This window comes from Schistocerca americana, chromosome 8 (genome assembly GCF_021461395.2).
Source record: "Schistocerca americana isolate TAMUIC-IGC-003095 chromosome 8, iqSchAmer2.1, whole genome shotgun sequence".
Taxonomy (NCBI): domain Eukaryota; kingdom Metazoa; phylum Arthropoda; class Insecta; order Orthoptera; family Acrididae; genus Schistocerca; species Schistocerca americana.
The window spans coordinates 487,838,337-487,982,515 of NC_060126.1; the positions used below are offsets into that span (position 1 = coordinate 487,838,337).

Below are 144,179 nucleotides of genomic sequence, written 5' to 3' on the forward strand. Positions count from 1 at the left end.
GACATTGAAGTGTCTCTGCCATGTCTTCTATATTTCTTAAGTAGAACTAGGGTTAGTCTGTTTCCAGCCATTCTTATTTTTTCTGTTGTGTTTTTTGCAAGTTTAATAGTTCATCTAAATAGATTTCGAGGTATTTTAGATGTGAGTGAGCACTGATTTCTTGTCCCAAGAATCGAAGTTTCAATCCATGTGGTTCCTGAATTTGTAGCTTGATAAGGTGTCAGTGACGGAATAATACCAGCTGTAGTGTGCTGTTTGGTTAGATAGTATCTTTCACTTGCGTAACCAGGGCTGTCTGTTTATGAAGTCGATGGCCTGTTCGTTAATCCTTTCACAAGTTGGAGCATACCAACAATATGCGGTATGATCAATGTACAACGCTGTACTTTATTCCCTGCAGAGGTCTAGGATTGTGATGCATATAGATTGTGCATAAAAGTGGAGATGTGACTTCTCCCACAGGTACACCTGCATTTTAAAAATGAGCACGAACAGACTCGACCGAAAAAAAAATGTATTTTATGGTAACCGGTTTCGGTCAGTTTTTGACTATCTTCCGCTCAATTTACCGCCACAGCCTGCCACCGTAGTGTGAGGTCTGAACATGGTCAAAAACTGACCGAAATCGATTATCACTCCACGAGACTTACTGACCTCTGCATTTGCTCTTAGACATGTCGACAATTAGTCATTACCTCGGACTTATACTTTTCTCTCACAGATGATGTTTGCTTTTAACTGCACGCTGGAAGTTGAAACTTAACATTTTAAAGAATGGCCCATCACCTTATAAGACATGCGTTCGATATCCAAAAGGAGTTCTGCTGCTGCATCTGCCATATTGCACGCTGGTTAACATTAGGACCAGGTCGGCAGTGCTTCTGTTGCTCCTGAATCAGGCTGGTCGTGTGGGATGATATCGTTGTCTTCCACGTACTGTGGTAGTCTGTGGTTAACAATTGTTTCGAAGATTTTTCCTGCACTGGGAGCAATTAATAGGTCTGTACGAGATCGGACTGTTTTTAGGTTAGTTCTCAAAATGATCCTGATTTTATCTTGCTCATTGCAGAGCGACTACTGTTTTTGTTTTAAGGTCTTGTTGAATAAAGATTTTAGTTTGTTGGAGAAGCCATATTGCAGGAGTTGTTTAAAATGTTTTCGTATACCATCATTCCCAGGAGCTGTGAATGTACCACACAATAACGCAGAAGTTAGAGTCCGTAACATCCTGAAGTAGGGGCTGATCAGGGGTTGTGTTAGAGTTTTGTACTCGTAGTAAAGAATATGATTACTGTACTGTAATTTCGTCGTGGTTTTTCGAAATTTATGATCTTGTGGATGAACATATATTTTTTTCTAGCAAGTTGATGAATAGCTCTACTTTCTCACAGTCTTCTGTAGTGATGTTACCGTCTGTGATTAAGGCCGGTTCTTGACAAATGGTGTGACCTATATGATTGTAGGGCTCCGTCCTTGAGACCCCCCTAGCCCATCTATTAGTTCTTAAGTGCGGAATTTCGGTGCTTTTGGGTTATTGAGTCTGTCCCTCCCAGCCTTTGCGTTCGTTTGGTTGATCTTTTATTTGTCTGAAGAGTTTTCATTTCTTTCGTTTTGCCTGTGTCGGGAGACGTTCTATTCTTTTCTTCTTTGGTGCACTCTTTTCGAGAGAAGATTGTATCGCTTGCACATACTACTGGTTATAGTTTTCTAGTGTTTCTACGGTTTCGATTGCTGTTGTGTTAGATTCTTTGTTTAAGTATTGTAATCTGAAGGTTTCCACGTTCAGATTTTTTGAGTCAATAATAGGGTTAATTTTCTTTTCCTTAAGTATTGCGTGGTTAATAGCTGTGTTCGTATAGTAAGTGGTAAATGGTCGCTAGATATGACGTCCCCAATTCGAATCATACTGCAGTCATATGGTGTACATTTTATTGATCCAGGATTGGAATGCTACAGCGATTGATAAATTTCGGTGTGTTATTTCTGAGTCTGACGTGGTTATACGCAAAAGTCTCCGTTTTTGTTGTCTGATTTGTCAGCAAATACTGCGGATCTAGCATTGCAACCTATGGTGAGTATTTGAGTGAGGATTTGTAATGAGTTGGGTCTATAGCTTTATCGTGAAACAATGTACCATATGAGGTAGGGGCTGCACCTTAGTTACCCTCCATTCCACTTCAAGAAAGTTTGCTTAAGCACAGACGGTTCCAGTTAGTTACGCCACGTAAGACTACCCCATATCGGCTTTATAAGGTGTGCTACCTCAACCCTGGACTGAACAGCAAAAGATTGGCTTCACAACAGACTACATTCATAGTGACGGCACTTTGTGAGCAACTCAGATGGCAGTAACTTGGCAAACGTGTGAACAATTTTAGAGAGAACTTTATCAGACAACTGGTCAGCACGCCTCCATAAAAGGCTCAGGAAACAGGTGTTCCTTCTTGAACCATTTCATGCAAAACAGGGTAGCATCCGCAGGTAATTTGAGAAATACTGAGACAAAACTCACCACTGGGACGACTCAGTTTCTCATAAAGTTGTGATGAGCATTCTAAAGATAAAGAGCAGGCCGGAGTGGCCGTGCGGTTCTAGGCGCTACAGTCTGGAACCGGGCGACCGCTACGGTTGCTGGTTCGAATCCTGCCTCGGGCATGATGTGTGTGATGTCCTTAGGTTAGTTAGGTTTAATTAGTTCTAAGTTCTAGGGAACTGATGACCTCAGAAGTTAAGTCGCATAGTGCTCAGAGCCATTTGAACCATTTTGAACCTAAAGGCAAGTATGCCTTTAGTCATTTGCGAGAGTTTGGCACATGTACCGGAATATAGCTGGAACATTTTATATTTGTACTTTACTCCATAGCACCTATCTGTGAAGACGCAAGGGCGATTCGTAACAACAGTAATGGATACAACACCATGCCACAGTCAAGTCAGCTGAACACACAGATTCACAATTCAGGCCAGCTTAACAGATACCGCACTGCCCAAGTGAAATCGTCTCCTATGTCACCTGGGTGTGTTACGTGATGTGCTGATCACAGCCTGAAGGAACTGAATAATGACAGAAAGAGATATGATAATCGGTGTCGTCCTGGCTAACAGCGAAATAGGGGCAGATGGTTCTACAGCAAAAACAAGAATTAGTTTACTCATACTGAGTATGAAGGGGCGATCCGTATTTACTTTCCTGGCCATGCGCGGTAGCCGCGTGGTCTAGGACGTCTTGACATGGTTCGTGCGGCTTTCCCCCCGTCGGAGGTTCGACTCTTCACTTTGGCATGTGTGTGTGTGTCGTCCTTAGTGTTAAGTTAGTTTAAGTCAGATTAAGTAGTGTGTAAGCCTGGGGACCGATGACCTCAGTAGTTTGGTCCTATAGGAACATATCAAAAATTCCCAAAAAATTACTTTCTTAGTAGAAGAAAAAGCCAAAATCGTAATAAAACACTGTATTGTGGATAACCCGTTTCGATAAAACTATGTTGCCATCATTAGATCTTCGTGTAGGTTATTATAAACATCTTGTGCCTGAAGCACACAATATGTTTCCATCCAGATGCACAACATATGGCATGAATGACGTGTTGGCACGTCAAAAGTAAAAGTTAAAATTACTATGTACACAAATCTCCAAAACATTGCATCCATATGATCACACGTAATGCCTACTAGGACACCACAAGACTGTCAGTAACACACGTCTTCGGCCGGGAATCTTCAGTGGTGAGTCCCGCTTCGAACTGAGCCCCGATAACCTGCGTAGACGTGTCTGGAGACCCCCTAGACAGCGGCAGGATACCAGACTGACTGTCACCCGCTATACGGACTTACAACCAACAGTGACTATTTGGGGTGCCGTTTCTCCTCATAGCAGGACCCCTTTATTTGCCATCCGCGGCAACCTTACAGCATAACGATACATCGACGATATTCTACGGCCGACTGTGTTGCTTTTCATTGCAAGCCAATCTCGGCTTACATTGGAGAAAGATAATGCCCGCCCACACATGGTCTTATGTCAAAGGGGTAGGTGGATGAAAACAAAACGTCCAGACACTCTGTGACCAAAATGGATAACAGACTAAAGGCCGAAATACTAAATGTCTTTTCCCTAAGCTGTTTCACAGAGGAAGACTGCACTGTAGTTCCCTCTCTAGATTGTCGCACAAATGACAAAATGGTAGATATCGAAATAGTCGACAGAGGGATAGAGAAACAATTAAAATCGCTTAAAAGAGGAAAGGCCGCTGGACCTGATGGGATACCAGTTCGATTTTACACAGAGTACGCGAAGGAACATGACCCCCTTCTTGCAGCGGTGTACCGTAGGTCTCTAGAAGAGCGTAGCGATCCAAAGGATAGGAAAAGGGCATAGGTCATCCCCGTTTTCAAGAAGGGACGTCGAACAGATGTGCAAAACTGTAGACCTATATGTCTAACGTCGATCAGTTGTAGAATTTTGGAACACGTATTATGTTCGAGTATAATGACTTTTCTGGAGACTAGAAATCTACTGTGTAGGAATCAGCATGGGTTTCGGAAAAGACAGTCGTGTGAAACCGAGATCGCGCTATTCGTCCACGAGACTCAGAGAGCCATAGACACGGGTTCACAGGTAGATGCCGTGTTTCTTGACTTTCGCAAGGCGTTCGATACAGTTCCCCACAGTCGTTTAATGAACAAAGTAAGAGCATATGGACTTGAATATTGCTCACCAGTGTGGGATCCGTACCAGATAGGGTTGATAGAAGAGATAGAGATGATCCAACGGAGAGCAGCGCGCTTCGTTACAGGATCATTTAGTAATCGCGAAAGCGTTACGGAGATGATAGATAAACTCCAGTGGAAAACATTGCAGGAGAGACTCTCAGTAGTTCGGTTCGGGCTTTTGTTGAAGTTTCGAGAACATACCTTCACCGAGGAGTCAAGCAGTATATTGCTCCTTCCTACGTATATCTCGCCCACACAGAGGCATACCAACATGCTTTTTTTCCACTAACAATACGAGACTGGAATAGAAGGGAGAACTGATAGAAGTACTCATAGTACCCTCCGCCACACACCGTCAGGTGGCTTGCGGAGCATGGATGTAGATGTAGATGTAGAGATTCTACGGTTTATGTTCGTGCTTTCTAATCCCTATCTTGGCCAACTAGGTCGGTTAATCTCTCCTAAATTGAGTACATTTGGAGCATTACGGGTAGGACCATCCAACCATTGCACGATTTTAACGATCCAATAAGCCAGTTGGACGGAATATGTCACGATATCCATCAGGTGAACATTCAACAATATTTTATTTGTTTGTACATATACATCGAATCTCCCGATTTCCTACCCTTTCGCATAATTCCTTCGTGGTGCGTCGTTTTCTTGTCTCAAGGTGTATTTTGTCAACCGAAAAGAAGACAAGCTACATCACCTTTCTCAATATCTTCCGTGGTGTCTGCAGATGGCACCTTACATACTGCAGCACTGGATGTGATGCCAGCACACCTGCTGAGGTCGCAACACATGCACTTCCCTGTTTACTCGCAGTGGAAACGAATCATAAGTTCCACAGGGAGGTGGCAATACTGCATTTTTTGTCTGAAATGGAACAGAGAATTCTTCTATGTTAGCAGTCTTCTTTCCTACATACTCGCAAACATTTCCCGTTTATAGCGGTTGCTGCAGCCTAGCAATATAGACATTTTTACATTGCTTGAAGACATTTTCGGTGAGTAATAGTAGACACGTTATCTCGGTAGATTTGGTATTAGTATTATCAAACTTCTGTAGCTATTCATTAGCGAAAAAAAGAAGAAATACGGTATAGTTTTCTATTTCAGTCACTTCTTCATATTTTTTCTCGAAACTAAGCTATGTGGCATACCCAGAAAAACATAATCTGCGGAACGAATATGTACACAAAAAGATAAATCAAGTAATGATATCTGGATGACAGTATCCTGAAGATTCCAGAATACTGTAGAAACGTACTGATTAATAAACAAAATAAGTGAAGTAGAAAAGTGATAATTTTTTTTACGATCACAAACTATTCAGTTTTTATGGATTAATTTAAAAGTACAAAATTTGATTTAACTGAAGTGAATTGATTACTTGTGGAGAGTAGATAAGAGGTAAATGATGCTTAAAAGATAGTATTTGTGTAATGGGTATATATTGCATTAAAAGTTAGTAAGATGTGGTGCTCATGTGCTGTATTTATAATAAACCCCCGCCTTCGCCATAAGTATTTTTTATATTTCTTTAATTTTTACGCGTTTAAGCATTAAACTATTTCCAAAGAAATAAAATTCTATTGATGCAAAGTATCGCTTCAAAGTTATTCGCATTAACTTTGATGCGATACTTTGTATCAGTAGGATTTTGTTCTTTTAAATTCGCTTAGAGCTGAAAAGCGTAGGGATGAAAGAAATGTAATAAATACTTGTGGTCATGGTAAACGATTTACTATAAATCAATGTACTGATTTAGGAATTAAATGATTCGAACTACCGCTGTACATCACTCGTAGATAAATATATGTTACTGTGCTGCATGAGCTCCTTTTGTTGAACCGACTGCCTCATCCGGTTAGTGGCACTCAGTGAAACATATGTCTCGTACTGCCATTGGGAAGCCTAATTACTATATTTTTAAGAACTAGTTTAATATGGAGAATCTGTTTTTGACACCTCGACATAAACCTTGTAGGTGATTTCTGTCTGTAACTGTAATGGTGGAACTGTTTTTCATGAATCCTATATCTGTAATGAAAGTGTGAGATTCAACAGAAATCTGTCATGGAAAATTCAAATCTAGAAACAAAATTCCGTGTCAGAGCTACTTTTGGACAAGTTTAAAGGAGTGGAGACGTTCAAATGAAATGAAATGAGCCTGTGGCATCGTTGGGCGGGAGGCCCCTATTCGGGGGAAGTTCGGCCGCCACATTGGGCGATTTGCGCACTGGAGATGAGGATGAAATGATGATGAGGACAACACAACACCAAGTCCCCAAGCGAAGAAAATCTCCAACCCTGCCGGGAATCGAACCCGGGCCCGTTTGTATGGGAGGCTAGCACGTTACCATCCAGCTAAGCAGGCGGACAGTGGAGTCGTTCTATAGGTTTCTCAAAAAAGGTTCGCAATCTGGTTTTGCTTTACAGTTGAAATGAAATGTTCGCTCTCCCTCTTGCGTACCCATCTTGACGGCAGAGAGCTCCGATGTCTTAAGGAAGTATAGTATATTTATTGGAACAGAATGGAAACAAACGGAAAATGTGCGGCGGCTTCAAGTAACTGCTATGGTACTGGGAATACAGCAAGGTTGGTCCATTACGGAATGCTGCTTACACCTTTCACATCATGCTTGACCTAATGAAACCGTAAAGAATCCATCTAGTACAGTGAGTTTTCATATCGTAAGGATATATTTCCCCGTCATTCAGCTGAAAGTGAAAGGTAAGACGTATTTGAAAACTCACGAATCAAAGTGCTTGAGATAGATGAACTTTTGGATGCACCCTTAAGTTCAAAGGAAACAGAGCATTATTTCAAGACAGTAACAGAAAACGTCGCTGGAAGACGGTATGCTACCTACTACCAAACGATGGTCCATGAAGTGGTCAAAGCATATCGAGATCTAGGTTCCAAAATACCCGTAGAAGCAGTATAGGATGAACTATCATCTGGGTTAGTTTTCAAAGACGAACGTGGTGAAATATTTCCTAAAGGCTTTTCTATCTCCTATATCGAGGAATGGTTTTTGAAGTTTATTTCGAGACAAGGAAGAAACAAAATACTGTAAACAAAAACGTGTGGGGTCTTACTTTGTGCAAACCCTTTGTCAATGTTCATTTAGAATAAATTCTACAATGCGGATGCTATACGAGTACTGTATCGTATGCTATTCCCTTGATGCACAACATTGCAAAAAATTTGTCTTGAACTATGCCTGATACAGGTAAAAGAAACCAAAACTGTAATTACTCTGAAACTATCCCTGATTTTTAAAAAGATCTAATTAGAGATCAGTGCTCAAAAAGCAGCGATAGTCTCGCTGTAACCCTCCTATAAAAGATGTTTATTTATCTTTTTTGAATCTATGTAATTACAAACATTCGAGTCGAGTTACAACACTGCATTTAGTACTTTCAGTTGTACTAAAACTGACAATAACCGCAATGTGTGGACATTCTAGTACAGAAACACAAGTGAAAATTAGGAAAAAATAAAATTTTGAAGATTCGCAGACGATATATTCTTTTGCAAAAAATAAAGAGATGTGAACTATTTAGTGGACAAGCATGCTACCTTGCAGGGAATATGGCTGATGACGAACGAAGTGAATGGCATTAGTATTTAAGAGAGGTATGAGGCGAAATTAGGAAAAGATGCAGAAAAAGGTCAGGAATTCTATATTCTAGAGTGCAAGATTAAAGACGTATGCGGATCCAAGGACAAACATTGAAGACGGCATGTTACAAACAAATAATCATTATTTAACTAACTGCATCTCTTGAAACTAAAAATTGGCGTAGTTCGATGACGAAATCTTCGAAATCACTTCTGTACAGCACAACATTGTAACGAAGTGCTGATAACACGAAAAACAAAGGTAAACAAATCTTGAAGCATCTGAAGTACTGTATTAAACCGCAGAAGGATTCTAAAAATTAAGTGGATTTACAAAGTAGGAAACTGAGAGGTTCTGGAAAGAATAGGAAATACAGTTATTTCCTTAGTTCCATCTGTTTTATGTCAGATATGCTTCCAAAGATGATAATATTTACTTGTTTCTAAAATTTACCTTCAAATTTTTCAGTTTTTATTTGATTCTTCTCATGGTTGCACACTGAAAATCGCTGCGTTGTGCGTCAGAAAGACCCTTTCGAAAGTTGTAAAATGTTTTAGCATATAGAATTCAATCGTAAAATAATACTACATATATTTGGTAAGGAGAAAAGAATTTGAATTTTCCATCTGCGAAGTACGCAGCGTCTGTAGGTTTTTGTTCAAACGAGGTTGCAACTCTGTCTTAAATGTTTAAATTTTTATGGCTTGTCCAATCAAGTAAACAGCTTTCTCCGTTGAAGGAGAGACTGGCATCAGAAGTAGAACAGGGAACAATATAATATACAGGATGAACTAGAACCCAACCGACAAGCTTCCACATGCAAAGAATGTGTCTCAGTATACGTGACAAATTCAGTGGATTATTTTTGAACTATCAATAACGTAAGAGCAGTTTATATAAATCGTAAATTGCACATTCTAGTCCAAGCGGTGCACTCCCGCCGTTTTTTCAAAGCTTTTCATGAGAAGCATACTTCTGGAATATACCATTAAGAAATACATTTGATAACTCCGTTCAGTAAAATGGTTCTACAAACTACTGTCGCCATAAGATAGAATAGTATCGGAATTTGGAATAGCCTAATTCCTACCGAAATCTAGCAAGTAACTCGCTAAACGCGTCACTTCCCGTATTTTCACGCGCTGTTCACCTGGATGGCGACGGACGGCTGCTCTGTGCCAGTTAGCTTAATAAATTCCACTTAGCTTAGTGCTACCTCAGAACACTTCTACGCACTATCGCGTCTACGTAAGTATCCTCAGCACAGGGTACCGCGCGGCTTAGAACGCAACCTGCACGACACCGTATTGCTGTCAGCAACATGACAGTGCTTCCAAATGCTTCAAATGGCTCTGAGCACTATGGGACTTAACATCTGAAGTCATCAGTCCCATAGAACTTAGAACTACTTAAACCTGACTAACCTAAGGACATCACACACATCCACGCCCGAGGCAGGATTCGAACCTGCTACCGTAGCAGCCAACCTCGGGGAAGATCAGTTTGGATTCCGTAGAAACACTGGAACACGTGAGGCAATACTGACCTTACGACTTATCTTAGAAGAAAGATTAAGGAAAGGCAAACCTACGTTTCTAGCATTTGTAGACTTAGGGAAAGTTTTTTGACAATGTTGACTGGAATACTCTCTTTCAAATTCTAAACGTGGCAGGGGTAAAATACAGGGAGCGAAAGGCTATTTACAATTTGTACAGAAACCAGATGGCAGTTGTAAGAGTCGAGGGACATGAAAGGGAAGCAGTGGTTGGGAAGGGAGTAAGACAGGGTTGTAGCCTCTCCCCGATGTTGTTCAATCTGTATATTGAGCAAGCAGTAAAGGAAACAAAAGAAAAATTAGGAGTAGGTATTAAAATTCATGGAGAAGAAATAAAAACTTTGAGGTTCGCCGATGGCATTGTAATTCTGTCAGAGACAGCAAAGGAGTTGGAAGAGCAGTTGAATGGAATGGACAGTGTCTTGAAAGGAGGATATAAGAGGAACATCAACAAAAGCGAAACAAGGATAATGGAATGTAGTCTAATTAAGTCGGGTGATGCTGAGGGAATTAGATTAAGAAATGAGGCACTTAAAGTAGTAAAGGAGTTTTGCTATTTGGGGAGCAAAATAACTGATGATGGTCGGAGCAGAGAGGATATAAAATGTAGGCTGGCAATGGCAAGGAAAGCGTTTCTGAAGAAGAGAAATTTGTTAACATCCAGTATTGATGTAAGTGTCAGGAAGTCATTTCTGAAAGTATTCGTATGGAGTGTAGCCATGTATGGAAGTGAAACATGGACGATAAATAGTTTAGACAAGAAGAGAATAGAAGCTTTCGAAATGTGGTGCTACAGAAGAATGCTGAAGATTAGATGGGTAGATCACATAACTAATGAGGAAGTATTGAATAGGATTGGGGAGAAGAGAGGTTTGTGGCACAACTTGACCAGAAGAAGGGATTGGTTGGTAGGACATGTTCTGAGGCATCAACTGATCACCAGTTTAGTATTGGAGGGCAGCGTGGAGGGTAAAAATCGTAGAGGGAGACCAAGAGATGAATACACTAAGCAGATTCAGAAGGATGTAGGTTGCAGTAAGTACTGGGAGATGAAAAAGCTTGCACAGGATAGAGTAGCATGGAGAGCTGCATCAAACCAGTCTCAGGACTGAAGACCACAACAACAACAACAACCGTAGCTGCAGCGCGGTTCCGGACCGAAAAGCCTAGAACCGCTCGGTCACAGCGATCGGCCGACAGTGCTTTGCTTCCAAATCGTTTGTGTTTGCGCGTAGAGTTTGACTATCTGTGGTACACCTCGCGCACCGCTCAAGTGCCACCCGAATCGCATTGTTTGACAGTGATGTGTTCACTGAGCAGCATCGTCAGTGCCACAATCACACGCCGGGTACGGCTGAGCAGAGAGAGGGAGGAAGAAGAGATGAATATCTCTTTCTTTTCGTTTATTTTTTTATTATCTCAACCTAGTTTCGGCGACAAATATCACCATCATCAGTGGATTTTTGAAATATCTAAAACATGCAGAAACTGGTGTGGTTGTACAAACACAGTAAAACATTATTACATTTTTACAAATCGTCTTTTGAAATATAGTGTTATATTGATACTTTCATACTGCCTTATTTATTGTATGCTACAGCATGTTTTTTGATTAAAAAAAACCACTGATGATGGTGATATTTGTCGCCGAAACTAGTTTGGGATAATAAAGAAATAAACGAAAAGCAAGGTGTTTTGCATCAAGGCGGCTCAATTTGTGATATTACTGTTTTTCTGTGCAAACACGGGCCAAATGGAAGAGTTCCAAGATAATATTATTATCTCTTTCTTTTCTGTCTTATGAGTTGGGTACAGATATTCCAATTGATTTCCCAATTTCGATGTAGCTTGAAACTGGATGACAATGAAACACTAACTCTGTTTCTTGTCTGCTGTGTGGTGGAGGGTACTTTGTGGACCACTGCCATTTCCCCCTTTTCCTGTTGAGTCGCAAATGATTTGAGGAATGTCTGATTGCTGGTAAGTTCCCGTGTGAGCCTGAATCTCTCCAATTTCACTAGTCAACAGCCATTTTGCATCTGGGACGTGATACATGAACTAGTAGGTATTTTGGTGTACAGAATCGCAATGTACCGTTCAAAATATTCTAGCAAGTACCATTTTTGAGTCTTTAAAGGTTTTTTATTTTTCGTATTCAGTACTTCGCTTTTTGCAGTTCTTATGTTTTGAGGTTTAATTGTTTGTTTTTGATTTGCAGAGGAGAGCTAGAAGGCCTAAAAATCGTCGGTAAATGGTTGAAGTGGTAATCCAGTGGCAGTGGTATGAAAGAGATCCTCAGTGAGTGTTTCCTGTGAAAGATAGTGCAAACATTTTGTGTTTAAAACTTACACTAAGAAAAATGGCAACTAGAAAATTTCGTTCCTGTTCAAACCAATCCGACAACTTTTGTTATGTGTGTGGGAAATTCACTCCAAAAGCCCTTAGAAAATCAATCACTCATTTGGTTAAGAAAGCATGTAAATTGTATTTTGACTGTTCTTATGGTGACTTGTAAGCAGTACTACTGCATAATGGCAATGTATTTTCATTGGTACCTTTGGCTTAGGCAGTTGACATGAAAGAAACTTATGAAGCTATGGCTTTGCTGCTGGAGGCAATCAAATATAAGGATCATGAATGGCAGCTTTGCTGTGATTCTAAAGTTGTTGCACTCCTTACAGGTTTACAGGCTGGATTCGCGAAATACTACTGCTTTTTGTGCCTTTTGTTCAGCCGTGACACCAAGAACCACTACACAGTCAAAGAATCGCCTATATGGAAGTCATACGTTGCTGGAAACGTAAATGTCAACAATACCCCACTGGTTGACTCCAATAGAATCATTTTGCCTCCCCTTCATATCAAGTTGGACCTTATCAAGAAGTTTCTAAAAGCTCTGGATAAAGTTTCCCAAATTAAATGAGGCAAAGCTGAAAGAGGGTATATTTGTTGGACCACAAATAAGAAAATTTCTGAAAGATCCAACCTTTGATTCCAAACTCACAGATATCCAATTAGCTGCTTGGTCTTCTTTTAAAGTAAATGTGAAGGGCTTTTTGGGTAACAGAAAAGACCTTGATTTCTTTACGGAAAATTTGGGAGCGATGAGCATGGTGAACGCTTTCACCAAGACATTCTTAACATGGAACACCGTTGCCAAGGCCATTGGAACCCTTCGATGATGGATGACTACTGCTGGGGTCTTGTCAGGGAGAGTGATGAAACAGCAAACAACAGAAGAGCTCTGTCGTCGCATTTTTCAAAAAACCAAAGTCGATTACAGGTGAAAATATCTTCTGAACAAATTTGGACCTTTAATTGGCATCATGCCCCTACATACATTCAAAATAGTATTGATTTCAAACGTTCTGAACGTGTATTTTTGTTTGAATTAATTGTGTCAATTTTTGCTATTACCATTTTTTATTCAGATGTGTATCTAAGAAATGTGACGTCATAGAGAAAAACTGACTTTACCAGTGTTTTTAGTACCCCAAAATTAGGTAAATCCACCCACTTGCAAACCAGATGCAGAAAAAAAGTTTAAATTTTCTTCAGTCTATACAGTCTTGAAAATCCGTTATTCTGAATTCTTAATAGCTACGAAAATACTTGCAAGATTTAAAACCTAAAGACGTGGTGACCACACAATCGGTATTGAGGTGAACAATTCATGCATCAATCGTGTATTGCATGCGCCCTACGTTTTTAGTTTTAAATCTCTCACGTATTCTCACAAGTATTACAAATTCACAATAATAAATTTTCACGACTGTCTGCAATGGGTTAGGAATCTGTATAGTGCTAGGAGAAATTATTTTTTTTGTTTTTTAGTCTCATTACATGAAAATTATATCATATAAAATATTAATTTTTATTTATATAATAATTCTGTGATAAAGCTAAACAAAAGGCGCTATCGAGGACTTTCTTACAACACTGACAATTTTTGGTAGATAACACACGTTATTAGACAGAAACTGCATTTAAATGTCGGTTGACGGCACGACATACTTGGAAAATTTCACGAGGCTTAGGAAATAAGTTACATTGTACTTTGGCAATGAAGAGGTATATCAAGAATTGCTGCACGCTGGCACCAAGCTCGCTGAATAAGGAGTTCGCTATGTCTGAAAGAAGATCTAACAACAGAGGTGTAAGCAATGATTATGCACCGACGTTATATTGCTGTCAATAGTAATGTACTGTACGTAAGTATTACGTACGTCATTGTCTTACTAAATATAAAGGGCAATTAAGGAATCTCTGTTGGCAAGCCGTACAGTCCGGAATCGGTATCCCAGTCAGGCAAAATCGCCGGGACCATTGAGGCAATCATTAGTCCGCAACTGTCTGCTGCGCGTGCTCATCCGACAGGAATGGTCGACTCTTCCAGGCCTTTTTTAAGGGACCGAAGGGGTGATTATAGTGATTATCGCACGGCGAGAGATCAGGACTATAGGGCGGATGCTGGAGTGTCTCCCAGTTGAGATGGCTTAACTTCTACGTTACAACATCTGCGATATGGGGACGTGCGCTGTCATGAACCATTCAATGGTTTCCGACAGACATGCTGCCCCATACATTTTCTTCATTCTCCTATGGATGTTGTAAAGACATTGCTTTCCCCGAAAGTCCATAATTTTTTTTCTTTTGTGCATTACCTTGTCATAGTACGTATGTGTCATTTATTTCAACTATTCTTTATTTGTTAATACCTCACATTGTTTCTTCATTCATTTTGCTACTGTTTTATGTTTTATATTGTACGAATATGAATATTCGGGTTTTATATGCTTTGTAAATCTTTGGTTAGACTAAGAGAACTACTGTGTCAGAGAGAGAGCGAACGACTATCGATAGAGAGCGTGCGAGTTGTTGTGGTATCGTGGCCTGTTCGCGGACGGAGAAACGTGGCAAAGTTCGGCGTGAAAGACGGTGATACGCGGAGGAACAATTAAGTGCAGTGCGTCCGCTGTGTTAATAGGAGATCGTGCATTATTAAGTCAACAGTAAAACCTGAAAAGTATATCGAGTGTTTGCGGTGACAATTTTACGTACTGTGTGAACTCGTGACAATTAGCCGTGAACTAGACACCATTGTCGTGTGGAGACACTAACTGTTAGAATTGCGTGAAAGCGGAACAAACCAAAATGTGAAATAAAAGAACAGTGCTGTGATTTCATCAACAAACATTTATTATATCATCCAAACTGTCTTAAAGATGACGACGTAAATTGAACTGATGTTTAACGGACTGTTATAGTGATAAACACATGTGACTGTTTTCCTGTGGCAACACCGTGAAAGAACTGTGCGAAGTATTGACATTAACCGGCTGTATATCGTAAATACTAAAGACATTGCATAATTCCGACCTACCCGCACCGCGCGATTAATAAACTTTTAATAATTAAACGTCGCGCGTGTAACGACAACGCACACACTGGAACTATTGTTATCGCGCCCGTGCTGCCAGATGATTCGACTACAACGGAGACGTGGACCACCGCCGTCCTGGAATATTAATGAAACAGGAGGATCCATCATTATCTTCACGCCACGAACCAGGATTAACTTCACACATCGTCCGCGCGGACCACTGCTGACGTCATCGCACTGCCTGCAGCAACCGTTAAGACATTAAAAGAAAATTATTACGCTCTCTCTCATTTCAAAATTAAAGGCAATTGCAATTAAATTATCTATTTTAAAAATACTGTCACAATATCAAGGTTCAATTTTGTTTAGTTCCAATAAATATTCTTTCCATTATTTCGTCTTGTTGACAGTGTTGAAAACCCGCCAAACTAAACTTAAATTAATAATTTTCTTTCAAAATTCTTCTCAGACATTTTGCTGCTCATCATAATTTTATTTTAATGTTTGTGTGTAACTTCTTTTGGAGGGAGTACATATTTAATTTTTTGTGCAGTAAAATTAACTACCATAAAATTACGTATATTACCAGCTGATGCTGTCCGCCATTACTGCTTGAAAACTCACCAATAGTAATTTTGCACCTATTTTGTCATTGGCTGTCAGCTTCAAAACAAAATTACGTATTTCCTGGGCATCTAGCAGATGCGCGATGTCTATGTAGACCCCTACAATAGTTTTTTTTTTTTACTTTTGCGGGTTTACTGGAATTATATTGACTTTAATTGCTCATGTGGCCCCCGTTAAAGTGATTTATCGAATCTATGTCATAATTGTACTGAATTACCTAATTTATTTTTTATAATGTAAACATTGGCATACCATATTTAGATTAAAATTGGCGTCTTATTGGCCCCTCATAAGATTCTGCACGTTCTGACAAAGACTGTGCCAATTATTTTTTTTCGCCCATGACTAAAAGGGGTAGTCACATTCCTTGTATAGGTCATGTTTTATTATTTAAAAGGGGTTATTTTCAGAAGTAGAGAAACAGTTTCTTTACAATGTCTACCGGCGTTTTTCCTTCGGCAGCCAAGAGAAGAATAACACCTCTTTGGTTCCGTTTGGTCGCATTTGGTAATAACGTCGCCGTAGTTCAGGTTTCTGCATTTACCGCACGCTCGTCGAAAAGAGACGAATGCCACACTGACCCCTTGTCAACATGTCGGTGCTTGTACACTCGCATCGGAGTCGGGCCACGTTGCATATACATTGCAGCAGTGCCCTCAAACTGAAATTTCTTAGTCACTCCTTATACTATCTAAAGACAGTAAAACAACATAGTTGCCTCCTTTCTGTTATCAGATACTACAGTATTATGCGTCTTGTAAGGTTAAAAAAATGATCCAAACGTTGCACAGAGTGATAACTGTTTCGCCATACCTACTGCTTACTGCTTGCATCACTTCTGAGTGTCAACGTTATACTGGCATCGTATCGCTCACTACGTGAGGTTAACCTGTGGCGTCACCCGCAACAGCCGCACGCGCCGAATGCGTTGGCGCCTCGACAATGCTGGCAGCGTTTCCCGGTGGTCGGGCAGTACCGTGCGGCGCCACTGCACGCACTCGCATTGTAGACGCTGCACGTAATACGACAGCGGGACTCCTGCTGCTTTTGCGGCGAGTTTTAGCTCCAGTGAACGCGTACGCTGACCACTTGTTACCAAGCGAGGTACAAACATAGCTGCCATATTCCTTTTGTCATAACACTATTATTAAAATATTTATGGGTTGCCAAAACGAGTCAGTAGTCTTTTTTATCTCTTGCATACAGACACATATAATTAAGATACTGTATAGTTATTAATGGTTCAAGAATCATAAAAGAAGGATCTATACATGGATGAAGCCTGGAGATACTGACAGGTTTCAGTTAGATTATATAATGGCCACACAGAGATTTAGGAACCAGGGTTTAAATGGTAAGACATTTCCAGGGACAGATGTGGACTCTGACCACAAACTATTGGTTATGAACTGTAGATTAAAGCTAAAGAAACTGCAAAAAGGTGGGAATTTAAGGAGATGGGACCTGGATAAACTGATAGAACCAGAGGTTGTAAAGAGTTTCAGGAACGATTAACAGTAATTGGGGAAGAAATACAGTAGAAGAAGACTGGGGAGCTTTGAGAGGTGAAATAGTGAAGGCAGTAGACGATCAAGTAGGTAAAAAGACGAGGGCTAGTGTAAATCTTGGGTAACAGAAGAAATATTGAATTTAATTGATGAAAGGAGAAAATATAAAAATGCAGTAAATGAAGAAGGCAAAAAGGAATACAAATGTCTCAAAAATGAAATCGACAAGAAGTGCAAAATGCCTAAGCAGGGATGGCTAGACGACAAATGTAGGGATGTAGAGGCATATTTCACTAGGGGTAGGATAGCTACTGCCTACAGTAAAATTAAACAGACCTTTGGAGAAAAGAGAACCACTTGCATGAATATCAAGAGCTCAGATGGAAACCCAGTTGTAAGCAAAGAAAGGAAAGCAGAAAGGTGGAAGGAGTATATAGAGGGTCTATACAAGGGCGATGTTCTTGAGGACAATATTATGGTAATGGAAGAGGATGTAGATGAAGATCAAATGGGAGATATAATACTGCGTGAAGAGTTTGACAGAACACTGAAAGACCTGAGTCGAAACAAGGCCCCGGGAGTAGACAACATTCCATTAGAACTATTGATAGCCATGGGAGAGCCAGCCCTGACAAAACTCTACCGTCTGGTGAGCAAGATGTATGAGACAGGCGAAATGCCCTCAGACTTCAAGACGAATATAATAATTCCAATCCCAAAGAAAGCAGGTGTTGACAGATGTGAAAATTACCGAACTCTCAGTTTAATAAGTCACAGTTGCAAAATGCTAACACGAATTCTCTACAGACGAATGGAAAAACTTGTAGAAGCCGACCTTGGGGAAGATCAGTTTGGATTCCGTAGAAATGTTGGAACACGTCAGGCAATACTGACCCGACGACTTATCTTAGAAAATAGATTAAGGAAAGGCAAACCTACGTTTCTAGCATTTGTAGACTTAGAGAAAGCTTTTGACAATGTTGACTAGAATACTCTATTTCAAATTCTGAATGTGCCAGGGGTAAAATACAGGGAGCGGAAGGCTATTTACAATTTGCTCAGAAACCAGATAGCAGCTATAAGAGTCGAGGGGCACGAAAGGCAAGCAGTGGTTGGGAAGGGAGTGAGACAGGGTTGTAGCCTCTCCCCGATGTTATTCAATCTGTATATTGAGCAAGCAGTAAAGGAAACAAAAGAAAAATTCAGAGTAGATATTAAAATCCATGGAGAAGAAATAAAAACTTTGAGGTTCGCCGATGACATTGTAATTCTGTCAGAGACAGCAAATGACTTGGAAGAGCAGTTGAACGGAATGGACAGTGTCTTGAAAGGAGGATATAAGATGAACATCAACAAAAGCAAAACGAGGATAATGGAATGTAGTCGAATTAACTCGGGTAATGCTGAGGGAATTAGATTAGGAAATGAGACACTTAAAGTAGTAGAGTATTGACATTTGGGAGCAAAATAACTGACGATGGTCGTAGTAGAGAGGATATAAAATGTAGACTGGCAATAGCAAGGAAAGCGTTTCTGAAAAAAGAGAAATTTGTTAACATCGAGTATAGATTTAAGTGTCAGGAAGTCGTTTCTGAAAGTATTTGTGTGGAGTGTAGCCATGTATGGAAGTGAAACGTGTACGATAAATGGTTTAGATAAAAAGAGAATAGAAGCTTTCGACATGTGTGCTACAGAAGAATGCTAGAGGTTAGATGGGTAGATCACGTAACTAATAAGGAGGTATTGAACAGAATTGGGGAGAAGACAAATTTGTGGCACAACCTGACTAGAAGAAGGGATCGGTTGGTAGGACATATTCTGAGGCATCAAGGTATCGCAAATTTAGTATTGGAAGGCAGCGTGTAGGCTAAAAATCGTAGAGGGAAACCAAGAGATGATTGCACTAAACAGATTCAGAAGGATGTAGGTTGCAATAGGTACTGGGAGATGAAGAAGCTTGCACAGGATAGAGTTGCATGGAGAGCTGCATCAAACCAGTCTCTGAACTGAAGACCACAACAACAACATAATTATTAATACCAGAAATCAGGGCGTGGTGTGTGCTTCCTACACTGTCATTAAAAAATCAAGGAACACGCACATAATGCCAGAACTCAGTACTTATGACAACAGATTTAAAGCTACATAGAATGTTGTGAAAGGAGAGACAGTACAACCAGCCACAGAACAAGACATTATCACTAATGAACTGAATGAAAGGGCTATAAATGATGAGTCACAGTTGACTGGAATCTTCTGCGACCACTCTCAGGCGTTTGACTGTATGAATCGCATTATTCTACTAACTAATTGACATTTTATGGGACTGATGCTATGGCCACCCAGGATAATGTCATATCTAACCAAAAGAGTGCAGAAAGCTGTACATACTAATTCAAGCAATGTAGACCACAGACATAATTCTGACTGGGGAGAAATCACCAATGTTGTTCCCCAAGGTTCAATATTAGGTCCACTACTGTTCCTCATATATGTAAACGATATTCCACGTAATATACAACAAGCAGAATTAGTTCTTTTTGCATATGACACCACTACAGTAATCAATCCAAGCATATGTACACAAACAGAAAAAATGGTAAACACAGTTCTTAAAAGTATCGTTGACTGGTTTTCTGTGAATGATCTCACCATCAATTTTAAAACGACTCAACATAATCAGTTCTCCACATCTAGAGGTACTACACCAATGATAAGTGTAACACGTGGCGAGGAAATAATAAATAGGATGGAAACTTCAAAATTCTTAGGGCTCAATATTGACAAGAATTTCAATTGAAAGAAAACACATTTTGGAGCTCCTAAAGCAACTTAGTCTAGCCAATCTGATCTTAGAATCACTGCAAATCTTGGGGAGAGACAAATCAGTAAGTTGACATATCCTGCTTATTTTCATTCAATAATATCGTACGGAACAATGTTCTTGGTAACTCATCTTTAAGAAAGAAAGTCTTTACTGGACACAAACGTGCTGAAAGAATAACATGTGGTGCTCAACCATGATCATCTTATAGACACTGGTTTAAGGAGTTGGGCATTCTGACTGCTGATTCACAGTGTCTTTATTCCCTCATGAAGTTTGTTGTAAATAATCCACTACTGTTCAAAAGGAACAACGAGGTACATAATTACAATACCAGAAGGAAAAATGACATTCATTACTCCGTGTTAAGGTTATTTTTAGCGTAAAAAGGAGTTCACAATGCCTCAACAAATATGTTTGATCACTTACCCTATGACATAAAATGCCTGACAGATGCAAAGTAAGGCGCGAGGGATTAGCCGAGCGGTCTCAGGGCGCTGTAGTCATGGACTGTGTGGCTCGTTCCGGCTGAGGTTCGAGTCCTCCCTCGGACATGGATGTGTGTGTTTGTCCATTGGATAATTTAGGTTCAGTAGTGTGTAAGCTTAGGGACTGATGACTTTAGCAGTTAAGTCCCATAAGATTTCACACACATTTGAACATTTTTTTTTTGAACAGCAAAGTAAAATTTAGTAACAAACTGAGAAAGTTTCTCCTTGAAAACTCGTTCCATTCCGTAGAAGAATTTCTGTTACTGGAATTTGTAAAAGTTCTTGGTTTGGTATTACTGACACACATCCGTTTGTCTTTTTTCTTTCTTGTAAAAAAAGAAATGCAGTACTTAGAAATGTTCATAATGTAACCGTATGTACAAATTAACTTGTGATGCGAATGTAAAACGATACATCGTGCGAAATGATCCCTGGAACATGTAACTAACTAACTGACTAACTAACTACCCATAGAATTACGACACTGTATAATTATTAATACCAGAAATCAGGGCGTGACGTGTGCTTACACCGTTGCTGCTTATCTAACACTTATCTTCCTCATTTTTGTACATTTTAGGTTATGGCTCTCAATCGTTTTCCTCTTCTTCTGAACTGTTGACTTCAAATTAAATTGTCCGCCGTAGAGGTGAAACGTAATTTTAGCGTTTTCTCTGTAGATATCTAAGTACCAGTGGATAGTGGTGAGATCTCCCTTCTGCTCTTGTTGGAAACCGAAATGTCGAAGAAGTGTTATGAAAAACCAAAGAACCGGGTTCGTCACAAAAGTTGACTAAAAAAGAAATTGACGAAGCATTAAATAAAATACTGGATCATAATAATGATTCCGAACGATGGGTGAGTGAAGGGGAAAAGGATATTCGGGGGTCTGTAGGTATACGCACCGAGCGCAGAATAAGGATCCAGAACTTAAAGTTAGAAAAACTAAATATAACAGCTAAGAATATGAAAAGATACCGCGTTATGTCTGATTTATAAGGGAGTTTTACTTCGAAAACGGGATGAGAAAAGGGATGTTCGGAGATTGCGTTTTACAATAAATAAGCTGAGAATCTTAAGGAATGTATACATGAAAGCTATGGATATTACGGGGGAAAGCCGTGTATGGAACTGTTAGATGAATATGTACATATTAATATGTTATCTAGGAGGGTACTAAAAACAACTAGTGGGATGTGACAGGTGTCAGAGGGTGAGCCATTTCACCGTGACTCAACCAGGCGAAATGCGAAGTTTTATTCCCAGTAAAGTGGAAGAACTGTGGACAGTTTCGAATCTCTGCCAACCGAACGCTATGACATGAATTATATATTTGTAAGCGTAGTTTTAGGTATGCATGCCGACGTCGCAAGGTGAAGATGAAGACATATTCTCTATCTCTTCACATATGAGGATAATGAAAGTGTAACACAGAACGTAAATGGAGATGAAAATCGAATAGTCATGGGAGACTGGAATACAGTTGTAAGAGAAGGAGTAGAAGGAAAATTTACAGGAGAATATGGACCTGGGACACGGAATGAGAGAGGAGAAAGACTAACTGAGTTCTGTAATAAATTTCAGCTAGTAATAGTGAATACTCTGTTCATGAATCACAAGAGAGGGCGGTATACTTGGAAAAGGCCTGGTGATACGGGAATATTTCAGTTAGATTACATCATGGTCAGGCAGAGATTCCGAAATCAGATACTAGATTGTAAGGCGTACCCAGGAGCAGATATAGACTTAGACCACAATGTAGTAGTGATGAAGAGTACGCTTAAATTTAAGAGATTAGTCAGGAAGAATCAACTCACAAAGAAGTGGGATACTGAAGTACTTAGGAAAGACGAGACACGCTTGAAGTTCTCTAAGGCTATAGATATAACAATAAGGATTAGCTCAGTAGGCAGTACAGTTGAATAGGAATGAACATCTCTAAAAAGGACAATCACAGAAGAATTACCGCACAGTCAGCTTAACAGCTCATGCATCCAAGTTGCTGACAGGAATAGTATACAGAAGAATGGAAAAGAAAATCGTGGATGTGTAAGATGAGATCAGTTTGGCTTTAGGAAAGGTAAGGGCACCATGGAGGTAATTCTGACATTGCGATTGATAATGGAAGCAAAGCTAAAGAAATATGAAGACACGTTCTTGGGATTTATTGACCTGGACAAAGCGTTCGACAATGTAAATTGGTGCAAGATGTTCGAAATACCGAGAAAAATAGGAGTAAGCTATAGGGAGAGACGGATAATGTACAATATGTACAAGAGCGAAGAGGGAATAATAAGAGTGGACGACCAAGAAAGAAGAGCTCGGATTAAGGAGGGTATAAGACAGGCATGTGGTCTTTCATCCCTACTGTTCCATCTGTACATCGAAGAAGCAATGAATGAAATAAAGGAAAGGTTCAAGACTGGAATTAAAATTTGAGGTGAAAGGATAACAATAACAACATTCGATGAAGACTGAGTGAATGAGAAGAAGAATTACATGATCTGCCGAATGGAATGAACAGTCTAATGAGTACAGAATAGCGATTGAAAATAAATTAAAGAAAGACGAAAGCAGCAGAAATGAGAACAGCGAGAAACTTAACATGGGGATTTATGGTCACGAAGTAGATGAAGTTAACGAGTTCTGCTTCCTAGGCAGCAAAGTAACCAATGACGGACGGAGCGAGGAGGACATCAAAAGCAGACTAGCACTGGCAAAAATGGCATTCCTGACCAAGAGAAATCTGTTAATATCAAACATGGGCCTTAATTTGAAGAAGAAATTTCTGAGAATGTACGTTTGGAGCGCATCATTTTATGGCAGTGAAACACGAGCAGTGGGAAAACGGAAACAGAAGAGGACCTAAGCATCTGAGATGTGGTGCTACTGACGAACGTAGAAAATTAGGTGGACTAATAATGTAAGGAATGAGGATTCTGTGCAGAGTCGTAGAGGAAAAAAATATTTGGAAAACACTGACAACTCAGTCAGGCAGCAGTTAGAGTTGACGGTAAATTGAGTTCATGGTTCAGACTAGTTGCAGGGGTAAGACAAGGCTGCAACCTGTCTCCACTGCTGTTCATATTATTTATGGATTGTATGTTGAAAACAATAGACTGGCTGGGTGAGATTAAGATATGTGAACACAAAATAAGCAGTCTTGCATATGCGGATGACTTAGTTGTGATGGCAGATTCGATTGAAAGTTTGCAAAGTAATATATCAGAGCTAGATCAGAAATTTAAGGATTATGGTATGAGGATTAGCATCTCCAAAACGAAAGTAATGTCAGTGGGAAAGAAATATAAACGGATTGAATGCCAAATAGGAGGAACAAAGTTAGAACAGGTGGACGGTTTCAAGTACTTAGGATGCATATTCTCACAGGATGGTAACATCGTGAAAGAACTGGAAGCGAGGTGTAGCAAAGCTAATGCAGTGAGCGCTCAGCTACGATCTACTCTCTTCTGCAAGAAGGAAGTCAGTACCAAGACTAAGTTATCTGTGCACCGTTCAATCTTTCGACCAACTTTGTTGTATGGGAGCGAAAGCTGGGTGGATTCAGGTTATCTTATCAACAAGGTTGAGGTTACGGATATGAAAGTAGCTAGGATGATTGCAGGTACTAGTAGATGGGAACAATGGCAGGAGGGTGTCCACAATGAGAAAATCAAAGGAAAACTGGGAATGAACTCTATAGATGTAGCAGTCAGGGCGAACAGGCTTAGATGGTGGGGTCATGTTACACGCATGGGAGAAGCAAGGTTACCCAAGAGACTCATGGGTTCAGCAGTAGAGGGTAGGAGGAGTCGGAGCAGACCAAGGAGAAGGTACCTGGATTAGGTTAAGAATGATTTTGAAGTAATAGGTTTAACATCAGAAGCACCAATGTTAGCACTGAATAGGGGATCATGGAGGAATTTTATAAGGGGGACTATGCTCCAGACTGAACGCTGAAAGGCATAATCAGTCTTAAATGATGATGATGATGATGATGATGATGATGACAAGGATAACAGACACTTCCGTGGTTCTAGAGGGAGCTGTAGAGGGCGAAAACCGTTGAGGCAGATAGGGATTGGAATACATCTAGAAAATAATTGAGAACGTAGGTTGCAGGGGCTACTCTGAGATAAAGAGGTTGGCACACGACAGGAATTTGTGGCGTGCTGCATCAAACCAGTCAGAAGACTGATGAATCCAAAAAATGTCGTAGATGTATCAGGTTACCACACTGTAGCCGGTCCGTAAGGCTAATAGCAAAATTCTGATTGCCGGACTGCAGACTTCTAACTTCTCGAAGGTAGTAAAAACAGAGAGATTATTGCCTGACAACGGATAGCAGTTAACTTCAAACATGTGGAATGAATTTATGACTAGATAAGTGACCAGGCATAGCGAAATATCTTTCTATAACTCGGTAACTAACCACTGCGAGCTCTGTATGCGTGAGACTTGACGTTTGTGTCGAACCCATCCAAGTACTAAACATTCTAGATGGACGGAATATGTGCAATCGTTTGAAAATGTACTGAACAGTATAAAAAGCAATGCCACAGGTTACTCACCATATGAACTGATGATGGGTAGGAGCCGCGCGAAGTGGCCGCGCGGTCTGAGGCGCCGTGTCACGGATTGCGCGGTCTCTCCCGTCGGAGGTTCGAGTCCTCCATCGGGCATGGGTGTGTGCGTTGTTCTTAGCATAAGTTAGTTCAAGTCGTGTCTAGGGACCGATGACCTCAGCAGTTTGGTCCCTTAGGAATTCACACACGTTTGAACATTTGAAGGGTTGGAAGCCTAAGTTTTACATGGTATGTTCAATGATTTTGTACAGTGTCTGGCTTCCAAAATTTATCTGGTTGTTAAATAGTTGTCTCTTATGTCTTGTTGCAGTTTCTGTGAAAAGTGAGGTGATGTCTGTTTTTACCAATTTTTATGACGCTCAAGTGAGTTTTACTGTGCTTGGCCTATGATACTCCTGCTTAAGGTGATCTGCGTATGTTGAATGGTTTCTGCTGTATTTACATGTGACGGTGTGCCCTTTATACCTTGTGTCGAACGTTCTACCTGTCACCCAGATGTACATTTTATCAAAAAAGTGGTTCAAATGGCTCTGAGCACTTTGGGACTTAACATCTGTGGTCATCAGTCCCCTAGAACTTAGAACTACTTAAACCTAACTAACCTAAGGACATCACACACACCCATGCCCCAGGCAGGATTCGAACCTGCGACCGTAGCGGTCACGCGGTTAGAGACTGAAGCGCCTAGAACCGCACGGCTACACCGGCCGGCTACATTTCCTCATATTTCCTGCAAATGACCTGGTAGGTACTACACTGTTGATATGTGTCTGGTTTTGCTTTCAGTTTTGGGATATGTTTCTGTATCGAATCAATCATTTTACACTCAGTGCTTCTATCACGTACTTTCTTTTGGTTGTGGTGCATGTTTTATTTTTGCCATCAATCGTATTCTGTGTGCAGTGTGTCTGCATGTATGTGATGGTGTGGTTTCGTTCGTTTGTTTAATCTGCTGAGTCTTTATTTTAGATATGCCGATTGTTTCAGGGATTAGTGGTGGAAACTTACTTCGTAAAATGTCCTAGGTGAGATAAATAAGTCTGCATGCACATCAGACTCTCCAATAAAACTGTCAATTGCCTACGAATATAACAGCTGATTCAATGTCTCTCTTTAATTGTTATGAGTTTTGCGGACCGATCAAGTAGAAACACAGGACTAATGGGGTATACATAATATAACACCATTTCACGCTTCATATTGCTGTCATAGAATGTAGAACTGTGAATGAACACCACAGTGTTTTATTATGTCCGATCGTACTGGAGGTTGTATCCCGTTGCCTCCAACTGCAGGGACTCACATTTTAATGTGACCTCTGAACTGCGGTGAAATCTGCCATTTATCAGGTACGGCGCGGGAAGGGTTAAGCGGTCGGAAAATTCATGCACGTGACTGGGACTGAAACCTCGTCTTATACGCTTACCCAACTAAACACACGCTTCACACGATTTACATGCTATAAATTAAGTTGAATGCATTTCATACTAGTCTTTAAGTTATTATAAGACCATTGCTAGGGTTTGTTGTCCACAAATACAACAGCCGTATCTCCTCGTAAATCTCACTTCGTTGTCGAATAGCTTTGCGTACTCCTTTAAAATCTGTCATTAAGAACTCCAGAAAATGAAGAGTCTATCTGCTTGCATTGAAAATTATGCTATGTGCAGAAATAATCGATAAGTTGTATCATAAATTAAAATTTTATCACAAAGTAGCGCGTGTACAGCGCGCCCGGAGAGCTGTGCATATCAAAGCGCGGCTTCCGGAACGAGGAAGTTTACCGGCCCCGGATCGAATCAGCCCTGTGGATTAACGACGACGGTCGGTGTGCCGGCCAGCATGGATGTGGCTTTTAGGCAGTTTTCCGCATCGCATTTAGGTGAATACGTGACAGGTTCCCAAGTCGTGCCTCAGTTGATTCACAAACGTTTAGAAAACTTTCGCCCACTTCTTCATGCAGGCAATTGAGGCACGCATATTACGTCCCGATGGGTAATGAGGTGGCGACGGGAACGGCACCCGGTCACCCCTTAAATTAACCCTGACAAATCCGTTCATAACGATGCCAATCATGCGTCGATGCAGAACAGAGGCACAAGAAATTTCTCTTTGAATGAGACGTAGATAGTAACGAATTTCATTAGCAAAAATTTGTGTCACACAGTAACAACTTGTGTAAAGAAAACTTTGCCTGAGATTATTGACGAAATTATTATGGTACAGTGCTCCAGGTCATTAAAAATTAGTATCAACTAATGAAACTCATTATGGGTATTTCTAGATGGCCAATGTTTTCCTGTATGCCATCTCGAGCCTCAAATTATTACTGCCGATATGATCTTGAACTTCTCTGACAATGATGACGCTGAGTTAAAAGTGAAAGAGTGGAAAGCTTCATATCGCCTCAGAGCATCTAAGAGAATTCAGTCTAATTCATCTCAAAAACGTTATTTTCCATGGTTACCAGATCGGGCAATGGTTTCTTATAATTACAGATCGGCTAATTTAAGCATGCCAACATCTTCCCTGCTTGTAGGTACTCGTAAATCGCGAAGATAATCTACATAAGACTGCTTTAATACCAATGCGGGTATGGCAATGATGCTCGTAATGATACAAGTGTTTGATAAAAATACGGAAACACCAAAAACACGTCACATTGCCATATGTAATATGGTCCAGGAAACCCGTTGGCACTCAAAACAGCTTCCAGATGTCACATTTGGAGAACAAATTCTGTACCAGATAAGCCGAAATGGTCACATAATCTTTGGCAGTAATGTGAACTTGCAGAATAGCCATGGGATGCTTGGAATACCACGATACGGCTGCCCATATCATCACCGAACCTCCGCCATGTTTCACTCTTGGGACGTACGCTCGACCAGGAATTGTAAACAGAGAGAAACGAGGCCAACAGATCAAACGACTTTTCTCCATTGCTCCGTAACCTAGGTTCTGTGGCTTCGGCGCCACGTTTTTCTGTTGCGGGCATTTGAGTCACTGACAAGTGGTTTTGGAATTCCAGCTTGCCTTCCCATTCCCACCACATAGAGCTCCCCGCGTGTTGTTTTTGGTGCTGATAGGGTTTGCGAGCGCGAAATTTAGTTCTGTACTGAGTTTTCCAGCTGTTGTGCTCTAATTTTTCGGCACATTCGTGATTTAGCGGATGATGTTTCTCCGCTTTCCCTTTATGCAGTGTAAATCTTCGATTAGGTACCTCTTGAAACACCGAATACTTCGGCTACCTTGATTACGGAAGCGCCCACAAAACGAGCATAAACAATCTGCGAATGCTCGAATTCACTTGGCTCCGACACAACGCTCTCACGACTACTCACGGCACTACTGTGACCACAACTGACTTTTGCAACCTACTGAGGACACCGCACAGGTGCCGTTCGTCGTGAACAGCAACAGAACAAGCAGCAGGCTTGGTTAGCATCTGTATTTACGTTCAGGCAAGCATTCCAGAGGTATTTCCATATTCTTGTACAACTCCTCTACTTGGCGAATTATTACTTGCTGTTGTAGTAACAGAAATGTAAATATGTAAATCTGTTCCATTATAACTGTACCTTAGATCATGAAGTTTTCGTTGTTATATTACAACAATACTTCTATCTTTAGTTATTACATCAAACACTATTGTGGTATTCTTGGGTAGTTTTTTGAGTATACGATAATATCTGGAGAGTGTAGTACAACTGCACCTATTTAGGTACGTTAGTCTTCCTTTACAAACTGTTTTGGCTGATTGTTGTCTGTATCTGGGTGGTATCAAGTCTTATGTTTATTACTACCCACTTGCGCATTGTGAAACATCTCAGCTGCCTCCAAAATTCAGTTGTTCTATAAGTGTATAGCTTTACTGAAATTTTTCATGTACTTAACAGTAATCCTCATATATGAAGCATTTCCTTCGGTCCTCATAGTACAGTATCATTGTTCTTTTGTCCGCCCCCGGTAGCTGAATGGTCAGCGCGACAGGATGTCAATCCTAAGGGTCCGGGTGCGATTTCCGGCTGGGTCGAAGATTTTCTCCGCTCAGGGACTGGGTGTTGTGTTGTCCTAATCATCATCATTTCATCCACATCGACGCGCAAGTTGCCGAAGTGGCGTCAAATCGAAAGAGTTGCACCCGGCGAACGGTCTACCCGACGGGAGGCCCTAGTCACACGACATTTATTTTATTGTTCTTTTCTAAATTTTTATTAAAAATTAGCTGGTCATATTACTTTGTATATAGGCTGCCTCACTGCTACACACTAAAAGTCCTTCATCGTTGTGTCTTGGTAACAGCCCAGAGAGTGTTAAAATGGTTCATGAGCCTACACAGTTCTGCCTGCTAACGGACACAGAAAACCTCCTCAATGTGAGCGCATGTTTCTCCTAACATGGGATACTTCCATGTGCCTCCTTGCTTGAGGCCCTTTGCCGCGTGTTGACGGACGAGTCACACGTGACTTTGTCTGTGGGTGCAAGCGATGACATTCAGTTATGAGTCATTGTTGCTAATGGAGGACTGCCTGCACCGCTCCGTGCTGACCGATGTGCACATCGAGGGACGCTGCCTACAAATCTGGAATTGTCATCTGCTTACGGCTCTCGCTACTGAAAGTCCATTGTTAATGTTTATTTTGTCGTCATTATCATCATTAAATTAACAATATTCTTTTGTCAGACAACAACGTAATAAATCCATAACCACAATTATTAGTTCCAAAGTGAGCCAACAACTAAATTGAGCATTTATGAGTGTCAGACACAATGGTTACTTGGAGGATGTCTTCCTTGGCAGCAAAGATGATGAGTATCGCATTTGTTTTTTCCTAAATTTCTTTTTTCATCTTCTGCACAGGACTCCGTCTTTTCAGATATGAAATATACTTTATTTTCAGTATTAGAAACAAACTCATACTCTTATTTCCGTTTCACTTGCTATTTATCCTGTAGCTAGAGTATATCCATATCTTGCCTTTTGGCTGATTACAAAAGTTTGATGTACGGGCAAATTTAGGATGACCAGGTGCCAGATGAAGAATAACAACAAATTAAAGTAAAGTATTAAGCACTGTATAGTATATTTCAAATACTGAACTCGATAGTAAAAGTAATATGTGAATGAATGAGTGTGGCATCCCTGATGAGAATTCCAAAGGTTGAATGAGAGCTTAAAATATAGAAACTGTTATTTATGCAATTACTACCTAGTATTTCGTGTGTTGCACATCATTTAACGGCACTTACGCGAAAAACGATTTTTGGCCCGCCAGAGAGCAAAAGAAATGAATGACTGCGGAATAATTACCTAAATACCATAATTACCTAAATACCATTTTAACGACCCCCAAATGTCTATCGAAATTTGTTTCCGCGGAGGGAGCAGATCGCAGCTGACTGCAGGAGAACCTAGCAAGACAAAAATTCGATAATACTGTCTAGAATTTTCAGGTACCATATTTTCTGTCTGTGACTGTAGATCCACAGAACACGCACCTCAGTTCATTATGATTTCGAACGTAATGTTACGGGCTAATGGGTGTATCTCAGCACAAGATAACTTTACAGCACAGTTTACTGTGGTCAGCATGAATTAGTAGATTGTTGTTTTACAAACAGCTGAATTGAGGACACATTTCGCATCAGATAAATGCAGTGATAAAGAAGAACGTTAGTAACAACACTGTCTAAATGTCTAAAACGATGTGCAAGGTGGGAGATGATTTGTGCTGGCGGCCATTAATGTCACCTGTACTTCTATAATTTTTACGCGAGAAATTTAGCACAAGGTACATTCATAGATAAACAAAATGTATCCCTTTATCGAAGCTAAAATATTTCTATATTTGCAAGTTCTCCGGGAAAAAATGTTTACATTACGCAGCAAAGCAAACTTGTTGCTTTCGCACCACATAAGTGGGGTAAGACATTGTTGTGAGAAGTTAGTATACAAATTTTTATTGGTCAGTAGGAATAGGCAGGCAATACGTTTTTATGTTAGAGGAGATAGCGAATTTGATATAAAGAGCAGATAGAAAGAAACAACTGTTTTAGCATTTAGCAACAATTTTATTTAAGATTTCACACGCCACTATAGTAACGTCTGAATTACAATTTTCACTCTCACTCAAGCTGCAATATTCACAATAAAAAAGTATAAATAAAAGGTGCTTTCTGACAGCAAAATTTCTAATGAAATCACAACAGCTGATGCAGTCTCTACACAAAGTAAGTCACACAGTTCGTCTTGCTGTGTAGTAAATGTCAAATAGTCGCTACGTGATGACAGTCATCTGTCGAAACGGAAGTCACTCCCTGTTAAAAATACTAAGATGTCATTAAAATTCACAAACGTCACAAGCTGTCCTGTCCTGACCGAGAGCTGAGGCCCTGTCATAAGTTGAGACTGCAGGTCAGCTGCAGTGGCTGCGGACTGCACCCAAATAGGAAGCACGTTTAGTCGAAGGCCATCTCAGAGCACTGGACTATCCTGAAAGCTCGACATGGGATCGTGTATGGAAGGAATATGGGGCTGGAAAGTTGCCGCTGTCTAATGAACATAAAAACAATTATTGAAATGAAATTTACAAAACTTGTAGAACACCATTTCAGTTGAAAAGAAGCAAAACTATTGAGAGTTGAACGACAATTCTTGTATTTTTATAAACAAGACACGTCAGAAGTAAGGAACTCAGATTTCATGTACTCGCGGTTAAGGAGAATAACAGTAAGTGTTTGTTTCAATTCTCACGCCTGAAGAATACTGCGTGTCCTTTGTTTGACTGACGTGGATACAGAAACTCCAAGGCAGTCATTTGTACTGTTAGGTGGAGTGGAAGGGTCTCCGGTCTACTACTAACTTTTTTGTCAGATATTTTTGTGCGAACGAATTGTATTCTGACACAAGTACAGTGGAGACTTCGATGCTTCGTCAGGAAAGGAACCTTAGTAACGCAGGGCATCGATATATCAATGATAACAAAGGCATGTGTGTGGATCTGTGGGGAGGGTGGTAGGGAGGGGGCGGCATTTTAACACAAATAGCAACTTTCTGTTAAGGAATTTCGTAGGATTCAGTGGTAAAATGGACTAGGAAGCCTTCAGAAGTATTATGTTGATTCCCTTTCGTATGCTCTACGCGTTGTATGCGATGAAGGCGGGTCTACGGTTCTGCTGTTGCTGCTGCTGCTGCTTCCTGTGGTTCTCGACTACCTTCTGGGCCTCCAGGTACTGCTTGTAGGCCTGCGACGCCGGGACTATCCCGATGGGAGGGGTGCCGCCCGCGGGGCCGGCGATTGCGGTGGCGGCGGGGGCGGCGACGGCGAGTCCGCCGGGACCGACGAGCGCCGTGCCCATGGGGGCGGCGGCGGCCACGCCCCCGGGTCCGGCGAGCGCGAGCGCCTGCGGCTTGACCTGCGCGACGCTGGGGCCCGGCGGGTCGGCGCCCACCACCTGCTCGGCGTCCTCGCTCTCCGTCGGCTTCTCCTCGCTGCTGCCCGACTCGTCGGAAGCCGTGGAGTCGCCGCTGGAGGCGGCGATGTCGCGCAGACGCTGCGACAGCAGTGCTCCTTGCTGGCTGTACCTGGCGTATGCAAAAAATTTAGCCGTGGTATGTTTCCTGATAACTACAATATTTAAAAACATAAAACAGCTTGCACAAATGGCCATCACAAGAATACAGGACACAGTAGCTCATCTGTTTACATTATCTGGACGTATTCTGAAAGCTAAATATAATTCTGTGCTGGAAACACAAGAAAAGAGTACGAATTGATATTACTATGTTTACGTTGTTTGTTTAGTAAGATATGTGTATACATGAACAGGGAAGGAAATGTTACCTTTGACATTATGTAATTAGTCTCTGGTTTTTGGCAGATATTACTCTGTTCTGTTTTTCCTAGTGACAACGATCAGTATACGTTCGTTCTTATTGTGTCTGTGGTAATACAAAAAAAAGTCAATTTAACTGGATCTAGACCACCATTTCGTACTGAAATCTGAATCTTAAGGGGGGTAGGACATCAAACGGGCCGACTTGGAGCAGGAGAGGCACCACAGGATATTTTAATTTCTACTGTCTATACTTTTACAAATAAATTCATAAAACTTTGTCAGCATGACCAGGAAGGATTCAGGATTCATACTCATAGTAGTGGAAGCTCAAAATCGTAGCAAAATACCTTTTTTTTTACATGTGGAATTTCGTCATTTTTTTCACTTACTACTGGCTGCATTTGTTTCTGTAGGTACACTTTTCTTCCTAAGTAAGAGAGATTCTTCGGTGAATTTTGCACAGCATACAAGCAGTACTTACAGATATATGAAACTCTAGAATTTTCCAAATCTATTAAAAACTATGATAAAAATTGAAATAATTAGCTGTAAAATTTGAGTTTTTTCTAAACAAGAAGTTTAAAATGTAACAGTTCATTCATTTTTTCATAAATTAGATAAACTCTAGAGCTTCATACACATGTAACTATAGCAACAAATACAGCCAGTAGTAAGTGAAAAAATGATGAAATTTCACATGTAAAAAAATGTATTTTGTTACGTTTTTGAGCTTCCACTACTATGAATATGAATCCTGAATCCTTCCTGATCATGCTTTCAAAGTTTTATGAATTTATTTGTAAAAGTATAGAGAGTGGAAATTAAAATGTCCCGTGGTGCCTCTCTTGCTCCAAGTCGGCCCGTTTGATGTCCTACCCCCCTTAACATAATTTAATTTACTGAGGATTGGAAAGCAACTTGAATACCAGTTCGTTTTGTGGTCTGGTACTATGAAGACGCCTTGTTCTATGGTGTAATATAGTAAACATGTTTTCGATTTATCCTTAACAAAATGTACCTGAATTTTACTACATACGAAGTCCGATATCTGAGAAGTAAACCCAATTTATCCTTGACATGCTGACGTAAGTTTCAGATTGTTTGCATCGTGCTACGTATCGTGCTAAGAGCTGGTCAATCATTTATTGTCTTGCTCGGAAACAAATAAGCGAATTTTAAATTTGGCCATTCAGTACCATCGTTAGATTGGTAGCAACAAGTATAATATACCTTAAGCAAAACTTGTAAAACTTGTTTTTGCTATGTCTTGACGCTGCACGCCTGTGTGATCCGCCTATGTCTGAGGTGCAATTAAAGCAAAAGTAAAAGAACAATATTTTCGTAGAAAAAGGCGAGATTATAACGATCAGTCTCACCTCGAAAAAAAAAAAAAATGGTTTTAGAGATTGGACAGCATCATTATATAACACTAAAACGTCTGACCCACTCGCGTTTTTACTGTCTTTGCAGCGGTCCCACTAAAGAGGACCAACGACGCTTCGATTGTTATTGCTTTGGTCCTTTTCAGGGGGACTGACTGCTGGCTTCTGTTGATGATCTTCCACTATATGCTGTATGTAAGTGTTACGTCGATGGTTAAGTTGTTTTAGTGTTCTGTGATGGCGCTGTCTAATATTCGAAATGGTTTTATTTGAGATAGTCATTCTGTTGTTGCAGTCTTTGTAGGTTTGCTGTAGCTCTACTACACACTACTTTATCCTGTGCACGTCTCTTAGTTGCTGTATGACTATTGCAGGTGAAGTCGTCTTTAACTGGAGCACTGTAGACAACCCTGAGTCTTCCTCTGCAACTCTGTCCCATCCTTACCTCACACGTGCACTTACTGCTGGTGGACAAAAATATGGAAACTCCAAAAACGCAACACATTACCGTGTCCAACATGGTGTAGGAAAATCGTTGGCGTACAAAACAGCTTTCAGTCATCTCTGAATGGATAAATACATGAACTGTTTGTTTTCGGGGGAGGCATGTTCAGGCAGCGATGACAGAGGTGGATTGCCATCAAGCACCGTTCTCTCCACAGTAGACCAAAAAGACTCAACAATTGTGACCTGGTGACTGTGGTGTCAGGGAAGACGCGACAGTTCATAGTGGTGCGCACAAAACCAGTCCTGGACGATGCGAGCTATGTGAACAGAAGCCCTACCATCTTAGAACACAGCACCACCATTGATGAACCAAAACTATGCCATAGGATTAGCCTGATGAGCCAAAATGTTCACATAATCCTTGGCAGTAATCCAGATTTCTCATGGGCCTCAAGGAATACCAAAATATGATTGCCCAAATCATCACCGAACTTCCTAAATGTTTCAGTCCTGGGACATAAACTTAGCTATAAGTTTGAAACAGTGTGAAACGGGGCTCATCCGACCAAATGGTTTTCTCCCATTGCTCCACAGTCCAGGTTTTACGTCTTTGGCACAACGTTTTCCGATTACGGACATTTGCATCACTGACAAGTGGTTTTGAAATTGCAGCTCGCCCTGCAGTTCCCAGCTAACGAACTCACTTCATGTTATTTTGGAGCTGTCAGGGTCCGCGAGTGCCACATTCAGATTTGCAGTCAGGTTTGCACTTGTCATCCTCCTGCTTTTCGTCAAATCCGCTTCAATGATCGTCCGTTACGATCACGCAACACACATTTTCGTCCGCGTTGTGACTTAGCACGTGATGTTTTTCCGCTTCCCCTGTATGGGATATATAGCTTCGATATGGTACTTCTTGAAACACCAAAAACTTCAGCTATCTGGTTCCAGAAGCACCCAGAATACGATCACCAACAATTTTCCGACGTTCGACTTCAGTGAGCTCCGATATAACGCATCCACAATTAATCAGAGCAGTGTTCTGACCGGACTGACTCTTGCAACGTATTGAGGACATTGAACAGGTACCGTTCATTGTCAAAATACCGTTCATTGTCAAAAACAACAGCGCAACCAGCAGGCTTTTGAAGCGTATGTATTTATGTTGAGGCAAGCATTCCTCCAGATGCTCCTATATTTTTGTCCAACCCCTCAGTTGCCTTCATTACCAAATCAACTATTACTTGATATCTCAGGGTGCGGCCGTCAATATATATATCTTCGTTTAGTCAAGTTGTGCCATAAAACTCTTTTCTTTCTCCACTAATTATTTACCAGCCTAATGTTCAGTATTCTTCTTCAATACCACATCCTACTCTCTTCTAGTTTCTTCTTGTCTATACTGTTTACCTGTCACGTCTCACTTCAAAGCAGTTGTAATATTATTAGTAACTTCACAATGGTTAAATGAAGGATTGAGGTGTGACTTCGTCAGTACAGAACAGAATCGTTATGTCTTTCATGTATGGTATACTTTTTGACTGTATTCATATTGAAAAATTTGTGCTGTTAGCAGCTCTTAATAAAAACAGATTAGTAGAATAACTTCTCGAAGAATTAATGCAGAGGGAATTACTCCTTGAAGTTTATAATTAATGATGTACTGGACGATACACAGTTACATGTCCACCGGAATATAAATGTGATTACACAGTTAAGTGTTAATGGTCCCCTTTATCAAAATCCGCGAGAAATGTTATATTTTTGTACCTACACATCTACTAAAAGAAAAAGCACCTAAATTGAAACAATCACTCTTGAAATTCGAATCAGACGTAATTGCATTTCATTATTTTACTATCACTCTCCAATCATATTTGCTCCTGAAATTAGAAAAAGCAACCACGAGAAATTAAGAACTTAGTCATGTATACTGATTAATAGTTTCGTAATTATTAATATGTAATGTTTACTGATACATTATTTCATTTGTGGCGACTTAAAAAAGGTCATTATGTACTCTACTTTTCCTTCAGGTTATTTTTCACACTAACATCAATAAAGATAAGTTTCAAAATGAATGAACCATATTCTCGAAAAGACATCAAAAAGTAATTTACCTACTGAATTATCTTTACTTGTATGTAAAAGGCAAAAGCTGTAACAAAGAGAACTATCTGGATACGTTTGATGCAACTGTGTTCGAATACAGCAGTTTAGCCTAAACAGCTCTGTCCAGGCTACCCGCCGTACAAAACTGTCAGATTGGTAGTCTCCGCAGAAGGCGCTGTCTCTGGAATAATGTTCGTAGGCTCAGAAGTACTACTGGGTTATACCAAAAACTTTATCACAGGAATACTATCATTTCCATATTACACAATTAATATGATTTATTCTAAAAATAATTTGATTCGATAATACAATATTTGGAAGCTTTAGTAAAATAGTGTATATTATTTATAATTGTTAGTACAATCTTTTTCTTCTGCTGCACATCCACTAATGGATGTTTGCGATCGCATTAGCCCAGTCTTCTCTCTCTCTTCGAGTATAGGTCTCCAGCATTTATTATTCCTGTATACTGTCTGACGTTGCGGACCCATGACATTCTTCTCCTGCCAATTCATCTCTTGCCTTCAATTTTCCTCTCGATTATCGATTGAAGAAAGTGAACTTCTTATTTTGTACCACATGATCTAAGTACGCTGTTTTCTTACAATACTGAGTATTAACGACAGACACGGTCACAGAACGCAATGCCTATTTTTTAATTACTGTGAACATTCATATGCACATTTAAACGTTACAGTGTTGGGGAAATAGTTAATTTATGAGCTCCTTCTGGATTCCATCCAGTTGCCACAACCGTAACAGTAACAGCTACAACATTTCACAAGGTACAATTAGACAAGATAAATTTGTTAGTTATAATTACAAATGTAGCAAAATAATTTAGTTTCTAAATTATTGGTTACGTAAACTATTGAGTGGCGATTCAGGGGAAGTCTACGTTTAGCGTGTTACAGAACAGTGAAATTTAGCATTAGAAAGCCGGTCTCAAAAAGTTCCAGTTCTAGTACACTGGTAATAAAGCCAACCAACTCAAATTAACCAGTTTGTACCTTAGATAAGACAATGTACTCAAGAGAACTGATATAAATAAACAAATGTTGTTTGCATACTGTTGGAAGATCAGTTACTGTGAAATCTTCGAATTTATTATCACTGTGTGTCTCAAAACGTAAATTCGGTTAATTATTAGGGAAGAGTGAAAATTTCACCTTCTAGCACAGAAAGGAGATCGGTATCAATAAGATTTTGTTTTTGTCATGTTGGAATATGTTCCACAATAACGTATTTGTCGACATGGTTTGAGGTGTAATAACTTTTATACTGTATTGTAAGGCAGATTTGTATTGTTTAATAGATAAACAGGAACACCCTTTCGATTGTTTAATAGGAAAACAAGAACACCCTTCCGTCATAAAACTAGTGGAGGTTAGTAAGGAGTGTGTTCGTTGTTGTAAAACAGTTGAGAAATGGCGGATTAATTGATGTGGACCTTGTTGTATTGTAGATAATTTAATGCCACGTCAACTAGTGATGAAAAGTTTGGGAGAGGGAGAGAGAGAGAGAGAGAGAGAGAGAGAGAGAGAGAGAGAGAGAGAGAGAGAGAGAGACAGAGAAGCAGTTGCGGACGATCGACAACTAAACATATATGGAATAGCTTTCGCTGCAGAGAGAGAGAGAGAGAGAGAGAGAGAGAGAGACGGAGAAGCAGTTGCGGACGATCGACAACTAAACATATATGGAATAGCTTTCGCTGCAGACATAGCAGAAGAAACTTACTTCTCACATAGACAACTGACTATAAGCGAACTTAATACAAAATGGGTGCGGCGTGTGATAAACGTCAAACAAATGCATGTGTGTGAAGCAGAAATTTACTCCAATGTTTGGATAGAAAGAAAAATTTAATTTGTGCATCTGTTTATTTTATGACTGAGACGGTAATCTACTACGTACACTGAAAATGAAACAGCAGTCGATGTTGTTGGTGGAGATCGGGAGTTCCTCACCAAAAGGCACAAATTATGTTTAATATTTCGCTAAGATTTTATATATGTAAACGGGCTAAACAAATGGCGAACACTGAAAAAGCCTTCTGCGCCCATGTAAAGAAATGAAATGAGACTGTGAAACCGGAAAAACCATGAGAATGCATTATCCCAGAAAGGTGGTTTGATGATGGAAGAAATAAGAGACTGAAGTACGAACGGAGTGAAAATTGACTCATCACCTGATGTGGCACTCCTTGATGCCTTCCTGTTACCATATCTAAATAAATTTATGAACAGAAAACGTTTTCAGTACAATATAGAGATTCGTTCACGGTAGCCTGTAAACCTTCCAAAACTGCTCATCAGCAGTTCAGATACATGCGTGTGAAGATCGGATTTGTAAAGTACTTGTGTTCCTTAAGGAACATCTATCTGACACTTCGGAGTTGGTGGTACCACCATGAAAACAAAACAAAATTATCTGTGATGCGTCCACATATCATTGTTGACACCTCCTGATTAATTATGGAAGATTTATCTTTACAGGAAGATGGTGACACAAGATGTACTGCCGAGAATCCTGACTGAATGTATAGGGAAAAGCTTCGTAAGCGGCGCTATCCATATTGGGTAAAAGGTATCAGCTTGGTTAGAAGCTTACAAGTAACGGAATCATTCAGCGCTCTGATAGCTGGGCAAAATTTTCGGCAGAGAATTGTGGAACTGGAATAAAATGGCGTTGTATCTCGTGGGAGAAAATTTATCAATATTCATCCGCCAGTCACCTCATTAAATGCACACACAGAATAACACAGTGTGTAGGGAGTGGTGGGGTTTCAGTTACACTCTAACGTCCACAAGAGATTGCGACAGCGGGAGAGAGAGTGTGACAAAATATTATTGTCAGGTGTTACGCCTGAACCGTAACTGTCGTTTGTCTCTCAGAACAGTTGCCCTCCCTCGACATTTTTAATATGTAGCATAAGTTATTTATGTCAGTTGGAAAGCTGAATATTCGTTTACGATCATACATTCGTGTCTAAAACTATTCTGTTTAATGTACTCTTCTATCTGTGTATTGTCGGCCCTGTATAGTACTGCTTTATCTCCGAATAATAGCTGGGCTACACTTATGAGGTTCGTAAGAGAAATGTATGTAGCCGTCTGGATATGGTTCATTCAATAAAATCTTGAATTCTTCTAATTAGTTTCGTATTTAATCTCAAAATTGTGGAGTATTTCTCAAAAGGTAAAGGCAACAGAGAGACAGTATTGACGTCGAGCTTGATAATAGAAGCAAGACTTAGGAAATCAAAAAACTATTTCATTGTACTTGTGAAGCTAGACGTAACGTTTTATAATTTAAAGGCGAGCAAGATGTTTAAAATCATCGTGAAAATTGCGACACGATGTAGGAAAATGGGTAGGAGGTAATAGAAAATATATTCTATGAAGAGTTTACTACAAATCTGTCACAGTTGCCGCACCTGTATTTTGGCGACTATTTCCGAACCGACTAGTTTATTCTCAGGCTTGGCGTATTGAGGTTGCAGTGAAAGTGCCTGATCTTAATAACAACCATCTAAAGTCGAGTGAATAGGGTCTCCCGTCGCGTAAAGCGTTCGTAGGCTGCAAGTCTTTCGATTTGAAACCACTTCAGCGACTTGCTCGTCGATGGGGATGAAATGATTATGAGTGGGACAACACAACACCCAGGCCCTGAGCGGAGAAAATCTCCGACCCAGCCGGGAATCGAACCCGGGCCCTTAGGATTGACATTCCGTCGCGCTGACCACTCAGCTACCAGGGGTGGACTTTTGTGATACTGAATTTTGATCGTTTGAAAGAAGTGAGATGTAAAACATAGTGACAGGCACGTGCTGCAATTGGAAAATTAGTTTCGTTTTTAAAGTATTCTAAAGAGTTCAGCGTAAAAATAAGTAACTATCTGAAATTTTATAAACACTTGAATTTTCGGATGAGCTCTCACCAGTCTAATGACCGATGTCTCTCACATATTTTTCATTAACTGTAATACAACACGATGAGTTTCATAATTTTTGTCCTTAAACGGACTAGCAACCGAAATATACCATTCAATAATTGCCATAGACGAGATGAATAGAAACTCACATTGGATAAGGACGGAAGTGCAACATCACTGTATGAGGATTTAAAATCATTTTTGCTGGGAGCTGCTGAGGAGGCTCCTGGAACAGAAGGAGGAGGAGCGAGAGGTGCCGAGTGGATCACTCAGGCCTTAAGAGAAAGGAACGAAGAAAAGAAGACTGCTTACCAGAAATGGTTAAGCTCGAAAAAGGCAGGAAGATAGAAGTCACTACAACACAATTAAGAGAGAAGCAAAAAGGGTGGTTATCCGGGTTAAAACGAATAGTGGGAGAAGGAATGTGCCGACCTAGAACATTTAGTTGGATAAAACAAGGCATTAGAAGGTTGACGATTTATACGCAGGTGAGAGCTCCTGTTAAAATTGGAAGAGTAGCTAGAATGATTGCCATTTAGCAGACGAAGATATGTTTTAAGGATCTTCTTACAGAAGACAGGGAAGAGTTTCGAGAAGACCAGAATGAAGTGGAGATCTATCTTGTGGAGGAAGTGGCTGACACTGAAATTTATCAGGCCCTACAAAAATAAAAAAAATTGAAAGACAGCCGGTGCTGGAGGGGCACAGTAAAGAAATTATTTAAGCATGGAGGACCTAAACTAGCAGCAGTAGTAGTAACTATTTTTAATAAAGTACCCCGAGGATGGAAGACATCACACGTTACCGCCATACATAAGAAATGGAGCAGGAAAGACATGACGAATTACAAGGAAATAAATGTAATTGCTTCGGTGAATAGGTTGTTTGGCAGAATAGCAAAAAATAACTTGGACTGGAAAAGCTGCAAATGTCATTGTATCTCATGAACAGTCGGGTTTTACTAATTGAAATAGCTGTGTTGACAACTTTTAGGTATGACAGATGTTTCAGAAAATGATAGCAAAGAGCAAGATCTGTATTTGGTGTTTGTTGATTTAGATAACGACCATAACTCCGTGCCTCGGAGGCTACTATGGACACTACCGGAAATGTTGGAGTGGGTGGTACATTAATAGAGTTGGCGAAAAGGATATGCGAAGCAATTTTGACGGTTGGAAAGATATCCGAAAGCCTTAAAACAAGAAATGGATGTTCTAGCCTTATTTAAACTGGATGTTCTGGCCTTATTTGAATTGTATTTAGAAGTCGTCATTGGTTAGTGGAATAGACACTGCAGAGTACGGCGTCAACATTCATACTGTTTGCCGACGTTAAGTATTTATGGGGGAATGACCCTTTTGGATCGACTGAGAAATGAATGTGTAAGAATGAAGATGGGTGCTGTTGAAACAATCAGAGATGCGATTGACGCACGAGCACTGAAATGGTACGGATATGTCTGGTGGAGAAACAACGATGGGCAAAGTGTTTGCTCAATTGGTCTCCGCCAGGGAGAAGGAACCGATGGAGGCTCAGGGTAACATGGAGGGTAACTATGGGAACTGTAGCCGAAGCCTTGCAAAGGAGAGCTGTTTCGGAGGAAGACTGTCAGGGTACAAGTGTGTGGCATCTGAGAACAGGCAATTGTTGATAAGCGGAAACGCCTGCTATAGTAAAGTAAGTACTTACAGTTTTCAATAAATAGCAGTTTCACAATAATTAATAAAATTTGCTAACTAAGCTAAATTAATCAACATAATTATACATTATCCATTTAGGTGCCATTAGTCCAGCATTGCAACGTCCCGAAATATATTTGTTTGCATTCTTTCGGCCCATATTCTTCTGGATTGATGTCTTATCAAAAAATTAGGTACAACGTAATTACGACCAACTGCAAATATACCGAAGGGTGTAGGCAGGTTACTCCCCAAAGATTACTCTCTGGATGCAAACGTCATAGCATAGCGATACGCACATGTACAGATAGCAGTACCACGTACGAAAGGTATAAAGGACAGTGCATTGCCGGAGCTGTCAATTGTATTCAGGCGAGTCATCTGAAAAGGTTTCCAATGTTATTATAGCCGCACGACGAGGTTTAAAAGATGCATGGGACATTCCACTTCGGAAATAATTAGGGAATTCAATATTCCGAGATCCACACTGTCGAGAGAGTTTCGAGGATACCAAATTTCAGCGATTAACTCTCAGCAGTGGCCTTCACTTAACGACCGAGAACAGCCGTGTTTGCGTAGGGTTGTCAGTGGTGACAGACGAGCAACACTGAGTGTGAAAGCAGTGTGGAACATCACAACAAACGTATTCGTTAGAAGAGTACAGCGGAATTTGACGTTAATGGGCTATGGCTGCAGACGACCAAAGAGAGTGCCTTTGGTAAAAGCACGACATCGTCTGCAACGCCTCTCCTGGGCTCGCTACCAATCTGTTGGACCCCAGACAACTAGAAAACAGTAGGTTGGTCAGATGAGTCCCGATTTCAGTTGGTAAGAGCTGATGGTAGCATTAGAGTTTGGTGCAGTCCCCACGAAGCCATGTATCCATGAACTGGTTATGCTCGTGTAGTCGGAGACCATTGTCAGCCATTCACGGACTCCATGTCCCCAACCAGGGATGGTACCCTACTGGCCGTTAAAATTGCCACATCAAGAAGAAATGCAGATGGTAAACGGGTATTCATTGGACAAATATGTTATACATGAACTGACATGTGATTACATTTTCACTCAATGTGGGTGCATACATCTTGAGAAATCAGTACCCAGAACAACCACCTCTGTCCGTAATAACGGCGTTGATATGCTTGGGCATTGAGTCAAACAGAGCTTGGATGGCGTGTACAGGTACATCTGCGCATGCACCTTCAACACGATACCACAGTTCATCAAGAGTAGTGACGCGTATTATGACGACCCAGTTGTTCAGCCACCATTGACCAGTCGTTTTCAGTCGGTGAGAGATCTGGAGAATGTGCTGGCCAGGGCAGCAGTGGAACATTTTCCGTATCCAAAAAGGCCCGTACAGGACCTGAAACATGCGGTGGTACATTATCCTGCTGAAATGTAGGGTTTCGCAGGGATCGAATGAAGGGTAGAGCCACGGGTCGTTACACATCTGAAATGTAACATCCGCTGTTCAAAGTGCCATCAATGCGAACAAGAGGTGACCGAGACGTGTAACCAATGGCACCCCATACCATCACGCCGGGTGATACGCCAGTATGGCGATGACGAATACACGCTTTTAATGTGCATTCACCGCGATGTCGCCAAACACGGATGCGATCATCATGATGCTGTAAACAGAACCTGGATTCATCCTAAAAAATGACGTTTTGCCATTCGTGCACCCAGGATCGTCGTTGAGTACACAATCGCAGGCGCTCCTGTCTGTGATGCAGCGTCAAGGGTAACCGCAGCCATGGTCTCCGAGCTCATAGTCCATGCTGCTGTAAACGTCGTCGAACTGTTCGTGCAGATACTTGTTGTCTTACGAAAGTCCACATCTGTTGACTCAGGGATCGAGACGTGGCTGCACGATCCGTTACAGCCATGCGGATAAGATGCCTGTCATCTCGACTGCTACTGATACGAGGCCGTTGGGATCCAGCACGGCGTTCCGTATTACACTCCTGAACCCACCGATTCCATATTCTACTAACAGTCATTGGATCTCGACCAACGCGAGCAGCAATGTCGCGATACGATAAACTGCAATCGCGATAGGCTACATTCCGACCTTTATCAAAGTCGGAAACGTGATGGTACGCATTTCTCCTCCTTACACGAGGCATCACAACAACGATTCACCAGGCAACGCCGGTCAACTGCTGTTTGCGTACGAGAAATCGGTTGCAAACTTTCTTCGTCTCAGCACGTTGTAGGTGTCGCCACCGGCGTCAACCTTGTGTGAATGCTCTGAAAAGCTAATCATTTGCATATCACAGCATCTTCTTCCTGTCGGTTAAATTTCGCGTCTGTAGCACGTCATCTTCTTGGTGTAGCAATGGTAATGGCCAGCAGTGTATTTCTATGGATGACAATGCGCCCTGTCAGCAAGTTAGAATTTTTCGCGATTTGTCTGATGACAGTTCGAGTGACTGATTTGGTCACCCATCGAACATTTATGAGACATAATCGAGAGGTCAGTTCGTGCACAAAATCCTGCACCGGCAACACTTTCGCAGTTACGGACGATTGTAGTGGCAGCACGGCTCAGTATTTCCATTTGCTGAGTCATGCCATTCGAGTTGCTGCAGTACGCCGGGCAAAATGGCCGACGCAATATTAGGAGTTATCCCGCGACTTTTGTCACCTAAGTGTAGCTGGTGACTTTATTCGAAGTGGTCTGAACAGTAGAGGAGCCGCGTACCTCTGGAATCCACTGTCTGAGGAATCGGCGGCTGCGGGGGCGGCGGCTTCAGGGACGGCTGGGGCGGCGTCGGCGGGCTGCCGCTGCTGGAGCTTCTCGGGGGCGGGCTTGCCGCCCAGGTGACGGGGCGGCAGCAGCGCGGCCGGCGTGAGGGCGGCGCCGCCCGCCAGCAAGCCGCGCGTGCCGATGTTCTGCAGGCCCAGCTGGCGCAGCACGTCGTAGTTGCCGAAGAACTGCGGCTGCCCCACCAGCACGAACTTCTGGCCCGGCCGCGGCGCTAGCGGCGACAGCGGCAGAGGCAGCGGGCTCAGTCCGGGCTGCTGAGGCTGCTCGGCGGGCGGCAGGCCCTCGTCCAGGTCCTCCAGGCGCGCCGGCGCTGCAGCTGGAGCCTGAGCTGGAGCTGGAGCCGCCGACCCTGCAGCCGACTCTCCGCCAGCCGCCGCCGCGGGGGGTGACACCGGGTTCTCCACCTTCTGCGGCTGCAACAGCACAGACCCTACTGTAAGAATTGAGCGCTCACCGGTTCTTCGGCGACGTGAGGCACGGTACTTAGGAATCGTTGTTGTTGTTGTGGTCTTCAGTCCTGAGACTGGTTTGATGCAGCTCTCCATGCTACTCTATCCTGTGCAAGCTTCTTCATCTCCCAGTACCTACTGAAACCTATATCCTTCTGAATCTGCTTGGTGTATTCCTCTCTTGGTCTCTCTCTACGATTTTTACCCTCCACGCTGCCTTCCAATGCTAATTTGGTGAACCCTTGATGCCTCAGAACACGTCCTACCAATCGATCCCTTCTTCTAGTCAAGTTGTGCCACAAACGTCTCTTCTCCCCAATCCTATTCAATACCTCCTCGCCGAGCGAGGTGGCGCAGTGGTTAGACACTGGACTCGCATTCGGGAGGACGACGGTTCAATCCCGCGTCCGGCCATCCTGATTTAGGTTTTCCGTGATTTCCCTAAATCGCTCCAGGCAAATGCCGGGATGGTTCCTTTCAAAAAAGGGCACGGCCGACTTCCTTCCCCCTCCTTCCCTAATCCGATGAGACCGATGACCTCGATGTCTGGTCTCCTTCCCCAAAACAACCAACCAACCAATACCTGCTCATTAGTGATGTGATCTACCCATCTAATCTTCAGCATTCTTCTGTAGCACCACATTTCGAAAGCTTCTATTATCTTCTTGGGCAAACCAGTTATCGTCCATGTTTCACTATCATACATGGCTACACTCTATACAAATACTTTCATAAACGACTTCCTGATACTTAAATCTATACTCGATGTTAACAAATTTCTCTTCTTCAGAAACGCTTTCCTTGCCATTGACAGTCTACATTTTATATCCTCTCTACTTCGACCATCATCAGTTATTTTGCACCCCAAATAGCAAAACTCCTTTACTACTTTAAGTGTCTCATTTCCTAATCTAATACCCTCATCATCACCCATCTTAATTCGACTACATTCCATTATCCTCGTTTTGCTTCTGTTCAGGTTCATGTTATATCCTCCTTTTAAGACGCTATCCATTCCGTTCAACTGCTCTTCCAAGTCCTTTGCTGTCTCTGACAGAATTAAAATGTCATCGGTGAACCTCAAGGTTTTTATTTGTTCTTCATGGATTTTAATACTTACTCCTAGGAATCATCATTGACGAAAGGTGGAACTTCGGGAAACGCATTGACACCGTAACCCAGAAAGCCATTCAAACATTAAACAATCTCGTCTCCTTCGGACACAAAAGATTTCATCCTTACCCTAATCTCATAAAAATATACCACAACAGTATCTTAACCTCAATAGTGGGTTACGGCTCGGGAGTCTGGGCACACGGGCTCACTAGGGTTGTGCCTGCCATGACAGTGAGAAGGGTCCAGAGAAGCATGATACTCAGATCTGTGGGGGCCTACACAACAAAAAAATGGCTCTGAGCACTATGGGACTTAACTTATGTGGTCATCAGTCCCCTAGAACTTAGAACTACTTAAACCTAACTAACCTAAGGACATCACACACATCCATGCCCGAGGCAGGATTCGAACCTGCGACTGCAGCGGTCACGCGGTTCGAGACTGTAGCTCCTAGAACCGCTCGGCCACACCTATACAACATCTCCAGGGGGAGCCCTATTAGCCATAATAAGGCTCTGCCCCCTGGACATCAAAATTAGAGAGCAGGCTGCGTGGCTCTGGGTCAACAAAGGGAACATCGCGAAGACAGAAGAGATATTAGGCACTGGGGCTGGGGATAAGGGTGAGATCGGCAAAGGGGTGAGCAATTGTGGCAAGAACTATGGGAGGCGGATGAAACAGGGCGCAGAACTTTTGAATTCCTTCCGAGCGTTAGGGAACGGCTGGAAATGAGATACCTTGCACCCACTCGAGGACTGATCCATTTTCTCACTGGACATGGGCCATACCCGACATATTTATATCGGTGTGGGAAAAGGGCCACACCCGCGTGTGAATGTGGTGAATCAGAGGGTACCCCCGATCATGTGATCCACGAGTGCCCCATTTTCAATGATGTTGCTTCCACATTACGTGACCAATTACCTGACCGCGACACATACCAGTTACTAAGACAAGAAGACACTTTTCAAACTCTCAGCAAACTAGCAGATGAGGTATCACGAAAAGTGTTAAAGAAATACGTGAGGGACATAAATTAACGTAAAAATTGAGACATACCAAATACTGAATGGGCGTCCAACTCCTATACCACCTGCGTGTAGATAGGCCGACTTTCCTCGTAGTCTGGAATCCGCCACGTACAAGACTAGGGGGAATGGGGAACAACATCACCAATACTAGACAAAGCACCGGACTTGACTTGGGTTAGAACTAGTTAGTAGGACTTAGATTAGGAAATTAGTTATTAGGAACCTGCAGCGAATAACATCTTTGGCCTGCCCAGTGTCAGGGGCACGCCCATCGGGATTAGCTCGATGGGCAAGGCTCTACAAGTAGGTTTATATATCTCTGGCACAACTGTGACGCTGCAGACAGTAGAGTTTTAGTTAAGACAAAATACATTAAATATTAACACTAATAATAGTAGAAATTTAGCTGCCCATTGTCATCAGTTATAGCTGTAGCTCACAAATTAATTAAACCTATAATTAGCTGCAATTGATGTTTGAACAAATTAGGACCCACGAATCATATAAGGAAGTGGGTTATGTTTGTATAATAATTATTATTATTGAAATAAATTAAAAAAAATAGTACTGAAAACCCTTCTAACAGCTGCTACAAATAGCTGAAAGCCCGAGTTCTTGTTAATCATTGCATCTATTTTTTAATAGTAAAAAATCGGATTTTTTTCTATTTCCCAAGTTTAATCTGTAGCTAAAACAAAAAATTTCAATAAATGCTTCACAGAGCCCTGGCCATGTCAGATTTTTCAGTCTTGAGGTTTCGGCGACTTCCTCTGTCGTCATCGTCAGGAGATATTTCAACGGGCCATTGCATACCGGTTGGTTATAAATAAAGTGCAGCTACTCACAGAGGTAGAGGGTGGACTGTAATTATCATGTGGCAATGAAACTTGGTAGATATTCTAATGCGTTAATGTGGAACCGATTTACATTGGAAAAAAAATGTCTCCACCAGCTGCAAATATGGCGCTATGGACGCAAGAAAGATGTATAGAAATGTTTCCATATGTAATGGATTAGGAACCGGACGTGGGCCGAAAAGGTTCAAATGGCTCTAAGCACTATGGGACTTAACATCTGAGGTCATCAGTCCCTTGGACTTAGAACTACTTAAACCTATCTAACCTAAGGACATCATACACATCCATGCCCGAGGCAGGAAACGAACCTGCGACCGTAGCAGCAGCTCGGGTTCCAGACTGAAGGGCCTAGAACCGCTCGGCCACAACCGCCGGCGCAGAAAAGGACAAACCAGTGAGAAAGGCATAATGTTGATGTTATTATTAACCGATGCTTACACAGTTTGTACAATACAAGCACAGGACTCGTCGACCTGATGCTGTGCTGATCCACATTCACAACTGCTTGCCAAAATATTTTTTTTCGTGCGTAAGTCGATTCCGTATTAACGCATTGGAATATGAATGAAGTTTCGCTGTAATATAATATTGCAGCCCACTTACGACTTCTGTGAATAGCTGGTCTTCAATGGTAACCACATGGCACTGAAGTTGGGCGTCATGGAGACGTCACCCATTCAAGGAACTTCCATATGCTAGCAGAGATTACATCAATGTATAAAATCATGGGGAGGATACTGTATACACCATAAAATCTACCCTTTCGACGCATCTTATATAACTGTGATCGTGCAACTAATTGTAAGGTGGTTGGATCCTGTGTAAGCTGAGTACTGAAAGAATGAGAAATGATTATAGCAAGAATGAAAACCACGGTCTGTAGCAAGGGTACAAGTATATACTTACGAAAAGGAAATATGGTCGCCAGTCCAGAGAGGGCAAAAGTAATTTCGAGGAACTCTACTGTAATGGCTTCCTGGTTTAAAAGAACTGCTGAATCATGTCACACTTCAATAATAAAAATGGTTGTAATCAGATGTGAACACACTCACAGGCTCTTACAATAACAACTACCTGACACTATTAATGCGACAAACTATGCCATGCTGGCATTTACTGGTTATTTCAGAAAGGAATGTGTAATACTATCTTAGGTATGTCACTTGACTACGTCAAGCACTATTCTATAGAATGTTGGGGACCGTGAACCTTTACTTACGATATTTACTCAAGTACAGAGCAATTACTTCACCTGCGATGAACACAAGTTAACTTTTAGTTGGCCCTCTAATATGATTGGCTAGTCATGACGTAAGGGAAGATGGAAAGAAAGAGGCTATTCGTGGATGTCCATGTCGTCAACGATTGGTAGCTGTCCGCCAATCAGCGTTCGGCTTCTGATCGGCAAGTTTTCCTCCTGTCCCCGTTGGACTGGGATGGCCGGCAGCCAGGACGCGGGGAGTTTGTAGCCATCTTCTCTGTTGATGTTGTCAGGCTGCTTAATAATTTCGATCGCCTCCCGTATTTTGCGTTCTCGCATCCACGATTCTTTCGCCAGTACTCGGGCTTCCTGGAATCTGATAGGTTGTCCACAGTCACGGTGGTGTTCCGCTATCACCGATTTATTATGTTGTTGTAATCGTACATAGCGTTCGTGTTCTGATACTCGTAAGCTGACAAGTCTCCCTGTTTCTCCTATGTAGGCAGCTCCGCACTCACACCGTAGTTCGTAAACACCTGCAGTGTTAAGATTGTTGACTACATCCTTGGTGGAACCTATCATTTCGTGGATCCTGGAGGCTTTAGCCTCTTTCCTTCCATCGTACCTTACGTCATGACTAGCCAATCATATTAGAGGGCCAATTAAAAGTTTTACAAGAGTGACGTCAGACATCGATAGTCTGTAATAAATAGAAGCACCTATCCCCATGCAAAACCAGTCGTGCCCTGAGGAAGGCCGTTGCAATTCGGCCGAAACGTCAGTTTTAGTTTATTATTGTTGTTAGTATTTAGCAATGACGCGGCATAATACCCAGAAGAAATTTAATCACTATGACACCGGCCGCAGAAGCCTTCGTTCTTTTAATATATTCGTAAATTTCACTACACATGAATGGGCAGTATCGTTTTTGCCTACATTTTTGTGACATGAATTAATTATAATGTTATTTTTTATATACTACATATCAAAAGCGTGCCAGAAATGTTATTTATCAGTGTAACATCATAATTATTGTTCTTTTGCTTAGGATTGAGTTATTTCGTTTTAAAATTAAAACTGCTGTTTTGTCAAAACTTTGTTTACTGGACCCTTGTCCTTTTTTCCCTGGGCTCTTCATATGTAATGAATTATGAATGGGAAGAGGGCAGAAAGGGTCAGACAAGTGAGAAAGACATAATGTTGATTTTATTACAAACCGCCGCTTAGAAAATTTAGTCAGTTATGAGCACCGGAGAGGTCGATGAAATGCTGCATCCGTGAAACTTCGTGATCAACAGTTGCTCACAGCCATTTGGGTTGGAAATTGGCAACGTGTTCATATCTACTGGCCTTCAGATCGGTTGGAAACCGAACGTGTCCCTGTTACGGCGTACTTTTAGATATCTCGCAGGCCATGCATCTGGAAAATCTCTGGAGATAACAAGTGCGTGGAAGGTTGCATTAAGCAGATGTTTCACTGGGCGTGCCATTTGCATGGAAACCATGGTTTCCACAGAATACTCTCCTCCAAAGCAGGAATCACTAGCTGTACAAGGAGGTCTCGATAACGCGCAGACGTCAGGTACCTGTCAGGTCATCTGGGTGTACGCTCCGAGGCTAAAGAATCCATACCTTACAGTCACATAATGCGAGGAGCTCTTCGTGCAAAACACGTGGATTAAAAGTACCCCAATTTCGGCAGTTCTGTGTATTCACTGCTCACTGTAGTGTAAAATGTGTCTCGTAACTCCCGACCACCTGTTGGGGATCGGTCACTGTCCGGGTCTGCGGAGAGCTGTTAGCAAGTGGGATGCACTCAGCCCTTGTGAGGCCAACTAAGGAGTAACCTGATTGAAAAGTAGCGGCTTCGGTCGTTTAAACTGACAATGGCCGAGTGATCCTAGCCTACGGGTAGTCGATCGGTACCGTTGGGCCTTTTGATGCCTTTCGGACGGAGTCACATATCATCAACTTCGATCTGTGCAAGAAGCCGAAGACAAATACCGAAGACAAACTCAGATCGTTGCAGCTCATCATGAGGTTACAGTTACTGCACCGTTTGGATCTCGTACGCCACAGTATCTCTCCTGCGCCACACTTTTCATCTCAGAGTGGCATTTGTACCCTACGTCATCAATTACGCGCTGGATGCATTACAATCTGTTTTCCTCTATACTTTTTACCTTCTACCGCTCCCTGTAGTAGCGCGGAAGTTATACCCTGAAGTCTTAAGAGATGTCCTACCATCCTGTCCCTTCTTCTTGTCAGTGTTTCCCGTATATTCCTTTCCTCGCCGTTTCTACGGAGAACCTCCTCATTCCTTACCTTATCAATCCACCTTGTACTTTTACGGTTACCAATGTAAAATAGACCGCAAAACTTTCCGTACTATTGGCCATGGGATGGTCTATTCTGGTAACACTGCACGAGCACTAGCACGTGCTGGATGGTCAGTTACACCAACAGCAACCTCGTCAATAGCTTCAACCGGCTTAGGACGCCTTCCTCTTCCAGGTGCTACGCCAGGCTTAACAGTGTTTTCGAATTTCGTTATAATCTTTTTTAAACCATTTAATGGCATCATGCTTCTCCTCAGACCTGTCAGTCGGCGATATTTTCTCAATGCAGCGCTGTAGCGGCTGCCATTCACGTAAAACAGTTTCAGTAACACCATGTGGTATGTATTCTCGGTAACCGTACGGTTCGTTGACGTTATGGCTTGTCAAATGACAGCGTGGATGTCATATCTTTATACAGACAGCGTACAGTGCCAGATCTGAACCTGGTGGCCAAAACTGGAACTAATTTTCTTGGAGCCTAAGTCGATTTTCTATTAAAGCATTAGCATATGAAGGGCTTATTTAAATAGTGGTACAAGTCCATTTTTGAAACTTCCTGGCAGATTAAAACTGTGTGCCGGACCGAGACTTGAACTCGGGACCTTTGCCTTTCGCGGGCAAGTGCTCTACCAACTGAGCTACCCAAGCACGACTCACGCCCCGTCCTCACCGCTTTACTTCTGCCAGTACCTCGTCTCCTACCTTCCAAACTTTACAGAAGCTCCCCTGCGAACCTTGCAGAACTAGCACTCCTGAAAGAAAGGATGTTGCGGAGACATGGCTTAGCCACAGCCTGGGGAATGTTTCCAGAATGAGATATTTCAGTCTGCAGCGGAGTGTGCGCTGATATGAAACTTCCTGGCAGATTAAAACTGTGTGCTGGACCGTGACTCGAACTAGGGACCTTTCCCTAAGTCCATTTTTGTTGATTCTGAGATACAGTCTCCTAAAGTTAAATGAGCGCTGAAAAATCTGCAGTTGAGATACCAGAAATATTCAAGTATAAATACTTTTAACTTTAGGACTCTGTATCTCAGAATGAACAAAAATGGACTTGTGCCACTATTGAAATAAGCCCTTCATGTGTACCAAGTTTCGCTGCTATACGATGATTACAGCTAACACTAGACCTCCTTGAGTAACTGTTCGTTAATTATAACCACCCACTGTAAACAGGTCGACTTGTCGAGCTAGTTTGAGTCTGTAACAGCTTTCAGAGTCATTGATGCCTCTGATGACGTCTCCAGCATTGGAAGACGAAACGTTTGCAACGGAATAATTCGTGCCTTGGACCACTGCCTTAAGCTAATAAGTATCAGCAATAACGCAAATACGGACGGTGAAAACATGCGTTCTATAATCGTAGGTTTGTTCATCAGGCTGTGTTCAGAGACAGCAGATTAGTCGAAATCTGCGATATTTAATGTACGAGAGTTCTGAAATCTTTACTTATGTCTGCCCAGTGCAGTTGGGATGTGCTAGCAATATTTGGTCAACATCTTGATGGATACAATCATTCTGAGTGTTGCATTTCTAACAATTTGAAAATATTACATACTGTGCCAAAAGGACCACTGATAAACACTTTAGAAGAAATTGAAATCTTTTCACTTCACAAAAGTAATCCATTATCTGTTTTAAACGAACAATTTCAGTTCAAAGATAAACATTTCTTTGAGCTTTTCGATGATCTGCTTTAGAATGTTTACTCTTCTGTCCTTTGTTTTTTAAAATTATTAAGACTTTCAGGAAGTATTTTATCTTTACATTGTAATTTTATTTCACTAAACATTATTTTATGACTGACTATCTGATTTAGAATTTTTGCTTATATGCTTTTAGACTGCATATTGCTAATTCACATCCTTTAATTTTTGACACTATGGCTCATAATATTATAATTTTAAATTCCTTCCATTTTCATCATTTTTATTTGTTTATAAGACTGGCATATAACTTAAGGAATAGCAATGCCTTTTAAAAATTGTCACATGTGATTTACACACCAACTTCATAGACAATATTTTATATGTATGGACAACTACTTCATATCGTATTTGTGCAGTACGTAGTATACATGTCAGCTAAAGATTATTGCAGCCTACTCATTGAAAATCGTTTCAATAAAGACATGTTGCTGCTCAATAATACATCATCTGACGTGATACTCTTCGCTTTTCCACTTCCGCAACAACTTCGTTACAAAGAAGCCTGCTGCCACATCTTTGCACTGGCGTTTGTCCTCACCATGGCAACCACTAGTTCGCCCATCGACTTTACAACAACTTCAGTGGAAAGAAGCCTGCTGCCTCATGTTTGGAACGGCGTCCAACTTCACCATGGCAACCAGTGGTTCCAAATGGTTCACTAACAGGCCTTGAGAGGGCAACCCATGTACTGCCAAACCGAAGTTCATTTATCCTACATATTTAAATATTTTTAACGCTTCTTAATTGACAATAGCTGTTTAATAAGCTAAGTTTATTGTGTATTTATTTTTAATTCTTGACAATGTTCTTTTAACTAAGAAATTTTAAATTGTAATTCGACTTATAACTCATTGGTTAGTAATGACATCATGCCGTCAGAAGTGGATAGAGCCTCCATTATATATAGTAAGACGTGCACTGGTTTCTCCAGTAATGATTCTCCAACAGAAAGAGTTTCCTACTCAATGGTAATTCATCGTTTTATTGATTTATAACTTTATGTATTTTCTTTAATGTATATAGCCATCTAATTAAAGCTTTGTATACAACTTGTAGGTGTGAAGATTACCACAGTAGTGGTCGAAACCAGTCACCTTGATAAATAAATTGTGATCAAGACTGTTTTTAATAGTAAGTATTTGTAAGACATTGATCACTGCCTCTCCCATAATGTATTCAAAAGCACCTTCAGTTGTTTGGGCTGGGCGCCACGGGGCATCTCGCTCCGCTTGGCTTCAGCCCGGTGTTTATTCGCGAGATCCACGTCCAGGAAGGCAAACATTGACAAACAGCGGCGACGTCGGCGCGCAGGCGGTCACTGCCCCCAGCGTCCCTATCAGAGCGGGCTGCCCGCCACGTCGTGCTGCGCTGTTTCTTTTTCGCCGCCACCAGTTCTGCCACCTCGTCACGCAGGCCGTTCTGCGGCCCGCTCGCCGACTGGTCCGGAATGCGAAGCGACGTCGCCGTGCCGGCCGTTGACCCGTTCCGCTTAATGGTGGTCGATTTGGGATGGAAATAGCAGAACCGGCAAATCGAGTCAAGTTTACGAGTATTCCAGCAGCTTGCGGCGAAGAACGCGGACTGCGTGTAACCGCTGACTTCGCATTCAAATTACTGCAACGGCATTCCTGTTCACAGGTGCAGCCGAATAGACTCTATATTCTAGCGCGCCTGCCACCTTGTGGATTACAGTGTGTACGTCTCTCCACATAACCTCTTATCCATTTCGGATAGCTGTGTACCACTCTGGGATTATAGCTTCACACGTACACCGTATAGTCACTGCAGAGTATCTTGCACTGTTCTCGATTACTGATAAGTGGAACGACTGTAGTTAACATTTTGAGTACCAGCCACTTACACTGAGGTGAATAAGTCATGGGATAGCGCTATGCCCATATTCATATGGTGGTAGTATCATAAATAAAAGATCAATGTATTTGCGGAGGTGCCATTTCTGCCGGCCGAAGTGGCCGTGCGGTTAAAGGCGCTGCAGTCTGGAACCGCAAGACCGCTACGGTCGCAGGTTCGAATCCTGCCTCGGGCATGGATGTTTGTGATGTCCTTAGGTTAGTTAGGTTTAACTAGTTCTAAGTTCTAGGGGACTAATGACCTCAGCAGTTGAGTCCCATAGTGCTCAGAGTCATTTGAACCATTTTTTGCCATTTGTACTCAGATGGAAAAGTTTCCGACGTGATTATGGCTGCATGACGAATGACCGAGGACTGGGTGTTTCCATTGTCCTCATCATTTCATTATCATTTGTGACAGTGGCTAGATTGGACTGTGTACAAAAGGTGGGCTGTGTAAAAAATTGGGACTTTGTACGGGCGCTGATGACCGCGTAGTTGAACGCCTCACAAATCAAATGTCATCATCATCAGGGAATTCAATATTCCGAGATCCATAGTGCCAAGTGTGTGCCGAGAATACCAGATTTCAAGCATTGCCTCTCTCTACGGACAAACCTAGTAGCCGTTGATATTCACCTAACGACCCATCGCAGCGCCGTTTGTGTAGCAGACAAGCAACACTGCTTGAAATAACCGCAGAAATCAATGTGGGACGTACGACGAATGTGTCCGTCGGAGACTGCGGCGAAATGTGGCGTAAGTGGGCTATCGCAGCAGACGACCTACGCGAGTGACTTTTCTAACAGCACGACAACGCCTGCAGCGCCTCTCATGGGCTTTTGACCATATCGGTTGGAACCTAGGTGACTGGACAATCGCGGCCTGATCAGACGAGTCCCTATTTCAGTTGCTAAGAGCTGATGGTAGTATTCGGTTGTGCCGGAGACCCCTCAAAGCCATGGACCCAAGTTGTCAACAAGGCACTGTGCACCGTGGTGGTGGCTTCATAATACACTCCTGGAAATTGAAATAAGAACACCGTGAATTCATTGTCCCAGGAAGGGGAAACTTTATTGACACATTCCTGGGGTCAGATACATCACATGATCACACTGACAGAACCACAGGCACATAGACACAGGCAACAGAGCATGCACAATGTCGGCACTAGTGCAGTGTATATCCACCTTTCGCAGCAATGCAGGCTGCTATTCTCCCATGGAGACGATCGTAGAGATGCTGGATGTAGTCCTGTGGAACGGCTTGCCATGCCATTTCCACCTGGCGCCTCAGTTGGACCAGCGTTCGTGCTGGACGTGCAGACCGCGTGAGACGACGCTTCATCCAGTCCCAAACATGCTCAATGGGGGACAGATCCGGAGATCTTGCTGGCCAGGGTAGTTGACTTACACCTTCTAGAGCACGTTGGGTGGCACGGGATACATGCGGACGTGCATTGTCCTGTTGGAACAGCAAGTTCCCTTGCCGGTCTAGGAATGGTAGAACGATGGGTTCGATGACGGTTTGGATGTACCGTGCACTACTCAGTGTCCCCTCGACGATCACCAGTGGTGTACGGCCAGTGTAGGAGATCGCTCCCCACACCATGATGCCGGGTGTTGGCCCTGAGTGCCTCGGTCGTAGCAGTCCTGATTGTGGCGCTCACCTGCACGGCGCCAAACACGCATACGACCATCATTGGCACCAAGGCAGAAGCGACTCTCATCGCTGAAGACGACACGTCTCCATTCGTCCCTCCATTCACGCCTGTCGTGACACCACTGGAGGCGGGCTGCACGATGTTGGGGCGTGAGCGGAAGACGGCCTAACGGTGTGCGGGACCGTGGTCCAGCTTCATGGAGACGGTTGCGAATGGTCCTCGCCGATACCCCAGAAGCAACAGTGTCCCTAATTTGCTGGGAAGTGGCGGTGCGGTCCCCTACGGCACTGCGTAGGATCCTACGGTCTTGGCGTGCATCCGTGCGTCGCTGCGGTCCGGTCCCAGGTCGACGGGCACGTGCACCTTCCGCCGACCACTGGCGACAACATCGATGTACTGTGGAGACCTCACGCCCCACGTGTTGAGCAATTCGACGGTACGTCCACCCGGCCTCCCGCATGCCCACTATACGCCCTCGCTCAAAGTCCGTCAACTGCACATACGGTTCACGTCCACGCTGTCGCGGCATGCTACCAGTGTTAAAGACTGCGATGGAGCTCCGTATGCCACGGCAAACTGGCTGACACTGACGGCGGCGGTGCACAAATGCTGCGCAGCTAGCGCCATTCGACGGCCAACACCGCGGTTCCTGGTGTGTCCGCTGTGCCGTGCGTGTGATCATTGCTTGTACAGCCCTCTCGCAGTGTCCGGAGCAAGTATGGTGGGTCTGACACACCGGTGTCAATGTGTTCTTTTTTCCATTTCCAGGAGTGTAGTATGGGATGTGTTTATATGGAACAGACTTTGACCTCTGGTCCAACTAAACCGATCACTGACTGGAAATGGTTATATTCGGCTACTTCGAGACCATTTGTAGCCATTCAGCAATTGGATTTTTGTGGATGACAATACGCCTGTCAAGGGGCTATAATTGTTTTCCGTTCGTTTTAAGAATATTTTGGACAGTTCGACCAAATTGTTTGGCCACCGAGGTTGCCTGAAATGAATTCCACCAAACATTTATGGGACACAATTGAGAGGCCTATTCGAATGGTTCAAATGGCTCTGAGCACTATGGGACTTAACATCTGAGGTCATCAATCCCCTAGAACTTAGAACTACTTAAACCTAGCTAACCTAAGGACATCACAAACATCCATGCCCGAGGCAAGATTCGAACTTGCGACCGTAGCGGTCGCGTGGTTCCAGACTGAAGGGCCTAGAACCGCTCAGACACACCGGCCGGCAGGTCTATTCGAGCACAAAATTCTGCACCAGCAACACGGTTGTACAGGCAGAATGGCTCTGCAGGGGTAATTGTAACGACTTGCAGAGTCGATGCTGCATTACGCTGGGCAAAAGGAAGTCCGAAACCATATTAAGGGGTGTCCCATGACTTGTTTCGGCAACGACCTTGCCACAGTGCATACACCGGTTCCTGTCAGATCACCGAAGTTAAGCGCTGTCGGGCGTGGCCGGCACTTGGATGGGTGGCCATCCGGACACCCATGCGCTGTTGCCATTTTCATGGTGGACTCAGCCTCGTGATGCCAATTGAGGAGCTATTCGACCGAATAGTAGCGGCTCCGGTCACAAAAAACCATCATAACGACCGGGAGAGCGGTGTGCTGACCACATGCCCCTCCTATCTGCATCCTCATCTGAGGATGACACGGCGGTCGGATGGTCCCGGTGAGCCACATGTGGCCTGATGACAGAGTGCTTTTATGACTTGTTTCACCTCAGTGTACGAAAGTCTACTCACTCCAGTGCTAGGCTGTTATCTCTGTTTGATTTATTCTATGCAGGGCGTTTTTACTGTAGTTCAAATTCTGGTACAAACTCAAGAAAAAAATGTGAAACTAAATTTCTTACTTAGAAATAATGCTTATTAATTACTTGTTGACCCATTTGAGTACTAGTGGCTTCTGCCTGAAATCACAAATTTATTGATATTTATTTATTTATTTTGTGAAGTACCAGTCTATTTCCAATGAAAAAACCGAAGCTATTGCTGACATGGACATCTAGTGATGCGCTGAGTTACTTCTACGAATGTAGTGCATTGTAGCAATCATTTACAGCTTTCAGAGCAGCAGTCGGCGCGGATATTGTGCTATGTGTTTGTAGGAGATCATGAAATGTGTGTTTTTTTTATATATAGAGATCATGTTGGGGAGCGCAATGATAGTGGAAGTAAGTACATCTGAAGTAATTGAAACGTAATTTTGAGGTTTTTTCTACTGCTTTAATGAGCGGTTTCGAAATAAAACCACTGGAGCAGTATGTACTTTCTGATAAAAATTTATTAAATTTTAGGCCCATTTCTGTATGCTATTTAGCACTGTAATTTTTTTAGGCAATATGACTTCATGGGAATTTAGAGATGAGGGACTGTGACTTGGAAAAATGAGGAATTGCTTTGAAATATATCTCATGAAATGGTAGAATATTGAAAACTGTTCTAGAGTGAAACTATCTCCTTAAAATAATTTGTTGTTTACCTTTTTCCAATTTTGTCTTATATTCGTTACTTAATATGATGATACAGGTCAATTTTGTGAAAACTTCACATTTAAAAAAAAGTATTTGTGGTTCTCAAAGGATTAAGCAAATGTTAATTATGTTGTTATTCTATTAAACCTCTCAGCGTCACAGAACTTGAGAAAGGTTGCCTTTCAGGGGAAAAAAGTTCATTTTAGGATATCGTTTACAATTTACAAGTAAAAAATATGTGTTTAACTCTCTATAGACAATGAAAGGAAGAATATCTCACAAGAACGATTTAGTATTTCAGATAGAACTCACTTGCATACACGGCACTGAATCGACGAACATTGTTTTACTCCAGTGATCTGCAATTGATGGACACACTCAAAATGACTGAAAAAAATTGCGACTGGCGTCCAAGGTGACTGTTTCCTTCCGTCAATAAGATAAATTGTAAGTAAGATGTTCATCCGCATCAACAACATCAATACGGCCGCTACGATCATCCTTAGATTTTTCGAGAGTGCGAAGAAATCTGTGCGTGACTGAGTGGAATATTGCGAGACCACCCAATGAACGTGCGTACACGAATAGCTAAGTAACAGCTCAGTACACACCAAATAACTGGGTTCCACGACACTACCATAACCCCAAGTATATATTGCTGACATACGAAGTTCACCTTTTAGTAATTTTTTACTAATAGCCGCTCACACGGTTGCAGATGACTTGATGTTCACTGAGTAAAAAGACGGCAACAGAAAATAAGCGCACAGAAAACAAGTCGCAAACAGCGACAATAATTTCTTAAAACATGCTGTAACATACAATAAATAATGTAGTATGAAAGTATTCATAGAAAACTATATATTTAAAAAACGAATAGCAAAATTGTAATAATGTGCTACTGTGTTTGTATAACCATGCTATTTTCTGCATATTTTAGATTAAAAAACCCCACTGATGATGGTGATATTTGTCGCCAAAACTATTTTGGGAGAACAAAGAATTAAAGGAATAACAAGGTGTTTTGCATCAAGGCGGACTCAATTTGCTGATAGTACTGTTTTTCTATGGAATCACGGACCAAATGGAAGAGTTCCAAGATAGAATTATTGTTTATAGGGAAATTAGACGTCATACGAAAGCTTGCCAAAGTCATGCTTCTTGCGAACCATTCGTAAATGTAACAGGAAAATGGTGAAGTTATAGTGGTATCAGAATTAATATCCTCTGCACATCGTAAGGAATAAGTACAGTTTGTAGAAAAAGGTAGGGCCAAACTTTGAGGAAATATTCCTCACACATAGAAGAATAAAACGTCTTATTTGGATATGGGTCTGGAAACGCTTTATTTCCACTTTAGGGGTCATTTTCTACTTCTCTTCAAAATCACGTTAATCATGGGAAACACACAGAAGTAGAACGTACCAACATTACATGAACTGTTTTCTTACACGAAATGTTCAAAATACCCTGTTGGTTATAATGAATGTGTAGTACGTTGCAGTTCTTAGGTTCACAACCATTGTTTGTTGTTCCAATGGAACAAAGGTAATGTTGACATGTGACTCAATTCAGTGCTTGTGTGGACATGTGACTAACGTAATTGCTCTACTAGCATCAAGCACGTAGCGTCAACTGTTTAATCACGGACTATTCAAACACTTATCGCGAACTGTTAAGTGTTCGTCACCGTCATGGTTTGCGGTGCAGTGCATTGGAAGTGTTCTCAAATGCTGGGTTGGCAGATGAGCATTTTCTGCGAGGATTAGCAGATGGTAATGGCCGCAGCGCTCGACGTTTATATCGGAAGTTATTTCCAGAGCGATGGTGGCCCAGCACGAGGACGTTTGAACAATTGATGGTCGTCTTTGGAAGCATGAGACGTTCAAGCCTAATTGCGACTGGAGGAGGCATAGAGAGATGAAGGCACCTCAGCTGGAGAAGGAACATCTTCATTCAGCTGTCGACAACCATAGTGTCAGCGTAAAAGAATTATGTGCAACAAGTAATGTTGACCTCATGACTTTCTGGAGTGTGCTACCTGAAAACAGTGCTGTATCTGCACCATGTACAGCGTGTGCAGGCACTGTCAGTAGCAGGTGTTCCTGCTTGGGTTCACTCCTGCAAATAATACAGCTGCAACATAATGTCACGAAGGACGTGTGCGACCATAATGTAAAACATATGTGCAGTTGTGCAGTCTGAAAATTGCTGAATATATCGCTGAGGAAACAGTAATTGACTGTATGTAAGCTGCCTTAAGTATTTCCGCATTACGCATTTCGGACAATGCCATCATCAGGTATCCTGGAACATCACCTTGCACGTAGATACAAAACTTACATATTGTAGCAGTAACTATCATAAGTCCGCCCGGTTACCCGTGCAGTCTAACGCATTGCTTTCCGGACGGGAAGGCGTGCCGGTCCCCAGCACGGATCCGCCATGCGGATGAGTCTCCAGGATGGTTTTTAGGCGGTTTTCCATCTGCCTCGGCGAATGCGGGCTGCTTCCCCTTATTCCGCCTGAGCTGCACTATGTCGGCGATTGCTGCGCGAACACCGTCTCCACGGACGCGTTCACCATAATTACTCTACCACGCAAACATTTGGGGTTAGACACGTCTGGTGTGAGACGTTCCCGGGGGTCTACTGGGGACCGAACCGCACAATCACCCTGGGTTCGGTGCGGGGCGGCGGTGGGTTGAGTGGGGTTGTGGGTTTGTGAAACACTGAGGGCTACGGCGGGGACGAAGCCTCCCCGTCATTTCTAGGTCCGCAGTTCAATACAATACAAGTATCATAATGAGACTGCTTATGATCGTTAGAACTACAATGTGTAAGTTTTGTATCTATGTATAAAATGATGTTCCAGGATATCTGATGATGGCAATGTCCGAAACGCCTAATTTTGGAATAATGAATTCAGGGAAAAGGAAGCAAGGAAGGAAGAGATTTCAGATACAGGATGGCGTGATGGACGCTACAACATACAGCAGCTATATGAAGGAAGCAATGGATCGCAGAAAATGGAGAGGCAAAGGACCTGCTAATATAGCAGAAAACTGATGATGATGAATTCAGCTTACTTACTACCACTAAATTTTCCTCAGCAACCTATTCAGCGCTTTACAGACTGCACATATTTCTGCGAGTGATTCATTCAACAATTCGTCAACCCGCACTTTAGTGTAAGAATATTTTGGCAGGTTCAGTAAATTGCTGTGTCGTACAGTGCATGTTCTCTTCTTACCTTGGAGCCGTCGACGGGCGACGTTGGAGGTGCGGGGTTGATGATGGGGATGTGCGGGAACCAGGAGAGGATGGTGTCGACGAAGCCGCTGCCCACGCCGCCCCCGGCGCCGCCCCCGGAGCCGCCGCCCGGGTTGCTGCCGTCGGCGCCGTCGCGTAGCAACACGGCGCTCAGGCCGTTACCCGGCGCGCCGCCCACGTACACCACCGGCACCGCCGACGACACGCTGCAACGCCACACACACGCACACGCTTTCACAAATCTACTCCTCACACTGCAACTACGTCCTAGAGTTCCTGTGAGTTAGTATGAGCAGCGGGCATTGTTGGCAACCGGAATAAAATAATAATTGGATCATTTTACCGACCTCCCAATTCAGATGATACAGTTGCTGAAAGGTTCAAAGAAAACTTGAGTTTGGTTTCAAACACGTACGCGACTCATACGATTACAGCTGGTGGTGACTTTAATTTACCCTCGATATGTTGGCGAAAATACATGTTTAATTCCGGAGGTACGCATAAAATATCATCAGAAAGTGTGCTAAATGTATTCTCTGAAAATTATTTCGAGCAGTTAGTTCATGAGCCCACGCGAATAGTAAACGGTTGTGAAAACACACTTGACCTCTTAGCAACAAATAATCCTGAGTTAATAACGAACATCAAAACCGTTTCAGGGATTAGTGAAGACAGAGATGTCGTAGCAAGATTGAATATTGTAATCCCAAAATACTCGAAAAATAAGCGAAAAATATACCTACTCAAAAAAGCAGATAAAAAATCACTTGACGCCTTCCTGAGAGACAATCTCCACTCCATCGGGATTAATGATATAAGTATAGACCAGATGTGCCTTGAATTCAGAGAAATAGTATCGGCAGCAATTGAGAGATTTATACCAAATAAATCAACAAACGACTGAGCTGATACTCCTTGCAACACAAAACGGGTCAGAACACTGTTGCAGAAACAACGAAACAAACATGCCAAATCCAAACAGACGCGAAATACCAAGACTGTCGATCATTTATAGAAGCTCGAAATTTAGCGTGGACTTCAATGCGAGATGCTTATAACAGTTTCCACAACGAAACATTGTCTCGAAACCTGGCAGAAAATCCAAAGAGATTCTGGAAGTATGTGAAGTATGTTAGCGGCAAGAAACAATCAATGCCTTCTCTGCGCGATAGCAATGGAGATACTATTGAAGAGAGTGCTGCCAAAGCAGAGTTACTAAACACAGCCTTCCGAAATGCCTTCACAAGAGAAGACGAAGTAAATATTCCAGAATTCGAATCAAGAACAGCTGCCAACACGAGTAACGTAGAAGTAAATATCCCCGGAGTAGTGAAGCAACTTAAATCACTTAATGAAAGCAAGTCCTCTGGTCCAGACTGTATACCAATTAGGTTCCTTTCAGAGTATGCTGATGCATTAGCTCCATACTTGACAAACATATACAACCGTTCGCTCGTCGAAAGATCCATACCCAAAGACTGGAAAGTTGCACAGACCACACCAATATTCAAGAAAGGTAGTAGGAGTAATCCACTAAATTAAAGGCCCATATCAGGCAGCATTTTGGAACATATATTGTGTTCGAACATTATGAATTACCTCGAAGAAAACGGTCTATTGACACACAGTCAACATGGGTTTAGAAAACATCGTTCTTGTGAAACACAACTAGCTCTTTATTCACATGTAGTGTTGAGTGCTATTGACAGGGGATTTCAGATCGATTCCGTATTTCTGGATTTCTATAATGCTTTTGACACTGTACCACACAAGTGGCTTATAGTGAAATTGAGTGCTTATGGAATGTCGTCTCAGTTATGTGACTGTATCTGTGACTTCCTGTTAGAGAGGTCACAGTTCGTAGTAACTGACGGACAGTCATCGAGTAAAACAGAAGTAATTTCTGGCGTTCCCCAAGGTAGTGTTATTGGCCCTTTGCTGTTCCTTATCTATATAAACGATTTGGGAGACAATCTGAGCGGCCTTCTTAGGTTGTTTGCAGATGACGCTGTCGTTTATCGTCTAGAAAAGACATCATGAGAACAAAACAAACTGAAAAACGATTTAGAAACGATATCTGAATGTTGCGCAAATTGGCAGTTGATCCTCAGTAACGAAAAGTGTGAGGTCATCCACTTGAGAGCTAAAAGGAACTCGTTAAACTTCGGTTACACGATAAATCAGTCAAATGTAAGGGCCGTAAATTCAACTAAATGCCAAGGAATTACAATTACGAACAACTTAAATTGGAAGGAACACATAGAAAATGTTGTGGGGAAGTCTGACTGCGTTTATTGGCAGGACACTTAGAAAATGTAACAGATCTACTAAGGAGACTGCCTACACTACGCTTACCCGTCCTCTTTTAGAATTCTGCTGCGCAGTGTTGGATCCTTACCAGATCAGACTGATGGAGTACATCGAAAAAGTTCAAAGAAGGGCAGCACGTTTTGTATTATCGCGAAATATGGGAGAGAGTGTCACAGAAATGCTACAGGAATAGGGCTGAACGTCATTAACAGAAAGGCGTTTTTCGTAGCGACGGTATCTTCTCACGAAATTCCAATCACCAACTTTCTCATCCGAATGCGAAAATATTTTGTTGACACCGACCTACATAGGGAGAAACGATCACCACGATGAAACAAGGGAAATCAGAGTTCGTACGTAAATACACTCCTGGAAATGGAAAAAAGAACACATTGACACCGGTGTGTCAGACCCACCATACTTGCTCCGGACACTGCGAGAGGGCTGTACAAGCAATGATTACACGCACGGCACAGCGGACACACCAGGAACCGCGGTGTTGGCCGTCGAATGGCGCTAGCTGCGCAGCATTTGTGCACCGCCGCCGTCAGTGTCAGCCAGTTTGCCGTGGCATACGGAGCTCCATCGCAGTCTTTAACACTGGTAGCATGCCGCGACAGCGTGGACGTGAACCGTATGTGCAGTTGACGGACTTTGAGCGAGGGCGTATAGTGGGCATGCGGGAGGCCGGGTGGACGTACCGCCGAATTGCTCAACACGTGGGGCGTGAGGTCTCCACAGTACATCGATGTTGTCGCCAGTGGTCGGCGGAAGGTGCACGTGCCCGTCGACCTGGGACCGGACCGCAGCGACGCACGGATGCACGCCAAGACCGTAGGATCCTACGCAGTGCCGTAGGGGACCGCACCGCCACTTCCCAGCAAATTAGGGACACTGTTGCTCCTGGGGTATCGGCGAGGACCATTCGCAACCGTCTCCATGAAGCTGGGCTACGGTCCCGCACACCGTTAGGCCGTCTTCCGCTCACGCCCCAACATCGTGCAGCCCGCCTCCAGTGGTGTCGCGACAGGCGTGAATGGAGGGACGAATGGAGACGTGTCGTCTTCAGCGATGAGAGTCGCTTCTGCCTTGGTGCCAATGATGGTCGTATGCGTGTTTGGCGCCGTGCAGGTGAGCGCCACAATCAGGACTGCATACGACCGAGGCACACAGGGCCAACACCCGGCATCATGGTGTGGGGAGCGATCTCCTACACTGGCCGTACACCACTGGTGATCGTCGAGGGGCACTGAATAGTGCACGGTACATCCAAACCGTCATCGAACCCATCGTTCTACCATTCCTAGACCGGCAAGGGAACTTGCTGTTCCAACAGGACAATGCACGTCCGCATGTATCCCGTGCCACCCAACGTGCTCTAGAAGGTGTAAGCCAACTACCCTGGCCAGCAAGATCTCCGGATCTGTCCCCCATTGAGTATGTTTGGGACTGGATGAAGCGTCGTCTCACGCGGTCTGCACGTCCAGCACGAACGCTGGTCCAACTGAGGCGCCAGGTGGAAATGGCATGGCAAGCCGTTCCACAGGACTACATCCAGCATCTCTACGATCGTCTCCATGGGAGAATAGCAGCCTGCATTGCTGCGAAAGGTGGATATACACTGTACTAGTGCCGACATTGTGCATGCTCTGTTGCCTGCGTCTATGTGCCTGTGGTTCTGTCAGTGTGATCATGTGATGTATCTGACCCCAGGAATGTGTCAATAAAGTTTCCCCTTCCTGGGACAATGAATTCACGGTGTTCTTATTTCAATTTCCAGGAGTGTATATAGGTGTTCGTTCTTTCCGCTCGCTATACGAGATTGGAATAATAGAGAATTGTGAAGGTGGTTCGATGAACCTTCTGCCAGGCAATTAAACGTGACTTGCAGAGTATCCATGTAGATATATATGTAAATGTAGAGGAAAGGCCTTAAGCTACGGCATTAAAGTGCAGTGTATGCCTTACAGTAAGTGTACGGGAAATCGTAAATGTAGATTATGAGAATCTGTTCTGCAAATAAAGTAGTGGAAACGTAGTCTCGAGATTGGGCATGCGCAAATAGTTTATGGGAGCAGTCGGGTGACGTTGTTGTCGACGTGTAGTGTGCATCTAAGCGACATCCAGTTAGGAGTATTGTTGCTGTGTGACGTTGAAGTGAAAAGTGTCGATTTTATCGCTCTAACGCGTGTTTTCAGAGGGTTCAACAATGGTTAAATTGGCTCTGAGCCCTATGGGACTTAATATATAAGGTCATCAGTTCAAAAATGGTTGAAATGGCTCTGAGCACTATGGGACTTAACATCTTAGGTCATCAGTCCCCTAGAACTTAGAACTACTTAAACCTAACTAACCTAAGGACATCACACACATCCATGCCCGAGGCAAGATTCGAACCTGCGACCGTAGCAGCCCCGCGGTTCCGGACTGTAGCGTCTAGAACCGCACGGCTACCACGGCCGGATGGTCATAAGTCCCCTAGAACTTAGAACTACTTAAACCTAACTAACCTAAGGACATCACACACATCCATGCCGGAGGCAGGATTCGAACCTGCCATCGTAGCGGTCGCGCTGTTCCGGACTGAAGCACCTACACCCGCTCGGTCACAACGGCCGGCTTTCAAAGGGTGATGCGTGACGAAAATGTATCAGAATGTTACTGAGGATTGTTTGAAAGCTATGGTGAGAATGCATTACCGTATAGACAATTTAACAACGGGTAGAGGCGTTCTGTGCGGACGTTTTGTGGGGGCGTCTTGTGCGGATCAGTGAGAGACTACAGATTTGCACAACACAGGTCAGCTGTTCATTCCCCTAGATCAGACTGACATTGTGAGTGGTCTCGTTTCCGTCGACCATCAATGGACTACCTAGGAAATATCCATACAGGTTGATCTCAGTCATCAAACGGTGTGGCATGTGTCGCATGACAACGGAAACTGTAATGCCACAATCAGTGCCAAGCTCTTATTGCAATGGCGCCATAGAAAGGTCTTCGAGCACTTTCATTGCTCACCAGCCACGGGTGCGTGTGACTTCGGCCTGCTTCCGAAGTTGAAGGAACACCTCAGAGGCTGACAGTTAGCTGACGCAGCATCTTTAGGCCATTTAGTAGGGTGCTCTATCGCTGTTATCAACAGAGAAAATCTTGCCAGCGGTTCCTATCAGAATCCCAACATTCGGCAAAAGGTATGTTGCTACCCAGTCTGTTAGCAAAAGTAATAAGTCTTCTAGCAAAAGTAATAAGAAGCGAGAATCACGGCATTGGCAGCCACTGGCTGCTAGCCCCAAGTTTGGCGACATGAATGTAGGAACAACATAAACGCAAGGTGATGTGGCTAGCTGCGTTCATCAGGAAATTGAATTGCACAACGGTAATGAAGGTAGCAGGCTGTTGAGAGTCACCACACCAGGGCAAGTCTCCAGTTAACGACGACGTGACTATGGGTCAACCGGCCGGGGTGGCCGAGCGGTTCTAGGCGCTACAGTCTGGAACCGCGCGACCGCTTCGGTCGCAGGTTCGAATCCAGCCTCGGGCATGGATGTGTGTGATATCCTTAGGTTAGTTAGGTTTAAGTAGTTCTAGGTTCTAGGGGACTGATGACCTCAGAAGTTAAGTCCCATAGTGCTCAGAGCCACTTGAACCATTTTTGATGAATTACCGTTCATGATTGTTCCCTATCTCATCCCTTAGTCAACACTTAGAAAACTAATCGCTCCAGAACAACTTGCTGCGACCATTGCAACAGCTTTTACATTGTAATTTGCAGTGCATAAATCCAGACTACTATAGTTATACAACACTACCTTTCTTGTGGTTCGCTTTTATTTACAATTGAAAATGTCTGACATTTTCTCCTCTGCATTTGCTGTATTAAGATCAAGCGTTTTAATCACTCTGCTACTGTTAGTCACTGCAACAATCCATAATTTAATATGACAGTACTCAAACCCATCTTTAAACTGCCGTCGGAATTACGTACAAAGATAAACACGACGTCAACAGCCACCACTTTTACATGTTTTCTAACACCATAGATGATGAAGAGATGGAAAGAACGTACGATGACACAAAATTACGCAGATAGTTATGGGAGACAAAAGTGAGGAGGAACTGGATGTTGGTGGTAAGAGAAGGAAATATACTAAGAATACATAGACCCAGTGGAAGGAATAAAATGGGAAACACCTGGTAGAATTTTGCCTACAGCATTAACTAATCATCACTAATACTATCTGACACTCTTGAATGAATGTGGCATACATAGAATACTGTGAAAATGGAATGTGTCAGGTGGTAAGGTAGAGTTCCTGAAACCAGATTTTAAACTATGAGACATTTCCAGGGGCAGATGCAGGTTGATGATAACATATCGGTTATGAAGTGTGGATTACAAGTAAAGAGGTAGCAAAAAGCAGGAAATTAAGGAGTGCAATCTGGGTAAGTGAAGACCCTGAGGTTGTTGAGAATTTTACAGGGATCGTCTGGCAACTATTGAATGAAACAGGGGAAAGGAATAAGCTAGTGGATAAATGGTTAGTTTTAAGAGATGAATTATAAGGCCACTGAGAGTGAAAGTGGGAAAAGTGGGACAGAAGAAATCACTGGATACAAACGAGGTATTGAATTTAACTAACCAAAGGGGAAAATATAGAAATTCATCCAACGAATTAGGCAAAAGAGAATACAGATGTCTAAAACATATGAGTGGAAAATGGTAAAATAAGAATACCTAGAGGAAAAATTCAAGCATGGATGGTAAAGGTAGACGCAGCATATATGAACTTAAAATAGGGAAGACCTTTTGAGCAAAGAAAAGTAGCCGTATACATATCAAGACCAAAGACGGCAAGCCAAAACTAAGTAGGAGACGGAAGGTTGGAAGGTGGAACAAATGTGTAGAAATGGGAATGGGATTGACAAACTTCTTGAACACAATGTTAATTTCCTGTGAACTATCTGAACACACAAGGCAATGCTGATCCTACGACAGACTGCAGAAACGGGGACCTGCGTTTATAGCAGTCGTAGATTTAGAGATGAGGAGCAGAATGAATTTACGAGAATCGTCCGAAAGAATCGATGTGCAAGGAAGTGAGATACTGTAGTACTGAAGAATGACATGACGCTTTTGAAGTTCGCTAAGCATGTTGATACTTCGATAAGTAAGACCGGAGTAGGCAGCTCAGTTGAAAAGGTGTGGAAATCTCTAAAAAAGGTCCATCACAGATGCTGGACATACAAACACAGGGGAAAGGAAAGTAACTCCGAAGACAAAAAAAGGAAGTACAAACATATTCAGGGAAATTCAGGAACACAGCAATCAAGTCACTTAGGGACGAAATAAATAGTAATACAGGACAGCCAAGGAGAAATGGCTGCAGAAATCATGTGAAGAAATCGAAACTGAAATGATCGCAGGGAGGACCGATTCGGTATAGAAGAAAGTCAAGTTAAAGGCAGAGTGGTAACATTAAGAGTGCTACGGGAATTTCACTCTTAACCGCGGAAGACAAAACAGAAAGGGAACACTGAAGACCTCTGTGAGTGGGAAGGGTCGTCTGATGAATTGTTATAAGAAGAAATTGGAGTCGATGGGATGATGTAGGAGATCTAATATTAGAGTCAGAATTTAAAAGAGGTCTGAAAAACTTGAGGTCAAATAAGTTAGAATGTATAGATAACATTCCATCGGAATTTCTAAAATCGGGAAGCGGCAACCATTCGTCTACTCATGTTGGTGTGTTGAGTCTATGAAACTGGGGAGGTACCAACAAACTTCCCGAAAAATATCGTCCACAAAATTCCTAAGATATCAAGGTTAGATAGGTGAGAAAACTATCACAGAATCAGCTTCACAGCACAAGCATCCGATCTGCTGACGGAAAAGAAAATCGAGGATCAGTTATATTACGATCAGTTTGGTTTTACGAAAGGTAAAGTCACCAGAGAGATAATTGTGAAATTGCGCCTGATAAAGAATCAAGGCTGAATAAAAATCAGTCAAGACACACTAATAGCATTCGTCGACCTAGAAAAAGCGGTCGACAATACAAAACGGTGCAAGGCGTTCGAAATTCTTAGAGAAACAGGAGTAAGCTGTAGGGGAAGACGAGTGACATACAATATACATAAGAACCAAGAGGAAATAGAGGAAGACAGAAAAGGAAGTGCTCGGATTAAAAAGGGTATAAGACAGGCATGCAGTATTTCGCCCCTGTTCAATCCATACATCGAAGATGCAATGACGGAAATAAAAGAAAATATTCGAGAGATTATGACCTGTATAGTGAGCTTATGTACCGGGTGATCAAAAAGTCAGTATAAATTTAAAAACTGAGTAAATCACGGAATAATGTAGATAGGTACAAATTGACACACATGCTTGGAATGACATGGGGTTTTATTAGCACTAAAAAAATACAAAAGTTCAAATATGTCCGACAGATGGCGCTACGTCTGATCAGAATAGCAATAACTAGCATAACAAAGTAAGACAAAGCAAAGATGATGTTCTTTACTGGAAATGCTCATTATGTCCACCATCATTCCTCAACAATAGCTGTAGTGGAGGAATAATGTTTTGAACAGCACTGTAAAGCATGTCCGGAGTTATGGTGAGGCATTGGCGTCGGATGTTGTCTTTCAGCATCCCTAGAGATGTCGGTCGATCACTTTACACTTGCGACTTCAGGTAACACCAAAGGCAGTAATCGCACGGACTGAGGCCTGGGGACCTGGGAGGCCAAGCATGACGAAAGTGGCTGCTGAGCACACGATCATCACCAAACGACGCGCGCAAGAGATCTTTCAGGCGTCTATCAATATGTGGAGCGCCATCCTGCATAAACATCGTACGTTCCAGCAGGTGTTTATCAGCAAGGCTGGGGATGATGCGATTTTGTAACATATCAGCGTACCTCTCACCCGTCACGGTAGCAGTTACAGACGTTTAGCTGTCCAGCGCCATCTGTCGGACATTGTGTGAACTTAGTTTTTTTCGGTTCTAATAAAACCCCATGTCATGCCAAGCATGTGTGTCAATTTTTACCTCTCTATCTATATTATTCCGTGGTTTATTAAGTTTTAAAATTTGTACTGACTTTTTGATCACCCGGTATACTGTGACATTTATCTATTCTTACTGTGTAACTCATGTATTGTTAATTTCAGACGGTTGCCATTAAGATCAAGCACCTTAGGTGCAGCCTCAGTCTTGAGAAAGAACCAGTCGGTTCGAACTACTCGTCAAAATATACTTACTATAACCGAGACAGTTTGGTAAGAAACTCTTCTAAACTGACAGGCTGCCGGTTCTACATCAACAAAATGTTGAAACTGCATAGAACCCATAGCACTTCAACGTTATGTAATCTCAATTATTAAGTGCCATTTATAAATAAATTTTTTAATGAGTTACCTTTCTTTAAACGCCTGACTGTGTCTCTTCGCTAACTCAGTTACTGACACATCAGGTTGACTACCTGACATTTGCATTGGTAATCTGACACCGTCCGCCCCCGGTAGCTGAGTGGTCAGCGCGACAACATGTCAGTCCTAAGGGCCTGGGTTCGATTCCCGGCTGGGTCGGAGATTTTCTCCGCTCAGGGACTGGGTGTTGTGTTGTCCTAATCATCATCATTCCACCCCCATCGACGCGAAAGAAGTGGCGTCAAATCGAAAGACTTGCACCCGGCGAATGGTCTATCCGACGGGAGGGCCTACTCACACGACATTTACACTTATCTGACACCTACCCAATTGACCACACGCTCTGAGGTACGGTGTGGTAATTTGAGAAATCTTGGTTACAAAGATGTTGTAACGCAACGCTGTGTGATATAACTTCTCCAAGAAAGTTGCTAATCTTATACAGTGAATGGTCTAAAGTCATGGGATGGCATTGGATATGATGTCTATCATCAACTGCTGAAATGTATGCAGTGCGTCTGTTTCCGTATAGTACCGGTAGAAAGGCTTCCTGACGACCCGCCATTTGTGGTCGTCCAAAAAAATGGCTCTGAGCATTATGGGACTTAACATCTGAGGTCATCAGTCCCCTAGAACTTAGAACTACGAGTACCTAACTAACCTAAGGACATCACACATATCCATGCCCGAGGCAGGATTCGAACCTGCGATCGTAGCGGTCGCACGGTTCCACAGTGTAGCGCCTAGAACCGCTCGGCCACACCGGCCGGCTGTGGTCGTCCAGTGCGGCGGTCTGAGAGTGTGCAAACATTATTTATGCGCTACTGAAGATCTAGTTGTCATATTGATCTTAACAGCCCGTGTTCTTGTACAAAACTTTGATATGCTATGACCCATGTTTCTTGTGTCGATTGTCATCTGACGTTCAAAGTCGGTTAACTTGCGCCGTGTTGTCTCGTGCACTGGACATCTGTATGTAACAGACTGCACAAGTATCGTTTCAAATGGGACTACTCTTCCAGTGAATTTTGGCCACACACTTTATTTTAATGCATCTGTAAAACTTCACATCAGCTGCTGTTAAGAAATGCTTTAATACCCGTTGCCAATTACGTTCATTACACATACTCAGATGGTCTGTATTATGTAACAGAGACGTAAATTAATAAGCATAAGAAAGTCAAAGGATCCGCGTACATAGGGAATGGAGAAATGTAGGGTCCCCCTGAATAGGTCAGGCGTGCACTACACGCAGGAAGCGGCTACAAGGGTAGCGGAGTACGTGTGGAGTGCACATGTGGGTTTTTTAGGTTAGAGAATTCCCTCCCTAGGCCCGACAAGACGCCTCCTGAGACGCGGCAAGGTAGGAGTAGGCAAAATGCAGCAGGGAATAACAATATTAATCTGCTAATAGTATACTGCAGGAGCCTCTATAGAAAGACCCCAGAACTCCTCTTAATAATAAACGGTCACAATGCCCACATAGTACTAGGGACAGAAAGTTGGCTGAAACCAGATGTAAACAGTAATGAAATTCTAAACTCAGATTGGAATGTATATCACAGAGACAGGCTGGACAGTGAAGGGGGAGGCGTGTTTATAGCGATAACAAGTGCAATAGTATCGAAGGAAATTGACGGAGATCCGCAATGTGAAATAATTTGGGTGAAGGTCACGGTTAAAGCAGGCTCAGAGATGGTAATTGGATGTCTCTATAGGCCCCCTGGCTCAGCAGCTGTTGTGGCTGAGCACCTGAAGAAAAATTTGGAAAATATTTCTAGTAGATTTCCCCACCATGTTACAGTTCTGGGAGGAGATTTTAATTTGCCGGATATAGACTGGGAGACTCAAACGTTCATAACCGGTGGCAGGGACAAAGAATACAGTGAAATTTTTTTAAGTGCTTTATCTGAAAACTACCTTGAGCAGTTAAACAGAGAACCGACTCGTGGCGATAACTTATTAGACCTTCTGGTGACAAAGAGACCCGAACTATTTGAAACAGTTAACGCAGAACAGGGAATCAGCGATCATAAAGCGGTTATTGCATCGATGATTTCAGCCGTAAATAGAAATATTAAAAAAGGTAGGAAGATTTTTCCGTTTAGCAAAAGTGACAAAAAGCAGATTTCAGAGTACTTGATGGTTCAACACAAAAGTTTTGTCTCAAGTACAGATAGAGGATCAGTGGACAAAGTTCAAAACCATCGTACAATATGCGTTAGACGAGTATGTGCCAAGCAAGATCATAAGAGATCCAAAAGAGCCACCGTGGTACAACAACCGAGTTAGAAAACTGCTGCGGAAGCAAAGGGAACTTCACAGCAAACATAAACATAGCCAAATCCTTGCAGACAAACAAAAATTACGCGAACCGAAATGTAGTGTGAGGAGGGCTATGCGAGAGGCGTTAAATGAATTCAGAAATAAAGTTCTATGTACTGACTTGGCAGAAAATCCTAAAAAATTTTGGTCTTATGTCAAAGCGGTAGGTGGATCAAAACAAAATGTCCAGACACTCTGTGACCAAAATGGTAGTGAAACAGAGGATGACAGACTAAAGGCCGAAATACTAAATGTCTTTTTCCAAAGCTGTTTCACAGAGGAAGACTGCACTGTAGTTCCTTCTCTAGATTGCCGCACAGATGACATAATGGTAGATATCGAAATAGACGACAGAGGGATAGAGAAACAATTAAAATCGCTCAAAAGAGGAAAGGCCGCTGGACCTGATGGGATACCAGTTCGATTTTACACAGAGTACGCGAAGAAACTTACCCCCCATCTTGCAGCGGTGTACCGTAGGTCTCTAGAAGAGCGTAGCGTTCCAAAGGATTGGAAAAGGGCACAGGTCATCATAGTTTTCAAGAAGGGACGTCGAACAGATGTGCAGAACTATAGACCTATATCTCTAACGTCGATCAGTTGTAGAATTTTGGAACACGTATTGTGTTCGAGTATAATGACTTTTCTGGAGACTAGAAATCTACTCTGTAGGAATCAGCATGGGTTTCGAAAAAGACGATCGTGTGAAACCCAGCTCGCGCTATTCGTCCACGAGACTCAGAGGGCCACAGACACGGGTTCCCAGGTAGATGCCGTGTTTCTTGACTTCCGCAAGGCGTTCGATATAGTTCCCCACAGTCGTTTAATGAACAAAGTAAGAGCATATGGACTATCACACCAATTGTGTGATTGGATTGAAGAGTTCCTAGATAACAGGACGCAGCATGTCATTCTCAATGGAGAGAAGTCTTCCGAAGTAAGAGTGATTTCAGGTGTGCCGCAGTGGAGTGTCGTAGGACCGTTGCTATTCACAATATACATAAATGACCTTGTGGATGACATCGGAGGTTCACTGAGGCTTTTTGCGGATGATGCTGTGGTATATCGAGAGGTTGTAACAATGGAAAATTGTACTGAAATGCCAGATGATCTGCAGCGAATTGACGCATGGTGCAGGGAATGGCAATTGAATCTCAATGTAGACAAGTGTAATGTGCTGCGAATACGTAGAAAGACAGATCCTTTATCATTTAGCTACAATATAGCAGGTCAGCAGCTGGAAGCAGTTAATTCCATAAATTATCTGGGAGTATGCATTAGGAGTGTTTAAATTGGAATGATCATATAAAGTTGATAGTCGCTAAAGCAGATGCCAGACTGAGATTCATTGGAAGAATGGCTCTGAGCACTATGGGACTCAACTGCTGAGGTCATTAGTCCCCTAGAACTTAGAACTATTTAAACCTAACTAACCTAAGGACATCACAAACATCCATGCCCGAGGCAGGATTCGAACCTGCGACCGTAGCGGTCTTGCGGTTCCAGACTGCAGCGCCTTTAACCGCACGGCCACTTCGGCCGGCTCATTGGAAGAATCCTAAGCAAATGCAATCCGAAAACAAAGGAAGTAGGTTACAGTACGCTTGTTCGCCCATTGCTTGAATACTGCTCAGCAGTGTGGGATTCGTACCAGATAGGGTTGATAGAAGAGATAGAGAAGATCCAACGGAGAGCAGCGCGCTTCGTTACAGGATCATTTACTAATCGCGAAAGCGTTACGGAGATGATAGATAAACTCCAGCGGAAGACTCTGCAGGAGAGACGATCAGTAGCTCGGTATGGGCTTTTGTTAAAGTTTCGAGAACATACCTTCACCGAAGAGTCAAGCAGTATATTGCTCCCTCCTACGTATATCTCGCGAAGAGACCATGAGGATAAAATCGGAGAGATTAGAGCCCACACAGAAGCATACCGACAATCCTTCTTTCTACGAACAATAAGAGACTGTAATAGAAGGGAGAACCGATAGAGGTACTCAGGGTACCCTCCGCCACACACCGTCAGGTGTCTTGGGGAGTATGGATGTAGATGTAGATGGAGAGCAGCAGGTGCACGAATCCACCATCGGCGTTGTAGACAAGGTCCTAGTGGAAGTTGGTTTTGTGTTTCTTCCTCTTACATGTTATGATGTGTCAGAGTTATATCTGTGTTGCGTGTGTGACTTGGATGAGTGGTTGTACAGTGTAGCATTGGGTGGGTGTGGGTGTTATGGACGAAGGGAAGCGAGGTAGTGAAACGTACTGCCGGCACACAACCTGCTACTCACGAACAGCACCAAGGGGGCGGTCAATCTGAAGCGCCTCCATCCGGAGGACGGATCACACCATCAGCAGTGTCAAATGCCCTCATTCAATGAGAAACTGTGGACAGAGCTGAAATGCAATCCAGGACACTGGGGGCCCAGTCTTCGTGAGACGCTGCGGACTGGTTTGAAATTTAATCCGGGACATTGGTGCAAAGGCTGGTGATCAAGAACTTTGCGCCACTGCGTCTCCTCCTCTTTCCGGCCAAATACTGGCAGTGAAAATTTTCCACCGTCAGGATTCGAACCATCTTACCTCCGAATCGAGCACCAGTGACTTCAGTCGCGTATGCTGGTCAGTAAACATAAGATAAATGCATTTATGAAGCCTTCAGTACACGTGCGAAAGGGTTCAGTAATATCTGGTTTTACGCTAACCCTCATTATAGATTACTAACAAATACAAATCCCACTGCTGTACAATGAGGAAGTGTGAAGCCGAAGGAATGCAGCTACACATCGTGCCGACCCCGAACCAGTGACGAGTAGCATTCCGTGTTCGAATACGTAGCGGAAAACCGAGCTGGTCTCATATGTTATATTCAATGGAATAGTACACAATGGTATAGAACACTGAGGTGACAAATCACACATACAGATGGCGGTAGTACCGCGTACATAAGGTATAAAGGGGCAATGCATTAGCGAAGCTGTCATTTGTACTCAGGTGATTTATCTGAAAAGACTTCCCACGTGATTATGGCCGTACGACGGGAATTAACAGATTCTGAACGCGGAATGGTAGTTGGAGCTACACGTATGGGACATTACATTTCGGAATTTGTTAGGGAATTCAACATTCAGAGATCTGGAGTTTCAAGAGTGTGCCTAGAGTGCGAAATATCAGACATTACCTCTCACATCGTACAACGCAGTGGCCGATGGATATTAGTCGATTGCTTGGGCTTGCAGACTCCTGCTTACAATACCATCAAGTACAGAATATAATAGGAATATGGCCGACAAGTGAAAAACACAATATCAGTTGTAGTGTAAAGCCATTTGTAGCACACTTTTGATATAAAATTGATATGAAAATTAATTGAAATGACCACTTCATCACCCCCACATACCCCAGCCCCCGACCGTGCCCAACCGCAACCCCAGATGATGCCTCGTGTTTTCTCAGCCTGCACGTGTGCCCCAGCCCCCTCCTCCCCTTCCCCCCTCCCCTACGACCACACCCACCAACCTTCCCTATTAGTGAGAATTTAGAATTTTGGTGGGAAATTGAAATTGGCGGTATCCTTTCTGGGACTCGAACCCTGCTTCTCCTGGGTGGAAAGCTCAAGTGTACCCCCTACCCCCGTCCCCAAACACAACCAAACCACCGGAGGTGCTTGGAACTGATGGGAAAATTAAAACTCGATGTGCCCTTTCTGGGACTCGAACAATGGTGCTCCTGGATGGAAAGCCCAAGTGCAAGCCCTAACACATGGAAACTGTCCAGATGCGGGAGAGGAGCGCTGGTTTAGCGTACTTTATTTATTTTGGTCAGAAAACTGACACAAAGTTCGAAGCTAATTACGTAATTAACCACAAAGATTGGGCCTAATTACACAACTACACTCCTGGAAATGGAAAAAAGAACACATTGACACCGGTGTGTCAGACCCACCATACTTGCTCCGGACACTGCGAGAGGGCTGTACAAGCAATGATCACACGCACGGCACAGCGGACACACCAGGAACCGCGGTGTTGGCCGTCGAATGGCGCTAGCTGCGCAGCATTTGTGCACCGCCGCCGTAAGTGTCAGCCAGTTTGCCGTGGCATACGGAGCTCCATCGCAGTCTTTAACACTGGTAGCATGCCGCGACAGCGTGGACGTGAACCGTATGTGCAGTTGACGAACTTTGAGCGAGGGCGTATAGTGGGCATACGGGAGGCCGGGTGGACGTACCGCCGAATTGCTCAACACGTGGGGCGTGAGGTCTCCACAGTACATCGATGTTGTCGCCAGTGGTCGGCGGAAGGTGCACGTGCCCGTCGACCTGGGACCGGACCGCAGCGACGCACGGATGCACGCCAAGACCGTAGGATCCTACGCAGTGCCGTAGAGGACCGCACCGCCACTTCCCAGCAAATTAGGGACACTGTTGCTCCTGGGGTATCGGGGAGGACCATTCGCAACCGTCTCCATGAAGCTGGGCTACGGTCCCGCACACCGTTAGGCCGTCTTCCGCTCACGCCCCAACATCGTGCAGCCCGCCTCCAGTGGTGTCGCGACAGGCGTGAATGGAGGGACGAATGGAGACGTGTCGTCTTCAGCGATGAGAGTCGCTTCTGCCTTGGTGCCAATGATGGTCGTATGCGTGTTTGGCGCCGTGCAGGTGAGCGCCACAATCAGGACTGCATACGACCGAGGCACACAGGGCCAACACCCGGCATCATGGTGTGGGGAGCGATCTCCTACACTGGCCGTACACCACTGGTGATCGTCGAGGGGACACTGAATAGTGCACGGTACATCCAAACCGTCATCGAACCCATCGTTCTACCATTCCTAGACCGGCAAGGGAACTTGCTGTTCCAACAGGACAATGCACGTCCGTATGTATCCCGTGCCACCCAACGTGCTCTAGAAGGTGTAAGTCAACTACCCTGGCCAGCAAGATCTCCGGATCTGTCCCCCATTGAGCATGTTTGGGACTGGATGAAGCGTCGTCTCACGCGGTCTGCACGTCCAGCACGAACGCTGGTCCAACTGAGGCGCCAGGTGGAAATGGCATGGCAAGCCGTTCCACAGGACTACATCCAGCATCTCTACGATCGTCTCCATGGGAGAATAGCAGCCTGCATTGCTGCGAAAGGTGGATATACACTGTACTAGTGCCGACATTGTGCATGCTCTGTTGCCTGTGTCTATGTGCCTGTGGTTCTGTCAGTGTGATCATTGATGTATCTGACCCCAGGAATGTGTCAATAAAGTTTCCCCTTCCTGGGACAATGAATTCACGGTGTTCTTATTTCAATTTCCAGGAGTGTATATGCGTAGCACTGCACAAGGATGGCATAAAAGCGCAACATAGCCTCAAAAACTGACGAAACCATACAACTGATGTTACCTTGCTGGGAAAAAAATTTCGCAGTACCACTCGAAACTGACACAAATATCGACCGAGAGCAGCGGCGTTTGCGTAGGTTTTCAGTGCTAACAGACAAGCAATACTGCGTGCAATAGCCGCAGAAATCAATGTGAGACGGATGGTGAACGTGTCCGTGACGACCGTGCACCGAAACGTGGCGTAAATGGCCTGTGGCAGCAGACGACCGGCGCGAGTGCCTTTGCTAAGAGCACGAGATCGCCAGCAGCGCCTCTACTGGACTCATTACCATATCGATTGGACCCCAGCCATCTGGAAAACCGTGTTCTGATGAGTCTCGATTTCAGCTGGTAAGAACTGGTTGTAAGGTTCGAGTGTGAAGCCGTGGACGCAAGTTATCAACAAGACAATGTGCAAGCTGGTCGTGGCTCCATAATGGTGTGGGCTGTGCCTGTATGGACTAGACTGCGTCCTCTGGTCCAATTGAACCGATCTGCACGGGCCTTCAAACGACTTGAGTTCATGACACGTAGAGTTTCTGCACCATTTCGAGAAAATGTAGGTTCGACGTGACATTAGGAGCATCCCATGACTTTTGTCATCTCAGAGTATGATTCTGAGTTAAGTAATGTTTGGGAACGTCCGGAAAAAAGGCGTACCTTTCTCAGGATTTGCGAGGCAGTAACCTACAGCTGCTAAGGAATTTGTATTTTCATCATTGAAGCAGCGATAATTTAATGAAAACATACTTTGGGAAAATGGAATGAGAGAGAGGAAGTGGGGGAGGAGGGGTGTTGAGGAAAGAGAAAAAGAGATTGAGACTTGTAATACTGCAATGTGACGGTATAAAAGAACTCGTTTCTCTGGCAGTTCTACAACGACCTTTCTCTGAAACTGCTTATAAATCATACTTTCTATAGCCGGTCGCGGTGGCCGAGCGGTTCTAGGCGCTTCAGTCAGAAAGCGCGCTGCTGCTACGGTCGCAGGTTCGAATCCTGCCTCGGTCGTGGATGTGTGTGATGTCCTTAGTTTAGTTAGGTTTAAGTAGTTCTAAGTTCTAGGGGACTGATGACCTCAGATGTTAAGTCCCATAGTTCTCAGAGCCATTTGAACTATACTTTCTATAAATATTACATTTTTTATCTCAAAGGAATTTTTTTAGATTTGAACATGGTGTCGTTTACATAGTATTGCATCGAATTTGGACGTGACGATATTAATAGAATAGTGAATATATTAGGGGCGACGTACGAACGCTTTCAGTCAAGTCAGGTCACGCACGCGGGAGCAGTCCCACCGGACGTTCCCGCTATGGCGGCCGACGCAGGCCGCATCTGTAAGTCGACTACACGTAACAGCTCACAGTCATTCCAAGATCGAACGACACAGAACAAAGACATTCTGGAATTCTGAATTAATGCGAGAGCTCCACCACTTTTTCTGAATGATATAAAATGACGGCTGCGATAAATCCGCGAAAAAGTGATCCCTTCTGTAGTCCATAGTTGTAAAGCAAACGCTTCACCACATAATTATCTTGCCACTTGTCAGCGTCTGTTGATGCGAATAACTTTGTGTTACAGTGTTTCGTCATCAGACCATCGTTTGTAGCTTAGCTAACTTCGCATTTTTCTTTCCCCACGCGCTTCTGAACTTAGAAATCACGTCGCGTCGACAGCATACGTAATGTTTCTCACATTTCGTTCACGATTTTTATTGATATGTTTTAAACATTTTCTTGTCTTTACGTTATTTTTTTATTCCCATTTATGTTGGTACACAAACATTTCCATCATTTTCCTTGCACCCTAAATTACAGAAATTAATTACACCTTATCTAACAGTAATCCTTTCAAAGACTGCAACTCACTCCCCGCCCTTTCAGGTCCTTAACAACTCAGGAAAGAAACTGAGAAGCTAAGAAGATTCATAGAGTTAAGAATGAATATCTCAAAGTCTCAATACCGTGTGATACGAGACTTTTTTTGTATGGTATGATCCACACCGATCTCGCAATGGTGTCTCGAAGTGCGAATTGAGTCTAGATGGTGGCTGACAGCGCCTGCAAGAGAAAATCCCCAGCTAGCGACTCATTATCTGGCTTTCCGTGGTTTCCATAATTCGAGGTCGAACATTGTGACCATTTCTTTAAGAACCAGTGGACGCTCAACACTAGCCGACTGCAAAAAAGAGGATCCGCTGGTAGAAAAATGAGAAGTTCTTTACTGGAGACTCATATCGAAGGGAAAATAAAATCAGTAATACCCTTTTGCCACGATATCTACGTCTAGGCACGCACTACAACATGACACCTGAAAATTTGGGGCATACTCGTACATGCTACTCCAAACCGGGCCGTAATGTTATGGTTTAAAGTTTCGTCGACGACGAGGTCTTAATACGTGGATCACAGTTTGGACTGGGAGAAGGAAACTGGCTATGACCCTTTCAAAGGGTACAATAAAAAACAATGATTTTTCGTGGTGGATACAAACCACCGACCTCCTTGGCGCGAGTTCATTGTCATACCGTTGTGCCACCCCGCTCGGTCCCCCTTAGTAAATAACCCAAAACTGTGCTCATTGTGGTCGGACACACGTCAAATGTGATCAGACACACTTCTCCAGTGGCGAGCTATAAGCGACTAATTGGAACCAAAATATCTGCCTATACGACATTTCATCATTTGACTGCGACAATAACAGAGTCACCAGAGAAATCGCATCGACCGTAAAGGCCCCATGTGATACGATTACCTGCTTAATGAGGAGAGAGAGACATGTAGACCTGCATTTTTTTTTTCGCAGTGGTGCAGTCATCCAACTTGAAGTGTCAAGGAACGTTCAGCGTTTTGGCCAGCCTCTGTTGGAAAGAGAGGTTTTTGGATATACCAACAGATTCTGCAATTTGTGATGAACAAATCGTTGTAAGTATTAGATAGCGCGCAGCTGGGTCCAGCGCTGAATCGTTGATAGATCTGCAGTAATGAAGCCCGACTATTCACTGATGTAAGACTACCCGATGACGACCCATGTCATACACACACTGTTGACCAGGGCAGCTGAAATTGACCTCGACGATTTCATTTCAAGAGTTCATCGTAAGCCTTTATGCTTTATGCGGTTGCTCTCGAATAGTATTGCTATCAGACGTGCAGGGATTTTGTATCTATTCCGACAACAGATCTGGTGACCCAGTGATAACACGGCGGCCCATTAGTCGCCGAGCGTGTAAGAACAACGTACTCATAACGCTAGTTCTTGCGCGAATAGGGGTCTGTAACAGAATGACTTCCATCTGTTGTACCCTTTATCGTTATCATGCAGCAGTAACCCACAGTGTAATGCTAGAGACAATCTGGAACAGTGGCAAATAATATGTACGGTGATATTATTTCCAACCATGAAGTGAGATGATCGACCCATGCAGTACAGCTACATATATTGCATACACCATGTGTCACTAAAATGAGAGCACTACACCTGCTGTTCGGCTGAAATCCATGCATTTGCTTGAGGTGACAGGCTGATCTGTGGCGTAGCCTCAGGTCTAGGTTAGGTTGAAAGGTGACAGACTCGATGGGAGTTGGCGTAACGAGCGAATGTGAATGATAAATAAAGGTTGAGGTAACAGATGGACCTGCAGCGTAGGCTAACGTTTACGTTCGTGCCATATTTAATCGGAAGATTTCATCCAAGCGCCAATTGTACCGAACTCATTGTGGTTGCTCGTTATACCAGCCAGCAAGCAGAGTCAGTATTTTCATGGGTGGACAGAATGACATCGCATGCCACGTAGATCAGGCAGACTCTGCCCTTCTCCGATGCACTTGGACATAACTTCAGTGGTTCTCAACGGTGATTCAACCACTATGGTTTTTCAGTAACAATGTTTGAGTAACACTTTTAAGCCAGCTGTCCAGATGAGCGTCAGAGATGTTTTTCTTTTAGCTTTGCTCTCCACTATAATTTTCGTCCTGTTACCCTGGAAGTTACATGTATTCCATCAAAAACGTATCCCTTCTTCCACTCGGTTTTTTCTTATATTTATTCCTCGCCTCTTCATTTATTATCTTATCAGTTCACTTAGTGCCTGCCTCTGTAAGCGAGGTGGCTAGCTCACGACTGTGCTATGGCTCTCTCCTCAGTTGCAAGCAGGTGCAAATCCTGGTGATTAAGGAATTTTGCACTGCCTGTATTTGCCCAGAAAGGGGACCAGAGGACGTGGTGTAAAGCTACTGACCAAGAACATTTGCGCCTATGTCGGGGGTCAGATTCCAAACTCTCTGCAGTGTCTCATGAAGTTAGTGCGTGTGACACTGTTGGTTATTTGTTTATCGGATGGGGAGCTTAAGCTCGGCTCTCGCTTTGTTGCTCTTCAAGAGCAGCAGGCTATGTACGGGCACCGGATTTCACACCTCCGCCTTCTCTCCTCCTAATCATAAAACACAACACTACATTACACTCACTTGCACTCTAAAAATACACATACAACACACCTCTCAGTTACGTAAAACGGCCAACCGCGTGCAGAGGAAGAACACCCTTTCCGATAGGTAGACGAAACTACAGCACGGGATGCCCTAGGCAACAATGGCATGTGACATTTAGATTTTTACAAAATATTTGATCAGACGAACATCTGAAACTAAGGAAAATATTAGAAGAGTAATAATTCGCTTCAGTCTCTAGTAATTTGTTATTTATGATTCGACCAGTTTCGAAGCCTAAAGCTTCACCCTCAGATGTCATATCGGCTGTCGAGGAGGACACCCAGGTTACTGGTCCTACGTCCGCAGCTCGTGGTTGTGCGGTAGCGTTCTCGCTTCCCACGCCTGGGTTCCCGGATTCGATTCCCGGCGGGGTCAGGGATTTTCTTCTCTGCCTCGTGATGACTGGGTGTTGTGTACTGTCCTTAGGTTAGTTAGGTTTAAGTAGTTCTAAGTTCTAGGGGAATGATGACCGTAGATGTTAAGTCCCATAGTGCTCAGAGCCATTTGAACCATTTTTGCTGGTCCTACGCTCCCATGCTATTGTTTAGCGTGGGTGTGACTCCGCAGGACTAACTGGCCGTTTGTGTTTCCAAATTATTTGGTTGCACCTGTAGATGATACTTTAGACTTCGAAAGCTGGCGTGTAATAAATACGAAATTAATTGCAACTGAAGCGCATTTTGATCTATTAATATTTTCGTTTTTAGTCCTCTTAATTGACCGCATACTTCTGTGGCACCACGTCTCAAACACTTCGATTCTCTTCCCTTCTGGTTTTCTCACAGCCACGCTTGTGCGCCATACAATGCTCCAGACGTACACTCTCAGAATTTTTTTCCTCTAATTAAGCCTATGTTTGATACTACTGGATTTGTTTTAGGGAATAATGCTTATTGTAAATATGCTAATCTCCTGTCTATATCCTTCTTGCTTCGTCTTATCGTACCTTATTTTCCTTCCTAGACAATAAAATTCCTTGACTTCGTCTTTTACAAGGATTTATTAGGAGCTTCAATATTGTTGTTGTTGCTGCTGCTACTTTGTGTGTGTGTATAAGTGTGTGTGGGTATGTGTGTGTATGTGACTAAAATTGTTGTGAGACAGTGAGGAGGAAACCTATAAAATGAGACTCGTTCACTCACTCCCATCTCACTTAAAAGCTGGAGAGAGATTTCTCTTTTATCGTACGCGTCATCGATCTTACATTCCTCCTTTTGTGACCTAGCACTCTGTCGACGGTTCTGTCATTAGAGACGCAGCACAAGTTAATGACAGATAATGACAAGGAAGGAAATACAAGTAGGCCTATAATTATTTAACCAACTAATGCCGCAATCCACATGAGGCAACTTAAGTTTTCCAAAAACAATTTGGCTACCAAGATAGGACCGTAATCGGGGTTCTTCCAAATGAGAGTCTACTGCAGAAATCAGTGCTTAGTTGTTTAGGATAATGCTATTTAGGGTGAGGTATCGGTGGCTGGAGTTATCAGCGATCTTTGTGAGAGCGACGGTCAGAAACAGGAAAAGCTTTCGAAAGTGCGGACACATAGCTTGCATCGCTCATGATGGTTTATGTGTGGGAAGACGAAGCACTGCTACAACAGGAAAAAGACAATTTGTTGTTGACGATTATGTCAGTAGTAGTGAAAGCCTACCACTAGAAAGGCAGATAACTTCTTGCTGAAGGTACTGGGTAACAATTTCGAAACCCTTGCATAAGAGGCGATACGGCAAGTGGACAAAATAATTTGGACATGTGTGTACAAGCACTACTCAAAGAAAAACATGTAGTGTCCCTTCTCCCTCTAGTTTCCGCACGGCCTATTATTAGCAGTGATTTCGGTTAGTTCCAATGTTAAAATTTAATTATTTATGATCACTGAGTTTTTAAAACTTGTATGATTGCTAGGGCTTGTCTTAGCTCCCGTCATGAAAGCGGCCACTATTATGATTGTTGGGAGAAGTCGACTGTAGCGGCAGTTAACACTAAACAGGGGAAAAAAATCGTAATCCAAGCTCCTTGAAACTGACAGAAGATCTGTGAAATGGGTATGTCCAGAAAACGAAAGACAGTGGCATGTCGTGCTACTGTCTCCACACTAGTCTGAAGCATGGTTATGTTTTAGTGATGGGATTGCCCACTTTTGCTGAATCGATGGATTTGCCGGAAAGAAGGAACTATGAAGCAAGCTGAGCTTCCCGGTTAACGACAACCTAGGCACTAAGACGAAATGCTCCCATGATCACTTCTGGAACTATCCGAGACTAGTTTAATGGATTCGATGACGAACTTAGTGTACTGTCTTCAGTTCCCTGATCTCTATATGACTGGACCTTTGTGGAGTGGTTCAAGGACACAATGAGAATTTTCTGGTTTTTTGGTGGAAGGGTGAGTATGTAAACCTTCTGTTGTCACGACATCTGTTTCTGTCTGTTCGAGATGGAATGGAAACAGTAAATAAAAAAAAAGGAAGGTAGACAACCTACTAACAAAGATTTAGTTTCTTTTCACATGTGTTCATATTATTTTCTCCATTTACTGCGTGTAGAATATCCCATCCTCCACTAACAGAATTTCAGAAATAGTTAGAGATGTTTTGTAAGTGTTTTTGTATAAGGGACCAGTGGTGTGCAGTGGCTCGTTACAAAGTAATACTGAAATTGTTGAGCATTATTACTATCAAAGGCAAGTACTGTCAACGGATGGAACAAGTTTGTTTCGAAACAAGAAATGCAATGCAACCCATCGACATTTGCGCTGTTGTACTCATATCTTCAGTGTGGTAGAAACAGAAGGAAAAGTAACAGTAAGAAGTCAAACGAAATACAGTCAATCAGTAACCAGCCACTGGAGACCACAAGTCCCTCATAATAAAATATTCAGAAAATTTTCCTGAAAACTCTCGCTATAAATACGTTCTGAGTGGAAAAAAACGAGACAACACGTTGGAACTGTCCGAATAGGACAGAAATCCGCAGTGTGATGTACATACAGAGACAAACAAATTCAGAAATACTGGATGATTTATTCAAGAGAAGGAGCTTTACAAGTAAGGCGTTGAGCGACCTCTGGCCCACATGCAAGCAGTTATTCGGCTTGGCATTCAGTGGCAGAATTGTTGAATGTCCTCCTGAGGGATATTGTGCCAAATTCTTTCCATTTGACTCGACAGGTCGTCAAAATCCCGAGTTGGCTTTACGACTCTGTCCGTGACACTACAAACGTTCTGAATTAGCGACCTCACTGGCCAAGGTAGGGTTTGGCAAGCGCGTAGAAAACCTGTAGAACCTCTCGCTCTGTGTGGGCGGACAGCCGGCCGGGGTGGCCGAGCGGTTCTAGGCACTTCAGTCCGGAACCCGAGCTGCTGCTACGGTCGCAGGTTCGAATCCTGCCTCGGGCATGGATGTGTGTGATGTCCTTAGGTTAGTTAGGTTTAAGTAGTTCTACGGGACTGATGACCTCAGAAGTTAAGTCCCATAGTGCTTATAGCCATTTTAACCATTTGTGGGCGGACATTACCTTGCTGAAATGTAACCCCAGGATGGCTTGCCTTGAAGGACAACACAACGGGGCGTAGAATGTCATCGACGTATCGCTGTGCTGTAAGGGCATCGCGGATGACAATCAAGTGCTATGAAAGGAAAAGGCACCTCAGACCATCACTTCTGTTGTCAGGCTATACGGCAGGCGGCAGTCAGGTCGGTATGCCACCGCTCTCTGAGGCCTCTGCAGACACCTCTTTGCTGGTCATCAGGGCTCATTTCGAAGCGGGAGTCATCAGCGAACACAATTCTACTCCAGTCAATGGGATTCCAGGACAAAGACGTGTGTGGAGACGACCCAGACAGCAGTGGGATACCAATCTGAATGTTGCCCGCCACATGGCTGGAGAACTAGGTGTGATGGCCTGAGTTATTTCATTTCACAGAAGGACCGCTTTGGTTATCATCCGTGGCACTCTTACAGCACAGAGGTAAATCAACGATGCTCTTCGCCCGCTTTGTTGCCCTTCATGGAAACCCTACATGGGTTTACATTTCGGCAAGGTAGTGACCTCCTGCACACGGTGTGGCTTTCTACTGATTGTATTCGTGCTTGACAAACCCTTCCACGGCTCTTGACCAGAACGTTCGCCCGGTCTCTCCCCAACTACAGGGTTATGGGCAAGGCCCTCTAACCATTTCGGTATGTTGGGGACATAACGTGGAAACTGGACAGAATTTTGCACGATACCCTTCAAGAGGACATCCGACGAGTCTGACAATATGTGTCAAGACAAATATTGGCTAGAAATGAATCTATGCATTATTGAATTGGGCAATATGAGGAGTGAGGAGCTGTATTTCTTGAATAAGTCATCGAGGTTTTTTTTTTTTTTTTTTTTTTTTTTTTTAACTATACAGGGTGTTAGTAATATGAGTGGAGATATTTCTATTGATGACTGAGGACAGTGTATGGACCATAGTAAATCAGTATTTACTTCATTTGCAGACTAATAATTATAGCTATTACGAATGGTATGTCTTTATCTTGACTAATATCTCCAAGCATGCATGGTACAAACAAGCCATTAATGTTTATTTTCCTCTGGGCCAGCAGGTCAGGTATTGAATTATGGACATGTGGGCTATATTGACAGGCATAGTCCAATTCACGGTGCACTTACGACTGTGGAAAGAACAACAGGCAGTAAATTACACTACTGGCCGTAAAAATTGCTACACCAAGAACATATGCAGGTGATAAACGGGTATTCATTGGACAGATATATTATACTAGAACTGACATGTGATTACATTTTCACGCAATTTGGGTGCATAGATCCTGAGAAATCAGTACCCAGAACAACCACCTCTGGCCGTAAAAACGGCAGCCGTGGTCTCCGAGCTGATAGTCCATAGTGCTCTAAACGTGCATATGGTTGTTGTCTTGCAAACGTCCCTATCTGTTGACTCAGGGATCGAGACGTGTCTGTACGAGCCATTACAGCCATGCGGATAAGATGCCTGTCATCTCGACTGCTAGTGATACGAGAGCGTTGGGATCCAGCACGGCGTTCCGTATTACCCTCCTGAACCCACCGATTCCATATTCTGCTAACAATCATTGGATCTCGACCAACGCTAGCAGCAATGTCGCGGTACGATAAACCGCAATCGCGATAGGCTTCAATCCGACCTTTATGAAAGTCGGAAACGAGATCGTACGCATTTCTCCTCCTTACACGAGGCATCACAACAACGTTTCACCAGGCAACGCCGGGCAATTGCTGTTTGTGTATGAGAAATCGGTTGGAAACTTTCCTCATGTCGGCACGTTGTAGGTGTCGTCACCGGCGCCAACCTTGTGTGAATGCTCTGAAAAGCTAATGATTTGCATATCTCAGCATCTTCTTCCTGTGTGTTAAATTTCGTGTCTGTAGCACGTCATCTTCGTGGTGTAGCAATTTCAATGGCCAGTAGTGTATGTGATTGCAAAAAAATAAAACAGCTAACACCCTGAAGTAGTTAGACATAAATGTACCAACGAGCACAGTATATTGAGCAAGCAGTAAAGTTCGGAGTAGGTATTAAAATCCATGGAGAAAGAAAAAAATTAGTTTGAGGTTCGCCGATGACATTGTAATTCTGTCAGAGACAGCAAAGGACTTGGAAGAGCAGTTGAACGGAATGGACAGTGTCTTGAAATGAGGGTATAAGATGAATATCAACAAAAGCAATACGAGGATAATGGAATGTAGTCGAATTAAGTCGGGTGATGATGAGGGAATTAGATTCGGAAATGAGACACTTAAAGTAGTAAATGAGTTTTGCTATTTGGGTAGCAAAATAACTAATGATGGTCGAAGCAGAGAGGATATAAAATGTAGACTGGCAATGGCAAGGAAAGCGTTTCTGAAGAAGAAAAAATTTTTAACATCGAGTATAGATTTAAATGTCAGGAAGTCGTTTCTGAAGGTATTTGTATGGAGCGTAGCCATGTATGGAATTGAAACGTGGACGATAAATAGTTTCGACAAGAAGAGAATAGAAGCTTTCGAAATGTGGTGCTACAGAAGAATATTGTAGATTAGATGGGTAGGTCACATAACTAATGAGGGGGTATTGAACAGAATTGGGGAGAAGAGGATCTTGTGGCACAACTTGACTAGAAGAATGGATCGGTTGGTAGGACATGTTCTGAGACATCGAGGGATTACCAATTTAGTATTGGAGGGCAGCGTGGAGGGTGAAAATCGTAGAGGGACACCAAGAGATGATTACACTAAACAGATTCAGAAGGATCTAGGCTGCAGTAGGTACTGGGAAATGAAGAAGCTTGCACAGGATAGAGTAGCATGGAGAGCTGCATCAAACTAGTCTCAGGACTGAAGAGCACAACGACAACAACCCCTAACACCGAGCATGATGATGGTATTGCTGATAGTTAGCAATACTAACGAAGAGGGGGACTAAAACCGGTTGCTGATGATGGTGTCGGGTAGCAGTGTAGAAACACTAGGTCGAGAGGAGGTGGAGTGTGAGAGGTACAGGTGTGATGGGAAGCAACGACTAGTCAGTGGCAGAGCAGCGGGCAGAGCAGCCACCGCGGCGTTACCTGGCGAGGTTGGCGGTGCTGCCCTGCGGGACGAGCACGACGCTGGCGGAGCCGGGCAGCAGCTGCTGCGCCTGCGCCGCGGTCCCGTAGTAGGCGACGCCCGCGCCCGCGCGCTGGACGGCCGCCAGCAGGCACAGCCACGCGCAGGTCGCCGCCAAGGTCAGCCGCTGCAACACGGAGGGACGGCGGACAATGACACAACGGCCGGCGGGCGGCGGGCGGCGGGCGGCGTGACGCGAATAGCTGGCGCTGGCGCTGGGGCGGGCGCAGAGCGCGCCCACGCGGCCGCCCCCGTCGCCTCGGACACCTGCTGCTGTCACTGCCAGCTGGCGGCAGGCAGCCGGGGGTAACTAACAGCTGTTCCTGAGGTGACGAAAGTCATACCTCAGTCTGTGTCGCCTGGCCACGAAGAGCTGTTGTAGGACGGATTGATTCACGGATCCAGTTAAATGGCTCCTTCCGTGTATAGTGATTTTACGACTATGACGAGTGGGGCCTGAAGATGTCATTAATATAATGCCGAAATTGGTAGCACATAGAAGTTCATAAAATAAAATAAATTTCTATAATACATACGGTAGTTGGTAAATTATTAGATTAGATTAGATTATAACTTGTTCCATAGATCATGAATACGACACTTCGTAATGTCAGATTAATAAAAGGTGTCTATACGAGATATTACATTAGACAAAATATTACATGACACTCAATATTTTTAATTTTTTTTTATTGTAGCGGTTGGGGGAGTTACCCACTTACTATATCCAAAAATTCATCTAATGAGTAAAAGGAGTTGCCATTAAGAAATTCTTTTAATTTCCTTCTAAATCCTATATGGCTATCTGTCAGACTTTTGATGCTATTAGGTAAGTGTCCAAAGACTTTTATGGCAACATAATTTACCCCCATCTGAGCCAAAGTTAGATTTAACCTTGAGTTGTGAAGATCGTCCTTTCTCCTAGTGTTGTAGCCATGTACACTGCTATTACTTTTGAATTCATTCGGATTGTTAATAACAAATTTCATAAGTGAATATATATATTGTGAGGCTACAGTGAAGATTTCTAGCTCTTTAAATAAGTGTCTGCAGGATGATCTTGGATGAGCTCCAGCAATTATTCTGATTACACGCTTTTGTGCAATGAACACTGTTTTACTCAATGATGAGCTACCCCAGAATATGATGCCATACGAAAGCAGAGAATGAAAATAGGCGTGGTAAGCTAATTTAGTGAGATTTATATCGCCAACATTTGCAATCACCCTAATAGCATAAGTAGCTGAACTCAAACGTTTCAGCAGATCCTCAGTGTGTTTTTTCCAGTTCAACCGCTCATCAATGCATACACCTAGAAATTTTGAATATTCTACTTTAGCTACCGATTTCTGATCGAAGTCTATATTTATTAAAGCGGTCATTCCATTTACTGTGTGGAACTGTATATACTGTGTTTTGTCAAAGTTTAATGAGAGGCCATTTGCAGAGAACCACTTAATGATTTTCTGAAAAACATCGTTTACAATTTCACCAGTTGATTCTTGTCTGTCGGGTGTATCATCGGCAACCATCGGCAAGCATCAAGAAGCTCTTCATATCACGTCGGATCCCCTTTCGCCCAGCGTAGTGCAGCGAGTCGACATGGCGTGGACTCAACAACTCGTTAGATGTCCGCTGCAGAAATATTGAGCCTACCTCCCTGTACGACGAAAATGTTGCCGGTGCAGGAGCTTGTGCACGAACAGACCTCTGAATTATGTCCCACAAACTTTCGATGTCGGGCGATCCGGGCGTCCAAATCATTCACTCGAAATGTCCAGAATGTTCTTCAGACCAATCGCGAACAACTGTGGACCGGTGACACGGCACAATGTCATCCATAACAATTCTATCGTTGTTGGCTCCGCATGGTCTCCAAGTAGCTGAACATAACTATTTCCACTCAGTGATCGGTTCAGTTGGACCAGAGGATCCAGTCCATTCCATGTAAACGCAGCCCACACCATATGGAGCCACCGCCAGCTTGCACATTGCCTTGTTGAGATCCTGTGTCCATGGATTCGTAGGATCTGCGCCATCCTCGAACTCTACCGTGAGCCCTTACCAATTGAAAGCGGGATTCAGCTGCACAAGTGATAGTTTTCCACTCGTCAAGGGCCCAACGGATATGGTCTAGGGCACAGGAGAGGCGTTACTGGCGCTGTTAGCAAAGGTAATAGCGTCGATAGGCCGTTCCCATAGCCCATTAACACCAAATTTGGCCTCAGTGTCCTAACAGATGTGTTCGTAGTACGTCCCACATTCATTTCGGCGGTTATTTCACTCACGTCAGTTAGCACTGACATCTCTACGCGGCATCCTCGAACTCTACCATGAGCTCTTACCGGCTGCAATCGGAACTCATCTGAACAGGTCACGTTTTTCCACTCGTCAAGGGTCCAACCGATATCGTCTCGAGTACAGGTGCTGTTAGCAAAGGAAATAGCACTGACATCTCTGTGCAAACGCCACTGCTATCATTAAGTGAAGGACAGCGGCCACTGCGTCGTCCGTGCTGAGAGGTAATGCCTGATGTCAGGTATTCTCGAAACACTCTTGGCACTGTGGATGTCGGAATACTGAATTCCCTAGCGATTTCCAAAATGCCAAAATGGAATGTTTGTGCGTCTAGCTCCAACTACCATTCCGCGTTCACATTCTGTTAAGCCACGTCGTGGGGCCATAATCAAGTCGGAAATCTTTTCAGATAAATCATCTGTATATCTGCATTTTCCTATCCCATGCCTTTTGTCACATCAGAGTAGTATTCCTGGCAGAAGATATCGATATGACCTCCATCTGTATATGTGCACATGTCTATCACATGAGTTTTGTCATCTGACTGTACCTTCCCTGGCAGAAGATATCGATACGAACACTCGTATCTGTACTATCTGATCCGGAAACCTGTTAGTGGATTTTAATATCTGTGTGTCCACACTTCACCTTTATCGCTGCTTGAAATTTGAGGGAAAAAAAACTTTCAATTAAGTGTTTAAATGTCTCGGGAGGCATGGCAGCCCATTCTTCTTAAGGGCCGAAACTAGAGGAGGTAGTGACGTTGGGGTCTGGAGCTAGGTGATCCACTGCGTTGAGGTCGGGTCTCTGAGCAGGCCAGTCCGTTTCGGGAAAGTCATTGTCAACAAACCATCGGCTCAAAGACGCTGCTCTATGAGAGGGTGCATTTCCATGCTGAGAGCCGGCCGGTGTGGTCGTGTGGTTCTAGGCGCTTCAGTCTGGAACCGCGTGACCGCTACGGTCGCAGGTTCGAATCCTGCCTTGGACATGGATGTTTGTGATGTCCTTAGGTTAGTTAGGTTTAAGTAGTTCTAAGTTCTAGGGGACTGATGACATCAGATCTTAAGTCCCATAGTGCTCAGAGCCATTTTTCCATGCTGAGACAATAATAGTCTCCTAACCGTTCCTCCAATGCACGCACTTCACAGAGTAGTAAAACGTGTTCATATCATTCTGAATTTAGCTTCTTCTTTAAGTGCAGTCAGCGACCACATTCCCATATCGTTGCACCACCTACTATACGCTTCACTGTTCGCTTCACATCTGACGCCTGGTGGCGCTCTGCCGCCATTCATCAGACCTAAAACTTTCTGTCGGATTGGCAGAGGCTACAGTGTGAGTCGTCACTCCAAATAACTCCACAGTGCAGTGGCGCCCGTCTTTACACCACCTTAAGCGTCGCTCAGAATCAACTACACAAGTGTATGGCTTATGAGGAATGCTCCACCATCGTACACCATTCCTTTTCACTGTCTATGCACAGTTATCGTGCTGGGTGGACTCCTGGTAGCACTTTGGGGCTCACAAGTGATTCAGTCCGCCGATTTCACGCAATTCGTTTTACAATCGACCTCCGCAATGCTCCACGATTTCTGTCCGTCTGCACATGAGGTATGTCTAGTCTTGGTTTAGCTGCTGTAGTTCCTTTGCGTTCCCACTCCACAGTCCCTTCAACAACAGTCGACTTGAGAAGCCTTAGAAAGGTTGAAACGTCCCTTATAGATATGGCAGTCATGTGGAGTGTGATAAACAGTCACCGTTAGACGTTATGAGCTCTCCTGATCGACCCCTTCTGCTGTTACTATTTGTCTACTGACAAGATACTACTCCAAGCCTTCTTGTACATTGATAGTGACCGGGCCAAATATCTCACGAAATAAGCGTCAAGCGGAAAAACTGCAAAGAACGAAACTTGTCTAGCTTGAAGTGGGAAACCAGATGGCGCTATGGTCGGCCCGCTAGATGGCGCTGCCATAGATCAAACGGATATCAGCTGCACTTTTTTAAATAGAACCACCATTTTTATTACATATTCGTGTAGTACGTAAAGAAATATGAATGTTTTAGTTGGACCACTTTTTTCGCTTTGTGATAGATGGCGCTGTAATAGTCACAAACATATGTCTCACAATTTTAGACGAACAGTTGGTAACAGGTAGGTTTTTTAAATTAAAATACAGAACGTAGGTACATTTGAACATTTCATTTCGTTTGTTCCAATATGATACATGTACCTTTGTGAACATATCATTTCTGAGAACTCATGCTGTTACTGCGTAATTATCTGTAAACACCACATTAATGCAATAAATGCTCACAATGATGTCCGTCAACCACAATGCATTTGGCAGTACGTGTAACGACATTCCTCTCAATAGCGAGTAGTTCGCCTTCCGTAACGATCTCACATGCATTCACAATGCGCTGACGCATGTTGTCAGGCGTTGTCGGTAGATCACGATAGCAAATATCCTTCAACTTTCCCCACAGAAAGAAATCCGGGGACGTCAGATCCGGTGAACGTGCGGGCCACGGTATGGTGCTTCGACGACCAATCCACCTGTCATGAAATATGCTATTCAATACCGCTTCAACCGCACGCGAGCTATGCGCCGGACATCCATCATGTTGGAAGTACAACGCCATTCTGACATACAGTGAAACATCTTGTAGTAACATCGGTAGAACATTACGTAGGAAATCAGCATACATTGCACCATTTAGATTGCCATCGATGAAAAGGGGGCCAATTTTCCTTCCTCCCACAATGCCACACCATACATTAACCCGCCAAGTTCGCTGATGTTCCACTTGTCGCAGCCATCGTGGATTTTCCGTTGCCCAATAGTGCATATTATGCCGGTTTACGTTATCGCTGTTGGTGAATGACGCTTCGTCGCTAAATAGAACGCGTGCAAAAAATCTGTCATCGTCCCGTAATTTCTTTTGTTCCTAGTGGCAGAACTGTACGCGACGTTCAAAGTCGTCGCCATGCAATTGCTGGTGCGTAGAAATATGGCACGGGTGCAATCGATGTTGATGTAGCATTCTCAACACCGACGTTTTTGAGATTCCCGATTCTCGCGCAATTTGTCTGCTACTGATGTGCGGATTAGCCGCGACAGCAACTAAAACACCTACTTGAGCATCATCATTTGTTGTAGGTCGTGGCTGACGTTTCACATGTGGCTGAACACTTCCTGTTTCCTTAAATAACGTAACTATCCGGTGAACGGTCCGGACACTTGGATGATGTCGTCCAGGATACCGAGCAGCATATATAGCACACGCCCGTTGGGCATTTTCATCACAATAACCATTCATCAACATGGTATCGACCTTTTCCGCAATTGGTAAAAGGTCCATTTTAACACGGGTAATGTATCACGAAGCAAATACCGTCCGCACTGGCGGAATGTTACCTGATACCACGTACTTACACGTTTGTGACTATTACAGCGCCATGTATCACAAAGCGAAAAACGTGGTCCAACTAAAAAATTCATATTTATTTACGTACTACACGAATATGTAATAAAAATGGGGGTTTCTATTTAAAAAAAACGCAGTTGATATCCGTTTGACCTATGGCAGCGCCATCTAGCGAGCCAATCATAGCGCCATCTGGTTTCCCCCTTCAAGCTAGACAAGTTTCGGTTTTTGCAGTTTTTCCGTTTGACGCTTATTTCGTGAGATATTTGGCCCGGTAACGATCAATGGACCACCCTGTATACTAGCTGTTTCTCTTCTCGTGATATATAGTCCTTAATTCCTCATAACACAGGTGTGTTCGGATACTTTTCATCGGATAGTGCGCATCTGTATCTACACCTATGTCTACGTGACTATGTATAATGATTTCTTGGCAGTTACAATGTCGCATAGCACATGGTAAAAATGAGCATCTAATTTTTTTCCGTGCGAGTTCCACTCTCGAATAGCTCATGGGAAAAATTAAAACACACATTTTTTCCGTGTGACCTATGATTTCTCGAGTTTGTTACCGTGATCATTTCTCTCTATGTAGATGACAGTCAACAAAATATTTTCGCATTTAGAGGAGAAAGTTAGTGAATGAAATTTCGTAAAAGGATTTAGTCGTTAAGAAAAACAATGTTGTTTTAATAATCGCCACCCCAGCCAACGTATCATATCCGTGACACTCTCACCCATACTTAGCGACAGTACAGACAGAGCTGTCCTTCTTTGAACTTGTTCGATGATCTTCGTCAATCCCATCTGGTGATAATCCTATGCTGTGCTGCAATACTCTTGCTTGGGCGGACAAGCATAGTGTACACAGTCCCTTCAGTGGATTTTTAAATCTTCTAAGTGTTCTGCCAGTAAAAAACAGTCTCTTGTTCGCCTTCCTCAACATTTTTTATGCGTTCGTTCCAGTTTAAGTTGTTCGTTATTTTAATTACTGGGTATTTAGTTGAATCGAGAGGCTTTGAGTTTATGTGCTTTATGATGTAAAAGAAATATAGCGGATTTTTTTAACACTCATGTGAATCATTTTGGTACTCATTTTGGTCTTCTGATGACTTCTCTGTACGATAAACGACAGCATAATCTACCAACAATCTTATAGGGCTGCTCAAATTGTTCCTAAATCGTTTATGCAGATAAAGAACAGCAGAGGCCTTGTAATACCTCGCTGGGAAACCCAGACATTACTTCTATTCGAAAGTTCAGTTAGTGTGACCTTCCTAATAGGAAATCATGAATCCAGTCACAGGCTGAGGCGATTCTCCTATAGGTATGCAAATTGATTAGAATTCACTTGCGAGGAATAGAAAGCCTGTTGGTCTAAAAGTATGGAATCAACTAAGATCCCCTGCCAATAGCTCTCATAGCTTTGTGTGACTTAAGAGCCAGTTGTATCTCACAAGAACGTGGCATAAAATACACAGAGAGTAGTCAGACTACTCACTGGGATCACTACAGGCAATACGTTGGCCCATCTGGTTCACGAGGTGGTACAGTTAGACAGCGAAGTGTTTTCAGCTCTCCTTTACGCACCTGTAAGGCCTCAGCAATTGGCCCCCTTACTGTTTCTTCTTGCATGCAGACGATATTCCTTTCTTTGCCCTTCAGCCTTCCTCAGCTCAGTTACTTCTCAAAATCAGTTCTGTCAGAGGCAATGCAGAAATCATAGTACGCATTACCTGTCATTTCTGTCTTCCCTATTTCCACTTCACCATTTATAATCGTGCCATTCAGCTCAAAAACACACATGGTGATTCTTGACGGTAAGCTAACTGCACTTATCATGAATTCAACATGCTCACAACAGACAAAAGGTATTAAGCTAATAACAGGCCACACTTCCACAACGCTCCATACCGACAAAGCCTTATCTGATTCATCTTCACCTTCGCTAACGTATCTAGGATCTTGAAGTTTTGAATATGGCTGCGTGGTCAGCGACCGTTTACAAAGTAAAATTAAAGCAATAACAGCCCTCGATCACAAAAATTAATTTTTTCACCTGGTTTCGGCACTAGTACGAGTGCCTTCAACAGAAGTAAATCATTCAAACTGGCCTATAACCTAATTACAAAAAATTTTGAAATTTTTTTATGTGGGTGTAAGTACCGACTAACAGTACAAGAAAGACACAGTACTTACATATCACATATAAAATAAATATCAAGCGATAAAGCTAGCCTTCCATGCATTATTTTTTAAAAATTTTGTGACTAAAGCTTTATTGCTTGATACTTATTGTATATGTGACATGTAAGTATTGTTTCTTTCTTGTACTGTCAGTAGTTACACCTATATAAAAAACATTTTCCTATAATTTTTGTACTTATGTTATAGGTCAGTTAGAATGTCTTACTTCTGCTGAAGGCACTCATACTAGTGCCGAAACGAGGTCAAAGGACTTAATTTTGTGACCGAGGGCTGTTATTGCTGTAATTTATATCTAGGATCACCATAGCCCTAAAGTTTGATCACTCCTTACAATTCCTTGAACACCAAGCACTCCGTTTCATACTCCATATTCGCACTCCTCCTCCTGCTATCATTACTTCCCACCTGGTGAAATAGCTTAAATTGTCCCTCCCATCCCAAAGCCCCCTCCTCCGGCCAGTTCCTGGAACATGTCCACAAAATCCTATACATTGCATAACGCAGAGGAGAAAACCCCCATGGTCCACCTAGTCTTCTTCAACCTTGGACAGTTGTTGTGCCTAACCCAACATACACAGATACCTCCAGCTTCAACCCTACATCTCCTACCCCAAGGGAACTGCAACAACGTCCCTCTCCCTAATCCAGAAACCCATGCTGACACTTCCCTTTACCCATGTACACACATTCCTCCCGCTTCGCGGCCTGTATATCCTATCCCAAAGACTCTTCAACAAGCTCCCTCTTCCAGAACCCCATGCTGATACTTCTCCACACCAATATAAACACCCTACACATCCTATCACAAGGAAACTTCAACAAGCCTCCTCTTCCTAATTCAGACCGCTGTGGTGACATTTGTTCACCCTACCAGCCACGAACGTTGACTCGATATCTTTTCCTAATAACCTTTCTGAGTACCAGAACCACTCCCTCACGCTTCCATTTCAAGCCATACTTCCCAGCTATAGTGTCATTCACCCGCCACCACCACCTCCTGTCTCTCCACTAAAGAGCATAGCTATCCGCCCATACTGCTCCTCATCCACCCTTTTCCTGTCCTACAATTTTTACAGCTGGATCCACATATATACAACAGAAGCCATTGAGCGCTTCTCAGAGTTCGCTCAGCGTCTGCTGCTATGCAAACTTCATAAAGTTTCCAAACATTGGAAGACTACTTTATAATTGGTCACTCTATCATATCGTGTGCGATTTCCCTTACAGACATTGGATTTTCCTTAGAACTCTTCCAGTAAATTCGTCTTTCTCCTGGAAACATATTAAAATCTGTCTTCCATTCCTGTTCTCCAATACTGTACTTACGAGATCAACACGTTTCGATTTACCCCCAAGGTACTTAAAAGGTTTGACATGCTCAAGGCTTTCGCCACTAATCTTGTAATCATGCTACATAGTTTTTTCTATTTTTTTACGTGTAGTATTTTGAATTTATCCACATTTAAGGAGAGCTGTCGTTTATTACACCAAACAGTAATTTGGTTCAAGACTTCCGGCGATTTCTGGCGATCACCCAATGGCGACACTTACCTGGACACAACACTCTAATAACGCTGCTGATCCTATTTGATAGGTCACTTAGGTATATACCTAACTGGGCACTGACCTACATGGAACTGCCAGAAGCAGCATCGTCATGTATATCGTTGTTCCAGCCACACTGTAAACCATCCATGGCTTATATACACACAGTGTGTCCCATCTAACTTTGCCACCTCATTGATACTCGAAGTGAAACAAAATGTGAAAAGTGCAATTGACCAGGGAAACACCTATGACAGGCACTCACACAATGGGCAGGAATGCACAATCCCAACAAGTACACAAACATCACTTTGAGCACAAAGTTAGCTTCTTTTAAGTGGCATATGTACATTTTTTTCTACCGAAACGAAAATTAGAGGTTATTACGATTATCCGTGAGTGACTTAGTTTCACTCGTCTAAACCTTATACTTTTTGGAATATTTAGATTTGAAATAATGGAAAAAGTGCCATAGTTTCTGCCGCCATGTTGTGGTACCGTAATGTGGGTTGCCTACACCGCCCTGAAGCCTGCTGTAGGCAGCCCTAGTTCTACATATTACTGCGGAAACTGTGGCTCTGTTATCATCCTTTAAAGTGTACGTACTACAAAAGATACGAGGTTTAGAACAGTGAAAACACTGTCTGTAGTCACTATATGTACATCTAGTTTTCATTTTTGTGGAAAACAATATACATGTGCCATTTGGAAAAACATAACTTCGTGTTGAAAGTGTCGTTTGTTTACATTAACTTCTTGTGCATTCCTGCCCATTATGTGAGCTTCTGACACAGATATATCTCTAATCAACTGTATTTTTCACATTTTGTTTCATTTCGGAAATTTGTTTTATGTGTGTGAATCGAAACAATACCAGCAAAAGCAGGAAATTGTTAACGACAGAGAAGGGCGGCTCATTGTTGACAGCTTCGTAGGAACAGCGAATTGACGACCAGTTTTTTTGTCTGTTTCACTAAAAGATGGAGGAGGATTGGGAGGAGGGGGGGGGGGGGTGGCGCAGGCTGGCAGTAGCCATATCGCTGTTTTTCAGTATAGTTATCCTAAAATATGACGGTTTCAAACGAATTACGTACTGAGATTAAAATACAGGCAAGTCTAGCATTTGTAGACTTAGAGAAAGCTTTTGACAATGTTGTTTGGAATAATCTCTTTCAAATTCTGAAGGTGGCAGGGATAAAATACAGGGAGCGAAAGGCTGTTTACAAGTTGTACAGAAACCAGATGGCAGTTATAAGAGTCGAGGGGTATGAAAGGGAAGCAGTGGTTGGGAAGGGAGTGAGACAGGGTTGTAGCTTATGCCCGATATTATTCAATCTGTATAGTGAGCAAGCAGTAAAGGAAACAAAAGAAAAATTTGGACTAGGTATTAAAATCCAGGGAGAAGAAATAAAAACTTTGAGGTTCGCCGATGACATTGTAATTCTGTCAGAGACAGCAAAGGACTTGGAAGAACAGCTGAACAGAGTTGATAGTGTCTTGAAAGGAGGATATAAGATGAGCATCAACAAAAGCAAAACGAGGATAATGGAATGTAGTCGAATTAAGTCAGGTGATGCTGAGGGAATTAGATTAGGAAATGAGACACTTAAAGTAGTAAAGGAGTTTTGCTGTTTGGGAGCAAAATAACTGATGATGGCCGAAGTAGAGAGGATATAAAACGTAGACTGGCAACGGCAGGGAAAGCGTTTCTGAAGAAGAGAAATTTGTTAACATCGAGTATAGATTTAAATGTCAGGAAGTCGTTTCTGAAAGTATTTGTATGGAGTGTAGCCATGTATGGAAGTGAAACATGGACGATAAATATTTTAGACGTGAAGAGAATAGAAGCTTTCGAAATGTGGTGCTACAGAAGAATGCTGAAGAATAGATGGGTAGATCACATAACTAATGAGGAGGTATTAAATAGAATTGGGGAGAAGAGGAGCTTGTGGCATAACTTGACTAGAAGAAGGGATCGGTTGGTAGGACATGTTCTGAGACATCGAGGGATCACCAATTTAGTACTGAAGGGCAGCGTGGAGGGTAAAAATCGTAGAGTGAGATCAAGAGATGAATACACTAAGCAGATTCAGAAGGATTTAGGCTGCAGTAGGTACTGATAGATGAAGAAACTTTCACAGGATAGAGTAGCATGGAGAGCTGCATCAAACCAGTCTCAGGACTGAAGACCACAACAACAACAACAACAACAACAACAACAACAACAATATGATAACCTATACAGGATGAATCACCTAAAACTTGCACCGCAAATATTGCGGAAATTGGAACTGCTGTTGGTAGTCAGGGGCTCGTATTCTTGGCCCATCAACAGATAGTAAAAACATTTTAAAAGAGTATTTAGTGCAAACATATACTTTTAGGTGGACTAATGCCTGTTGACATTAACAGACTAAAAGTAAGACAAATTAGAATGTCAGTGGTGTTTGTTGCATAATTCTAGTGCGAGTCGTTTACGAGGTATCGTATTTTGTAAATTTCCCACGCTGACACTTGTACGATACCTGTGGTAGCACACACGAAAGGACAGCATAGGTTTGTACAGGAGTTATGTGGATTCTTTCCTAGAATCAGACAGCTGACCATTACAGGGTGGGTTAAAAATGACCACCGGTAGCGGCAATACACGCTACCAGGCTGGTATGGTACGACTGCTGCACACGTGCTTGCATGTCTTAGCAGGCTGCAGTAATAAGTCGTTGCAGATCATCGGGTTTAGTTGGTATGTAATTGTAGACAACATCTTTCAGTTTTGTCCACAGGCATCAGGTCCGGGGAATGGGCCGGCGAAGGTTCAGGTACTCTGCAACCAGTGAAACAGTTTGGAAAAATTTGTGAAGACGTGCTGTAGTACTTCTTCCACAACGAGCTGGACAGCCATCATGTTGGTACCACAGGTTCCTCTTAGTATGGAGAGGAACGTCTTTCAGCATCCGTGGAAGATGTTCTGATAGGAGGCTGCGATACATGTGCGAATCCAGTATTCCATCTATGAAAAACGGGCCTCTGAGCTGATAGTTCAGTATCTCACACCACACGTTTACTCTCCATGTACTCTGACGTTCCACCTGACGAAGCCAACGCGTACTGTCAACAGGCTAATAGTGCATGTCTCGGCAGTTTACCTGGCAGTGGTTGGTAAATCAGGCTTCATCACTAAACAAGATAGACGATCATCTGGAGTATCCTATCTTAATGCCCGCTGACTGAAGTTAACACGATTCTGATAGACTGTTTACGTGCAGCTCTTGATGGAGAGAGATGTGATAGAGACGGAACCAATGGCGATGGAAAATGTGTAGGACGCTTGTCCGACTCATGCCACTTCCTCGTGTGGTTGCGCGGGAGCTAACTTGCGGATCCTTTGCAACAGCAGTAAGAACATTAATTTCACCCTCTTCTGTCATCTATTGTTTCTTTCTGTTACGTTGTCCAGGTGTCACACTACAACTTTCATGTAACTGTCTGAAGAGCTTTATAAATAGTTGCAGAGGCTATTGACGTCCTTTGGGGTATTGCCGCTCACACCGTACAAGAACGAACTGCATTCTTCGTACATACTCAATACGCCACGAGCATGTCGATTTTTTCTGTGTTGGTAAATCCCATCGTCCACTCAAGGCCTACTGCTTGGGCTGTTACTCTAACTACTAGCAAGTCGCAATGCACTCAGAGAGCACACAACCACACTGTAAGGAAACATAACAACATCGTACCTAACAACTACTAGGTTGACTGGCGCAAACAAGTGTTGGTGCGGAAACTTTTCAAAATACCATGTCTCGTAAACGACTCGCACTAAACTCCAGCGACAAACACCACAGTCAGTCCAGTTTACCCTAATTTTAATGTGTCAATGTCAACAGGCATTGTTTCACTTAAAAAAGTGTGTGACCCATGAAAAATACACTTTCTAAATACTATTATGATTGTTGATTGGCCCACAATGTGAATCCTTGAGTAACAACGCATTCTGTGAAAGCCGCACATCAATAGCACTTTCCATTTCCGCAATATTTGCGGTGCAAGTTGTAGGTGATTCACCCTCCATTTTGTGGTTATATAATAATAATAATAATAATAATAAAACAGGTCTTCAGTTCGCTGTTTCTATGAAGCTGACAATACCGAGGCGTTCTTCTCAGTCGTTAAGAGCTTTCCTGTTTTTACTGGTTTTGTTTCGATATGTGTATGGTGTTACACCTTACTCTGCCACCTCACATACTTCTGAAACGAAACGAAATGTGAAAAATGCGATTGGCCTTAGATGTACCATTCTCAGGGGCACACGCAATGGACAGGAATACAGTCCATAAAAGTAAACAATCGTCGCTTTGAACGCACAGTTACTTTTTTTAAAGTGGGATATGTATGCTTTTCCTACAGAAATGAAAACTAGAGGCGCGATTAGTAATGGCCTTCTTGTTTTTATTGTTCTAAACCTCATACCTCCTCAGATGCGTACTCTTTAAAGGATGGCAATGGTGTCACAGTTTTTTTACTATGAAGCTGTACTTCCGTAATGCGGTTTGCCTGCACTGTCCTGGAGCCTGCTGTGGGGAACCGTTTCTACGCGCAATAGGGCAGAAACTATGGCGCCGTTTACATCCTTTAAAGTGTATGTATTTTTAAAAAATATGATGTTTAGAACAGTCAAAACAAGTCTGCCGTCACTAATTGTACTTCCAGTCTTCGTTTTTGTGGAAAAAACATACTAGCTATTAAAAAATACTTTTTATTGTAAGTGATGTTTGTTTACATTTATGGACTGTGCATTCTCGCCGATTGAGCCCCTGACGTAGGTGCATTCCTGACCAACAGCAGTTTTCACATTCGCGACCTTTACGATGGCGTGATCAAGTTGAAATTCATGTCAGTAGTAGGTGAGACTTTAGGCGTGACTGATGTATATGTGTATGCTGGTTCGAGTCCCTGTCTTGTGAGAAATTCAGTTTTAAAATTGAAGCTGAGACCTAGCCTGGTCGGATAACAAGTACCGACAAGCTTTCGTACATCAAAATCGAATCCGTACGCGGAAAGAACCCAATGGAATTTTACAACGCCTTGAGAGAAGTGTGTGGTAATAATGCAGTGGATCATAGCACAGTAAGAAGGCGATCTTCTGGTTTCCGTGAAGGTCGGGCGAGCACTGATGACAACCCAAGAAGTGAAAGGCCTTCAATTGCAAGAGACCAGAGCTCTCCGGTTATTGTTAAGTTTTGAGAGAGGCTAGACGAAAAACATGGCAGGAAAGCGCACATGAGATCAGAATGTCTGTCACTTCAATTATAGAATCATAATTGAAAATGTAGATAAGAAAAGTTGCTGCCAGATACTTTCCCCACGATCTGAGTAAAGAGCAGAAAGCAGGTCACAAAAGAATCTCAGAAGCATTGCTTCAACATTATCGAACAGAAGGAGAACAATGTCAGTAAAGAATTGTTACACTTGAGGAAACTTCGATGTGGAATTTTGAGCGCGGGATTAGCCGAGCGGTCTAGGGGGCTGCAGTCATGGACTGTGCGGCTGGTCCCGGCGGAGGTTCGAGTCCTCCCTCTGGCATGGGTGTGTGTGTTTGTCCTTAGGATAGTTTAGGTTAAGTAGTGTGTAAGCTTAGGGACTGATGACCTTAGCAGTTAAGTCCCATAAGACTTCACACACAATTGAACATTTTTTGGAATTTTGAGTCGTAACTGAAATCTCAGTAGTCGTCACAGTGGAAATGTTCCATCCCTCCGCGCCCGAAAAAGTTGCGCCGCTAACAATCAAAGGTGAAACTGATGATGATATTTGCCAGTTACAAACGTCGCCTGAGGCACTACAAACAGAGTGCCTCAGGCGACGTTTGTAACTGGAACGTACAACGAGCTGTTTCTACAAAATGTTTTGCGTCCGAAGATTCTTCAAAAAAGGCATGACATGCTTGCAGCTCGTGTCGTCATTTTGCACCATAATGCAAGACCACGTATGGTCCTACCAATGAGAGGAACTCTATACAAGTATGAATAGGAAGTAAATCCCCACCCACCGCACAGTCTTAATATAAGCACACTGGAGTGAATTAGTTCTCAAATTGAAGGAATAGCTCCGTGGAAAACGTTTCGATACAATTGATGAAGCTTCCGTTGAGGTGACCCGAGTAATCAGACAGCTCAACAATGAATGTGCCCTATTTGGAATACACTCGTTGCGAAAACGCTGGAAGCTGTCATAAGCAAGTACGGAGATTATATTGACGGCTTGTGAAAGGTTTTTGTGAAATAAATTATTTTATTCAATTCTCTCTTACCGTGTGCCGAACTTTTGAAATGAAACTCACATGGAAATCTTGCTCATGGTATTTGAAGGTGTTACTGGTTGCATAAAATCCTTAGGTAGGGGCAGCTGAATCACTCTTTGTAAGCCACAGGATGCAAAACTTTTCAAAGGACTTTCAAGTCCCCGATCTCCCGCAGCAGCTGAAATGAACACATATTCTACTGAAGAGGCGTTGTCTGCTGGGAGTGTGGTTCTAGGAGACTGTAAGTAAAGAAGCAGATGAAGCACAAGTATTAGCAATCACGGTAACTGCGATAAGAGATCTGCTACCTATGGTACTTGACAGTAAATGTTGGCAGCCATCAGTCGCGAACGGCATTTTAATTAGTACGTTGGGGGATGTGTCGCTGACAATCGGTCGAACAAGACACCGTAAGGGACAGTCCTCATGCAGTCCTCACGAGGCGTAAATGCCCACCGACGCCTATGCAAAGACACGTTTTATGACAACCAGAGTTTTAACAGCTCCAGACAAATCGAAAACTGGGGGAAATACGAGGTCTGTTCGGAAAGTTAGGTCCGATAGGTCAAGAAATGAAAACCACAGCGAAAATGAAAAACTTTTTATTAGTAACAGTTGGCCACACTTTCCTGCTGCCTCTCCAAGCAGTCGCCGCTCAGAAGTTCGTCGTGGCGTTCTACGAACTTTACAGTACCCTCGCCATAGAAAGCAGCCGCCTGTGCTATCCGCCAGTTCTCCACGCTGGTCTGCCATTCGTTGTTTGCGCCACAATGTTGTCTTCGTAGCCATCGGTTCATGTGAGCAGAGATGAACAATGGAGGGAGCCAAGTAAGGGCTTTATTGTGAATGATCAAACACTTCCAATCGAAAACGCTACAGGAGCGTCTTTATTGCTCCTGCTGAATGCGCCTGAAAATTGTCTTTAATAAAGAAATGCGTGACATTCATGTTATGTGGGCTGCATAGGTTCAGGCGAAATCTTTCACGGCGGCTGAAAATTGTCTTTAACAAAGAAACGCGTGACATTCATGTTATGTGGGCTGCATAGGTTCAGGCGAAATCTATCACGAGATCCACATACCTGGCGGGAGACACTGTTGCTTTAGACATTTCTACGTGATCAATTTGCGCTCTGAACTTAAAAATAGCGACGTGAAGCGATCGACAGGCACACTAAAGACACTGCCCAACACCTATGTGCGAATTTCCAACAGATTTTCACAGTAGTTTCCATTTCGCGCCTAATCGGACCTTACTTTGAGAATAGGTCTCGTAAGTAGCTTCAGCCTTCCCTTAAACTGGCCAAACTGAAAAAGCCTAAATTTTAATATAACATCAGCAGAGGACACTGTGTAAAGCAAATGAATATTTTTGCCACGTAAGGCTATAGAGGGAAATGAAGAAAACCTGAAACAGCGTCTCCAACAGGTGAAAAAATGTATTTTTTTGAAAAATGTGAGGTGAAAACTAGCTTTACAAAACATAGCGAGAACCTTACACTATGATACGGCTTACGTATAAATAATTACTTGCAGTAAAAATCACAATCCGCATAATCGCCCCTCGAGGGCGAAAGCTTTCACTAAGTCCTGAAGGTACTATTCCATGGCCTGTAGGTCCACCGGATGTTGTGTCTACGTTCATTTGAAAAATGTGCTAATTCGCGTATTGACTCACAGAAAGCAACTGCAAGTGATACGCGAACTGAAATCCAAGCAACAAGCATATACTAGCAGAGTTGCACGTTTTCGTTTGAAACGACTATCAGTACGAGAAGTTCGTTACTCATTTTCGCTCTAGCACAGAGGGGGGTAATATGGTAGATTTGATGTTAAGTTCGGTCATTCACGTGTATTGCTGGTCCTTACATGTGGGGCAAAATTCTCTCGTGTTGTTCAATATGACCTACAATTTATGTTCTGAATTGAAATAAAAGAAACGAAAACAATCTCGTTATTCTACGTGTCCATTAGCACTAACTTTATAAATAATTTAGTTTTATTTTAATTATTTTTACTACAGGGTGTTGCTCCATAATGTACCTAAGCACAGATTAAAATAGGCAACAGAGAAAAATCCATTTCGCTTCCTCTCTCAGTAAGCTTTACTACAGCTACAGTAATCATCGTCAGTCATGTAGCATTTATCAGAGCTATCCAACTAAAGACGCGTGTTGAGCGTTGTTTACGGAATAAAACTCTTTGTACAGGTGCTAAATAGTACATCAAAAATGAACGTTTTTAACTGAACCGAAAGTATTCGTCGTTAAATTACAAGAAAGGCAGACATTATAACAAAGAAGAACTGCCACTAGAAAATTTATTTTCAGTTACAGTTCCAGACATTTCGAGTTTTGCATATTGACAAAATCAGAAAGTATCGATGCTGAAAGATCGAAAACAAATAGAAAACGACTGACACAGTATCTCCATTTCATATACTGAACGCCAGTGACTTGCTCGGACAGCGTAAGGCACAGCGCGCTAGTTTGTGATCCAGGGAGGTGAGTCAGAGCCGGATCGACACCGTGAGACGATTTAACGACTGTGAGTTGGTACGCTAGTGAGGTTCCCTACGCCGCTTTAGGCGAATGCTGGGCTGTTCCGCACATTATGTCGCAGTACGACAACACACAGAATAAAGATTAACCGTTTCGCCGACTGATAATGCACACGACTTTCCTCCCTTTGGTTACCTAAGGGTAACTACACTATACTAAATACCTAATAAGATTTGCCAAATCCCGGCAAACCAGATCCCGTACTAGACGGGATAAACGCAACGGAATACCTAATGTCGGTAAACGATGATAAATGGAAAAGAATCCCCTAATAGAGGGATAAAAGAAAACGTTTATACCCGATTACAAGATCAGTGATACATTTCCGGAACCACCACATCGTTTGGAGTTCTTAATAAGTAGGCATCGCAACAGATATTGAACTACTCCAGAGACGCGTTGCTATGATCGTAACAGTGGATTAAAGTCTAACTGTATACAACAGCATGACGGTGCTGCGAAGGGAACTTACATCTACATCTAATCAATACTCGGCAAACCACCTGACTGTGTGTGGTACTTCTGATACCACGAACTGATCCCACTCTTCCCTGTTCCCTTTGCGAACGGCGCGTGGGAGAAATGATTGTTGGCAGTACTCTGCATTAGCTGTAAAGTGGGTAGGTTTACTATCTTTGGCCCGAAAAAAGCATGATCTTTGAGAATTTTATCTCGGTTATGTTATAGATATCAATTTCAAATTTGGTCAAAATGTTTATTGATATTTCCTCTACAAACTGGAATTTTTTTCGACCGGAAATATCGGAGAGCAAGTGCCGTCTGAACGAAACAATATTTCGATGTAGACATCCACGAGGGGTATGTCGCAGGTCAGCCGGCTCGTCTGAAATCAGAATTGCGTTGACGTTAGCGAAGTATATAAGACTCTTCAAAAGTTGTACCTCGCTTAAGTTATTTGGACCATAGGAAACAAAATGGCGGCCATTTGAAAGAGGGATTTTCCATCGATTTTTCGCCTTCGTCGGCCAAGTAAATATATTTATAGTTGATGGATCGGAATAAAAGCGGTACAACTCCTAGACAATTTAGTTAGCTTCGTCGAAAACAAGGAATCATACCAATCGGTACAGTAGATTTGAAGTTACCATACCGCGCGATAAAAGAAAAGTCATTTCGAGAAAAACGCGTTTGAGGTTTTGACTACATATAAATGCAACGTCATGCAACTTAGGTTCAGTCTGCTATTCCGGGTCCATAAACTAGTCCTTCCTCTTCCTCACTGAGGGCGTTCTGCTCGATCTGGGCCATCCTGCGCTCCTACAGAGCCGCCCGTACGGCCGGTGACAAGCGGTTTTCGGCCGCTTGAATCCGGTGGTCGTCCGAATGCTTGGCGAACTGCGTCGAAAAGAGTCCCAGGGTGACGTCCATCGTTGTCATGGTCTGCAGAATTGCTGAATACCCTTCGTTGAAGCTGCTCACTGCCAGGAAAGTTGCAATCTCCACGGTCTTCCCACCAGAATGCAAATGCTTGGGGGCTAACTTTCAAACACAAGCGTTCACTCTTACATTGGAATTTTGTGTGTTTCCTCCCAAGCACGGGTACAATAACTCGTACTCCGAAAAGAAAAGATTGGTGCGTGAAAAAGGCCGATTTCAGGCACGTGCATTTTTTTTGTTCAACCGCGAATAACAAACATTTCCGTTCCTTTTTCGGAAAAACCGTTTCAGGGGTGGATTCTAAACATTTTTATGGATCCAAAAATGCAATTAAAAAAATTCAATTTTTTGAACCAAAAGATAATAAACCTCCCCTTCAGATTCTTGCTATGAATCTCAGTCTGGTGTCTACTTTTCCTACTGTCGCTCCAGATAAACATTACTGTTTCCAGCATTTTTTTCAGTAGTGTATTTTTACAGTAGTGGATTTCTTGTCCCATGTATGCGCAATATGTTTTTTTTTCCTTTTTCTTTACGTGCAAGGTCATCTGCTGTCCCTGCACCATCCATAAATCCCCTCTCTATGTCCTTCTGAAAATCGATCTGTCTTCTGCCATTGTTAGTTCCTTATTTCTTATAAAGAACCGCATCATCTGCGAACAGTCTTTAACAACTTCCGACTCAATCTACTAGATGGTTAATAAATATTATAAACAGTGCCGCTCCTATCACGCTTCCTTGGGGTACTCCGGAAATTACCTTTGTGTGTGTGTGTGTGTATGTGTGTGTGTGTGTAACTGGAGGAAAAGCAATGCTGTCGTCACAAATTCTTGTTGGGTATATACAGAGAACTGGTATTCGAGGAAGACTGTGCAAGCGTTCAGCTATCTTCATTGCATACCCCACCTGTGGTCATTTCTTCTTTTTGACCGCGTTTACCTCGCATCTGCACGGGGTCGGCATGTTAATCAGGATTTGACTATCTTAGAGGTAGACGGTGGCCGGATGACCTTCATGTCGCCCCTTCTAGTAGCACGTAGAAGTAATTAGCAAGAAGAGATTATAGAAACAAAGAATAACGTTATATTGGAGTTGGAAAGGTATCTGTAACTGCTTACAAAAGATGTATGCCCTTTAAACTTTACACTGAGTAAATACTCTGGAACGACATCTACTCGCGACAATTATGTCCTATCTATGAATACACCTAATGACGCACGAAAAACAAACTAGGTGATGAAATGATATTCATCCATGTTGTCATATCCAACACGAAAAACCTTTTATAAAGACCAGCAGCCTATTAGGAACGTCTTCAATCTTCGTAATACGATTTTCATTAACAAACGGAACTCCAGCCTCTGTTTCGTCAGTCTTTTATTGTACAGGTAAGTAGAGCCAGCGTTCACAAAAAAAAAAAAAAAAAAAAAAAAAAAAAAAAAAAAAAAAAAAACCAATTTGAATCATACGGGCTACACTCAATCCATACACTAGAGAGGGAGAGATCACCGTTATCATCGGTCTTCTTCAAAATTCTTCTCCACATTTGGCATTTCCTGTTCCTACTGCAGCGCCTGATTAGGATTCACAGAAGTGCGCGTTACGATATCGTATTCCCAGCTCCGCTGCCCTTCTTCCTGCCGAGCTGTGTCGTTCTGCTTGGCTGCAGAGCGTAGCAGCTGTTCGGAGACGTGTTCACCATGAATGCCAATTCTCAACCTCTGTTCTGCGGAAACCTTCTTTGGCACAAACGTGTACTGTTTACTGGCAGAGTTACTGCGTACAGACTGTTGAAACGTGGCCGCTTGTACGTATGAGAAGCAAATATATAATATCGAAATTGGGCTCTTTATTCCGAAAATAATGCTTCATTTTTGCTATTTGTAGCAGATCTGTTATAATTCGTCTACATTATAATAAAACTTATGAATACTGTCCTTAACGTTTATAAAATCTCTTGGAAAGCATATGGTGTAGAAATATCAAATGGTTCAAATGGCTCTGAGCACAATACGACTTAACTTCTGAGGTCATCAGTCGCCTAGAACTTAGAACTAATTAAACCTAACTAACCTAAGGACATCACACACATCCATGCCCGAGGCAGGATTCGAACCTGCGACCGTAGCGGTCGCTTGGCTCCAGACTGTAGCGCCCAGAACCGCACAGCCACTCCGGCCGGCGTAGAAATATCACGTGACTATCAAAAACATAACATAAGCTACAAAGATTATTCACTTCTTTTCTTCGACGCTCCGATTTTTTAATCGTATTCTTCACTTTGTGGTTTTATTTTAGGAGCTCATATTAATTACCTGCAAAATTCTTTCACATATTACGTGTTACTTATTTTCTGTGGATGTAATCTAAGAAAGTTGGAGTTTTAATACGAGACGACGGCGCCTCTTGCTAAATGTCGGTGCTGGCGAACCCTGTAGTGCTATTCTCGTTTACATGGAATTTCGTGTGGATATGTTACTCGGTAAAGAAGCATGTAGCTTAATGCAAGGGATAAATGTGTTTCTCACATTACTAAACAATATGCGAGCTCCAAATGGAAAAAAATAGAAAATAATAAAGAAACTCCTTTTAGTGCTCCGACTCTCCAAGACTTGGGAAACCGACGTTAGAATGGAGACGTTACGCAGTATTTATCAAATTCGGTTGGAATACGATCGATATAAGATCTAAATAAAAATAGCACAATTGCGATTTAAATGGACCATTTTTCAGGTGCAGCTCTCTTTTATCGATAAGCATAAAACTATTTTGTTGTTGTTGTGTTCTTCAGTCCGAAGACTTGTTTGATGCAGCCCTCCACGCTACCTTATCCTATGTAAGCCTTTTTATTTCTGGAAAGCTACTGGATCCCACATTCAACTGAACCTGGTTACTATACTCATCCCTTGGTCTCTATCTACTATTTTTATCCCCAATAGTTCCCATCAGCACTAAACTGGTGATCCCTTGATGTTTCAGAATGTGTCCTATCAACGTATCCCTTCTTCTAGACAAGTTATGTCACGAATTTCCTTTCTTCCCAGTTTTCCCCAGTACCTCCACCTCAGTTACGTGATCTACCCACCTAAGTTTCAGCATTCTTCTTTAACACCACGATTCAAAAGCTTCTATTCTCCTCTTGTCTAGACCACTTATCGTCCACGTTTCACTTCCGTACAAAACAACACTCCAGATAAACGCCTTCAGAAAAGACTTCCTATCACTTACTTTTGTATTACATGTTAGCAGATATCTCTTGTTTAGAAACTCGTTTCTTACCATTGCCAGTCTACATTTGATATTCACTGTATTTCGGTCATCATCTGTTAATTTACTGCCTAAACAGAGAAAATCATTTACTACTTGTAGCGTCTCATTCCCTGATGTAATTTCCTGAACATTACCTGATTTAGTTCGACAATGTTCCGTTTTGTTAGTGTTCTTCTTCTATTCTCCTCTCAAGATACCGTCCTTTCCGGTCAACTGCGCTTCCTAGTCCTTTGCAGTCTCTGACGGAATTACAATATCATCGTCAAACCCCAAAGTTTTTATCGCTTCTTTAAGTTTAATTCAGTCACCAATTTTTTCTTTGGCTTCCTTTAATGCATGGTCAATGTACAAACTGAAAAATACTAGAGATAGGCTACAACCCTCAATTACTTCCTTATCAACCAACGATTTCCTTTCATGCGCTTCGACTCTTACAACTGCCGTCTGGATCCTGTACAATTTGTGCGTAACCATTCTCTCTCTGTATTTTATCCCTCGAAAACTTCAAATTTTCAAAGAGTGTATTCCAATCAACACTGTCAAAAGTGTTTTCTCTACATCTAAAAACGCTATAAACGTGGGTTTGCCTTTCCACAAACATGTTATAAGATATGTTGCAAGGTTAGACTTTACAGAAAGAAAGAAACTAAATAAAACAGTCATCATTTATGACGTGAACTGAATTCGCCTGAAATGAAGTGAATGGAGGTAAGGAATGCAATGAGTGAAAATCCGTGACAGGAAGTGACACCAGTGAAACCTGTTCAGTAAGTATGAACTTGCAATTTGATGGAGGGGGAAAAATCCGTGAAAATGACATTTTATGAAGGAAAAATAAGTAACAACGAATATTTGACGTAGGAAACATCAGCGACAATGAAAATTTAATGGAGAGGAGCATCAGTACAATGGAAGTTTGATGGGAAAACACCAGTAACAATGAAAGGTCAGCAACAGTCAAAATGTGAAGGAGGAATCGTAAGTGACAACAGCAAAAATTTGAATCGGTTCTGGAAGTATGCTCAGATACCCTAACTGTTAAGACTGCTGCTCACGATAAGCAGGAGAACCGAGTTAGATTCCCAATTTGTCACAAACTTTCATTAATCGCAACATATCCTACTCATTTAACTTTGCTCATGACCCTCATGCACACTATATTTCAATTCTGATCCATCATTGGAGCTAGAAAGCTTTTTAGTACAGATTGATATGCAAAGAGACAGAGAAAATGTCATTAACCTGCTACAAATGTGGGGAAAAAATCAAGTTTTTCGATTGCTTTTGTAAATGTCTTTCACTGTGTTTGACGACCAGTACACCGAGAAAATGCTAAATTTGTAGGCTGGTAGTATGTCTCCTAAACTTTTATTTACACACGGAAGAACCAGAACACGCTGAAAAACGAACACTTCCTACATTAGCAAATGTTATTACGACTGATGTACGACAGTACTTAAACAATACACAGCCTGGGGACATATTATTACAACGAAATTTCTGCAATTTGTTGTTGCAACAGCGATCACAACAAACACAAATTAACTGACTGATTATATTTTACCACTACGACTGTCGTTAGACGGATCAGGACATCATTTTATTTTCATTCTTGGAACTGTGTAGCCATTTTAGAGTTTTTGCATAAGTATAACCCACCAAGATGGTCATTCGTACGACAGGTTTGATAGGTTCTTGCTTTCTGGCCCAAAAATGGCTATTTCGGAGTGCCAATATTTGAAAATGGCTACACTGTACAGTAATAGAAACAATAAAAGAAATTTTAATCCATTTAATAATAACCGATGTAACAACGTTTTATCATCAAGACAATAATTTCTAAGCCACGGTTCAAACTGAACAAAAATATTTAGCTACAACACCTATGACATTTTTGTTATTGTGACTATCCGACTAATGGAACATATCGGTTAATACGAAATGTATTGAGGCAGCAAGATATACTTTGGTTGCAATGTTAATTTTTCTAGCTACTTTTCCTCAGGATTTTAACCATTATGGTTGGTACTATCAACGATATCAATTGTGATGTTGACTTATGGAGAAACAGTCATCATGCCAAAACACCATTTACTTAAAATGACCGGTTTGGGCACATACAACAGGCCAACTTCAGATCGATTGCACCATTTGCTGAACATGGTGACGTGCTGAGCAGCTGTGTGTTGTCAAGAAACGGTGGAGTCGATCTGAAGTTGGCATACTGTGAGTGCCGAAACGGTCATTTTAAATAAATTATATTTTGCGATCATTAGTGTTTCTCCATTAGTAATTCTTCCTCAGTTCTACTTTAGTTACGTTTTTCATTCAGTTAAGAATAAGCATTGTTCGTCTTTTGAAACATAATGTTATTTAATTTTTAACATCTACATCTACAAGATTACTCTGCAATTCACATTTAAGTGCTTGGCAGAGGGTTCATCGAACCACAATCATACTATCTCTCTACCATTCCACTCCCGAACAGCACGCGGGAAAAACGAACACCTAAACCTTTCTGTTCGAGCTCTGATTTCTCTTATTTTATTTTGATGATCATTCCTACCTATGTAGGTTGGGCTCAACAAAATATTTTCGCATTCGGATGAGGAAGTTGGTGACTGAAATTTCGTTAATAGACCTCGCTGCGACGAAAAACGTCTTTGCTTTAATGACTTCCATCCCAACTCGCGTATCATATCTGCCACACTCTCTCCCCTATTACGTGATAACAAAACGAGCTGCCCTTTTTTGCACCCTTTCGATGTCCTCCGTCAATCCCACCTGGTAAGGATCCCACACCGCGCATTAATATTCTAACAAAGGACGAACGAGTGTAGTGTAAGCTGTCTCTTTAGTGGACTTGTTGCATCTTCTAAGTGTCCTGCCAATGAAACGCAACTTTTGGCTCTCCTTCCCCGCAATATTATCTATGTGGTCTTTCCAACTGAAGTTGTTCATAATTTTAACACCCAGGTACTTAGCTGAATTGACAGCCTTGAGAATTGTACTATTTATAGAGTAACCGAATTCCAACGGATTTCATTTGGAACTCATGTGAATAACCTCACACTTTTCGGTATTTAACGTCAACTGCCACCTGCCACACCATACAGCAATCTTTTCTAAATCTCTTTGCAACTGATACTGGTCTTCGGATGACCTTAACCAAAGATGTTTCACCTGTTAGTACTATTCACCATCAGAGGTTTTTATCTATGTTGATTTCGTATTCCTAATGGCTCTTGTGTGGGGACTAAATGAATTGGAAACTTAATGGTATTAATCTAGTGCCCACAAAGGAGACAACTGGCACCGGAAAGGATACGTACAAATCACTAATAGTGCCTAATACAAATACGTGAAACATGTTTGTTTGAAAAAAAAAAAAAAAGAAATCCACTACAGCAGAACCCCTCTAATCGGTCACCTTCGGGACTAATATTTATTGCAAACAATATGAAAAGACATTTAGTACAACTATTTAAGAACTAAAAGATGTCTACAGTAATATAAAAAGATGCTTTTTACTCAGTGTTAAACAGTAACTAAAAAACGTCTACACACACTATAATATGTATTGGTTTTAAAAGGAAAAACGACAAACAAATTACAGTACTGTACTGTACATAATATCGTATAAACGATATATACTGTGAACTAAAAAATGTTTATAGCACTGTATATAAAAAAAGAAATTTTTTACAAAGAAATAAACTACTGTACGTATAAACTAAGAAATGATTACACTGTATGCATTGTTTTTACAGTAAAAACGACAACAAATTACTTGGGAAAAAAGTCAGTGATACATTTTTGACGAGTTTTCCAAGGATCAATCCAGCCTTCACTGGCAGGAAATTTACTTTCGGCTACCAGTTTTTTGTGCAAAACTATTGCTTTTTCTTTGAGAACTGGCCGAGATATTGGAGTTCCTTTCCTTCTTTCTTGACAAAACCACATCCACAATGCGTTATCATGCAGTTAAAGTTTAGGCTTTTTTAATGTTTTGCGATTCTTCAGAGTGTTATCACCATCAATCGTAACTGTATAGGAGTCAATGTCTTTCCGATTCTTCCTCCGATCCTTAATTGTCGTAACGCCTACATTCAGTTTCTTTGCAATTTTTTGGAGCGATTCTCCTTCGTCTAGTCTTTGTAGCACTGCTAATTTTTCATTTAGTGAAAGAGTTACGTGTTTACGTTAAAATCCAGACATGTTGAAAAACAGACAACGGTACACGCAGTGAATCTACAGTAATAATTACGGCAGAGAACACGGAATAAAGCAAACAACGAAGTTTTTTAATCGCAACAAAGGATAAAACTGCACAATAAAGTACAGTATAACAATATGCACAACGATAGCCACCGCAACAGTGGCCCGACAGACGTCCAGTCAGTGACAAGTCGGCACAGGCTTGGAGCCTCAGCATGGTCGGACTAACCAGAGTGACGGACCATCCAAGGTCGGATTAGAGGGGTTCTTCTGTAGTTGCAAAGTACAGACAACAGACAGTTTGATATTTAAGGGAAGTGGTGGACGTATATACTTTAAGGGAGACAACAGTAAGAAGATACAATTAGACATAGGCTGCCGCTCTTGAGAATGGCCACAATAAGAACAAGTTTTTCCCCTCAGCTACCACTCGTTTTCCTCTCTCACGGCGCTGAATGACGATTTGGTGCTAACATCGCGACAAACAGGTGGGCCTGTCGCTTTGCCGGACATACAGACAAACGCACTGTTAGCCCACACCGGCGCGCTGGCCTGTTTGTTTACCAACACGGTGCGGCGGCGGCGGCGGCCACTCACCTGTTGCAAGTGTCCCATGGTGCTGGCGGAGCGGCAGTCGGTAGCGGATTGCTGCAGGCGCGCCGGCGGGCCGCCTTTATAAAGGCTGCCCTGGTGGGGCGCGCATAGCCGCCGAGCCGCGCTGAGGTGGCCTGGATCCACCGCCAGCCGTGGCATTGACACGGCCGGCCCCTCCCTGCCGCCTCTGCCCACAGCGGGCGGCTCACATGCTGGTCCGTGGCTGAGGCTCCACAACCTCAGCTCTTGTGAAATACCGTACCGAGCGTCTCAGGTACAACCCTCAAATAAAGACCTTACGCCGCTACTTGTCCATTAACTGTGAGCTTTTTGACGTACACTTAAAACTGATGGTGTCGATCCGTTAATTTATGTGATCTACGGCATTTGACAGTGTAATTTACAATATCCTCCAAGACAAACTGAGGTTTTTGTGGAATTAGTGGTATAACTAAAAAACTGAAAATATCACATCTACCCAAAGGAAAGCAGAAAATTAGTAATGAAATCTACGTGAGCAGGGACTGAGAAATGACTAATGGGGTTCCTCCAGGTTCAATCTTATATCCACTACTGTTTCTCACACATATAAACTACCTTTCTGTCTACTATAAAAAGTGCAGAATTCGATCTTAACAGCCCAAACACACTAATAAAGCACTCCGTCTTCGGACCACAAGTGCCCCATCGGGACCATCCGACCGCCATGTCATCCTCAGTTGAGAATTCGCTAAGAGGAGCTTGTGGTCAGCACACCATTCTCCCGGTCGTTATGATGGTTTTCTTTGACCGGAGCCGCTACTATTCGGTCGAGTAACTCCTCAATTGGCCTCACGAGGCCGAGTGCACCCCGAAAAATGGCCACAGTGCATGGCAGCTGCATGGTCACCCATCCAAGTGCCTGCCTCGCCCGACAGCGCTTAACTTCGGTGATCTCACGAGAACCGGTGTATCCACTGCGGCAAGTCCGTTGCTCAAACACATTAATAAGGGAATTATATTTTCCTGATTGAGGCTGCACTCACTGTGAATATTCTGTGGATAGAATCATCTAAATCGTAACAATATTACGTTATTTATAATGTCGTTTCGGCTACTTCCATCATCAAATTAAAACACAGAACCTGTAAACCCACGTTCAGTGTGAGTCAGAGTGATCTGTTTCCAAGATGGCCTAGCTGGCATCACACTTAGACGTTGTTTGGTCTTCAGTCCTGAGACTGGTTTGATGCAGCTCTCCGTACTACTCTATCCTGTGCAAGCTTCTTCATCTCCCAGTACCTACTGCAACCTACATCCTTCTGAATCTGCTTAGTATATTCATCTCTTGGTCTCCTTCTACGGTTTTTACCCTCCACGCTGTCCTCCAACACTAAACTGGTGATCCCTTAAAGCCTCAGACCATGTCCTACCAACCGATCCCTTCTTCTAGTCAAGTTGTGCCACCAACTTCTCTTCTCCCGAATCGTATTCAATACCTCCTCGTTAGTTATGTAGTCTACCCATCTAATCTTCAGCATTCTTCTGTAGCACCACATTTCGAAAGCTTCTATTCTCTTCTTGTCCAAACTATTTATCGTCCATGTTTCACTTCCATACATGGCTACACTCCATACACCTACTTTCAGAAGCGACTCCCTGACACTTACATCTATATTCGATGTTAACAAATTTCTCTTCTTCAGTAAAGCTTTCCCTGCCTTTGCCAGTCTACATTTTATATCCTCTTTACTTCGACCATTATTTTGCTCCCTAAATAGCAAAACTCCTTTACTACTTTAAGTGTCTCATTTCCTAATCTAATTCTCTCAGCATCACCCTACTTAATTCGACTACATTCCATTATCCCCGTTTTGCTTTTGTTGACATTCATCTTATATCCTCCTTTCAAGACACTATCCATTCCGTTCAAATGCTCTTCCAAGTCCCTTGCTATCTATGACAGAATTACAATGTCATCGGTGAACCTGAAAGTTTTTATGTGTTCTCCATGGATTTTAATACCTACTCCGAATTTTTCTTTAGTTTCCTTCACTGCTTGCACAATATACAGATTGAATAACATTGGGGAGAGGCTACAACCCTGTCTCACTCTCTTCCCAACCACTGCTTATAACTGCCGTCTGGTTTCTGTAGAAATTGTAAATAGCCTTTCGCTCCCTGTATTTTACCCCTGCCACCTTCAGAATTTGAAAGAGAGTATTCCAGTCAATCACACTTAGATATACTTTATAAAATACGTAAACCAGCTGACAAAAATGGCACTGCCTGGGTATTCATTTTGCCAGTTAAGATATTAGAAAGGCAAACGAAAAATGAACTGTGTAATATCGAAAAAAATTCATTTCCATGTATGTGAGAAAATGTATTTGAAATTATGAGGCAGTCGTACAAAGACTTATGCAAAATGCTTCCTGTGTCCCTAACAGGAATTTGTAAACTTCTCTGTGGCAATGCTTCTTCATAGCTCCATCGACGGCTTCTGTTTTCAGCTACAGCTATTTGTCAAAAGCGCTGCCAGGTATCAGGGATTTCCTATAGTTTACCTGACTGCAGGAGTGTCTTAGTAATAAGGAATTTGTATTTGAATTTCGTGCATGGTGCGGCATTTTTCCAGACATTTCACTGTTTATGAGGTCGTAGCTCTTGGACTATGTGGTGTAAAGTGATGTATTCGTGTAGCTACATTTAACGTAAAACGTGGATAGTGTCTGCAATATATGTTGCAGACAGAATTAGTAGCAAATGAGTAATAAATTTAAACATCGCATATCGTATGACACTATTTCTCTCATCCCATTGTGTATGACGTCATACCTCCTGAGCTGCTATGATAGGCAAGTGGTTCTTACTCCGACAGTGATTGTTGGCTGACTGTAAGGAATATGTGGATATGTGTACCATGTTTGGTTGAAATCGGTCCAGAGGTTTACAGGAGATGTCGAACCCATACACACACACACACACACACACACACACACACACACACACACACACACACACACACACACACATCAATTTTTATAATATGTATGGATTATAAAACAAAACATGGTCCATAGTAGTCTGTAATGTAGACATTCTTTATTTAAATTGATCGACTAGCTAGTTTCGACCATAAGTCATTTTCAAGCACATGTGTGATTTTACAAATTTCAAATTATAATTATCATATTCTTTTACCTTACATAAACAGATACATTAAATTAGACATATGTTTTATTCTTGACACTGAACGTTGTTTGAAGAGTTGTTAAGTTCTGATGATGGCAGTAGCCGAAACGAAGTTAAAAATAAAGTAATATACGAGTGTTGCTGAGAAAGTAATGCGCAGCAATTTTTTCTTTAACAATTCTTTATTGAACATAATGAGTATTACACACACGAAAGAGTGGTGTTTTATCTACACGTGTAATCTCGATCCTGCTCTATGGCCTTTCTCCAGCACGAAATAAGGGCGTGTATGCCCTGTCGTTACAAATCCTTGTTCTGGTGGCGGAGCCAGTGCTTCTCTGTGTGAATCACCACCTCATCGTTCTCAAAATGTCTTCCCTCAGTGAGTCTGTCCTCGCGAATGGCAACATCAGCTCGCTGCAACATGTCAGGTGTGACAGCCGTGGATGGTCTCCCCGACCGCCGCAAATCGTGGAGCTCCGCCGAACCGCCTTCTGATGACCTCACCCTCCGAGCCCAGTGACTAACTGTACTTCCGTCGACAGCAGATGTTCCATAGATTTGAACAAGCGTTTGTGCATATTCCGCACAGTTTCTTCCTCTGCAGTGAGAAATTCAATGACGGCACTTTGCTTGTAACGTACATCACCTACCGAAGGCATTTTGAAACTCTCCCGTAGCTAAGCTATCTGTCGGAAGTGACGGGAACTTGGCGCGCTCACACAGGAGACTTCAGATAATACATACGTAACGTTTCGCATTCGCAGCATTGTTTTCGGCTGAGAAAAAGAAATGCGATGCTTTACTTTCTGGGCAACCCTCGTATTATGTGAACCAACTGTTTTATTCACGATACAAGGTTACAGTCTGAAACGGAAGAAATGATAAATAATATTGTTACGAGTGTCTGAAGCGGCTTGCTGCAAAATGTCACACTCTTGAATTGAATGCGACACCGCATATTCAGTTCTGCAGATCTAGAAGTACTGCGCGTATGTGGCACATGGTAGGGGAAATAGTATGTAGATAAAATTTTCTCCGTATTGATGAGAAACTAACGTGTAAGTAACAAATTTTTTAACTCATAGTTCAGAGACATCTACATTTCGAATCACTGCATATTTTGAGGGAAGCAAATGATTATGTTGAAGTACTTCGCTATTTCCATTCAATTGAAAGGGTACAGTACCGCCCGACATTGAAAATAGGTACAACATACTTCATTATTTTTGTCAGAACAACACATTTTTTTTTGTAAAATAACTCACTTTCAATTAATACAGCGAAGCCGGATACCAGTGTGGGAAAGAATGACAATTTATTTATTTAATTGATCACATGTGCACTCCCACAAAGTAAATCCCTGCATCCAGTTTGGTGAGATCTGTGAAATGAATGAATGTATGGTCATCTGCTAACCGCAGATAGTGAATGTGAATATATGATCATCTTTGAGTCGATCCTTTGGCCACCTTTGGTGGGACCAAAGAGATGAAATTTACCTGAGCTTTGAGCGCCTGAAATGTGGCTGACCAATACGGTAGCATGGTCTTCCCCCACCTCGAGATAGGTGCGAGATGACCTGGAGAACGGCCATGTTTCAGCCTCCTCCGCTGGATCTTGTGCTGTTAAGACCTGTTTTAGTTGTGCTCCGTAATGATGAAAGAGTGGAGACATGGTATGCATGTGGAATATTTAAGAGTAGCTTGTAATTATAATTTCTCTATTTCAGGAACTTTTGTGGGGAGAATTAAATGTCAGGCAGGTAATATTAATGGGATTGTAGTAATCTTCGGAAGTGACCAACGGTCACAATGAAACCACTTGTAGCAATAAGTTGAAATACTTCCGTGTGCTTAAGTTAAGCTGAATTACTAGCGTGTGTACAATAAGTTGAAATATTTAAGAAATAGCGGGTGTACCATAAGTTGAAATATTTAAGAAATGGCGTGTGCAGGACTTGAAATTAGAGACGAGTACTTCCACGTGGTGAGTACTGTGTGAGTCTCAATCTGTGTATGAGACAAAAGATAAAGAGAAGTACTCGTCCATGGTATCAGTTGAGGACTCGCGTGTGTGATGAATATGTTCTTAATATTACTTTGCGTGATATGATTCCGTGTGACGCTAGATTGAAACTCGGAGAGAGAAGCAAGGTGAGTCGGCCGTCTATCCAGCAACGCCACTTGGCTTGCATTGCACAGGAAGACGTGCATATATCTCCAGAGTTCATAGTAGGAAAGTGGACTTATGAAGTGGGGCAGTGTCGTGTGAAACTGGGATAAATATTAATTGAAGTGGGAAAGCTGAAAGTGATAATGTTGTGACTATTCTCTGTGTAGTATTTCATGTTGTAGTGTGGTGAATGTCATGTAATTTGGGCATGTGTGGTTTGCGTGGGAGAGTAGCGAGGTAGTTTTAAAAGATTATTGGGTTATGCTTGTTCCTTCGGTACCGCTCGGTCTGGAGGAAAGTTTAGTGATGATGATTGTGAGAGTCGAAGTGTGAGGTATAATAAAAGATCCACCATCCTATCCAGAAAGTGCACTGTAGCGTTAAAAATAATTACGAGACCATAATATAGAGATTCACCGTTGTAAAGCCATGCCCACTGGGCGGAATTTCTCATGTGTTATTGTTGTAGGTTATAGAATTTGTGTGTTTAGGTTAGGGAATTTATCGGAATAAATAAGATAGTGAAAAGAAAAAGATTGGTGGACTTTTCCTTCGAATTGTATGTTGTCATAATGTCCCAAATTTATAATGTGTGCGCCATTCATATTCAGTGCGGTGGCCACGTGTTGACAAAAGCCGTTAAATAAAAAAGGAAAGAAAATGTGGTATTGCCAGTGCGTAGTGTATAGTCAGAGTTCTGTAAATTACTGATAGTCAGATGCGTGTTTCCGTTGCGTATTAATCATATTGGAGGATAACTTGTAACTTAAGTGTGAGTACTAGAGTTCATGTTACTCGATAAATAAGTATGAATCCACTCGCTTGGCAGACCACTCATCTTGCAGGCCTGACTGCTTGATGCCACAGTATGAGCAAGGCATGTGGGTGCCTCTCACAATTACGTCGTGTGGTAAAATGTTCTGGCCGGCCGTTGTGGCCGAGCGGTTCTAGGCGCTTCAGTCCGGAACCGCGCTGCTGCTACGGTCGCAGGTTCGAATCCTGCCTCGGGCATGGATGTTTGTGATGTCCTTAGGTTAGATAGGTTTAAGTCGAGGGGACTGTGACCTCAGATGCTAAGTCCCATAGTGCTCAGAGCCAGAATGTTCTGGGGCAACTCATTTTGAAGAAAGAACGTTGTCATTGCCCAGGAACATGCTGTCAGAGCCGGTAAGAGCGAGAATCATCGCACAGCCAGCATAACGCTTGATAGATCCCAATTACTGTCAGGAATATTCTACAGAAAAATGGAAAGGAAACTGAGGATCTGTTAGATGACGATCAGGCTGGCTTTCGGAATGGGAAAGGCATCAGAGAGGCAGTCCTGACGTTGCACTTGATAATGAAAGCAATACTGAAGAAACACCAAGATATATCCATAGGATTTGTCGACCTGGAAAATGCACTCGACAATGTAGAATGGTGCTACATGTTCGAAATTTTGAGAAAAATAGGGTAAGTTGTAGGGAAAGATGGGTAGCGTAGATATGCAAAAGAACCAAGTCGGAACAAAACGACTGGAAAACCGAGAACGAAGTGTTCTGATTAAAAAGCGTATAATATGGATGCATTCTTACGACCATAGTGTTCGATCTAGAGATCGAAGAAGCAGTGACAGTAATTGAAAACCTCCTGGAGTGTGTAACAAAGGGCATGAGTATATGTGGTTGCCAAATGTTGTCTCCACAATAGCATTCTTACGCCTACAAATGATTAAGATGAACCTGCTTTTCACAATCTACAACTAGGGATTTACTTAAAACGAAGTTATCATGTTGTGATTTTACTTCCCTTCAGTTTAGCACAACAAACCAACCATTCATGTGGGGACGATAATAGAATGACTCTCAACGTGGATACTGTAAATTGTTTTATTCGCAAAAAAACATGTAGAGTGCAAAAAATGTATGAATATTAACAGTATAATGAGTAGCCCGCAGAATACGAACTGAAGGTAAACAGAAGAAAATCGAAAGTAATGAGAAGTAGCTGAAACGAGAATAGCAAGAAACTGAAAACCAAAATTGTTTATCACGAATTAGATGCAGTTGAGAAATTCTGATACTTTGGAAGGAAAAACCCGTGATGGACAAAGTAAGAAGGACATAAAAAAAGACTAACACAAGCAAGGAGAGTATTCCTGGCCAAGGTAAGTCTACTGGTGTCAAACATACGTATTCCTTAATTTAAGAAAGAACTTTCTAAGAATGTAAGTTTGGAGCACAAAACTGTATAGCAGTGTAACATGAACCGTGTGGAAACCGGAACAGAAGACAGTCGTACCATTGGAAATATGGTACTACAGAAAAATATTAAAAATTAGATAAACTGATAAGGTAAGAAATGAATAGGTTCTCCGCAGAATTGGCGAAGAAAGGAATATATGAAAATCACTGAAAAAAGGTGGGGCTGGATGATTGGACATAGGATATCAGTGTACGACTTCCATGGTGCTGGGAGGGGGGAGGGGATCTGTAGAGGGTAAAATTTCAGGGGTAGAGATATACCGAAATACGCAACTGAAGACGTTGGTTGCAAATACTACTCTGAGATGTAGAGATTGGAGCAGCAGAAATCATGGTGGACCACATCAAATCAGTCAAAAGGCTGATGACATGGAAAATGTACTGCTCATGCACGATCATCTTGTAAACAGTTGTTTACGGAATTAGGCATTCTTATTACTGCTTCACTATACCCTCATTAAATTCGTTGCAAATAACTCACTACAGTGCAAACGGAACAATCATGTACATGACAATTAAATACGTTTATTATTCCGCAGCAAGGTTAACATTCGCCCGAAAATTGCTCAGTAATGCTGCCTCCGAAATTTTTCATCCCCCAGTCACTTAGGATTATTTTTACATTTAACCTCATCTGCAACCGCAGTGGCACGGAGGTGTCATAAACCCGCAAAATTTTTCCTTAGATGGTAAATCACATGAGAGTTCGTTTAAAATTTCTCGAAGCATTACAGAGCTACACTTCACACGTCACCTGTCCTACCACGACCCCAAAACCTAGGGGTTAAATAAAATCAAGACCTTCACCAGTGAGCCCAGCACCCAAGAAAATTGTGGATTCGACACAAAAATAGCTCATCACCGATTACTTTTAGGTATCACCCCATTGGAACAGACAGCCCATCAACATCGGTAGGACTATATATATATATATATATATATATATATATATATACACTACTGGACATTAAAATTGCTACACCAAGAAGAAATGCAGATGATAAATGGGTACTCATTGGACAAATATATTATACTATAACTGACATGTGATTACATTTTCACGCAATTTGGGTGCATAGATCCTGAGAAATCAGTACCCAGAACAACCAGCTCTGGCCGTAATAACGGCCCTGATACGCCTGGGCATTGAGTCAAACAGAGCTTGGATGGCGTGTACAGGTACAGCTGCCCATGCAGCTTCAACACCATACCACAGTTCATCAAGAGCAGTGACTGGCGTATTGTGACGAGTCAGTTGCTCGGCCACCATTGAACAGACGTTTTCTATTGGTGAAGATCTAGAGAATGTCCTGGCCAGTGCAGCGGTCGAACATTTTCTGTATACAGAAAGGCCCGTACAGGACCTGCAGTATGCGGTCGTGCATTATCCTGCTGAGCTGTAGAGTTTCGCAGGGATCGAATGAAGAGTAGAGCCACGGGTCATACCTCATCTGAAATGTAACGTCCACTGTTCAAAGTGCCGTCAATGCGAACAAGAGGTGACCGAGACGCGTAACCAATGGCACCCCATACCATCACGTCGGGTGATACGCCAGTATGGCGATGACGAATACACGCTTCCAATGTGCGTTTACCGCGATGTCGCCAAACACGGATGCGACCATCATGATGCTATAAACAGAACCTGGATTCATCCGAAAAAATGACGTTTTTCCATTCGTGCATCCAGGTTCGTCGTTGAGCACACCATCGCAGGCGCTCCTGTCTGTGATGCAGCGTCAAGGGTAACCGCAGCCACGGTCTCCGAGCTGATAGTCCATGCTGCTAGAAACGCCGTCGAACTGTTCGTGCAGACGGTTGTTGTCTTACAATCTGTTGACTCAGGGATTGAGACGTGTCTGCACAATCCGTTACAGCCATGCGGATAAGATGCTTGTCATCTCGACTGCTAGTGATACGAGGCCGTTGGGATCCAGCGCGGCGTTCCGCACTGCCCTCCTGAACCCACCGATTCGATATTCTGCTGAGAGTCATTGGATCTCGACCAACGCGAGCAGCAGCGTCGCGATACGATAAACCGCAATCGCGATAGGCTATAATCTGACCTTTATCAAAGTCGGTAACGTGATGGTACGCATTTCTCCTCTTTACACGAGGCAACACAACAACGTTTCACCAGGCAACGCCGGTCAACTGCTGTTTGTGTATGAGAAATCGGTTGGAAACTTTCCTCATGTCAGCACGTTGTAAGTGTCGCCACCGGCGCAACCTTGTGTGAATGCTCTGAAAAACTAATCATTTGCATATCACGGCATCTTCTTCCTGTCGGTTAAATTTCGCGTCTATAGCACGTCATCTTCGTGGTATAGCAATTTTAATGGCCAGTAGTGTAGATGCGCTACACGATGACAACAGCATATTCTAGCAGGATTAACTCTCTATGTCACAAGACCAGAGTCGTGCTATAACCGTTTGAAGAGCATAATATTGAACTCATGTTAATGTCTTGTTCACATGTTGCAGGTCCTGTACGGGCCTTTCTGGATACAGAAAATCTTCGACTGCTGTCCTGGCCAGCACATTCTCCAGATCTCTCACCTATTGAAAGGGTCTGGTCAATGGTTGCCGAGCAACTGGATCGTCACAATACGCCAGTCACTACTCTTGATGAACTGTGGTATCGTGTTGAAGCTGCATGGGCAGCTCTACCTGTACACGTCATCCGACCTCTGTTTGACTCAATGCCCAGGCGTATCAAGGCCGTTATTACGGCCAGAGGTGGTTGTTCTGGGTACTGATTTCTCAGGATTTATACACCCAAACTTCGTGAAAATGTAATCATATTTCAGTTCTAGTATAATATATTTGTCCAATGAATACCCGTTTATCATCTGCATTTCTTCTTGGTGTAGCAATTTTAATGGCCAGTAGTGTATTTCGCTGGCGTAGGCGAAACGCACCACCTTGCGATATATATCAACCTTAAACCAACGGTCGTAGGAAGACTGGCAAACGGATATATAGGCAAGCACGGGCCGAGAGCCATAATACAAAAACGAAAGGAGTTTTCGCATGATGCGCCCCTGCCCATCATTCTACTTGACCATGCATAGAATGAACTTAATAGGAATGAAGAGAACAACTACATGGAAGTTACTGCGCTTTATGATGATCCCCTGAAAGCTACAAAAGGCGGGACATGATTCTCAATGATGTGCGTGATTAATATGGACGGCAATGCGTGCTGTGCTACGCGCTCCCCTGCTGGTCATAAAGCTGGTAAGGAGCTGGTGTGGAACGGTTGGCAACTGCTAAATGATCGTTGGTGCATACGTCTCCCAAACGCATGTCACATGTGCTCGATGACCTTTAAGTCGAGAGAACGGAAAGGCCAGTCCATTCGCCGACTATGTTCTCTTTCCAAAGGAACCTGTACCTGCGCTGTACGATTCGATCGCGCATTCTTATCCATAAAATAAAGTCAGAGCTGACTGCACCACTCAAAAGCCGCATATGGGGAAGGAATACAGTATCACAGTAATTCTCATCGGTGAGTGTACCGTGTTCAAAGATTTCAAGGTCAGTACGCCTTTGTAACGTTATGCCTGCTCACCCCATCTGGACCACCAAAACGATTATGTTCGACAGTGCTGGACGTAGTTTCATATGACGAGGGATGGGAACTCATAATACACCCACAGACGTGATGGTTTTAGTGGCCCAGGTGTTATGGGGTAGCGACACGTAACGTTGCATGGGCTTGCTGCCTTCGAAATCTTTGAACATTGTGCACTCACCGGTCAACGTTATTGTGGCGCTGTACTCCTTTGCCATGTGTGTCTTATCAGGTGTGCATTTGGCCCTCACTTCACTTTTATGGATGACAATGCGCCACCGCATCGAACACCGCGCTCGGAGGAGTATATTCGGTGAATGGGCTAGCCTGCCCGCTCCCCGACTTCGACAACGTGTGGGGTACGTTGGGGAGACGCACTACAGCACGCCCTCAACCACCAGCGACCACCGTGCAGTTGTCAACCCGTGCTGGTGGAGGGATGGAAGGCCCCACCACAAGAACTCCTCACTACTGTCGTGGCCAGCACAGGAGAACGTTGTAGAGCCTGCAATGGCGTCTGTGGTGATCACACATCCTATGTCCCGGATGCTTTAATGTCCAGGGGACCATCACAGACCGCGATGACTTCAGAGTAATCATTCTCTTTGAATAAAAGTATCATTTCTGTTTCGTCTCATCGCGTATTTCTTTCACTTACCTTCTGTACTAGGTCAATCCTTACTTCGTATGCGCGAAATTTCATCGAGATATGATACTTGGCACTGACACATAACGCGAAACCTTCTTTCGCTCTTAAGTTCTGCCCCACAGTGTACAATTTACACATCTACATCTGCATCTACATCTACATCCATACTCCGCAAGCCACCTGATGGTGTATGGCGGAGGGTACCTTGAGTACCTCTATCGGTTCTCCCTTCTCTTCCAGTCTTGTATTGTTCGTGGAAGGTTGTCGGTATGCCTCTGTGTGGGCTCTAATCTCTCTCTGATTTTATCCTCATGGTCTCTTCGCGAGATATACGTAGGAGGGAGCAATATACTGCTTGACTCCTCGGTGAAAGTATGTTCTCGAAACTTCAACAAAAGCCCGTACCTAGCTACTGAGCGTCTCTCCTGCAGAGTCTTCGACTAGAGTTTATCTATCATCTCCGTAACGCTTTCGCGATTACTAAATGATCCTGTAACGAAGCACGCTGCTCTCCGTTGGATCTTCTCTATCTCTTCTATCAACCCTATCTGGCACGGATTCCACACTGCTGAGCAGTATTAAAGCAGTGGGCGAACAAGCGTACTGTAACCTACTTCATTGTTTTCGGATTGCATTTCCTTAGGATTCTTCCAATGAATCTCAGACTGGCATCTGCTTTACCGACGAACAACTTTATATGATCATTCCATTTTAAATCGCTCCTAATGCGTACTACCAGATAATTTATGGAATTAACTGCTTCCAGTTGCTGACCTGCTATATTGTAGCTAAACGATAAGGGATCTTTCTTTCTGTGTATACGCAGCACATTACATTTGTCTACATTGAGATTCAATTGCCATTCCCTGCACCATGCGTCAATTCGCTGCAGAACCTCCTGCATTTCAGTACAGTTTTCCATTGTTACAACCTCTCGATATACCACAGCATCATCCGCAAAAAGCCTCAGTGAACTTCCGATGTCATCCACAAGGTCATTTATGTATATTGTGAATAGCAACGGTCCTACAACACTCCCCTGCGGCACGCCTGAAATCACTCTTACTTCGGAAGACTTCTCTGCATTGATAATGACATGCTGCGTTCTGTTATTTAGGAACTCTTCAATCCAATCACACAATTGGTGTGATAGTCCATATGCTCTTACTTTGTCCATTAAACGACTGTGGGGAACAGTATCGAACGCCTTGCGGAAGTCAAGAAACACGGCATCTACCTGGGAGCCAAGGTCTATGGCCCTCTGAGTCTCGTGGACGAATAGCGCGAGCTGGGTTTCACACGATCGTCTTTTTCGAAACCCAAGCTGATTCCTACAGAGTAGATTTCTAGTCCTCAGAAAAGTCATTATACTCGAACATAATACGTGTTCAAAAATTCTACAACTGATAGACGTTAGAGATATAGGTCTATAGTTCTACACATCTGTTCGACGTCCCTTCTTGAAAACGGGGATGACCTGTGCCCTTTTCCAATCCTTTGGAACGCTACGCACTTCTAGAGACCTACGGTACACCGCTGCAAGAAGGGGGGCAAGTTCCTTCACGTACTCTGTGTAAAATCGAACTGGCATCCCATCAGGTCCAGCGGCCTTTCCTCTTTTGAGCGATTTTAATTGTTTCTCTATCCCTCTGTCGTCTATTTCGATATCTACCATTTTGTCATCTGTGCGACAATCTAGGGAAGGAACTACAGTGCAGTCTTCTCTGTTAAAAAGCTTTGGAAAAAGACATTTAGTATTTCGGCCTTTAGTCTGTCATCCTCTGTTTCAGTACCACTTTGGTCACAGAGGTCACATCAACACCCATTAGTCCACGCTTCAGTAGAGCTCTTGTCCCTGTATTAGTACGTTGCGTGTTCAGGTGTACACTTATGTAACGACTGTTTAAACCTGTCTCCTGATACAAAATGAAACAGTCCTCGCATCGGTTTTAGATATTTCATCACCTTCCATTCCTTCACATCTGGAAGCAGCTAGTGAGCTCTCCTGCTAATTTCAAAATTATCTTACGCTCTCTGTGTTTTGTTACCTATTGAAATACGTAATTCATTCGTTTTCTCAAAATGCATCCTGTAACCACCCCTGCTTTACCCACGTTTCCTTTGCGGCTCCAGTCTTCTTGCTTTCAGATAAATTGAATGAATACCGAGGACTCTTAGCAGAATTTCTGCAAGGGTTGTTTTTTAAGCCGCAGACGTTCTCCTCGATGCATTCAGCGCAAGGCTTCCATGGTGAAATGTCCCTAAGCTTATGTGTCTATTTACTTGGAATTATGATTTCTCTTTGCCATGCACTTTTGGAAAAGGGGGGGGGGGAGGTTGGGTTGTTTCGGGGAAGAGACCAAAACGTCGGTCTCATCGGATTAGGGAAGGAAGTCGGCCGTTCCCGTTCAAAGGAACCATCCCGGCATTTCCCTGGAGTGCTATAGGGAAATCACGGAAAACCTGAATGAGGATGGCCGGACTAGGGATTGCACCGTCGTCCTCTCGAATGAAAGTCCAGTGTGCTAACCACTGCTCCACCTCGCTCGGTATTATGGAAGGTAGCGATTCTATTCATTAGACTGAACATCTCAGAAAAAAATTGTTAGTATTATTTTATACAGCAGTATTTTCACTTACGTTCCGGCCATCGTCTTCGGAGATGCCCCAGTTCCTTTTTACCACTTTCTTACGAGCTGCCACGTCCTCTGTTTTTATGCTTGAGTTTCCGCTATTGAGTTTCGGACCTTGACAGCTTTTAGTATCAGTTAGACTGTATTATTCGCTGCCAGTCTCAGTTTATTGTCATTCGTAATGTTTCTCTCAAAAGAATGAACGATTAATAAAACGAGTGAACTTAAATCCTCCGAAAAATAGCTGTTCGGAGCACCACAATGACTACAGCAGGGGGCACATTAAAAACATGAATAATCAGATTTTTAATGTTAACATGTTTTAAAATTCCTTCTTCGCCGAAGGCGCCTCCGTTACATAATATTTTTGGACTTCTTTTGGAGTTAGGTGCAGAATTGTCATTGAGGAGCGGAAAAGCTTGGTGACCGCGATAATGTGAAGTATAATGCAACAAATGATTTGCATTACGCCGAAACAGTAATCGGACTTCGTAATAAGAAATTTAGATTGCAAGCTTCGACTTGTACAAAACCGTAAATGTGTAAATGATGGCATGCCGAGGGCGCACAATTGACAGGTCACCATACCAATCGCTTCCCATACTCATTAAATAGCTGAAAGACACGCAAACTAAACGTACATCATTAGTAATGGGAATATAGACCGATTGCTTCTAAATAAAAATGTCAGTGAACCTAAACAAGAATATTATTGTAACTAAAATTACAGAGAACAAGGAATTGCGGCTTTACATGAAGACAGGTGACTTCACACCTTATATTTTTCTAAAACAGGACAGAGTGAAAATCAATCATAGATACATTTAGTACAACGATGTTAGCTGGGTTAGAAAATTAGTATGATCGGATAGCTGACATTAGGAATACAGTGATTTGCTATAGATTGCACCGCATAAGTACTTAGGTGTGAGCTTAATCGCATGTCTGTTCCAGACCTGCTCTATACTGTGCTGTAACGATAGCCATCATCTTATGCGACAACTCCTACCACAACGTTACTGACCTGCAGCAATCCAAGCAGTGGCCCTGTTACCACGTCCTAGCAGACAATCCTACTGGCAAATCTTTGCCTGCAGCCTCTGTTAAATTTTGCTATGAATGTGTGTTCACGTGCCCATTTTCCCACTCTGTATGTGCACTACTCCATGAAGCATAAAAAAGACATTTTATTTAGGTTTCTGAGTCCGGTACTGCTGGAGGATCCCATAATTTTCTAGAACGAGAATGGTGCATTACAACATATGGATTGATATCAAAAGGAGAAGAATTAGTACAGGGAATTACCACTTTATTGTAGCCTCTCCTTTTGTTGCACTGTAGCATCTTAAGTGGTACTCATTGTCATTTGTGGCTTCTCCGCTCTCGGCCTGTTTCTCAACACTCTGCAAAACTGACACAATGTAAATATGAAAGTAAAATAAATAAACAAAAATAATAATACATCTACTGGACACAGGCTCCATGTCCTGTTGTGTTACATCATATACACCACCACACATCGTAAACAGTGAAAGGAACAAAGGTGGTTTCTCCAATCTATTAAGTGTAAGTAACATATGGCTGTTTGTACCTCAATATCACCTCAGATATCTACGGAAGCTTAGGACCTTAGACCATGAACATATGTATACCCACGTGCGATTTCTATATGGGTATCTACTAATAATTAACTTAATTATAAAAATAATCCATTACTTTCTGTTTTTATTTCATATTCCTCATAGACGAGAACAACAATTCCAAACAGAATTTGAAACATTTTTTGTACTCATTTACGGTGAAGTAAATGAGACCAAAGAAAGGAAAATATAAGAAGTTAATTGGAATCGGTGAGGAAAACTTTCTACATTAACACAGCTCTTCTGGTGCCAGATATTGGTGTATAGTTGCGAAAATATTTCCCCAAACTGTGCACCTGCAGCACTGCATTGTGCAGAAGTGAAATATGGTTTGTCGGAAAATTTGGGAAAAGGTAACAAGTTGCATCTAAAATTTGATGCTAACTAACATTGTTAAGCATGAAATGGGTAGACAAGTACGGACTCGAGAAATACTATAAATAATGGGTGAGGAAAGAATTCTGTGAAGGACCCCTATCAGGAGAAGAAACATGTCATGGGGCATGTTATGGGGCTTATAGAGAGTAGAGGAGCAAACATTAGAATATGGAAAGGAAATTGTGCAGGATGTTATGTTTAGTATTTTCATAAAGATAAAAAGAGTAACAGAAAATAGGAAACTATGAAGAATAACATAAAAGCAGACGAAAGCCTGCAAAAAAATCATAATGGACGTTATTTTAAATGGTATACTATCTCGAATTAGACAATGTTAAAACAAGTAATCTACTTTGGTCTTATTAATAGTAATGTCAAAATCATGGGAGAGTTTTTTTAAATGATCGAGCTCTTCCGAATGTTATTTGAGTTTTTTGTCTAGTTCTCCGAAGACGGCAGGTAGACATCAACACAATTTTACCACTAGTGAGGAAATTAATTATAGTACAAGGTAGTTATCATTAAACTTGTGCTACTTGAGAGTGATCGTAGGATAATGAAACTTCGTTCGTAAGTTTGTAAGGACGTGCGGACGAGAAATAACGATTAGTCCATTGAACAAACGGCAAGTCATGACACTAACACTACTGACAACGCATATCCTGCAGCATACTGTCTGAACCTCACTCCTATAAACGTAGGTACCCATACGGTAAACAGCGTTCCATCTACAAAATGGTTCAAATGGCTCTGAGCATTATGGGACATAACATCTGAGGTCATCAGTCCCCTAGAACTTAGAACTACTTAAACCTAACTAACGCAAGGACATCACACATATCCATGCCGGAGGCAGGATTCGAACATGCGACCGTAGCGGTCGGGCGGTTCCAGACTGGAGCGCCTAGAACCGCTCACTCACAGCGGCCGGCTTTCAAAAAAATGTGTGATATCTTATGGGACTTAACTGCTAAGGTCATCAGCCCCTGAGCTTACACACTACTTAACCTAAATTATCCCAAGGACAAACACACACACCCATGCCCGAGGGAAGACCCGAACCTCCGCTGGGACCAGCCGCACAGTCCAGGCTGGCTTTCCATCTACAACGATCCAAGTAGCGAAAGTTTAATTATAACCACACTGTATATCTATATTACGTCTAAGATGTGTAACGTCAAAGAGTAGCTACATTAATATTTCTTTAAACTTCATGCATGTTAACGATTTTTTATTTTCGTATATTATTATATTATTTTATTTGTTGATTTATTTATCGAGGCAAGATTATCTGAGATCACTGACTGCCAGAAAAATACATGAAAAGCATTCATTGCAATACTGAAAAATGGGTTTTTCAAATGACAATCTTTTCTCTCAAAACGGATATCCCTTCTTGTATTTATTTTCCATCTCATTTTTGGTAATGTTTAACTTTATCAATCTGAAATCGAACATTTACTTTATCTACATGTGGGTGCTTTATGAAATTTGTTATTCCTTCTGTGACAGAAGTTGTATATGCGCTAGAGAACTAACGATGGACTGGGATTCGTACTGTTGATTGTAAGAGACTAAGAGAAACTAATTGTTTACCAGTAGTAAATGGTTTTCAGCGAGATGTAATCTGGATTAGTTGCTCGTAGCCAACATGTAAGAAACCGCACTGTAAATTCGTTTAGGATTCAGGACGTAGAAACGACAGTTCTACCGTAAAAGAGCCGAGACTACCGTAAAAGAGCCGAGATGTTTGGAATCGATTGCAAGCTAGCGCGCACCTGCGCTTGGCGTGCCCGATGTTACTACATCGCAGGGAGGTCGAAGGCGCATGTCTCAACTCCGCCGCATACGTGGATGGCAAGCTCCCACCCGAGGCAACGTGTGGGAGGATGAACGACGCGGGCTTCGCAGGCACTCGCGTGTCCCAACGGCGCCCAGAAGACGTTCGCGAAATGCAACTCACCGCGAGACTGCACACTGGAGATTTCAACGCAGCGACAGGACAGCAACCGAAACGTTGCGTCCTCTCGGCCACCGTGTAACCGCTCCTCGTTCTGCAGACACAGGGCTCCCGCACGGCGCGAATATACTTATCACGGTGCACCTGGCGCCGCCAAGCCGCTGCCAAGATGTCCCAACTCCCGGTCGACGCCGTCCAGTCACAATTATTACCCCACAGCCCCGCGCGCGATGCTTGGCTCCACCGTTACCGCCACTCACTCGGCTGCCAGCAGCGGCAGATAATTGTCGCTCTGTGACATCCTTTTGGTGTACCGGTACACACTAGATCTAAAAACGCGGTATTACTTCTAACTATCAGTGAAACATGTTATCGGACAATTCTGCTCTTTCTGCTATGTTCGGACTCGGAATCGTCGGCCCCAATACTGGACACTTGTTGGAGGGTAAGTACCTGTTTCAGTGCTTCACAGCTGTAAGGCCCAGTGTATTAAATAAAAATGGCAATAGATTTTTGCTGAAATTTGTGTATTTGTCGATTTTTGTGTACGTCATTAAGATTATATAATATTTTGTGAGTTTGCAAGTCTTTATATTTTCGAAATAGCGGAAGCGCAGAAATACTTTAAAATTTTCGTCAAGGTCGTATCCAAAACAGTTCAGTGTTTCAGTCGAAATTGGATAAAAGAGGGCTGAATAAATGAGGAAGCTCTATGAGATTAATAGGCAGGTCGCTCGTAAACTTCTGTATGGCTCTGAGCACTATGGGGCTCAACTGCTGAGGTCATTAATCCCCTAGAACTTAGAACTAGTTAAACCTAACTAACCTAAGGACATCACAAACATCCATGCCCGAGGCAGGATTCGAACCTGCGACCGTAGCGGTCTTGCGGTTCCAGACTGCAGCGCCTTTAACCGCACGGCCACTTCGGCCGGCCAAACTTCTGTAATTCAACTCACTAGAAAAGATAATTCATTAGAAATGAGATCCGTTTCATATGTTCGAACCGAAGTGAGACAATCTGATTATTGACGCCTACAAGCGAGAGTAATTTTCTGAGAAAACGTGGAAATAGTTTACGCCTGCTCATTTCACCCAGAATTTTAAATACGTAAATTGCAGTGGTTCATAAGGGGACGCCTTTGCATGTGAAAGGCTTTACCTTTTGAACCGCTGTAATTTATATATAGATGCTGCGAAAATGGCGAGCACAACAAGACACATGAGCATTATACTCATTTCCAAGTTTAGATGTATCATAAATGGGTGGCTAAACCGACTGTTTAGTTACTTGTTTACACCTAAGAAAATATAATGCCCTGTGTGGATCCTGACAATTCCAACACACACACACACACACACACACACAGACACACACACACTCACAAAGACGCGCTAGTGTTTACTGTTTCTCTGCATTACGAAATAGAGACACATTGTTAGGTGAGTGTAGAGGCAGGTTCGTCTCGTCTTCCATATATCTAGACGAAATAAAAAAAAAAAGAAGATTTCTCGACTTGATTAACTTACATTTGTGGGTGCGCCCGAGAACGGGAAGTCGTAAAATGAGAACCAAGTGATTTCAGTTGGCTTCAGTCCACGTTTTACGCGAGTTTATGGGTCCCAGGAATAAAAGTCAGTATTCAGGGATATGACAAAAACCATCATTCGAACTGAAAAAGTCTAGTAACCATCGGCTTTACAATGGATACCGTAAGAGCTATACTGCTGACTCTCCGGTTTCCATATTTTGAGAAATGGTAGTATGGACCAAAACAAGAAAAAAAGTCTATTAAACATGGGCTTTAATGTGCATACCTTAAGAGCTATGGGGACTAGTTCTCCCACGAAAACGTACTCATAGCTCTTAAGGTATGCATTTTAGAGGCCGTGTTTACTAGCCAATTTTTTCATGTTTTGATCCATACTACTTTCTCCCAAAATACGGAAAGCAAAGAGTTTATCTAAGAAGGTGCAGAAGCGCTCATAGCGCATAACAAATGCATTGTAGAGCCCACGTTTACTAGACTTTTTTGCTAGAATGATCGTTCCTGTAATATCCCTGAATAGTGAAATTCCTCCTGGAACAACATGCATAAAAGATAACGCTTCCATATCGTCGTAGTACTCTGAGGGACACGTAAACACGAAGAGAAACCGAGCTGTTGAATTTGCGAAGCTGAGGCGTGTCTTGTGGAACGAAAAAAAATATACCCTCCAAAAAACAATGCCATAATTAGACGTCTAGTAAAATTCAAGACTAAGAATACAGAAATTTTCAGCTATAAGTGCTTGGTTAGAGGGCTTCACAAAAAACACTACTTTGGTGTTAAGAAAGTGGTCAGGAAACGAAACTCTATGGATCAGATTGTTAGTCTAATGAGAGACCTTAACAGCCGTAAATTTTTCAGAATCGTATAACCCTAAATGCGAACGTTTTTAGGTTAGACTTTACCGCGACGGTTACTGACATTAATTATTTCCACTATAAATAAAACGGTGACTGGTAACAGTAAACTTGTTGTTTCATTTAAAATCGTATAACCCTTAAGACAGAAACAAAGTGGACGCGAATGAATCACTTTTCGAGTGTTTTTCGGATAGAACCTTTATAGACAGTGAACACATGAATATCAACGTTGTTGTAGTGTGTCCTCCAAGGGCAGAAAAGTTAACAATGATGATGGCAATGAGGCAAATAGCTGTTTTAATGGGAAAAATGACCTTCTCAAGAAAGGATTTAGATTAGAATACGCTAGTGGCAAACACAACCTTTGTGAATTTCTGAGAGATAGCGATCAGTTAGTGATTTATAAGACATATGAGCTTCAGAAACATGTCAAAAATAGCAAAAAAGAAGAAAAAGGAAGCTTACAACTTCTTAAAATAAGGCTGTACGCACTGATATTTTAGAAAATAATAAGCTATTACAGTTTTCAACCATAGCATACAAATTCCTTATCACCTTTCCGTCGTTTCTTAAATATCTCCAATGAATAGACTTTGCTGCTAGAAATAGATGGATAGCACCTTGGATGGAAATTAATGTCATAAAAAATCTAACTCTACAATGTTTTTCCAGTTTTAGTGAATGTTATTCTGTGTATTTTTTACGCTTCAAACATTCCGCTGTTTCTTATACGTAGGGGTGAGTTGTTATTAAAAGTGTTAGCCGTATCAGCCATTACAAAATACTTGATTTTTAGTAATTGTTAAAAGGTTAAACAGCCGGCCGCTGTGGCCGAGCGGTTCTAGGCGTTACAGTTTGGAACCGCGCGACCGCTGCGGTCGCAGGCTCGAATCCTGCGTCGGGCATGGATGTGTGTGATGTCCTTAGGTTAGTTAGGTTCAAGTAGTTCTAAGTTCTAGGGGACTGATGACTTCAGAAGTTAAGTCCCATAGTGCTCAGAGCCATTTGAATCATTTTAAAAGGTTAAATATCTACATGTAGACTTGTTTTTTAACCAAGGAAAATGAGCAGTAATTGAATGAATGCTGTGACTGCAGAAGCAACAATTGGTATAATAAATTTTTTTATGATTTCTTTTGCCATGTGTATGTGCTACTTGACTGTGGCTGATCATTTGTTGACGCAGAACTTGCTGACACACTAAAACTACACTGGGATCTAGATATTATCTGTGGGTGCTACATAGGAATGCACCTTAAAAATTAGGATTAATAATGAATAAGCTATGATGTGTAGAAAAGGTACTAAATATCCTGACTGTGTAAGTAAACGAAATGGTTCGGCTGATTTTGCTAACGATCTTCTCTACACGATGCAGGAAACGTCAATAGTGAGTCAGCCCTGGCTGATAAAAACTTCAGAAACATACTTTCTTATCGCAGCATGAGATGGGCGAGGTACGCTGAGAATGAGAGCACAACTAAGTATGAAAAGGTTTGTGGTCCAGAAAAAGGGTGGGAGTGGTAAATGGCTATATTGAAATTAATCTTTCAATCAGTTTCAACAGCTCTAAGCACATACATAAAATGATACAAGTAAGGTCTTCAGCAATGAATTTAGTGAGGTACAAAATTTAATACCAAACAAAATAAAACACGCACTAAATAATCTGCACCTTTAAATTTCACCATCCTTACAACTGGGGCAAGAAAAATTATACCATAAATAATCACATTTCTAAGATAAGAACCAGAAAATACACTAAATCAATCCAAAGCCTAATATATACCCAACCAAAGTTGGCACCCTACTAACACTAAACAGGCAATAACCAATGGAGAAATACCCAATCACCAATAGAATACACAATTCCAAGTTACCCTCTGCTTGGTAGAATGAATGATAAAAGCAAGGCAAAGAATGCCAGCACAGGGAGAGATTAAAATTTCATTGAGCTCAACAGTAAAATAAAGCTGTAATACACTAGGTCCTACACCAGCCTCGTCATATTTGAAAATTTCGATCTCTCGCTAAATTTGGCCAATCCAGACACACAAATCTGGGATATACTACTTCACTATTCACAAAAGGCATAATTTCCTCTAATTGTCGTAGCCAAAAACATACCATTGAGCTAAAGATATTAGACTCCTGGCTGCACTGTTTTTCCTGCATCCACAAAGTATTAAATAATAAAATAGCGCCGGCTGGTATTTTCTGCGATCTACCTAAAAGATTTGTCTGTGTGAAGTCATAGGGGATTGATGTTATAGCCAACCAGTGGATGATGGCATACACAGCCAAAAGAATTAAAAACGTTGTTCTTAGTAATTTAACCAATCAGTCGGGTGACATTCTGGCTGGGGAGGAGTCACTTATAGTGTTCCCCAAGACTCAACCTTGGGTCCACCAGTTTCTGTCTAACATACAACAAGCAGAAATAGTTTTTTTGCAGGTGATACTAATAATATAATCAATCCAAGCTTGGGTACAGAAACAAAAGAAATAGGAAATGATGTTCTTAAAAGTATTATTGATTGGTTTTCTGCGAATGGTCTCACCCTCAATTTTAAAAAGACACAACATACTCAGTTATACATCTCTAGGGGTGCTACACCAATGATAAGTGTACCACATGCCGAGGAAATGAAAAATAGGATGAAAACTTCAAAATTCTGATGAGAACTGAAAGTGAAAAAGCACATTTTGGAACTCCTAAAATAGCTTAGTCCATCAACAATTGCACTTAGAATTCTTGCATATCTTGGGAAGAGGGAAATAAGTAACCTGACATATTTTGAACATTTTCATTCAATTATGTCATGTGGAATAATGTTCTGGGGTAACTCATTTTTCAGAAAGGAAGTCTTCATTGATCAAAAATGTGCCATATGAATGGTATGTGGTGCATAACGGCGATAATTTTGTAGACATCTGTTTAAAGAGTTGAGCATTCTGATTACTGTTTCACGATATATTTATTCCTTCGTTGAGATTGTTGCAAGTAAGCCACAGCAGGAACAATGATGTCTGTAATTACAATATCAGAAGGAAAAACACATTAGTTGCTACACATTAAGGTTGTCTTTAATACGAAAAGGGCTGCACAAATTATGAATTTTTGTCAGCTTACTCAGGGATATAAAATATCTGACAGCTAGCAAAGTAAAATTAGAAAAAAAGACAGTTTCTCCTCAGCAACTCCTATTCCATAGAAGACCTTCGGTTTAAAAATTAAGTTTTGATATGTATGTGAACTGACTCTTTCAACATCATTACGATCTATCGTGCAGATGATCCATGGAACATGAATCTAACTAACAAAGCCAAGCACTGTCCTCTACTCCAGACCTGAATTCTAGATATCCTGTGTTGACTGAAGGTAACCGGCAGACCCGACTACAAGCCCTTCCGGCTACCAAGCTGCTTTGCTCCATGATTCCCTGCGCCAGCCTCATCTGGACATAAAC

General features: G+C 42.6%; 1 protein-coding gene across 1 annotated transcript; it reads right to left on the reverse strand.

Moving 5' to 3' along the window:
- Positions 1-31,372: 31,372 nt before the first annotated feature.
- Positions 31,373-119,935, reverse strand: LOC124545217 (skin secretory protein xP2-like). Its single transcript, XM_047124085.1, has 5 exons — positions 119,874-119,935; positions 92,007-92,173; positions 63,456-63,681; positions 45,427-45,905; positions 31,373-32,906 (listed from the first exon to the last, which is right to left on the reverse strand). Exons 1-5 carry the CDS (start codon positions 119,889-119,891, stop codon positions 32,459-32,461), a joined length of 1,338 nt encoding a protein of 445 aa, XP_046980041.1. The 5' UTR covers positions 119,892-119,935; the 3' UTR covers positions 31,373-32,458.
- Between the last annotated feature and the right edge of the window lie 24,244 nt (positions 119,936-144,179).

Excerpts from the sequence above, each read along its gene's own strand:
- LOC124545217 (XM_047124085.1), bottom strand. Across the intron at positions 45,906-63,455 it reads CGCCCGTCGACGGCTCCAAG|CCGCAGAAGGTGGAGAACCC; the intron begins GTAAGAAGAGAA and ends GTGCTGTTGCAG. Across the intron at positions 32,907-45,426 it reads TCAGACAGTGGATTCCAGAG|GTACAGCCAGCAAGGAGCAC; the intron begins GTACGCGGCTCC and ends TGCATACGCCAG.